This window comes from Hippocampus guttulatus, chromosome 23, assembly GCF_054856545.1.
Source record: "Hippocampus guttulatus isolate MCC_2025c chromosome 23, RoL_Hgut_1.0, whole genome shotgun sequence".
NCBI classification, from domain to species: Eukaryota; Metazoa; Chordata; class Actinopteri; order Syngnathiformes; family Syngnathidae; genus Hippocampus; species Hippocampus guttulatus.
Window position 1 is genome coordinate 4,142,767 of NC_141283.1, and position 140,029 is coordinate 4,282,795.

General features: G+C 43.5%; 12 protein-coding genes and 1 long non-coding RNA gene across 18 annotated transcripts in view; 8 read left to right on the forward strand and 5 right to left on the reverse strand.

The window, feature by feature from the left end:
- Positions 1 to 1,428: 1,428 nt before the first annotated feature.
- Positions 1,429 to 8,419, reverse strand: LOC147185795 (solute carrier family 22 member 16-like). The gene is made up of 8 exons (XM_086104182.1): positions 8,338 to 8,419; positions 7,373 to 7,849; positions 6,759 to 6,876; positions 5,602 to 6,178; positions 4,461 to 4,588; positions 3,377 to 3,486; positions 3,092 to 3,191; positions 1,429 to 2,844 (listed from the first exon to the last, which is right to left on the reverse strand). Exons 1-8 carry the CDS (start codon positions 8,379 to 8,381, stop codon positions 2,680 to 2,682), a joined length of 1,719 nt encoding a protein of 572 aa, XP_085960308.1. The 5' UTR covers positions 8,382 to 8,419; the 3' UTR covers positions 1,429 to 2,679.
- Positions 8,420 to 10,823: 2,404 nt separating this feature from the next.
- Positions 10,824 to 22,469, forward strand: LOC147185796 (putative methyltransferase-like protein 24). The gene is made up of 5 exons (XM_086104375.1): positions 10,824 to 11,295; positions 17,410 to 17,508; positions 17,711 to 17,826; positions 20,343 to 20,562; positions 21,587 to 22,469. The coding sequence occupies exons 1-5, from the start codon at positions 11,080 to 11,082 to the stop codon at positions 21,902 to 21,904; spliced, it is 969 nt and encodes a 322-aa protein (XP_085960501.1). The 5' UTR covers positions 10,824 to 11,079; the 3' UTR covers positions 21,905 to 22,469.
- Positions 22,470 to 22,564: 95 nt separating this feature from the next.
- On the reverse strand, positions 22,565 to 32,131 carry LOC147185797 (pre-mRNA-processing factor 17-like). Its single transcript, XM_086104374.1, has 15 exons — positions 31,940 to 32,131; positions 31,044 to 31,130; positions 30,736 to 30,865; positions 30,567 to 30,653; positions 30,327 to 30,466; positions 30,019 to 30,115; positions 29,693 to 29,832; positions 29,457 to 29,531; positions 29,328 to 29,373; positions 28,448 to 28,549; positions 27,533 to 27,648; positions 26,675 to 26,808; positions 25,030 to 25,106; positions 23,347 to 23,491; positions 22,565 to 23,052 (listed from the first exon to the last, which is right to left on the reverse strand). Exons 1-15 carry the CDS (start codon positions 32,129 to 32,131, stop codon positions 22,875 to 22,877), a joined length of 1,746 nt encoding a protein of 581 aa, XP_085960500.1. The 3' UTR covers positions 22,565 to 22,874.
- Positions 32,132 to 32,926: 795 nt separating this feature from the next.
- On the forward strand, positions 32,927 to 65,877 carry LOC147185798 (actin-binding protein WASF1-like). 3 transcript variants are annotated; one of them, XM_086104382.1, is made up of 11 exons: positions 32,927 to 33,094; positions 44,631 to 44,777; positions 44,863 to 44,997; positions 50,721 to 50,874; positions 52,790 to 52,907; positions 55,786 to 55,899; positions 58,304 to 58,360; positions 59,354 to 59,517; positions 60,116 to 60,298; positions 61,225 to 61,799; positions 63,509 to 65,877. In XM_086104382.1, exons 2-11 carry the CDS (start codon positions 44,645 to 44,647, stop codon positions 63,664 to 63,666), a joined length of 1,791 nt encoding a protein of 596 aa, XP_085960508.1. In that variant the 5' UTR covers positions 32,927 to 33,094; positions 44,631 to 44,644; the 3' UTR covers positions 63,667 to 65,877. The 3 variants fall into 3 exon arrangements, with proteins under 3 accessions (XP_085960508.1, XP_085960505.1, XP_085960506.1); XM_086104379.1 differs by lacking the exon at positions 55,786 to 55,899; XM_086104380.1 differs by lacking the exons at positions 55,786 to 55,899; positions 58,304 to 58,360.
- A 1,429-nt stretch (positions 65,878 to 67,306) lies between these two features.
- LOC147185799 (kinesin-like protein KIF25) lies at positions 67,307 to 72,765 on the reverse strand. The gene is made up of 15 exons (XM_086104235.1): positions 72,405 to 72,765; positions 72,252 to 72,317; positions 71,744 to 71,851; positions 71,532 to 71,676; positions 71,155 to 71,258; positions 70,706 to 70,791; positions 70,589 to 70,628; positions 70,454 to 70,521; positions 70,307 to 70,381; positions 70,106 to 70,240; positions 69,870 to 70,031; positions 68,898 to 69,052; positions 68,601 to 68,834; positions 68,060 to 68,215; positions 67,307 to 67,876 (listed from the first exon to the last, which is right to left on the reverse strand). Exons 1-15 carry the CDS (start codon positions 72,471 to 72,473, stop codon positions 67,725 to 67,727), a joined length of 1,755 nt encoding a protein of 584 aa, XP_085960361.1. The 5' UTR covers positions 72,474 to 72,765; the 3' UTR covers positions 67,307 to 67,724.
- On the forward strand, positions 69,933 to 70,860 carry LOC147185800 (uncharacterized). Its single transcript, XR_015099450.1, has 3 exons — positions 69,933 to 70,043; positions 70,112 to 70,188; positions 70,694 to 70,860. It is a non-coding gene; the product is annotated as an uncharacterized LOC147185800 (long non-coding RNA).
- A 612-nt stretch (positions 72,766 to 73,377) lies between the features above and the next one.
- On the forward strand, positions 73,378 to 75,371 carry LOC147185801 (coiled-coil domain-containing protein 167-like). Its single transcript, XM_086104272.1, has 4 exons — positions 73,378 to 73,480; positions 73,615 to 73,709; positions 73,942 to 73,994; positions 74,290 to 75,371. The coding sequence occupies exons 1-4, from the start codon at positions 73,430 to 73,432 to the stop codon at positions 74,409 to 74,411; spliced, it is 321 nt and encodes a 106-aa protein (XP_085960398.1). The 5' UTR covers positions 73,378 to 73,429; the 3' UTR covers positions 74,412 to 75,371.
- A 5,132-nt stretch (positions 75,372 to 80,503) lies between these two features.
- Positions 80,504 to 82,425, reverse strand: gpr6 (G protein-coupled receptor 6). Its single transcript, XM_086104273.1, has one exon. The coding sequence runs from the start codon at positions 82,414 to 82,416 to the stop codon at positions 81,433 to 81,435; it is 984 nt and encodes a 327-aa protein (XP_085960399.1). The 5' UTR covers positions 82,417 to 82,425; the 3' UTR covers positions 80,504 to 81,432.
- A 7,949-nt stretch (positions 82,426 to 90,374) lies between these two features.
- Positions 90,375 to 117,643, reverse strand: LOC147185803 (polyphosphoinositide phosphatase-like). 2 transcript variants are annotated; one of them, XM_086104358.1, is made up of 25 exons: positions 117,451 to 117,643; positions 117,259 to 117,350; positions 115,754 to 115,852; positions 115,186 to 115,309; positions 112,874 to 113,030; positions 112,736 to 112,786; positions 112,394 to 112,557; positions 112,184 to 112,312; positions 111,711 to 111,811; positions 110,771 to 110,933; positions 108,075 to 108,172; positions 103,811 to 103,944; positions 102,784 to 102,900; positions 101,965 to 102,010; positions 101,786 to 101,863; positions 101,450 to 101,598; positions 100,468 to 100,634; positions 98,926 to 99,064; positions 97,648 to 97,706; positions 97,270 to 97,417; positions 97,114 to 97,197; positions 96,132 to 96,330; positions 94,496 to 94,581; positions 92,114 to 92,191; positions 90,375 to 90,761 (listed from the first exon to the last, which is right to left on the reverse strand). In XM_086104358.1, exons 2-25 carry the CDS (start codon positions 117,319 to 117,321, stop codon positions 90,584 to 90,586), a joined length of 2,811 nt encoding a protein of 936 aa, XP_085960484.1. In that variant the 5' UTR covers positions 117,322 to 117,350; positions 117,451 to 117,643; the 3' UTR covers positions 90,375 to 90,583. The 2 variants fall into 2 exon arrangements, with proteins under 2 accessions (XP_085960484.1, XP_085960485.1); XM_086104359.1 differs by lacking the exon at positions 101,786 to 101,863 and having other exon boundaries at positions 90,378 to 90,761.
- An 824-nt stretch (positions 117,644 to 118,467) lies between these two features.
- LOC147185804 (adenylate kinase 9-like) lies at positions 118,468 to 130,862 on the forward strand. Its single transcript, XM_086104362.1, has 34 exons — positions 118,468 to 118,557; positions 119,275 to 119,338; positions 119,410 to 119,462; positions 119,587 to 119,683; positions 119,751 to 119,863; positions 119,951 to 120,112; positions 120,240 to 120,377; positions 120,453 to 120,527; positions 120,595 to 120,690; positions 121,557 to 121,696; positions 121,781 to 122,097; positions 122,190 to 122,210; positions 122,308 to 122,423; positions 122,847 to 122,994; positions 123,098 to 123,133; positions 123,212 to 123,358; positions 123,731 to 123,897; positions 124,381 to 124,596; positions 124,665 to 124,907; positions 125,379 to 125,500; positions 125,572 to 125,791; positions 125,913 to 125,984; positions 126,066 to 126,272; positions 126,373 to 126,591; positions 126,964 to 127,180; positions 127,603 to 127,804; positions 128,180 to 128,326; positions 128,417 to 128,634; positions 128,700 to 128,896; positions 129,058 to 129,227; positions 129,713 to 129,811; positions 129,893 to 129,995; positions 130,070 to 130,184; positions 130,273 to 130,862. Exons 1-34 carry the CDS (start codon positions 118,468 to 118,470, stop codon positions 130,521 to 130,523), a joined length of 4,998 nt encoding a protein of 1,665 aa, XP_085960488.1. The 3' UTR covers positions 130,524 to 130,862.
- A 500-nt stretch (positions 130,863 to 131,362) lies between these two features.
- LOC147185805 (uncharacterized) lies at positions 131,363 to 132,413 on the forward strand. Its single transcript, XM_086104414.1, has 2 exons — positions 131,363 to 131,682; positions 131,979 to 132,413. The coding sequence occupies exons 1-2, from the start codon at positions 131,482 to 131,484 to the stop codon at positions 132,114 to 132,116; spliced, it is 339 nt and encodes a 112-aa protein (XP_085960540.1). The 5' UTR covers positions 131,363 to 131,481; the 3' UTR covers positions 132,117 to 132,413.
- Positions 132,414 to 132,733: 320 nt separating this feature from the next.
- On the forward strand, positions 132,734 to 133,980 carry LOC147185806 (transmembrane protein 18-like). The gene is made up of 5 exons (XM_086104360.1): positions 132,734 to 132,899; positions 133,014 to 133,131; positions 133,268 to 133,322; positions 133,389 to 133,482; positions 133,682 to 133,980. The coding sequence occupies exons 1-5, from the start codon at positions 132,807 to 132,809 to the stop codon at positions 133,772 to 133,774; spliced, it is 453 nt and encodes a 150-aa protein (XP_085960486.1). The 5' UTR covers positions 132,734 to 132,806; the 3' UTR covers positions 133,775 to 133,980.
- A 4,284-nt stretch (positions 133,981 to 138,264) lies between these two features.
- Positions 138,265 to 140,029, forward strand: part of LOC147185807 (low molecular weight phosphotyrosine protein phosphatase-like) — a 12,997-nt gene continuing 11,232 nt past the window's right edge. For all 3 annotated transcript variants that reach the window (XM_086104425.1, XM_086104424.1, XM_086104426.1), the window contains exons 1-2: positions 138,265 to 138,402; positions 139,643 to 139,716. In XM_086104425.1, coding sequence (XP_085960551.1) covers positions 138,315 to 138,402; positions 139,643 to 139,716 — 162 coding nt within the window. In that variant the 5' untranslated portion in view covers positions 138,265 to 138,314. The remainder of the gene's footprint in view (positions 138,403 to 139,642; positions 139,717 to 140,029) is intronic.

Below are 140,029 nucleotides of genomic sequence, written 5' to 3' on the forward strand. Positions count from 1 at the left end.
TCGTGGAGTTCCTTGGAGGAATTTCCAGTGGCTTGGCTTAAGTTGATCCGAGTCGAGTCTTTTCGGGCTCCATCCAAGCTCTCCATCATTCAAATGGAGCCTGGCCTATAAAAACAAACAAACATCTAAGCAGTCTGTGTACACAAATCAATTCAACACATAATGCATAAAATGACACTTTCTAACAGTGAATAAACAACACCATTAAAAAAATAATAATAATCAGTTTCCCCGAATCCATTTTTTGATATGGCGTATAGCGGAATTGCCTTGTTTTCCAATTTGATCATTTTCATGCAGTAGTTCAATGTTTATTGCATGCACGCTCCTCTTTCACCACCCAAAAAGTGTTGAAAGCTGTTGCTGCAATGCTTCCCTCAGCAGGCCTCAGAAAGTACAGCCTGGCCGGCAAAAGCAAATCATGAATGTCAACAAACAAAAAACATGATACATTTTCTTAGCCTTTAAAAATCATTTTTTGTTACCGGGTCCCCTTTCAAAATATAAGGAATAATCGCTCAACACCTCATGAGCTACTGATTTTGAATTTAGTTATCCATCAATTTGTTGAGTTTTTGAAATAATGAGGTGAACTTACGTTTATAGGCTTTGACAGTTACACGACCCTGTGAGGGAAACCATAATTACAATATGGCCCACAATAAAAATTTGATGGATTCTTAACATTTTTATTTTCTTTGCATGTCCCTAAATTGAGATTGATGTCATGAAAGCGAATGCAACCGGACCGATATAAAACCATAGGAGCGGCGAATGCACTGACGTCTTGCGACACACCAACTTTCCTTTTCTAATAAACACGAAGGTCAGTCGACTATACAGAGAGAACAGGTAGGTTTTCAAATAACGAGATTGTAGCAGACAGATTTAGGACGAAAAAGAGTGTGAAAACCCCCACCTCGAGCAGCAAACATTCGTACCCTGTTGGGCCCGCTATCCTGCATGTTTTCCATCTCTCCTTGTTGCAACACACCTGATACAAATGAACCGAATCAATACCAGGTTTCCGCAGCGATCGCTAATGATTTGAATCCGGTGCTTTGCAACAGGGAGAGATGGAAAACACGTAGGATGGCAGCCCTCCAGGATCAGGGCTTGCAAGTGTAAATTAAGTTCGTTATTTTTTTTAATGGATGGCTCTACTTTACGAGACGGCAAAAGGAGGGATGGATTCCGTTTGAACGCAGCTTTATTGAAAGGACGTCTGCATCTCAGCACGATCGAAAAAAAAAAACACTTCTGGGCAACTAAATCACTTCCTGCTTTTGCTAACTTCAACAGCCAATCAGAAGCCTTCAACATAAAAACACGTCTAAGCAATTATTAAACAACAGAATGTAATTTAAGTCATCTTAACATGAAATAATGTTTCCACCCCAAGGCGAAAAAAAATCACTGCCATTTAAATCACGTTGATAATTTATTCGCCCAAAACAAGTACAAACAAGCATGTCAAGTGAAAGATTGTTCGCCAGCTTGATTCCACCCAGTAATGAAATATGAAGAAAAAGTCGTTAGTAGTGAACAGCATGGAGTCGCCCATCTCTGGTTGATTGCTGTGTTTTGGTCCAAAGTTTTCACACTCGTCCAGTAGCGAAAACACGACGGCGTCAAAATAAATGTCCATTGCCCCAAACTGAATCCTAAAAACACTTGTACCGGAAATCATAATTCGGCACTGAACTGAATGCAAATGCCAGTCATCCCTTCCTGCCTCACTAAAACAAGCAAAAACAACAACAATAACAATAAAAATAATAAAGCTGCAACGTGTTTTTAATACGAAAAAAATCACTCCTTCATATAAAAACGAAGACATCTGTCAACTGTGCTTGCTATAGTGCTGTTTTTTTTCCTGATGTGCGCACCGTGGCCACGCGGGGGCAGTATAATACAAACAAACTAAACAACGAAACAAGAAAAAAAAATTGCCAACTTGGATTTCGAAACATACGTTTGTCGGATATCTCAAGGCACCACTATATTGATTGCAAATGCTATACTGTACATACACATAAAAATAGGACACGTTTCATAGAATGAGAACACAGAATTTAGCAGACCATAAAAATTAAACAATGCAGTATGACTGAGAATTACAGTAGAATTTTAAAGAGTTTGCTACTTTAAAAAAAAACGAGGTGGGGAGGCCATAGGCAGCCGTTATTCATTTGTAATCATTCATTCATGCATTTCCTAATAATTATGTATATACAATTATTGGCACTGCTGCGAAGCGCTTAAGAATATACTTGTACTTGTCTATAGCTGCCACAAGGTAGCAGCAAAGCACTACATTCTTTTATTAGGCAAGGCTTTGGGTTGTCTAAAATTCCTCCCTGTTTTGCAGAAGAATTTTTTTCCTGAGCACATCAGGTTTTTATAATAACAATGACTTTCAAAAAATAATGTAATATGTTTTTTTTAGTAATATATTGAGTCAAATTTATGAAAGACGGGTTAGGTTGAAGCGTCAATGCTATCAATTACAATGCACGGTAAAATCCGCATTGCATGAGCTTTGACAGGTCAAAATTAAAAACAAACAAAAAATGAAAATATCAATCAAAAGACTTTTTTTTAAGCTGTGTCAAAAATACTTACAGTATATAGGACAATACATCTCTGATTCAAATTTTCCGTTTTTCTTGTTTTTGCTCACGCGTGCTGGTTCATCTCCAGCCCGCATGCCGCATCCTTCTTCTTGTCGCTTCGTCCCAGAGCCTCGGCCTCCTTCAAGGTGGACGTTAGGGGCTTGCCCAGCGTCTCAGGCAGCATCAAGGTCAGGATGCCGATGATGAAAGCCAGGATACCCACGATGAGCTGACAACACATTTGGAAAAGACCACAAGGGCGTTTTAAAAAGAAAAACCCAAAATATGACAATCAAGCGTTACATTTATGAGGTCCTCATGACAAGAATAGAGTTAAAATCTGAAATGAACCAAAAAAAAAAAAACAGGTTGGTGATCAAGTCATAATATTCCAACACAAATGGTACGAGAATCAAATCAGAAATATTGCTGGAGTATAAAAATCACGATAAATGCCCAATATTGTGAGCAGAAACCTGAGGCAGGTAGATCCAGACGTCGGCCAGGTGCACGCAAAACGGCGCCACCACACTACCTACGCGACACATCATGCTGCCGCTACCCACTGCCAGAGACCTACAAACCAAGAAGAAAAAAAACAGTTAGTAACGGTGGGGAAATACTTAGGTATACGTGCAGATACTTGTCTTAAATTTAAAAAGAAAAAAAGACTACAGTAAAAGTCGGGATTCAACTCCTGCACTACAGTAAAATTAAAGGTCAAAGATAGAACGCAGTCTTGGCGTGACCGTAGCGTTTACCTGATGATAGTGGGGTAAAGCTCACAAGTGTACAGATAGATGAGACCGAACGCGATGGCGATGGCGAACTTTCCGATCATGCTGAGAGCGATGGCCAGGGCCTCGATGTCCTGCAAAAGGAGCACACAAACAAATGACGCCTTGAAACATGCACCCAAGCTTTCCTTTCATTTTTATCGCTGTAGTCCCCTGAAGTCATTGCTCAAAGAAAATAGGGATTGATTTTTTGTGGAAAATCTTTTAGTACTTTTTTTATTTTGAAATACCGATAGAAAAATGGTTGTTGTTTACGTTCATATTTTTTTTAGTGTAGAATGTATGCCCTAAATTCAATGAACTTTGCACTACTCCTTCTAGTGTGCACATCTTGGCCACCTGGGGGCAGTATCATAAAAACACACCAATCTTTCACGAGCATGAACTCTCCTCTGTAAGCCGTAGTAATGCTAGTCGTTCTTTGCAGAGGATAAAGAATGCACGCCTGTGAGTATTGTTATATTGTCTTTCTACATGTGTTTCTTTGAGCGACAGCACACCATTAAGTGCTAGCATCGAGCTAGCAGACTTTAAAGCAAAGCTATGTGGTTGTTTTAAATGCACATGTAATTCTCTTGATTTCATATTAAACCAAAAAAAAAAAATCATTCAAAAGACTGCTTATAATCTGGAAAAACACAAGTCGGCTGACCAGTATCTCAAGGCACCGCTGTACCGTCATTTAATGCCTTTGAATGGAAGCCGGAGAGGCTGCAAGTAGGTCAAGGGGCACCTCAGAAACGGACAGTGACACCTGGGCCCCGGGGACGTCCGTTAAAAATACACTCAGGGAGGGTTGATCCTCATGCCGAGATGATTTATTTTTAAACCCGCATCTTTTATTTCTTTCTGTCGAATGCCACACAGCCAGGAAGGCGCATTGTATTGCGTTACCAGCGACACGACTGGTAAGTCGGGCTGTTGCCATGGAAACTCAGCCGTTAGTGGGTTGGCTTTTGACGTGTGTGGCTCTGTTTTCCAAGGTTAACTTCTGTTTGCCACGACCTGACTCTATCAAATAACACGCACACACACACTTGGTACATACAGCAGGGACCAGTATGATAAGCATGCACGCAACCCCCGCCAGCAGCAAGGCCGGGGCACATGTCTTCTTGCGTCCAATGCGGTCCATGGCAAAGCAGCCCACCAGATAGGAGGGAAGCTCCACGGCACCTGGAGGCAGCCAATCACAGCAACAGCACTGAGTCAGCACTTCCTGAGTCAGCACAGAGAGACACACTGCGGCACACACTACCCGGAAAGCCACGAATAACTGGATGCCATTTAAAACACTTGATTGTGTGCGTGTGTGTGTGTGTGTGCGTGTGTGTTTTCAGATGGTCAGTGACTCAAAGGCGAATGGGAAGCTCAATTCATGTGACCCATTGCAATTGAATCAGTTATCTTTGGTAACATAGCAGGCATAGTACGGAATTGTAATCGGAGATAAAAATATAATTTAGGCTACTTTTTATTATTTATGTCAAAATAATTACTTTATCTTAATTGGTTTTACGCTTACGATTCCTCATGTTCGGTATCAGATTTACATAATATTAACCGAATTTTTAAAGTTGTATTTTCAGATGTTAAGATACTCCACAGTGTTTTTAATTAACAGCAATATCAATCATTAGTTTGAAAGGAAAAAGAGAGTCTTAAAAATATGTATTTATGTTGTTACATACACCCATCCATCGTCATACATTTAATGTATACGTTAATACATAAGAATGTCAAAAAAATACTTTTAAAATATTATTTTGACATAAATGTTAAATGATACAAATTATTTAATTCAGATATGTTGGTTTATTCTAAAACATTATGTTGTCATTTTTTGTTAATTTACTTAATTTTTTTTTTTTTGTCAGAAAAATGTGAATCCATTTTCGTTATGTTCCGATGGACCCCCCCAAAAAAGCGCATACACCAAGTGTACATTTTCATATATATATTTTTTTTTGCCTCTTAACAAATCGGCAAAAATTCAAAAAAATACAATTCTCCAAGCAAAAAGGCTCTAACCCGCCAATATGTGGACAAAGTGAAGCGCTCCGATTTGCCGTCCGATTCTCCTTGTTGTTTGGTGGTCTCCCGTGAGGTTTTTCTCACACACATCTCAGGAAACACTCCAAAGAACGACATCGTGCCTATTCTGAAAAAAAATTTGCAGGCCTCCTTACCGACGAGGAAGAGGTTGAGATACTGGTTTCCCCCCAGGTTGACGGATCCCAGCGAGAAGACGTAGTAGCCCAGGCTGCCGATAAACCAGATGGCCCACACGGTGCCCGTGCGGCCCGCCATCCTCCAGCTGCCGAACAAATCCAGGATGGATAGCTTCTTCTCGAGAGAGCGTCCCGTCTCCTCCTCCTCCTCCTCCATCTCCTCCACCTTCTCTAGCAGCGCTCTGCCGTTCTGCTCCTCCGGCTCCAGGAGCTCCTCCACCCTCAGCCGGCTTTCCAAACCGTTGACGCGGGCCACGGTGTCCAGCAGGCTCTGTGCCTCCTTGTACCTCCCCTTGGCGATGAGATAGAACGGCGTCTCGGGGAGCTTCCAGCAGAAGAGCAAGAAGGGCGAGGTACACAGCGACAGGATGAGCTGGTAGATCCACCACACGCGCACCAGGTAGCCCGTCAGAGCCACCACCATGATGCCCACGGCGAAGGCGGCGTGCACGTGCATGGAGGTCCACGTGCGGACCTTGATGCCGGTGAACTCGGTCACGTACACGAACACCACCACCAGATAGCCGCTGGATGCCTGGTAGGAGAAGAAGACGAGTACAATACGGCTCAGGCCGGGTAAGGCAATCCCGTTCTTATTCACGGTTCCCCATTCCCAAATTTCAATTACACGAAAGCTGCACCCCATCTTGGCCCTATCTATTGCATTGAAGACGAGCTTTCAAAATTGACTTATCAGACTATTTATCCTGCTATGTGGGTCTGGAATGTATGCCCCCCCCCCCACCCAATCAAATGGTACTAAATCGTTTGCCCGCATGAGGTTCATGAGGGCAACGGTTGTTCTTCAACTTCAAGGGTCAGAATGAGCAAATGTCGTGTTTACAAACTTGTCAATGTGGAATAAAAATCGGTCGTATAAAATGTCAATGGCATTTTCGGCCATCCGGCTTAAAAGAAAAAAAAACACGCCTTCAAGAGAGGGGGCGGGGAGTAGTACGGCATTACGCGCATGTGTTCCTACACTGCCAACATTATCAGAGTCGGATTCCATGGGAAAAACAACAGCTGAGTGGCGGAGGGGGGGCCGCGAGACACTTTTCGCAAAGGGCGACCGACCTGTCCGGTTCCACTCAACTGGACACGAATGAACTCACCATGGCCAGGAGGAAGCGGAAAACCACAAAGTAGTAGTAGTTAGCGGAGAAGGCCACACACACCCCGAGTCCAAATTGACAGAGGCTGGTGAACATCAGGATCTTCACTCGACCGACTCTGAGGAGGAAGGGGGGGGGGGGGGGGGGGAATAAAACATTCACTCGGGTAAAAGTTTGGAGATTAAGGCTCGGGTCGAGGTTCACATTTTGGGATGAGACTTTGGAAAGATTGGGTTTCAGGATTGGGCTCATGGTTAGGAAATGATGGCTAGGGTAAATGTTGCGCTTGAGGTTAGCGCCGTTGGGCATAAGTGGTTGGAGTTAGAATTCGGGATGGGGTCTTATGGTTCTAGTTCAGAATTAGGAATATGTGTACAGTGAAACTCCTCTACAACAAAACCTACATGGGCTATATGAAGTGTTAAATATAAATAAGTGTATGCTCATATTTATGCACTATGTATCGGAATAAAAATAAAGAGTACACACATTCGTTTTGTGTGTGTTTCTGAGATAAAATTTGCTACAGTGAAAAGCCCCCTGTTGTGAAAAATTTCTTGCTGTAAACGTGATTTCATTGTAGAGGAGTTTCACTGTACCTCCTTTCTGCTTACCTGTCAGCGATATCCCCAAACACAAGCGCCCCGATCAGCACCCCCAACATGAAGGTGGGCTGGCACATCTTGGCCAGCCAAGCTTGGTTGCACACCAGGTCCCAGTCCGTCACAATGCTCTGATACACTTCACTGTGATCATAAACAAAACCCCCGTCGCACGATTCCACCGATTTATTGCCGCCAAAGGCATACGTAAAATCTTTGGGATGGAGCCGCAAGGCCCGCTGGCATCGGCTAAGTTCCCACTGATCCCCGCCGGGGGTCCTGACCACCAAAGGTCCCGTATCTGCTTTGAAGACGGGCAGGAAGTCGTTCAGACTGGACCCGCTCAGGTTGCCAAATAAAACGTCCGTGACGTTGGTGGGAACGCCGCAGACAAAATTCGGCGTCTCCACCAGGAAGACGGAAGCCAGGTAGTGGATCCCGCAGGCCATTGCCTGAAAGGCGGCCGCAAAGTATATGCATGCCTGAAACCTGAAAGGCAAAGAACAAAAGCTCCTTTCACACTTGGGTTGGACGTAAGATATCGAATCACAAAAATGATGGCATTTGAATAGGGGTGTGCACATTTTAATTTTTTTTCATAGAGCCACCGAACAGGTGGTTGAGATGTACCCACAGAAATGCGGCTATTGGAAGTTAACAAACTTCAGCAACAAGGCCGCGGAGCAAAATGTCTTGTACTCTTTGCAAAAGAAGCCAAACAAGCTGATGCACCATAAATATCCATTTTCCATTTGCTCAATTCATTTGACACCCCCCCCCCCCCCCCCGGCACACGGAGGTGTTCCTAATATTTTGACCCATGCAAAAGATTCATTTGACATTGCACTGGATCACACTAAACTGTGCAGTTGTAAAAAAAATAAAAATTAAAATAAGTGGTCAGTCAATCCAATGAGAAGACACCAATGGCCACCGTTTCAAATGAAAATGACCAAGAAAACAAAAAGCTTGCATACCTTTTAAAATGTCCAAGCTCATCAAATATCCTCTCCACCGTCATTTTGGAGAGTTTGCTCTCTGCGTGTGTATGTGTGCGTGTCCACTTTGACTTGGGACGAGGGTGAGTGGGTGGGAGGAGGGTGCATCTCACTCACTCACACACACACACACACGCACACACACACACACACACACACACACACACACCAAGATGCCTTATAAGGCCCCCATGCAACTCTAAGAGCAAATTATGTTTCAGACAAAAGGGCAGTTATAAAACATCTCCCCCCGAAATTCCAATCTCACTCAACCGCCCTCTTAAAAAAAAAAAAAAAGCCTCACCTCAAATAAATGAATGGGGTTTTTTTTGTCTCCACAATACGGCTGCATGCACACTGCAGGTACTAGAAAAACATCCGAGATGCAATATGGGTATTGAGTACAGCGATATTCATATTATTACATTATTTAACACGGACCTTAAAAAAAAAACATTATGATCGAGCGAAAGATTTTTTATTTTTTTTTGGATGGTGTAAAATAAGCAAGCTCTCTTTATTCTTAGCTGATTAATTGTAATGCCCCTCAATACTGTTCCCCTATTGGCTGGCGATGCGCATTTGAGGTTGCATTGGACTGGTCCATATAAAATTGTGGCTGTGCTTCAAACGTCTTGTGCACTGGTGTCCATTTTAACAATTAAATGCCTCACCTACCATAAACGGATGATTTTAACTCAGCTCTCGTGTTATGTAAGCTTTCTCCGGTTACACCGAAAAAGTGTGACCAAAAGCTGGATCTTCAGTCAACATTTCCTCAAATAATGGCCTTCCGTAGACGCCATAGCCGTGACTTTCATTTCAACAAAGGAATATAAGACGCCCACTGAAATAAATGAGCACCCGACCTCCAATCAACAATTCCAAATCTGAGCAGCGGCTGTCGGTACCTAATGAAATGACCACTGTTCTTGCACGAGGCGACCACTCGGAGCACCCGATTAATGATTGATGGTGTGGCGCACAGTTTCGGCTGGCTTGACTCACCAGTGTGACGGTTGCGACTGGATCCAGCCGGAACGCCACATTCGCCGTGTTTGCATTTGACATCAGAGCCGCCTCCCGCGTCAGCTCCTACGCACCGTCCCGGCAATCGCCATCTAATGGGGTGGGGCTGTAGGTTACTAGAAACAGGTGCAATTTTTTAAAATCCAGTGAACCAAAAAAAAAAAAAAAGTTTTTTTGTTTTGTTTCAATTTCGCTGCTGAGTTTCCCGTTTTTCTCGTCGCTTCACGACCGTAGTACGCACGTGATGAACTTTTCATTTGATCTGAAGTTCTCGTGAGTTCAGTCAACTGTTGACATGCGCACGATATTTGCTGTTTCTGGTCTCGCGGTGGCCCTCTTTGAAACACCGACTGAGGGAGGGGGGTCAACGGTCATCGGTGAGCCTCATCTGAACTTTGTGACGGTGGATGAAAACAAGCGGAGGGAATGGACAGGAGCAGTTATATAACCCTTTCCGCCTCTGCCTCATTTTGGGAAAGGAGAGGAGTTCGCGTATTGTAATGTCGGCCAGGTCCGTCTACCAGGAAAAATACATAAAAATAGCTGTGAGAATATTTTTGTTGCCATCCAAACATCGACACGTGGTGGTTTATTTTTTTTTAAATAGATAACGTTAGATATATTTTTTTCATGTGTGAAGTAATTCAATCAGCCAAAAGTACAGTGTACCGGAAGTTGTAATCAATCCACAGGAAGTTAATTGTGGTAGTGTTCAACTCTTGCCACTAGATGGTAGTATAGGTTGCTCCAATTTTTGGGGGGGGGGGGCTGCATAGCTGAATCTTGACATCCAGGCTGCGTTGAATCCTAAAATATTATGACGAAAGGTGATGTAAAGTAACAAAATAAACAAACACAAACACCTCGAACAAATAACTGTACAAACGACAATAAAATAACACAAAAACAAAGTGAAACAATACAATTTAGCAACACATAAAAACAATACATTCAAAAATAAGCAATATATTAATAATTAAATTAAATAAACTACATACAAAAATATATACAGAAAAAGAACGCAATCCAATAAATACAACTAAATGCATGAAAATAAGACTCAACAATAATCGAAAACAAAATAAAACAGAATGCAAATAACGTCTAAAAAAAATGAAACAAGACACCAAGTAAAGAGAAAAAAAAATCTAAAATAAATAAATGATTGATTTAAATTCAACATTTCAGTCTATTCTCATCCAAGCAATCTCTCGTGCCACATTGTCAGATGTAATGATTTTTTTTTTAATGGATTAATACAATTTATAACCCCTCAAGGGGAAAAATTCAACAGGTGTTAACTTGTGTACAAATGTTGGGAAATGGGACATTGTGACCGCATGAACAGCCCTTAGCTAAAGTTACACAGTAACCTGAGATTCAGCGGGAAGGAGTGTGCGTGTGTGCGTGCGTGTGTGTGTGTGCGCTTGCATGCATGGGTACATGCTGTCAGACATTAAGCAAGAGGAGGAGTCTTAAAAAAGAAAAAAAAATGGCAAATAAAAGGGGTGTGTGTGTGTCTTAGGGGAGTTGGGAGTATTTGGAGGGAGTTCCCCGAGTATTCCAAAGCAGTGTGCACTCCTCCTCACACGCTTGAGGGAGTGTGTCGGACGTTTCGGAGTCTATTCGCCAGAAGAAAGAAGGACAATGGCCTAGCAGCCGTCGGCTGCTGGTCTTGACCAACGAGTGGACATGGGCCTGCTGCTGCGTTTGGCCTTGGCGCTCACGTGCGTGTGCGTGAGCGTCCATGTTTACCTGGAGGTGGCACGGCCCTTTGCACCTGCGCCCCCGCCGGTGGGGTGGCCCATCCGGACCGGGTGGGACCCAGAAACCGAGAACAGACTTGAGAAGAGAGAAGGCCGAATGAAGGGGAGGGATGAAGACTCGTTGAGGAATCGACAGAGAAAGGTTGGTGGCTCCGCGATGTTGTAAGTTGTCTTTTCTTATTTCCCCGCAGAGACTGAAGTAAGCATTTGCTTGCTGCGCCTGTCATGATACGTTGCTGGCATGGACAGATGACCAAGTTTACATGATGTGGAGTAAATAAACATGCTGATTCACAAAATATGCGAGTCATGGTTTTAAAAATATAATTACATTTAAAAAAAACTGAAAAAAAATTAAATGTAAAATTTTAAGAATTAAAAAAAAAATGAATATATGCAATTTGAGAAATAAAACAAACTAAAAGTAATGACTAAAACATTTTAAAAAAGAATCCTATGATGACAAGATAGGCCAGTCTAGGTGAAGATCCAGGGACCAAATTTATATGATGTGGAGTAAATAAACATGCTGATTCACAAAAGTTGCGAGTCATGGGTTGAAAATATAATTACATTAAAAAAAAAAACTGAAAAATAATGTAAAATTTTAAGAATGAAAAAAATAAATACATGCAATTTGAAAATTAAAGTAAAACTAATAACTAGAACATATTTAAGAAAAGAATCCCATGATGACAAGATCGGCTAGCCTAGGTGAAGATCCAGGGTCACTTTCAAGTGATGACTATGAAACATTGTCATGCATAAACGCGTCCATCCCCCACAGATGCGATGCCCCTGCCATCGTGGCAAAACCAAAAGGTAAGCAGAGCTGCACGTTGTCGGAAGGCACTTGTGGGGGGGGGGGCACTGTTTCAAATTGCGGCAAAATAAGATGCTGCTTTTTTTTTCATAACAGAAGAGGAAGAAGGGAATCGAGTCTTCAAATGTAAATCATTGCAGGGCCTGGATGAGGCTGCGAGTTGGGCATTAATATTGCATTAGGGCCTACGTTGTCGCTACTAAAACGTGTCACCAACGATGCCCCCGGAGGAGACCCGCTGACATTTTCTGTCACATTCGGCTTCGGTTGAACACTCTTCTTCCAACACCACTTCTTCTTTTCCTCCCTGAAGGCTCTGGCATCACTTTTTTCTCCTCTGTCATGTTGTCTTTTCTTCTTTTGCAACCACGGCCTTGTCTCACTTGTATAAAGCTGCGTGTAGCTGACAGAATAAAAGCACGCGGATGTTTTTTTTTTTTTGGACAAGTTGATGAAAGACGGAATAATTAGGGAGGCTTTTCCAAGCTCCTTAAAAGTCTGTGGCTTCATCCGTTGCTTTGTTTTTAATCATTTGTCTTGCTACAGAGCGAGGATGCTACAGTTCATTCAACGATCATCGGCTCAGAGGTTCCGAGTGTTGGTTTTGCTGTTAATCCAAAAACAGAGGTGGCAAAAGTACTCCTGTAAGCGTCAGTGTAGACATCGTGTAAATATTGATTTAACTTTGTTCGCGACAGTAATTCTTTGGCACAGCAGTGATGTGCGGTTAGCTTATTAGCTCTGTCACACTAAAAACTGCATTTTCGCTTTGGATATTACACTGGCTTGGCGGCTTTAGAGTGCCTCGTTGTCGGCTACGAGTGCATACACGTCACAGACCGAACGATGGAGGAGCCGGGGAAAAAAAATCTATTCATATCAAATACTACATCAAAGATGGACTTGACAGTCAGTGTGTGAACAGGAGCGTCAGGCCAGCATGCTTCCTTTAGAGCGCCTCATTATTGCAACGTGGAAGAGCCAGCAAGAGACTTTGAGCAAATGTGGTTTCCTTTAACCAATCAGAATTTTTTTTTTCCTGCTATTTTGTGAACAACACCTAGTGAGCGGTCAGCAGCAAAATCCACCAGTCAGTTTTAGGACCCCCTGCGGAATTTTAGAAAAAAAGGGAAAAGGCGCTGACCTGGGTCACGTTCCGGAGACGACAAAGGGAACTCGTCTGTCTAATCCGAAAGGTGTGACTGCTCTCAATTCTCAGCCACCTTTCACCTCCAGCGGCAGGAGTGGAGAGGGTGGAGGGGTGGAGGGCGGGGGCACATTCGAGGTAGCAGCCTGGAAGGAGAAATGCCATCCGGGTCACACATTCAATGTGGAGTAGCGTGAACATTTTAGATGCTTATGTTGACAAATCAAAAACAAAGTTCAACTTAATCCATCACAACACATCCCTGTGATCTGTGAAAGTGCTACACTTGTGTGTGGGGCGGGGGGCGGGGGGGGGGGGGGGGGGGGCTAAGAAAAAAAATCTGCTTGGTGCTGCTCGAAAAGCCGCTTACACAACTTCCAAAAAACGGACACCACGTGTTAAACACGAGGTGCTCAAGAACCGAAAGTCCCTCCTATGCGTGCCTGCGGAACACTGAGGTAAACACGCCGAAGAGTCCAACAACGTACCAAAGTAAACAAACGCGTCGAGATTCCGTGACTATATTTGGAAAGAAATGCTAATCGCCAATCAAGCAATCATTTTGCGACTTAAGTTGATGCCACAGGCCCCCATCACCAAACGGGAACCAGAAGCAGCTCACTTTGCCTCCCGGCTGAACAAAAGGTGCTCTGTTGCGCCCCCCCCCCCCCCCAAAGACAAAAATAATCTGTGTGGAGTGGAACGTTCCCGAGAGAGTGCCGGGGCACAGTTCTCCCCCCCTCATACATCTTGTCTGGAAACATTCCACCAAATTCCCTAAAACCCACCAGCACCCCCCCCCCCCCCTCACTTGAATGGGTGCATTGACCTTTGAAATGAAAGCCATGGCTTCCATTTTCTGCGCTCACATCATAGACACATTCGTACCTACAAAAACGGTATTGTACCAGTTCTACTCTCTTTACTATCAATGTTTGAGGACCTCACTCATCAACAAATGCGGGCTTAGGACACAGCCATGAGGGACGCACGGTTTCAACATCGTGAGGACATTTTAGCGCATTCTCTGTGACTGAAAGTTCCCTGATGACGGGTTTATTCCTATACAAATTGTCAGGATGTACAGAAAGTTCCCAGACAGAATCGGACTCTGTAAATGTAGACTCTGATAGATGTCTAAAAACATTTATATTATATTATACATTATATTAGAAGAAAAAAAAAACCCCGCGAGGCTGACAAAATACAAATAATGACGCTGGAACAATAACCAGGATAATAACGGAAACAAAAAGCGGAGAAGATAAACCGAAATAGCTTGTCACAAAAGGACAAGATGACCAATCCCCGACAAATATAAATCGAGATTATGTTTACAAAAATACCAAAATACTATTTACAAGCAAAAATACAAAACACAACGGAATCATGACATGAATAAAGCAGCCGTTTTCTGCTGTAGCTATCTTGGCCATGTTGACGCTCAGCATGCTTCTTGTTGCTTCTCAATGAGACATCTTGTGGCGCGGAATCCAAGATGGCGTCCAAAGAAGGCGGCGTGAACGCACGCTTGCATAGACGGGCACCGAAACGTGTTTAAACAACAACCTCCTGCCCACCCATGTCAACATGAGCGAATCAAACAAAGTACAATAGAGTCCTGTTTTGTTTTTTTCTTTCGTCCTCCGGTTTCAGGGTCGGGGGGGGGGGTAGTTTGCACTGATTCATGCGCAGTCGATGAGCAGGCAATGGTGCAATTTACAAGACCACCCACACTGCTCTTGGATCAGCTTTTACTGGCAGCACGTGGGCAGACTGTGCAAGTAATCAGAGGCCTGTCAATGCAGAAATTTAGTTCCTACTCCAAGCGGGAATTATTCAGCAAGCCATCGCCGCTAAAAAATGATTAGCCTCTATTAAAAAGGATCAACGTAATCCTTCTCTTCAATCACAGTTCGAGCTGGTAAATCTTTAAATAAGGCTGTAAGCTGGGAATGGATGACACAGTGTTACAAAAACACACCTTGAAATGGTGTTAAAAGATGATTCTTAATGGCAATTTTTGTCACTTAAAAAAACAAAACTTATGCATCTCATCATCGTATAAAATGAGTTTAAAAACGGAGTTTAACTATGATAAAAGCTTTAGAATAGCATATAAATGCAACAAGATGGCGCCCAAGCACTACTTCTCCATTAGACAAGGTTTTGGCCTGAAAGGAGCTCCTCTTCTCACTTCAACATAGGGTTCCTTTGCATCAGGAAGCCACGAGATGGTGCCGGCGGATGTTTTGTGGCACGGTGAAAAGTAAAAACAATCAAACAGCTTTGACAAGTGATGACGCGTTATCGTTGTTGTTTTTCTGATGATGCGCATTATTAGTTATGCCTGAGGTGATTATCGTTCCAATTAGAGCAATAAAAAGCAGAGTTGAATAACTGAAATCAGTTCTCACCGAGGAACACCTTTTTCTCGATTTGGTCGAATTCCGCATACGTATTTGTGTACACACACACACACGCACGCACACAATCTGTGTCTTTTTCTCTCACCTGGTCCCATTGTTTTGACAGGCTCTCTCATCTCTTATTTAATCCGCTCATCTCGTGTTCAGCCATCCGTCCGTGCGTCCATGTCTTGTCCCGGAGGGATCCTTCACGCATGACGTGGCTGCCCAGGCTCCTGTCACACACTCGGGCTTTGAAGTTAGTCGCACTGTAAATCACACGAGCGCGGCGCTCGGTCCTAATCGACGCCGATCGAGATGAAAGCAGAAGTAAAGGGATAATCCTGCTTGAGAAGGTACTAACAGAATGTGTCCTGGCAGCGATTTAAAAGTTTTAAGTACAATTAACAAGTACAATTTACATAAATGGTCATACACGCATGAAGAAAAGTTACCGTATTTTCCGCACTAAAAGGCACTTCGGATTAGAAGGCGCACCTTCAATGAATGGCCTATTTTAAACGTGTTTTCATATATAGGGCGCACCGCATTATAAGGCGCATAGAATAGAAGCTGCAGTAGTGGCTGCGGTTGCATTATGTATCCACTAGAAGGAGCTACACTAAAGGGAATACAATACAATACAATACAGTTTTATTTATATAGCGCTTTCACAACCGCTGCGGCCGTAACAAAGCGCCTGACAGAACATTTAAAATACGACGTCCAAGATATCAGAATATTGATCCATATATGAGGCGCATCGGATTTTAAAGCGCACTTTTTGCTTTCGAGGAGATTAAACCATTTTAGGTGTGCCTTATGGTGAGGCAAAATACGGTAATCACACGGCACGACACAAGTAATATCGAGTCAAAATCGCCAGGCTGTCTTCTTTTGTTTGATGCAGTCAAAGCTGCAGGATTCATTGAATCCGGCCTGTCCGAGAGGGTTACATTCATGCGCAGCTTCCCAATCCCACCCTGGCCGACAGACACACATCCACTGACATGCCTGGTTCCATCAGATGTGAAGGGAGAAAAAAAAAATCCCAAATCACACAGAAGTCATCCCGTTTAAAATGGAGTGGTTTCAAAGCGGTTCTTAAGTTCGGCGAGCCGAGACCCTGGTGAGGGACGGTTTCCTTGCGTTTGTGATTAACATGGCTTACCCGTCTGTCAGAGGTGTTGATGACTTGTTGCTGCCTGACTGAACACCTCCACTCCACTCTAATTCTGTCACAGAGTTTATGTGTTGCAATGGACAGACACAAACAAAACAACAAGAAAAAAAGATTTGTCTGGATTGGAAACAATGGAAACTGAATTGGTTACACTGTTTGTTTTTGTTTTTTTAAGGGAGCGCCTCAAAATCAAGGTAGTGAATACGTGTTTGCGTTGTCCCAAATAAATCCCGCCACACAGCTCGTGTGTGCATCAGCTCCCAGCGAGTCTATTGTCCCAGATATCTGGCCTGTGATCAGTTGTCATGTTCCAACCTGCATGGACTACACTGGCAGCCAAGCGTCTCCATTCAGGGCCAACTCTGGAAGTCGTACTTGGAATTCACATACTGAATAGTCCTTGAAGTAAGATGACTGTTGTCTACCGACCCGTTGGGCTCCTTTGTAAATGTCAATTACATAGCATGAGAAATGTACCCGTGGTGGCAACGGGAGATAAACTATAGTCACTGTATAAGCAGGTGAAATAATAAAATAAGCAACCGTGCTTCCCTGAAGACATTTTGTCCTACTTTATCACAGTGGCCATGCACAAGTAGGTTAAAACTTAGATGCTCACTTTGCTGTCCTTGTGCTGGACTTTTTTTTTTTCTTAATAATCTGCTGTTTGTATCTACTCTCTTGTATGTGCGCAGGTGCATCGGTGGCACATAAAGCTGCAGCCTTGGGCCAAACAAAGCCACTCCCTGGAGGATGAAGCAAAACGCTTTCTTCAATACATCACAAGACCACAAGTGAGTTAGTGGACCGACCGACTCATCTACCGAACGACTGACCGTGCCGCGAAAACGTATTTTCCAAGTTCCTGATTTCTGTGTTCTTTGCATATTTATCACATACAAAGATTTCAGTTCAATTTTAATATCACAGAGACAACCCCAAGGAAATATAATCCTAATAATATTATATATTATATAATAATGTTAATGTGTCCAGGTGTCCTGCACAAGTCCCCGTGTAAGCCCAGATGGAGCATGGGCCGTGTGTCTGGACCCGAAGTACAGCCTGACTCATAGGATGCAACGCAAGCAATGTAGGGTCTACTCTTTTGGGTGAGTGCACTTGCAACGTGTATCGGGCTAATTGGGTTCTCCAAGTCGAGAGAGATACAACAACGTCACCATTATTATTTTATATTTTTTTTCTAATGACAACTGAAGCACAATTCAGCAACAGGAAGGACATCCAGGCAACCAAAATACCGATATTTCATTCTGGATTACAATATCGATATTTGCTACCATATTATCAGACTGAAATGATAGCAATGGTAAATAAAAGATGATCCGAGAGTGGCAAAAGCAATATTAATGCTTTTTTTTTCCCAAATAGGACAATACCAACATTTTGACAATAGCACTCTTGATGTGATACAGGAACATTGATACACAACCGAAAGAGATAACAAAACCATGCGATCTCGCGATTTTGTACCGACCCCCACGGCGTCTGAAAAACAACCTCTGCAACTGTTACCTCACCTACACCAATGAAAACATCCACTCCGTGAATGATCAGCGAGTCATACGCGCATACGGTGCCGACGAACGACAGCGCATGCAGTGCAAGTTATGCCTCAAGCTGTTAGGTACAGCATGTCACGCTGTTACAGTCCATCACGCCTTACAAATACAGCTGTTCTCATGTCAGTCCATTCGGATTTTTCCTCCCATACTTGCTTTTCATGCAAGGCTCCGTCTTGCCTACCACCCCCGCCCCCTTTTTGTTTTCATGTCAGTGACTAATTGACTACGCTCACACTGCATCCAACTCTTCATTTGTTGAGTGGCAGCGTAATTAGAGTCAAGATAATCCTCCAATCTGCCTCCGTCTCCCTCAAGCAACTCGGATCAGATCCCGCCGGGACTCTGTGGCAGTTGATCTTCTTAAGATCGTTAAGTCAATGACTGTGTGGGTTTGGGCTTGACGCTACCCTGGTGTGATCGAGGGGGTTTGGGGGGGGGGGGGGGCGGGGGGGGTCCTGGAGAATAGGGAGCGCATAAATGTGAGCAGTGGGAGATTGCTGAGCAGGTGTGCTGGAATCAAACTTGGCAATGACATTCTCCCTACATTTACTCAATGACGTTGAACCGAGCTGAAATTTTTAGACAAACATGTCAGGCATAAGAGCTCAAAGTAAGCGTTCGTCCAGTAAAACGTTTCTGTTCTCTTAACAAACACGGTATCCTTTCCAACGCCGTCCCCTATCTGACCTTTTTTCATACTTGTAAATCCATCCCAGGCGCCATGTGGGTCCAACTCTCGAGAAAGTTGCGCTCTGTTTTCGCGACAGCTGAAGTCTACAACCGAAAGCAAATCTGGCTTCAAAAGAGATGTCAGATATCAACCTTGGAGTTGAGCACATTGTTGAAAGCGAAAAAGTGTTCACCAGTCGGGAGATCGCTCACTATGCTGACGTTTGCCTTGTAAATGTTCGAAGGATTGTTAAAAGCCGAAAAAAGTGAATGTCCTTGGATCAGTTTCTTTACAAAACACCAGGCAAGAACCACTTCTGAGAGAGAACATAAACTAAAGAGGGCAAAAAAACGATGAGGACGCAGTTAAGTTAAATTTTTTATTCTTTACTCTATTCTTTGTTTTTTACATTATGCACAACTCCTATTTATTGTGCAGCAATCTAAATGTAGCATGTATTTGTTACGTATTTTGATGCATTTTTATGCTTTAGGAAACATTTATGTCTGAATTTTGGAGCGGCATGAAACGGATTAGGGCATTTACATGGAAAACGCGTCTCAACTTACAAAATTTTATCGTTCAGAATTTTTTTCCAGAACCAATTAATTACTTAAGTACAGGTACCACTGTAATCTATACTCAAATTTCAATGAAGGGAAATTGCACTGAATGATTTTAATGAGCTAATAAGTTTCGTGCAACATTTTAGAGGACTGCGTGTGCGGATGGCAGGCTTTTTAAGCTCCTTGGCACAGGGATATTTAGGTTAAAGCCAAACCCGGGGACATCCATGAAATCCGCATGTCATCGTGCGCTAAAGGAAAGGCAATCATCGAGGAAACGGACAAGGAACTTAAGGGAAAATAAACAGAAAACATACCTTATATAAGCTCATCGGTGCACTTTGCGATCTCGAGCGACAAATTCTCGCAGTAGCTCTCGACAATTCATCACAATTGTCGAGAGTGAATGATTTACGTGTCCCCCGATACCCACGACATGCGCTGCTCCACGGGTTGTCTGAGGTGTCGATCACATCCGTAATGTCCCAACCGATGACTAAGAAGCTCTCAATTAAATATTTAGTGGTGTGAAAACACACGGAGCGGCGTCTCCATTTCTCTTTCCATGTATCATTCATAGTCCCGCTCGCGGGATCCAATCTGGGGCCTCATCTGTAAAAGATGAATCTGTGAAAGACGGTTTCCCCCTCGCTCAATTACAGAACACAGTCAAAGCACAAATTAGACACAGGGGAGAGTGTGGAGACTGTAACAAGGGGGAATAAGATGAAGTAGCAGTCAAGGAAATGGACAAAAGTGGGAACCCGTATCACCTTGATCACTAACCTGTCCTGTTCGGTTTCCAGGTTGGGGCCAAATGACCGTAACCTGGAACGGTATCTTGCGGGATCCGGGTGCGAGGTGCACTGTTTCGATCCCAGTTTGAAGCAGCCGCACCAGCACTACGGCGAAATGTGGCTCCACCGCCTATCCGTCGACTGGAGGGATCCCAACCCTTCTGTCATTGCCCAGCGGCAGTACACCAAGAAACTGGCCACTATCCTCAACGACTTTGGTCACAGACAGGTAAACGCCAACACGTTACACAGTCGACCGAAACCTGTTCCGCTTTCAACGCGGCGTCACGCAACATTCATCCTTGAAATGAGATTTTAATGACAGTGAGTCCAGGTGGGTCGGCACAATCAGCAGTTACCCGGCCGCTTTTGATCGTGTCTAAGAATGTGCAATTTGCAACCGGTGGACTCATTTAGTTGAAGCCTATTGAGAAATTAAGACGGCGGACATTGTTTAACTCATTCAGTACCAGCCAATTCTGGATCAAGTCTGAAAAGACGTTCAAAAACGTCTTTGGGAGTGAATGAGTTAACCAAGTGGATTGGCCTTGGGGATCACATTGCATTCAGGTCATGAAAACATATCCAGGAATCATGTCAGTTGAGACATGACGAGTGATTGCTCAGAAGGTTGAGGGACTGGCTGGAGGAGGAAAGGAAGAAAACATGAACGGATAGGATGAAGAGTGACTTAAGGATGGATCGCTGATACAACAGCTGTGGGGCGGATCCTAAGACTGAATAGATGAACCGAAGAAGCCTGAAGGATAGTGAGCTGAAGGCTGGTAGGATCTCTGACTGCAGTACAGATGAATAAGATTGATGTCGAAAGACCGATGGTTGATGGCTGATGGTTGAGCAGCTCATGGACCAGATGGATGAAGTCTAATCCTTAAACTGGATAAATGGATGCTGAGCAGGCGGACTGCTGAAAGCCTGTTTCGATGAGTGAATGGATCTGAAGTGGGCGTTCAATCCAAGGTTTCCCAATTTACCTCATTTGAGTAGCCTCGGAAGAAAAAAAAGATCCTGATCCATGAGTTCGCCACAGACCAAAATGTGTTATCAAGGCCCCGCAGTTAAGTCTGCCCAGGGACTCAAACCATCGCCCAAATGACCAAAACAAGCGCAATGGCTAAGTGAACCTTTACACTTTCAAATCTTTCTGCGATCAATACAGCCTTTGCAGTAAAATGATTTTCCCCCGGTGATGCTCTGACTTCTGGATTAATTGCTTGTGTTCCTATTTTCAGGTGGACGTATTGAAAGCAGACATGGAGAGTGCCGAGTGGAAGATTCTGGAGAACCTAATCCTGGAAGGAGTTCTGGACTCGGTCGGTCAACTGCTTTTGGAGGTTCACCTCCACTGGGCGGGTTTCGAGGTGGCGGGGGACGACCCATCCGTGGTACGCTATTGGTTCAGCTTGCTCAAGGAGCTGGAACAGGCCAACTTTCGCCTCTTCCACGTGCACAGCGACCCGACCCAACCGCGCGTTTTTCTGCACAAGAACGTCTTCAATGCCAGCAGCACCTACACTTTTGCGTGGGTGAACACACAGTGGATGCCCTGACGTGATTCAAAATGAAAGAAGTTTATCAGATAAACTGTCCACTGTAGTAACCGCTGTCCCTGAAAGGGTTACGGACCAAAATACCGGCAGAAGAGCATCTCTCGGCTCAGGTTGACCCCTCCCCGACCTGCGTAGCACACAGCTCCATTTCTCCTTGATGACCTTGAAGCCTCCAGGGGCTGTGTATTCGACTACCTCATCTCGGCTGTGCTGTTCGCCGAGGGTCAACTTTCTAGTCGGTCGACCCCATGTTCGCGGTTCATGATTATTTCAATCCCACGGGCAACTCATGTTCACAAGACTTGCCCTTCCACCCTCGGTTTATGGAGACATGAAGAGACCCACATTGCAAGGGATGCAAATAGATACTAACGCCATTTTTTCCTCTTCGGGGAGAATTATACAGCCGCATGGATTGTGACAGAAGAAGGAGAGACTTTTTGCCAATATGGCTCTATCATGAACAATCATGTCAAGAATGTGCAGGTCCAAGAAGGTTCACGTGGGATGAAGGAAGAGACCCTTTTCAGTTTTACCTCCAAATTCATGTGACCACACCAAAGACTTAGTCAGAACGTACAAAATAAAAGCAAGAGAGGGCGGAAACCGAGGGTTCTCTTGAGTATTTTCCCAAAATGAAACAATGATAAAAACAGATGATGCGCACAACTGACGGAGAGTTTATTATTTCCACATAGCTGGCCATAAAATCAAAAATGAGAATATAAAGCGCACGGGACAATGCAAAATGAAAACATCCAAATGGGTCAATGCATTCCCGTTAGCAGGTTAAAAATTTGTTGTTGTTTTTTTTTTATCTTTGTACAAGAACATCATAAACTCCTGTGGATACAAAAATGCACTGCTACAATAAGACTGGATGCCAGTCTCGTGGCATTCGTTCGCAATCCCTCACCTTTTGCTCGGATGCGCGCCCCGCTCCCTCTATAAAGCACGTACAAGGAAACGTCTAATCCCAGAGTTTGATTTGTCCGTCCCAACCGCAGGTGATAACCTTGGAGGTTTCGTGGGGATGCCACAGGGCGCTGATGCACACCTTGTCGTGCGCTTTGATCCTGTGGTACAGCTTGGTCGTCTTCCAGTCCCAAATATTCAGCTTTCCGTCGGCGTCGCCTGACACCACGTAGCTGGTGAAATGATAGCAAAGATTCGGGGATCTAATCGTGCTCCTGCGGTAAGGCAGTCGTTCCGAGAATACCGAATGACGATAAGGCTACGCGCAGATGTGTGGGGGGGGGTTAGTGCGAACCCGGATTTTTGTTTTTTAGGGGTATGAAGCCTTTGCCCTTGTTAGCGCTTTTGTTGGATTATTAATACCCTTCATCAACTCAGAGGGTTTAAGATGATTATGCTTCTTGATTTACACATTTGGCTTTTTCTCAATTCAAATTCTTCGTTTCAAAGTCAAAGGGCTTACTTACCTCATGTCGGGGGAAAAGTCCACCTGGCAAGCGTAGCCGGCAACCATGTGGCCTTTAAAGATCTTCTTCTTGTTCAGTCGGAAGCGGTTTTGGGCACCAAAGATCAGAATCTGATTGTCCATAGACTGGCACGCAAGCCATTTACCTTGGGTTCGGAAAACAAAAAACAAAAAATGTAACGATTATTAACATAAAAACTACACTGCAACTAAGAGTCGCACTCTAATTTGACACCTTCACTGACAACTCCAGTCTGCATTCGCTTAAATTTTGTTGCGAAATTTCCAGGCTTGTCTTGGATTATCTTGTTTGCTTGACCAGGCTATAAGTGAGATACAAATAAGACTTTTACACTATTGAATTATTCATAAGAAATGTAGTGGTCGCCGGGATCCTTTTACGGTGGGTGGCCAGCGCAAAGGCGCACAGAGGATGTATGAAGGCCATTTTGGTCAAAGTGGAAACCCAAGTGGACACCTACTGAGATCACATGCATAATTCAAAAGGATGGCGCGGAACGAAAAACATGCTGGGACAAATATAAATGAAGCACGAAGGGGGTCAGAAAGAGACGGATTTCTGGTATCATGCTATTGAGCCCGACTTTCATCATATTCAGGAAATATTATTAGCTTTTCATAGCGAAAATTCACAAGTAACTGCTCCTTCCCCCAAAAGCTTTATGAGTGCCTTAACTCATTTCAACATAGTTCCTTGGCGCCAAAATGGCACGCAAAAACGGCGATAGGTGAGTTTTGTTCAGCCACTAACAGAGGATAGGTTCCAAAAAAAAAAAAAAAAAAAACAACAAGAGTTTTTCGCAGCAGAAAGAAGACATACTACTTCGGGATTCATTTTGATACACACAGCTGATTCCCTTCCATCCAGTTGGCTTAAACCCACATGTGTCAAAGTCAAGGCCCGGGGGCCAGATCCGGCCCGCCACATCACTTTATGTGGCCCGCGAAAGCAAATCATGATCACTGCTAAAACCTGTACCGAAATGTTAAATTGTCATGTGTAATCCTCTCCTCTTTCATCTAGAACTGCTTCAGACAACAAAGTGTATGCAGAAAATTGGTGGAGATTGCACGACTGTCTGTGTCCTATGTGTTGTGTTGTGTTATTTTTGTTTTTTTTAATTTCAAAATGGCGCCGCGAGAGTGGCTGCCTTTCCAGCAGCTCCTATATTTTGTTGTTCTACTTCTTCCTTTCATAACTTTGCTGCTGTGAATTGGGAATTTCTCCATTGCGAGACTAATAAAGGTTTTCTTATCTTAATAAATAACGTTGACGTTTTGTTAGCCTCGTTCCACTTTTCTCAACAATAATTGAGCGACAACAAACAAATGGTTGACTTGAGTGATTTCAAAAATAATAGTCCATCCATTTGTTGTATACATGTAATAATACTCTGAGAAATATTTATTCGGTTTCACTTTCGGAACGGCCCTTTGAGGGAAGTGGCCCGCGACAAAAAATGAGTTTGACACCCCTGCTTTAACCCAATCCTGGTAGGTAACGTTGTGGCCCTGCTCACAAATCCAACCCACTAATAATACAAGATCCACTTCTGCGTCTGCGTCCCCTGGAATTGTTCTCCACTATGAATCCGCTCAATCACGACCCCCCCCCCCCTCCGGGAGGGGTCTAGGAGCTGCCGGCGCGGCTCGTTTGACTCACCGTTGGGAGAGAGCGTCACGGCCGGCATCGAATGCATGCTGGGCTCTGCGATGTACTTGAAGTCCACGGGGATGTCCCTGGAAATAAAACCCAAATGTTCAGTACACTTGGCTGGAATCCAAGATCTGGAAAAAAAAAAAGAATCTGGGCAGGCTGAAAAAAAAAAAGTGCCGTGACAGAGAGATAAGCATCTTGAAAGTAAAATAAACAAAGAGCTTCGGACTGTGTGGGCAGTGCTTTTGAAGCTTGAGACTTGAGGTCTCTATTCTTGACGCTGTCACCAAATTCCCTGTTTTGCATCTTACTGATCGGTTGCGAAGCGGATGCTGATGTGAGCAGCATTTTATGCTAAGTGTGCACATTGAGGTTGTGTGCGTGTGCTCTTGAGATGAGAAACATCTGGAATAGCCTCCCGCTGGCACGGACAAAGCGTGCAGATGCAAAAAGTGCGAATATTAACACAGTCCATGCCGTTTCCCATTGGAAATGTAAGTGGACTAAACCAACTATCACGATCAAAAGTGATTTCTGTGTCATATTTCCATTTGCTGTTCTTTGGGTCTCATGATGCTTTTATTTCGTCACTTAGTGACTTGGCCATCTTTAGAGTCGCAATTTTAATTCTCCGAGTTTTTTTTTTCTTTGCTATGAGGTGCCAGACTGAACTTCAAGTGACTAGTATGAGTCTCACTGAGGGGTGGAGTCACTTTTGTTGCCGGTGGTTAATGGCTGTCGTTCAATTATTTTAAAGCCAGAGTAAACATACATGATTACACAAGCTGTGTCATATCAGTGTATAGCCAGCCTTTCGAACAAGTAACATGAGACACTTCTGGCGAGCCGCGCTTGATGCTGTCATGGAGCCCATTTCACAAGGCGGGTAAGAGAGCAGAAGGAGGAAAATAATAGCCGAGAGCCAGGTGGCATCTGTGGGAAAAGAGGACAGTAAAGCCAGGCGAGCCGGAGCACTAGTCTGCTTTGCTCCCAGGATGCCCTAATAAAGCCACAGCACAGTCTGTGCTGTGATTCTATGTGGGAAAATATATCCCGCATTTCCTGCGCTACAGGTCGCACCTAAAAGCATTCCATTTTTTCAAAAGCCGACAGTGTGCCTCATATATTTATCAACATTTTGATTTCTTGGACATAGTATTATAAATGTTCCATAAAGCGCTTTAATAACAGCTGCAGCGGTTGTGAAAGCTCTATTGAAATCAAGCTGTATTGCATTGTATTCCTTTAGCGTAGCTCCATCTAGTGGATGCATAACGCAATCGCAGCCACTATTGTGGCTTCTATTCTATGCGCCTTATAATGCGGCGCGGCCTAGATATGAAAACAGTTTTAAAATAGATCATTCGGCGAAGGTATGCCTTATACCCCATAGCACCTTATAGTACGGAAAATACGATATATATCTATTTTGGTACCAGTTAATCCCATTTGCTCTGGCATGCATGTAAATCTTTGAAATGACAAGTGCTCGGAAGGTTAAAAAGAAACAAAACATTTGAAACACATAAAGCTCATTCCAGTAAAACAACTGAAGAAGACGGGTGGGGAAATTTAACAACACAGGAAAGTGCAGTGCAAGGCCGCCAGTTCAAGCAAAAGGTTCTGTTTTCGTTGCATTATATTTACTCACCACTCCCAAACTCGAAGACTCTTGTCATCCGACGTGCTGACAAAGCGCCGATTCTCGTCCACGAACGTGATGGTGTTGACGGCGCCGAGGTGACGGTCGTACTCCTGAACTACCTCGCCGGTCCTGATGTCCCACTGTCGAGGAATCCACAATGACGGACGGTCACATGAAATGAATGAGCTCGATTGACGGTTTCATTCATAATACATAGTCATCATTTTCTGCTTTTTTTTTTAAAAACGAACGAGGCTATAGGATGAGCATTCAAGTACACAGTTCAGATGGACAATGACATCAAGTAGACTGAAAACAACCAAAGAAGTGGAAGGTTATGCAATGGACGAGTCAATCACCTGACCTGAATCCAATCGAGCATCTCTTGCCTGAGGCAAAACCTAAGTGCGGCTAACGTGGCAGGATTGGATTTCTTGTCTCAAATCTGCTCATTCAGTAAAATGAGAGCACATCCGTGTTCAATAGGATGAAATTAGTCATTCCAAAAATTAAAAAAATACAGCTCAACAACTCAAAATGAAGCGCCATTCTCTCATAACATGCTGCAACTGTAAATCTTCTTCCGAACAGTTATGTCCTATGTACTTTTGGATTTACGCCTTTTTCTCCCAGTCGGTTGTGTGCGACACTACACTGAAAGCGATGTCACTTGCGCTCACTCGCTGTCATGCGAGGCACACATGATTAAACACAGAGCTGCACCGCAGGACGAGGACAGGAGTGTGTTTCACGCTGCTCTGGGCACAAGGTCACAAGGAGAAGCCTCGCCATGCGCTCGGGAGACGTGAGTCGATGAGAAGGGGGCGGGGGAGGAGGGGGGGGGGGGGGGTAGGCAGCAATTACCTGGACGATCTTCTTATCTGACATGCCGGCCACTAAAAGATTCTGTTTTTCTTCGTCGGGATTGAACTTGACGCAATACGGCACCTTCCGGTTGGTGAATCGGGAGATGCACTTGCCTGTGGAGGAGAAAGGTTCTATTAGACTTAACAGCCTGCAATTGGGATGAAGTGCTGTGATGGTGTGGTCCTGCTTGTGCCAACGAGGGCGGTTAACTGTTCTGCCCTCTGCTGGAGAGGAAATTCTGATTTAAAAAAACCAATAACAAAAAAACCCAGCATAAACTCAAATGTCATGTAAAAGGTAAACAATGAAACAGTTTGCTTAATTCATTACAACACCTTCTGGTGTGCACAACTTGGCCACCAGGGGCAGTATATACAGTACAGCGATGAAGACAAAAAAAAACAGTTAAAACCAAAATAAGTGAAAATTCATTCATCCAAAATTTCGGATATTTTGAAATTTTGGGGAAAAAAACTCATTTAGTGAGAAAATAATAGGAATCTATGTAATTGTTGAAGTTTTCATTTAACATTTTAAGACATGCTGAAGATGCTGGGAGGTCCCTTGACTTTTAGTTAGAATTTTAAGATGTCTACTAAGATAAAAAAAAAAAATCTGGGAAATCTGAACAGTTGTTATTGTTATTTACATTTTTTTACACTATTGATTCCAATATTTTCCCTTTTGGTTAAGGTGACTATCGGCTCCAAATATCAGTTGTCAGCCTGTCCTTGACTTCTGATAACCCGGATCAGAATCAGGCTTCAAAAAAAAAAAAAGTATATCTCCCCATTGGAAAAAAAAATTAAAAAGTGAATAGATCTGCCATTAAGTGCAAAAATGTTGCAACTTTTCGGGCCCTTCGACCACAAAGGTTCGCTGTACGTAAGTCGAAGAGTTCTCCTCGCATACCGGTCTCAGAGTCCCAGAGTTTGATGTAACGGTCGTAGGCGGCGCTGAGGAACTGCTTGCCGGTGTTGTTGAAGCAAATGTCTCGAACTGCTTTGCTGTGGCCTAGAAAAAGAAAAATCCAAATGAATACAAAAACCAAACGGTGGGGGAGGGGGGGGGGTCACTTTGAGGACACCAGCCCTCCCCTCTCATCTCATTACTGCTTCTCCCCAATCGCCTGCCTTTGATATCACATTTCTAGGAGGCATGTAAAATCTGGGCTAATGAGGGAGGTTTGAGACTAAAACTGAAGCGGGAACTGCGGGATGTAAAAAGCGGGATTTCATCTTTAAATGAGCCTTTTCCTCGCTCAAAGACAACACCGCTGCTACAGAACGCCACATGATGACATAAAAACTACAGAGAGCGGGCCTGAAAAATAATGAAACATACACGTTGTTTCTTCTGATGGCAACATATTTTTACTCATTTCGAACGCTGAACTGCACCAAGAGCAACGGTGACTTGAGCCTCGCCATTTTTTTTTTTTTAAACATGGCATTCACCAATTCACTCCATAAACGGCGTGATCTACACAAGCAAATAGTGGGAATATGCAGTACATTCAGCTACCCTTCAATATGCGAAGAATGTTAGTTGCATCTCATAGTGCGATAACATAAGACAAAAACAAAAACATACATATAATAAAAATCATTCCTCTCTGTGTCCTCTAGAGGCCACAAGTCTCGCCATCCAGCGGCTACTGAATAATGTATGTTCTGTGCGGAGAGCTGACAAGCAGAAGAAGTGTGCAGAAAAACAGACATCGCCCTGACATCTCTCAAGTAGGCCGTTCGAAGTGACCCGTACCCATTGGCAGTAACGGTTGTCTACTTACCAATAAAAGTGCGTATACACCTCCTCTCATTGTACACCTCCCACAACTGTGGAGAGACAGGGGGGGGGAAATGAACAAACAGTGATTTGTCTTAGTACTCCTGTCCTTACATTGAGTGCTGCTTATTACCTTAATCTTACAATCCATGGAGCTGGAAAGCAGCAGATGACCTGAAAGTGGAAACAATCGAATGGCGCTGACCCCCTGCAAAACATGACGAAAAAATCTTACACGCGTCGATGGAGCAACCGGAGAAGTCCCAAATGAGTCAAGCGGTATTTGATGCGTTCTACAATGTTCGCAGGCCACCGATTAGGCTAACGAAGCTTCGTTTGCATGTCGTACCGATTGGTTCCTCGACTAACCTTTGTGTGCCCAGACCAAACGTGAATTTGCTTTTTGGGCAGGTAACACTTGTCTGGTGCCTCGGTCGAACGCAGGTTGACTCCCACATCCTGTGGGATGTGCAGGTAGGACCTGCCCTGGTAGTCGAACATGTCTTTGACTGATGGAAAGAAGAACAAAATAAATAAAATGGTTATGCGAGATCAGCAAATTTTATTTTATATATATATATATATATATATATATATATATATATAATTTTTTTATTTTTTATTTTTAAACCAAATACAATTGCAATTCAACCATAAAGTGTTTGTCACAATATCCCCCAAAAAATAAAACGCACCATGAAGAATGGTCTTCTCTTCTGCCGGAGCTTCGTCTTCCTTCCTCCCACGTTTTTGCCTTTTGGCGGTGATCTCATCCAGCTCTTTCTTCTCCTCCTGTAACGTGACAATGATCAGATCTGATTTATAATCACAATGTCGTTCTTCATTCAAAAAAAATAAAATAAAAAAAAAGAACAAGTGCCTTTCCAGCGGCTCCTATATTTTGTTGTTCTACTTCTTCCTTTCATAATTTTGCTGCTGTGAATTGCGAATTTCTCCATTGCGAGACTAATAAAGGTTTTCTTATCTTATCTTATTTTATTACCTCAGTGGGTTTGGCCACAGATTTCTCATCGACGTATTTTGCCCACGGTCCCAAGTAGTTGTCGATATCGCCCGCATCACCGCCTTTGACCTTTTTCCTTTTGTCTGGCTTCTTGTAAGCGCTCTCGAACACGGTCAACCCTAGGGGATGAAAAAGAAAGGTGGAAAAATACACAAACAGCTCGTAACTTGAAAACCGCAGAAGCTGGGTAACTTGCAAGTCAAGGTACCACCGGTCTACCTTGATTTTTCTCAGCCTCGTCCACCGCGCCGATGTAACTAGTGCCGGTTACTTGGTTTGTGTCCACAGATGGATCTAATGCATAGCCTTTTGAGAAGTGGGATGAATGTTAAAAAACAACAAACGGTGCCAAAATATTCGCAAAACAAGCCCGTGACAGAAAGCCTACCAAGCGACGAAAAGGTCCTCCTTTGCTGTTCGAACATGAAGTCGTTGACATGAGCGGGTTCGGCGTAGCCGGATAACATGTTCCTCGGGGCGGCCATCTGTTGGGTTTTGAACGGATTTTCCGGTCCAAACTAGGAGGGGAGAACACATGAATGGTGAATTTGGGGAAAGTTCGATCCTTCTGGGTCATTTATCAGACGGGACATAAGGTTTTATGGCGTACTGATAAATGATGACATGGTGCACATATCCAGTAGAGTGCACCATAGAACATCAATATGACCATCAGCTGTCTGTATAACTACTTACCTCTGGCGCAAACATGGTTTCATAACTCGGGTTATAGGTGACTTCTTTCACGGAAGGATCAAGATGTACGCCAGTCTCTACAGACTCCTATAACAAGGAGGCACGGAATCAGTTAAAAAAAAAAAAGTTGTCAACGTGTTCTGCAATTTTAAAATATTTTTTTCAAGCAGCTTTTGATGTTGGCTGCAAACAGAGAGGAAGGAATTTCCAAAAGTAAAGTCAGTATTGCCTACTTGGGGAATGGGTTGCTTTATTTGGTGACTTTCTTGAACAGTCTAGCAACTCTTTTTCAAAACCGTGACGAGTGATTTTAAGGAACACAACATGAGAGGAAACATTTTCATTTTGTTTTGCGTAAGACAAGAAAGGTGTCCACTGGAAGGTGATCACAAAGTCAATGGCGCGGAACATTGCCAAAGACGGTCGCCATTCAAATGTTGCAAAAGCAGTGACTTTGCCATGTGTTGAAAACTTTGGCAAAGAAAACTTTGCTGAAATAACAGCAAATATTTCACAAGGGACTCATTTGAAACGATAATTTAAATACTACGTTTAGATGTTGTTGTTTTTTTAAGAAAATGCTTATTTTTCCAAAAGGAAAATATGTTTGGTTGATTTTTTTCTTCAGTGGTTTTGTTTATTCTTTGCAAAAATTAGTACATAGTTTATGTGCACAAATTAGTCGTTCGTGCGTACAAATTAGTAGTTAGTGCGCACTAATTAGTTAGCTTTTTTCTTTTTTCGGATGTCATGTCTGCGGCTCCCTGATGTAAAAAAGTCTTCAATGGAAATAAAAGGTAGAGTGTGTTGACACAAATGACTGAAATCACTGCAGCAAATAGTCCGCTATTTTCTTGAGTACAATTAGCTAACGCTAAGTAGCTTCGATAGCTTACCTTGACAGCAACTTCGGGAGCGGCATTAAGAACCGCTAAGGCCATTATCGGACCAGTCTGTAGAGGTTTAAGGTGTGCTGTTGCGTCCGGGTCGGTCGTGTCCAACCTTTTGAGACTGGTACCGGATTTTGACTCATTGTCCGAATCGGAATCGCTGCCGTACGAAACGAGGGATGATACGGCGGCAGACATCTTGGATGTTGTGCTTTCATCGGAAGCGCGGGAATCGTCACTTCCGTTTCTTGTTCCGCCTTAGTCATATTCTATTTCTTTTTTTTTTTGTCGTTATTACTATGTAAGACTTTGTATAAAACATTTGGATTTGTAATTAATTTATTTACGAAAAATAAAATTATAAAATTTTAACTAATACATACAAAACGATATTGGGCAATCAATAATCTTTTTGTACTATGACAAAAGACAACAAAATAAAAATTTACGGTGACAATCTTCGTTTTTTGGATAAAATATTTATTGTTTTAAAGTGGCTTCTGTATGTTACATTGTATCATATTTTTGTTGATTAATACAAAATAATATATGATACATATGCATATATGAATACATTTCGTCTATTGTTTGCAGCGATTAATTAAAACTCATTTATATTAAAATAACCCCCACCATTTTGTAACATTTAATTCTCGACTTTTAAAAGAAGAATGACGAGTATATATATTTGCGGAGGTTGATACAACTCCCATACTGGAGCGGTTGCATAGGACGCTTTGGCGCCCTAACAATAGCGTGGTCCGTACCATTGTCATCACTTTTTACGGGGACATTCCCTGGGAAATAAATGCCCTTTGTACCCTGTTATCGAGCGTCGAATAACGTCAAGCGCATTTACAACATTGGAATGTAACATGTAGATATTAGACATGTTGATGATAGGTTAACAGACTCTCCTTGGTGCCTATTTTACTCATCTTTACGCTACAGGATTTCACTTTGGAAGAAAAGTGGCCGGCTCCTCCTCCTCCGCCTCTTCTTGCTCTGAGGAGCACATTTGATACGAGGGACAGTCATGGACACAAACCGGGGATTTAAATGCTTGCACACGGCGGCATGCTCGACCTACAAATGAGGATGGATCGGGATTCATAAAAAAAAGGGAAAAAGGAAGAAGAGGGATTTAATCGAACTAAACAGGTATTTGTTCAAAGTGCGTGCATGTCTGGTGTTTCTTTACACTCGCGTGTCACATTTAAAGATGTTTCTTCGGCTTCCAGCCTGAAGGAGACGTCATAACTTTAGTCCTGACTTTACTACATAGGTGCATTCAACCGGTTTCAAAGTGATGGGGGGGGGGGGGGGGGAACAAACAAACACACAATAACGATTGCAAGTTAAATTTCGTGCTGATGTCAACTCATTTCACTGCAGCCTGCCCCACATCTGGGCAGCAGCCTCTTGACATGTTGGCCCTGCGCAACATCACATTAGTGGCAGAGCAAATATTTACCGCGAAGAGCACGAAGCTGACATAATATAACATGTGCCTGTCAGGATTTAGGGGCTCCCTGCTTAAGCAAACGCCCGCGCTTCAAAGCGACGTGATTTAATTTGCCCACTGGAGAGGATGGATGGGGTCTATCAGCCAGCCAGCCTGCAGTTGCCGTATAATGGGGGATGGGGAGGCTCCTTGTCGCACTGTGGAAAAAGAAAAGAAGAAGAAGAAAAAAAAAGATCATGCTTGGTGAAATCTGAAACCTTCTTTGTACTACGGGGCGCTAGCTGGGCACTGTAAACAGAGTCATTTAATGTGGAAATGTGCTTAAAAGATGAGGATGGGATTACAGCCAATGGGGGGAAAAAGTACACAAAGTAGGGGCATGCCTTCAGGGTGCAGGTACAGTTCAATCGACCATGAAAAAGTAAAAAAATAAAATAAAATTAAATAAAAGGCAGCTCAAAGTAACAGTTTATGAACATTTCACGCAGAGCAACGTACAAGTCATGGTTACCACTTCTGCCTCATTGTTCTGCGGATCTGAGTTTGAATCTCAGCTCTGGCCTTCCTGAGGGAACTGGGAATGATGTCCGCATGGTTTTGTGGGTTCTTTGCGCACTGGATCAAAATGAACCCAAAATGGATGGACCAACTAACCCAATGCTGGGTTATTTAAACCCCACCTATTAGGTTGAGGATTTGACCCAGCATATTGGATCAAGATTTAAAAACTACCGAATTATCAGTCTCGCTGTTATCATGTTCATTTTATGACCGACATTTTCTAGCAAGAAAATATTCTTACATGAAATTCACGAATTGACCTGGATTGAGCCCAACGTTCTCGTACTAGTTTCAGAAAAGAGAAGGTAAAAAACTTTCACGCGGAGCTCCTGTAAAATTGCAATAACGGAAAGAGATGAGAAGAAGAAATGATAGAGGCGGCCTGCTACAATGATTTTCTCTGTGATTTATACGTTGCACCTTTTTTTGGGAGGGGGGGGGTGTCATTTGACATTCGTTGGGCTGTTGCGTTTTCAGCCATGACATTCATTGGCGCAGAGTATCGGCGCTAGTCGCGTGCAGCCTGTTTACAACAGCGTCGTTACTGTCTCCCTTTGACACTTTCCACGCTTTTTGAATTACGCTGGACCGTTTGCAACATTTGGCCGTGGTATTTTATTGAGTCAACAATATCGCCGCGTACTGGAGCCGGGCCGATGTCCATCCGCCATCCCAGAGGAGATCGAATGAGCAGATTGCCACGTACCGAACAAATGAAAACACTTGCAAGGAGCTGCCGTCTTATACTCACTTGGCCATGCGCCTTAAAGATATACGTTAAAGTTCATTTAAGTCTTATTGTCCATCCCCCCCCCCCCACCCCATCCTTTTAAAGTGCAGCCCTGCGCAGAATAAATTAACATGGCAACACAGTGAGGCCGAAATACAATTTGACAACAAAAAAAAAAAATCTTAACATCCGCTTGTATTAACTGGAAACTGCAGCCAAGTCTGAAGTGGCAAAATGAAGGGAACAGACTACTGGGGGAAAGGAAAAAAAAAAAAACAATTTCACGGAACCATTATTAGAATTTAGGTTGTAAATGTCTTTCAGTGCCTCCGACCGCTCACCGCTGGTTCTTGCTAAATTTGACGGCTGATGTGGTGTGACGGCACCACGGCGGTTCCGACTGTGACATTTTCACAGCGCGAAAGGGGCAAGCGGAGACTTTAGAACGATAGTGTGCAGTAAGTCGTACTTTGAGTGTGACGACAGCGTTCTATGTGCTCTGGGAAAGTGGCATGATGAAAGCAGCTACCGCGCAAAATAGACTGCGGGCCTTCCTTTGCAGCTGTTCACGTTCACGCCATGGGACGGTGGCATCCAAGGCGGTCACATGACTCGGCTCTCGGATTGGTTTTCACAACAAACGATAGCAGCAGTCCCCCAACCGTGGGGCCATTTGCTACTGGGCTGCGCCGAGACGCTGAACAACAGTTAAGGTTTCATGAAATCAAACGCACGCCTTGCTCAACGGCGTCATAATACGAGCAGGATCGAGTCGACTTCAAAAACGGACTGAATTTACTCGTTTTTGGAATGTGGGGGGGGGGAACCGGAGTACCCGGAGAAAACCCACACAGGCATGGGGAGAACATACAAACTCCACACAGGAAGGCCGGCGCCGGAATCGAACCCACGACCTCTGCACCGTGAGGTCGACGTGCTAAACACTGGGCCGCTCTCTCAAAATATTGCTTTAAAAAAAAAGTTGGGGACAACAGCAGGCTGAGTTTGCAATTCTCATGCTGCTTTTTTTTTTCCTCGCCTCTGTGTTTTTTTTCCCCTCAAGGCCATGTGATGGAGGAGCGTTGGCCCGCCTCCTGCTGAGTCCGTCCGACCTCTCATCTTTGTTGACATACCTCTGATCCTAAAAAGAAAGGTTCTTTTCTCATTTCTTGCTGCAGGTGGAGAGAGAAGTGGATGGATACAAAATAATGTCGTGGCAAACAAAGTGGGTTGGCGGGGGGGGGGGGGGGGGGGCAAAGTTGTAATGCGGAGCGGCCCTTCACGTGCCATTTAGACAGTCCCACCTCCTATCTCTCAGCTTTTGGGATGCGCCGGGGAGCTGCCACACACTCACACAGGAACTATTGTTCGTCCTCTTGGCAAGGGCCCACGGCTCCACAATAATGCGGCTTCTGTGCCCGTTCTCCGCTGGCCCCGACAGTCGGACACCGGGCTCGATTTGAACGGCTCGGCCTTGCGTCCCTTGTGGTTCTCTGCAACTCACTCCCCTGTGCTTCCCTGTTGTCCGGACTTGCTCATGGATGAGAATTTAGTGGCCCGTGACACTTAAAGCAAAGTCCAAATGTGCTGCTTTGCCCATTTCTTCGCATGACAACAGCATTTTTTTAGGGGGGGGGGGCTGGGCGGGATTTGCTGACTGGCACGGAAAGAGGAGTTCAGAGCAGTCAGATAGATTCTCCCATCGTGTGACAAATTCAATCCATTGATTCTTGTCAACTTGGTTGCGTTCTTGTAAAACGTACAAACAATTCTCTCGGCATTGTGAATAAAAATCTCAATTGCCTCACCTGGTTAACCAAAGAAGAAGCGAAAACAATTTTTGTCCTCACTAGAGTAGTGCGTGAGCCTATCGCGGCTGACTTTAGAGCGAGAGGCGGTGTACACCCTGGACTGGTCCTCAGCTAACTGCAGTTTTTCCAGCCATCCCTCAATCCATTTTCTAGATTGCTTGTCCTCTTTAGGATTGCAGGTAAACTGAACAGCCATCCATATTTGGGCGAACAACGGGGCACACCTTGGACTACTCACCAGACAATCTGCTGTTCGTACCACTTCCTCGTAAATAACTGCACCTAACGAGTTTGACATTTAACCATTACGATAAAATGAGACCAGTGCAAGGCACCTATGACTCACCCGTCGGCCCACTTTTTGTTTTTCTTTGTCTACTTTCCTCCGAATGTCAGTGTCGTTGCGGCCCAAATAGGTGATCTAACACTTCTTAGGGTACTTTCCTAAAAGTCTTTCCTTGCCACATGGCTGTAAAGAACGATACATTTGTTACAATCATTTAAGCGTTGTCACTGATACGCACTGACGAGAATGCGAACAAGTCCGACGTCAAACATTCTGGCAACACAGAATGAAGCAACATAGTATCTGGTGAGTGACCTGGATTATTCTCTCGGGATGAGAGCTAGAATGAAGTGCGAAATGAAAAAGCATCCAGGCCACTCCTATGGTGCTTAGTGTTTGGATTGTATGTCGCGTCCGAGGGCTGCCTCGCTCCGCTGTAGCTTTGGTTTGGAACTAGATACGGAAATTTCCGGAACGGCAATTGTTACGAGCACTAACAGGTGAGCTTTGGGGATAGGCCTTGGTTTGTATTAGCATAGCAATTTGATGACAGGAGATATCCACTTTTCGGTCAACAACTCTTAAAAACCTGACTTTGAATGATGCCAGATGCACTCAGAGTTTATTTGACTAGATTTGAATAAGCAAAACGTGAGACGACGATCCAGTGTCATGCGGTAAGGTTCATGTCTGGTGAAAATGGAACATAATTGAAGGCAATCATAACTTATTTAGTCTTTATCTTGCTTTATTTTTTTGTACTCTTCATATGCTAGGGGAAGGGACAACAAGGGGAGGCACTGCCTCACTTGCCTACCTTGAACGCACATCCCTGCCCCTAAACTTGGCAAAACAGTACAAACTGGACTTGTTGTCATGTTGTAACGCATCTAAATTATCTGATGCTACATTGTTGTGTTCAACTCCTGCTCTACTCGGTTTTGTACAAAAGGCAAATAAAGATGGCCCTGAAGCAGCATTTCTGCATCAAATAAGCGCAAGCTTCCCCATTACATTTTTTTCCCATCGGTTTGCTGCTGGGGTGCTGAACAACTGTTGCTTTCAATTAAGACGCGCCTCCGATAATAACAGCAAGGGTCCAACTTTGGATTGATGTGGCGAGTCCCCTCGAGCAGAAAACCTTCTGGGCTGACGAGTGACGAGACTCGATTTATTTGTATTTTTTTTTTTTATGACTTCCAACGGGAACATTGTTTTTTGTCTGTGGTGATGAGTGAAATCATCAGTTGGACGTGGCCTTTGTTCTACCGTCACTTTGGGGAATCAATTCGGTGTGTGAGCTCAGAGCTAAATGCTGTCATTGCACCAGGACAGACGACTACCGCGGTACACAGGGCAAAAAAAGGGAGTCATGGTTTCAATCGGGCTGGGAACAAATCTTGTTTCAGTGAGTGACGTGACATTTTGTCGGTATTTTGCTCATGAGTACACCCACAAACGATTCTGAAGAGGCCATGGCCGAAGAACATCAGCAAGTGGGTCATTTTGCTTTGAAATGCCAGTTTCAGGGTCACTTGAACTCTTTTTCTTCATGGAAAAGTTCGCCCCTCAGCCAGTTTAATTTAGGGGCCTGACATTTGTTTGGAAGGTCTTTCCAAAACTCTTAAGCAGTCATGGTTAAAAACACACAGCAAGTCAACCATTTTGTTGAATAAAAAAAAAAAAGACATTTTAGGGTCATTTTTTTTCTGTCAAAAATTCAGCACCCAAAGCCAATTTAATTTAGCTGCATGAAATTTGGTAGAAATAGCTCACAGAATGAGACCCACCAAAAAGTCTTTCATGTGGGCAGCGTCTGGCATCACAAGATGGATCACTTGCCTGTGAACACGAAACAAACAATATATGGCAAAAATAAAATAACCCACTACGCACACTTGAATGGCGAAGAAATGGGGGAGAGGACACTAGCGGCTCTTACGTAACCGCTTTCATTTATAGACGCATGCCTACAGCTTGGTGTGTGTCTGTGTGCATGAAGCCTCTGTTATATAAGACTGGCAAAAACATATGTGTGCACTCGCATTAATGCATCTTGCACTTTGACTTTTCTGAAGGTCTTGTGTCTTTGGTACACACGTGTGTGCGTGCGTGCGTGTGTTGTCCTTCTTGGCCCATCGCAGTGAACTGGAAGATGGCCAAGATGTGTGAATGTGATTCACTGCCTTAAAGGTCGGAGAGGGAAGCCATTCCGTGAGCCAAGCTGGCCGTTCCCGCGAAAAATGTCATTCTTTTTGACATGGCCACTTGCCACTAACACGCGTGTCGTTTTGAGGACGTGGATTGTGGGTGAAACGTGGGGTTGGCAATCGGTGCTTTTACATTGTGACGTTTATCTTGTTACTGGATCAATAACGTGTCCAGCTTAAATTGACGTTGACTCGACCGCAGATGGGAAGAAGCGTTTATAAGTAAGCAGGCCTTTATTTAACTCATTCAGTACCAGCTAATTCTAGACCAAGTCTGAAAAGACGTTTAAAAACGTCTTTGGGAGTGAATGAGTTAAATGCAGTCAGAGTTCCATGTACTGGACAAATGGCGCAAAGATGCCATTCTGCATGACTCCGACATTTAACAGCATTTATTATTCATGAGAAAGTAAGAACATCTCGGTGTTTGATCAGTAATACTTTAGCCGATTATGTATCATTTTTGAAAAGGCCTGAACTCAACGAGTTACATTAGAAGTGAATGTCTTTTTTTCGTTCGTGTTCACAAACCAAGATAATAGTTCCTATTGAAACAAATGGAAATGAAATTAATCCGTCCTCCCATGGTCATAGCAAAACTGTTCGGAAACAGAAAATAGTGTGTAAGCAGGGGTAATGTTTCTTTTTGAATAACTCTTCACAAACAAAGTGTTTGTAAACGGAGGTTCCAATGTACAACTTTATATTATTTTCCATCTTAAAAAATATATTCTTTAAAAAATGTTGAGGTTTTCGAGGATTACTGGCATTTCAATCGAGAAAGATGCTTTGAAACACTAGATTTGACATTTGGGTGAATGATGAACCACCATACCTTGGAAGCTGTAATTTGTATTTGCTTAATGCCATGACAGGTAAGCGGAGAGCTTCATGTTGCAGGCCGCATAAATAACGCATCCCCAGTGACACAGATGCAAACAGGGAGAAGAAGCCAACTCAAATTCAATGCAGACAAGCTGCATCTAACAAGATGTGCTCCCACAGCTACCTGTGACTACTGACAAAAAAGAACCTCCATACTCCGCGAGCAGTTCAACTAGAATCCCACGTCAATTCTTGCAATAACTTCTTAATCAGCTCTTATGAGCTAAATCCTCCAGAACTGTCTGGGTGGAGGCGGTGGGGGGTGGCGGGGTAACATCCAGTCTCCGGCAGTCCTCCACTCTGCAGGCAAGAGTGGAGGTGCTCATTTCACTGCAGTGTAATAAATGAAAACGAGCGTCGTGCTTTAAGCCTCAGGGGTAAAGAGGGACTGGTGGAGTCCTAACAATGACTTCCTGTGTTAAAACCGCTGTCGTCAAACGGCTAACCAGTGGATAATGCGAGCAGAGTAACCTAGTGGGTAAGAGACCCTTCCTGTGTGGCGTTTGCATGGACGCTCATGCATATGCCAGAATTAGTTTATCTTACTACTTACTCCTCTGCAGGAGGCTTGATGGTGCTTTTGAACATAAACGCAGAGCAATGGCGCTAAACTAAGCTATTGGAAAGATCCCAACATCCCAGCTTGGCTACTAACAATACGGAGAGGCTGAAGGGCTCTGCTGCGTGGGAAACACGAGGAGGAAGCTGCGTGTGGATTATGAGCATACCGATTTTTTTTTTTAATTCCCCCCCCCCCCCCCCCCCCGAACCGTGCATCGTTGGATTGTGACCGACAATCATAAAGTGACTGAGATATCCACAAATACTCAGGGGAGGTGACAATGACTGGAAGGGAAACAGCAACTAAAGGCCTGACTGACCGGGTGAGATGATCCAGAATTGTGTGGGAGCACGCAAAATTTGGGACATTTTTGCTGCAGTTGTCGTTAGTTTTTGTTTGTAAATGTTTAAAAAAAAAATGTAATATGCCCATTCTGGTCTGATTTCGATTTTTCAAGTCAACTTTATTGTCAAATGTGCTTTACGTGCAACATACAGCACAGATGAAATTTATTTCCTCTCAACCACAGAAGAGAGAGGAGCCGCTGCGGGTGCCCGCGCCGCCATCAACAGAACAGTTGACATAAAACGACAAAATAATACAACACAAAATAACACACGCAACGTCAATTCGCATCGACCGTGTTTTGACTCTAATAACAGAGTTGATGCCCATCTTACAAATCCCAGTCGCCTCTCATTATTTCGCATCTGTCCTTTTATTGTCTGCGACGGTAATTGCAGCCGCGGCAGCTGACGGCTCCCATTCGCATCTGCGCGCGCGGCGAGGGAGTCGCGATAATGAAATTTCCCTCACAGGCCAAACAAGCACAGTGCGAGCATACGTACATCTATTATTGAAAGCGAAGCGTTCATTATTCATAGCGACGGCTTTTTTTTTTTTCTGTGCGCTCAGCAGATCAACTTCTTTGATTCTGTTTGTTCATCAGACACTCCGCTCATTGAGGTTAGACAGCCACGAATATTTTGTTGTGAGTGTGTGCGAGTGTGTGTCTGTCTTTGTATCGCCCGGATGAATTGAGCTTAATAAATGCCTACTCAACTCCAATCAATTTGTAAGAAAATACCCAGGAGGACTTTGTGTGTCGACTCTGTCGCAGCACAAAGTTCATCATTGATGCGACTTTGAATGGACGCAATCACAGACAGTTGATCTTTGTGATTCGATCCCCACCCCCCTCCCATATTCAGCCTCAAAAGCCAATTTGACTAAACATCAGGAATTTTGTTATGCATATCAGCCACCAGTTGACACACAAAAAAAAGTCTCATGCGAAAAAATACCCGGAAAAATCACCCATTTTGGATTGACGTCAACATTTAAATAAACATTCCACCCCATAACCCAGGGGTGTCAAACTCAATTTTGTCGCGGGCCACTTTGGAATTACTTTTTTCCCTCGGCGGGCCGTTACGACAGTGAAACCAAACAAGTGTTGAATCATCTCTTCAGATAACTTGTTCACAACCAATTGATGGATTACTAGTTCTGGAATCACTCAAGTCAACTATTTGTTAGATTACGTTTTTCATTTTTCCAAACAATGGTCTTTTTTTTGGTGATGTTTCTCTTCAACTCTTACCTGGCTGACAGTTTCGGCTGTCACTTTAGCCTTCATCGGAGCTGTCACTGCTTCCTTATGACGTGTCTTAAAAACAGCTATTTTTTGATTGTTCCTTTATTGTTGAAGTGAGTGTAAACAGGGGAACGAAATTATTGCAAAATCGCAACGTCATTTGTTACACATGATAATTTGACATTTAGGTACAGATTTAAGCAAGGATCATGCAAGTTGACAAGCATAATTTTCTTTCGCGGGCCACATAAAATCATGTGGCAGGCCGGATCTGGCCCCCGGGCCTTGACTTTGACACCTGTGGCATAACAACTGAAGGAAATGTTACACTTGTTATTCTCTATTTGTCAGTTTGCACTGCTTTGCTTGGCCCGACCTGACAATATCTGCACCGTTTCAGTAACGTTGACGATTTCATGCTAATGCTAACGCGCTTCACCCGCGACGTTCGATACGTGGTGCCATTGCGCTGCCGAAAGGGAGCAAGGCTGACGCCGCATTTTAATTGGCCCCGAAAGACACTTGACATGTTCTGCGGACATGGCCGAGTGGGGATGGAGAGTGCCCCTTCCGCCTTCTTTACGACCGTCTAAATAAAAAGCACAGGAAAAAGCGCGTGATCTCCTTATGCGCTCGCCTACGGAGGCTGTTGTCCAAATAGAACCCACTTGACCTGCTCCAGCGTGAGAGGTCCCACGGGTGTCTATTGTGAAGAAATGCTCCATTAGGATTCATTAAAGTCACTCGATTGACATATTGCCCCCGATGCCATGAGCTGCATCAGAGGACCCCCCCCCCCCCCCCCCCACCGACCCAACCCCACACAACTTCCCAACCCCTCCTGCCATCCCTTCATCCTTCAAGGAATGTCAGATATTCCTCCAGGTCCCTTTCCCCCCACCCCTCTCTCGGGATAAGGTAGCTATGTCCGCTGGATCTGTTACCATGGCGAGGAGTCACAGAGCACTGCTATGGAGTTAGCAGGGAAGTAACGAAGTCCAGTATATTTTGTTTGAGTACCAAAGTCGATTTTTCTGGTCGCTCAAAGTGTTTGCAGTTTAAATTTTAACGCCAGCATTTGAAAACATATCTGTACTTTCTACTCCTAATTTTATCAAAATATAGATGTGTTGTTTCCAACCTCTGGGTTACGCGCGCTTGCGATGGTGGCAGCGAACTTCACAACAAGCGTCAGTTTGGCACTTGAAGTTCATGTCAAACTAAATTCACCAAATTTCAATAAGTGTCTCAGGAAACCCTGTTAGCTTCATGCTAACGCGCAAAAATAAAATGCCAAAGAAGTTAGCGTCAGCGCTGCGGCATTTGTAAACCTTTTGACAGCTTCCAAGTGTGTTTGAACAAAAGCACTAGCGACGCAAACACACAGCATATAACGATACTCATAGGCATATATTCTTTATCTGCTGCAAAAAATGACGAGTATTGCAGCTCTGAAATGTGATCTTCTGTGTTTCATTGTCAATTTTTAAGGCTTTTTTTCTTTTTTAAGTGTCAATACTTCTACTTGAGTAAAGAGCGTGAGTGCTTTTGCCACCTCAGACAAAGGCGACTCCGCTGTGCAAACGCCAAGGAATTGAATCAGCATAGCGTGAGTCAGAAGTACAACCGGCATGAAGAGAAACCATAGTCATCCGCACTCGCACGGTGCAATCTAGACGTCGTTACTGCTGGTGTCATTTTCCCGAACCCGTCGTCATGGAGAAGCCATTGTGGCCGACACCAGAAATCTTTTGTTGGGGGGGGGGGGGGGGGTGCTTACTCGGATTATCAGCAACACCTTTGTGTGCTTTTCAGCCTGACGAATGGTGAATAAGACTGTGATTGCTTCTACTGATTGGCATGAAAGTGCCAATTACCAAAGACGACGCAATCGGGGAGTGGGGGAGTATATTTTGCATTGTTATTCCTTCAACGCTGGGTTGCGGGGAGGTCTGGTGAAGCGCACTGGCGTCTCACGGGACATGCTGACGTCACACGGTGTGACAGTTGCATGGGCTAAATGTGAACTTTTATCTTCTGAGTGGCTTCTAATGATCTCATGAGGAAGATCAATAATTTCAGATAGCGGCGTGACCTTCCAGACATGTCCGCCTGGTCAACCATTGCTCAGCGTTTATGTTTAGTTTATTTTTTTTTTTTAATCCAACATCTCTGACAAGTCTCCCTCTACTTTAATCCAAATCTTTCAACTAGAAGTCCGAACTGGGACACACGCGTAGGGGAAGCCATGAAAAATGACAGCACTATGCTTGTGGGAAAAGCCCTGTCATGTGTCATCATGTCACTGGCATGGTGTGGAAATCCTCAGTGGAGGAACGCATAGAGGTTATGCATGCAAATCGTTTTTTTTGCTACACGCCGATTATTTGGAATAGAAAAAGCCGCTGAAAGCCAAGAAGTCTCAGATGGCATGAATGGAGATGTCGAAGATGGATGACGGCAAATGAAAACATCTTGAAAGAGCGGTCTTGTTGTTTTTTTTTTAGGGGGCGAACAGTTTTCGCAGTCAGTTTACTGATTTTTGATTTTTTAAAATTTTTTTTGCCCCGCGTCCCACTTTCCCTCCCAGGCGACGGCGGAAGGATGCCGCTGGTGAAGCGCACCATCGAGCCCAGGCACCTGTGCCACACGGCGCTGCCGAGGAACATCAAGAACGAGTTGGAATGTGTGACCAACATCTCCTTGGCCAGCGTCATCCGACAGCTCAGCAGCCTCAGTCAGTGCACCCAAGTTCTCACACGCACATGCTGAACCCCTTCGCGCACCGTGTGACCTGAGGTTTTTTTTTTTTTAATTTTTAGGCAAATATGCAGAAGACCTGTTCGGGGAGCTGTTCAACGAGGCCCATTCCTTCTCCTTTCGGGTCAACTCTCTGCAGGAGCGTGTGGATCGCCTCTCCATCAGCGTCACGCAGCTGGACCCCAAAGAGGAAGAATGTGAGCACTGTTGTCTACATTTGAAGAGCAATAATGGCTGCCGCAAACGGGTTTTAGGAGAGCTCGGGACTCGCACTTCACAATTTGCATTTTTAGTGTACTACAGGGAGGAAAAAAAACACTTTTTTCGACCATTAAATGGAAAAAAAAAAACAACGTTTTCTGCGTTCAAAAAAGTGTCATGCGTGGAAGAAAGTCGCCAAATTGAGAAAGGAAAAAGAAAAAGTGGGGAAGAAGGGAGAAATTCCAGTCTGAGTTAAGTGACGGAGGTTGTGTGCGGAACAGGCCGGACTATCTTAAACCTGCTGAGGAAGCCGTTCCAACCTGGCCCAGATAAATTCTTTCACACTCGACTGCTTTTTTTATCCTGCTGCGGTGCCCTGAGCTGTACATCAATTCTTCTTCTCCTCTTACACCACCCGCCACCCTCTTTCGGTCCATATGAAGGGAAAGAACCTCTAGTATGGGACGCAAAGGCGTGTACGGTTAACCCCTGCTATATTTTGGAGAGAATACGGTACCGTATATGCCTGTGAGTATTGCTGTCCTCTGTTTGTATGCGTTGTTGCTCCGCGCGTGTTACAGTCGTTCGACGCTTTATAATTACCATTTACACCCATGCTAATTTCCTTTAGCCCGCCGGTGTCCAACTCAAGGCCCGGGGGCCCGATCTGGCCCGCCACATCATTTTATGTGGCCCGCGAAAGCAGATCAAACATGTCAACTTCCGTGATGCTTCCTAAAATGTCGACCAAAAATTAAAAGAGATATTGTCAGTATTTTCGTGTGGCCAAACCCCTCATGATTCGTCAATTCTTTATATGGTTTCAGTCATAACCCCCCCCTCCCCGCAACCCCCCCCCCCCCCCAAGTCAAACAGTAACTAAAATGTGGCCTGTGAAAAAAATTTGTTTGACACCCCCGCTTTAGCCCGTCTATCGCGTTTCAAACGATACATTAGCGTTAAGCTACTGGACTTCGGCTAGTTTCAATTATGAAAAATACATTACTTTTCTTTATCGAACTGCGCAAGCCAGAGACAGCACAAAGGAACACTTTGAAAAAGTGTTTTAATATATATATGACAATCAATCTGCGTATCTACCTATTGCCATTCATACACCAAAAAAAGTCTTCCAACTTAAAAACAATGGCTCCATAAAGCCACCGCTTATCTACATTTTTCCCCCTCAGTGTCACTCTTCTGTACATTTGAAATATATTTACCATGTGCTGAAAATGTACGTTTCAATAGGAAAGCGGCAGACAATCGTGAACCCCCCGCTTAGCCGAGTTTTGTATCAAAGCTCTCGGCCGGATAAATGTCCTGACGCAGGCTGAGAGAGGCTTAGCGCGAGCGCGGTTCTGTCGCAACGTGACATCTGTTGATTCTCTCAGAGAAAACGTGTCCCACAAAAGACTCGTTTCCTCGGCGATTGTCGAAACACATGCGAATGTGTGCCGCGGTGGAGCGCGAGGGCTTTCGCCGCTCTTTGCGATGGTGACGGGGTCTGTGGTGTTGCGGGGAGAGTGTAGTGGAGGAGAGAGGGGGCGGGGGCGGGGGGTGCGGATCATAAATCAGGACAGCGGGGGGAAGATAGCAATGACGGGGGAGGAATAGGATGCGGCGGACTTTAAATAGCCAAACCGGCCCATCAGAACATAACAAAGTGATCAATTCTTTCTCAAATAATCGTATTGATGCCCCAAATACCGTTAACAGATGGAACCGGCTCCATTTCCAGTTAACTGCGATGCAAATACGCGGAATATCATTTGTCATTGTTGACACATTTTGGAATTGCTATGACAAATAAATAAATAAAAATCAGCAGCGTGCGCCACCTGCTTCTCAACACACCGCTGAGTTTAAAAAAAAAAAAAAAGATTGGCATAGTCATAAAAAAAATATATTATAATGCAATGGGTGACCAGACAGCTGGATGGTCTCACGTGTCAGTCATTATGGCAGCACCGGAACAATTTGGGAGAATTTGTGCGCAAGTTAATAAATGCTGTCATAAACGTTTCAAGCTGACTTAACTTCAGTATTGCCTCACAAGCGAGATGTTCGGCTGAAGGTCGGAGGGACGCGAGCAACCGGGGATGTAGTCTCCGGAGTGACAGAGCGAGCCGTGGGTGGCTTCGCGGTTAAGGTCGTACCTCCCTTTTAATCCCGCAAATGTGTGCGTTTATAATCGGATGGAAACCGGCGCCCGGTCGACCTGGCCTTTAGGGTGTCCATCGCTCACTTTGCTCTTCACCTCCTCTTTTTGTCGTCATCCCCTTTCATCTGACTGATTGATCCCTGCCTTTGCTCCATCTTGCGCGGATGCTATTTGTGTGCTGTCAGGCTCTCTTACACTGTCGCTTTAGCCCACCAATGTAATGGCCTGTAAACCACCACCCCGCCACCCCGGCACACGCTCATCCTCCACCCTTAATGGCACCATTATATCGCTACGGGCTAACATAGAAGGCCACAAAGCTAGCACAAATCTCTCAGGAGCAGTTTCGATGATTTTGTCGCTTAAACCCCCTCCAGTGTTGCTCGCCTTCCACAGTGTATCTGGTATTGCGTATCTGTCATCGCTTTTCCAAACGGGACTTTTTTTTTTAAGCTCATTTTTCTCTCCCTGTGGTTCCAAATCTCTCCGTTTCCGTCTTCATATCATCCCTCTCCGATCAGCTCCGAAAGGCTTTCCTGGCGGGCCGGCCCTATTAAAACGCCAAACAAGTACCTGGAAATTTGGTTGCGAGTGCTCAGCCTACAAGACACAAAATCCCCGTGTGGATATCATAGCCTGCCGGGTTTTGCACAAAATCAGACAGAAGATCTTGAAAACGGAGGGGATAAAAAGTTGTTTTGAAGTCCGAAGCAAAGGACGGCAGAAGGCGAAAGGAAAATAGGACAGTAATTTGCATTGGAGGGAGAGATGCACCGGCATACTGAGAGATTGTTTACTTGGTCGTCGCATCTAAATTCCAGAGAACGGCTGCTGCGGTGGAGGTGCTGGAAGGATGGAAAGAGTCCACTTGCAAATGAGTCGCAGTGTACCAGATGGAAGTTTCCTAACGAGAAGCGCATGTTTCACAGATGAGCAAAAAGTATCCCGTTTGGACATCCGCCAACACAAAAGTGGATAATAAGACAATTACATGGCAGCTACCAAGCTAGCTACCTAACTCAACTCGTAAATTAGCTCACATGGATAAACCGTTTCAGTTTACGTTCAAATTCAGATTACCGGTGTCAGAGTGGTTTCAACATGGTTCAGGAACATTTTCCTTTTTAGCATTTGGACCAGGGGGTGTCAATCTCATTTCACATTGTGGGCCACATACAGCCTCGGTAGATGTCAAGTGGGCCGGACCATTAAATTTATACCATACTGTGCTATAAATAACTCAAATAATATGTCTTTCCTTTGTTTTGGTCTAAAGAAGCACAAGAACATGAGGAAAATGTTGAAATTCAATGAACATATCTTTTACAAAACATTGAATGAAGCACTTTAGATTTCCTTAGACAAATGTGCAATTTACTTTTATCATTCACATATACGCATTGCAACCGATGCCACTGATTGTACAAAGACACAAAACTGTAACAAGTAATTGATATTGAAAAATATTAAAAATAGTCATTCCATGTCTTTTATGCATTTTTTCACTTTTAAATTATCCCGCAGGCCTGATCGAACCTCCTTGGGATCCGGTTCCGGCCCGCGGGCCGTATGTTTGACACCTCTGATTTAGATAGAAACTGCAATAGAAAAAAAGTCCATCTTTCGTGTTTGCCTTTTGAGGCTCCGGATCCATTTACTTTTTCATCAACAGAATGAATGACCTCCTTTCGTGATAGCTTTGTGGTCTGTCTCAGTGCAGTGCCCGTCCGCCCCCCCCCCCCCCCGGCAACTCTCCACTTCGCATCCGCCCCTAATCCCACGTGGATGTGCTGAGTCTGCAGAACTCATCACCTTTGCTGTTTTTAAATCACCCTACACACTCTATTTGGTGTGTAAGGTTGAACGCTTTCAACAATGCTTTTCAATTTGTTTGAGTTTTTTGGGGTCAGTACGCCACATGGCTTTTTCCGCCTTGCCGAGGGGATCAGTCCATTTGTCATTTGAATAATTCAGGCGTCTAGATTTCACTCCAAAATTTGGTATCTCCACTCAACTCCACAGATCGGGAGTTAATGCGGCCACTCCGGGCAAATCGATGGAACTGTCATGCAACCCATATGCACACTGCGGCCTCGTCTCACTTTAATGAGCTGCCAAGTACTAAGCTGAATATCCTAAAGGGGGCATGATGACAATGTGTGTAGTACTCAAATACAAATCCCAAAGAGCCGCCCATATTTTTTTTTCAATGAGTTAAGACCAAATATAGATTTGTAACTGAATCCAAACATAGGATAAAATAAATAAGAGCAATCAAATAAGTACGGTTATAAACGCTACCAATAATGCCGTTAAATTTGCAACATTGACACAGTGACCATATCACTTCCTGTAGTAGACTCTTATTCCCAAAGATAAAGCATAGGCAGCGTACTTTGTAACTTATCGAGAGACTCATAAGAATCTCCCAAACCGACTAATAACACGTTCTGGTATGAGAAAGTAATGGCGAAGGCTGACAAGGCACTTGTGGGTTACTTCTGACATTACACTGGTAACTCTACTTACGAACGTGTCTTTGTACGAAATTTTCAAGTTACAAAAGGCCTCAACAGGAAAATATTGTTACGAAAGAAATTTCAAGGTACGAAAGGTAAAAATACAATTTGGGCTGCTACGAGTATCTTCAATGCAACATATTTCAAGCTGATCTGCCATTGGCTATTACCGAAGCATCTTCCTGGCATCGGCTAAGGTCCCTCTTAGCCGATGTGTCTCTGTGTGTAGATAGATAGATATGTGTCGATGCAGCGCCCTCGTCGTTCGCCCCTGGGGCCATGAGGCATTTCGATAGTTTTACGTAAATGCGAATCACCCAGAAAAAGTCTTCCCCGGTCGGCCGATCGCTCATTATACTGATGTTTGCCTTGGACATTTCCGAAGGATTGTCAAAAGCAAACGCAAATGTCCTTGGATCAGGTCTGGACAAAACGCCAGGCAAAAAAACACTTCTGAGAGAGAACATGAACTAAAGAAGGCAAAAAATAAAATAAAAATGACAAACAAACGATGAGGACGCAGTTAAAAACTTAAATGACCATCATTTTTATTCTTTATTCATTATTTTTTTACATTATGCACAACCCTCACTTATTGTGCAATAATCTATTTGTAACATGTTTTGTTGCATATTTTGATGCCTTGTTATGCTTGTTCTACTTTTTCTTTTCATAACTTTGCTGCTGTGAATCGGGAATTTCTCCATTGCGAGACTAATAAAGGTTTTCTTATCTTTAAAAAAAGATGTATGTCTGAATTTTGGAGGGGGGGGGGGGGGGCTTGGAACGAATTAGGGCATTTACATGGAAAACGCGTCTCGATTTACAAAATGTTCTCGTTAAGAAATTTCTTCCAGAACCAATTACTTTCCTAAGTAGAGGTACCACTGTATTATTGACACACACAGCCTAAGTAATTCCATCACACGCCCCCCACCGACGCCACTGCCCATGCACACACCCCACAAGTGCTCTTGTCTTGGTGTTTCTAGGTGAGCAGATTACCAAACAATAGCTTGCAATGTCTCTCCTTCAGTGTCACTCCAGGACATCACCATGAGGAAGGCGTTCAGGAGCTCCACCATCCAGGACCAACAACTGTTTGACCGCGACTCGCTGCCCGTACCGATGCAGGAGACCTACCAGATCTGCGAGCAGCCGCCACCTCTCAACATCCTCACACCCTACAGGTTCGAATTTGTGCTCTTCCTGCTTTTTATTTGATGATGCCGATACGACGATATATATCACGCAACCCCCCCCCCCCCCCCTGTCTGTTGTCCAAGGTCCACAGAACAAGTGAATTTTCGGTTTTGAGACCAAGTGAAGGCAATGTGTGGGTGTCCAACTGGCTGACATCCTCGTCTTTTTGTTAAACGTCTCGCCTTGTGCCAGCTGAGGTCTTAACTCGCCATCAGTCGTGATTTGCAATCGACGGCGCACCGCCGATGGGCCAAAGGCGTTCTTTTCCGGGGTTTAAATGTCAGCCGTCTGGCTTGCTGGAAGTTGGCTCCACTTAATTTGGGTCGCCGCAAGGAAGGCGGATGTACTCTCGCCGCTGCATTAGCTGATTAGAACTTGCTGGCTGAGATTATACTTGACGTTCCTTTGTCATTTCTTCCCCGCTTGGCGCATCTTGCCGCCCTTTCTCTTGCTGTTCCCCCCCCCCCCCCCCCAGCCCTTCTCCTTTACACCTCGCACCAAAAGGCTTACTGGGAATTCTCCCCAGGCTTCTTAGACAGACTGCATCCGTATTATCACCACCCCCCCTCCCGTCCACCGACAAGCACTTAAGATATGCAGAGCTACGCTCTCTTTGCCCTTGTATGATCCAATTGTGGAATTCTGTTTTGTTGCCTCTGCCGTTGAGGGTTTTCTTTTTCAAGGTCTTCAATTTCAGAGCTTAATTCTTCATCGGTCGACTAATATATTCAGTAGACTGTTGTGAAAAAAAAAATTAATGGCCGAGACAACGGTTTGCAGTTGACTTGCAAGATGAGCCGGTTTGCAGCATTACACAAAAAAAAAAAAAAAAAGCAAGAGAAAAGTCGGGATGTTTGAATGAAGAACAATATCAAAGCCTGAGAAGAACCCACAGCCCCCCCGGAAAGAAGAATATATCAGAAAGGTGGAGTCCTCGCCTTTCTGTTCCGCCGACTGATGTGAAAGAACATTTCTTGGCAGTGCATGTCGCTCTGATCCTTTTGATCTTCAAGCGACAACACTGATGTGACAAGTGCCACGGTGGAGGTTCCAGTTCGTTTTACATCTCCCTGCCCAATGGTGCTCGGAACTCCGCCAGGTGACGGCAGGGGGACCAAAAAACTTTCAGGGCAGTGAGTAAAGAGGAGCAACTGATCAGTTGAAAAGGAATAAATGAGCTACTTGAAACAAATTTGCTCATGATTGTTGCCAAAATCGCGACAAAAATGCCATCTCAAGGCTGGACATTTCGAATAGGGATCAGCGCCAGAGGTTTGGAGGATGAACGAAAGAAAATATGAAATATGTTCCCAACGTTGCTGTTTCTCCATGATCCCCATCCCGCCCCCGCCCTAAAAAAAAAAAAAAGATCCAGATCATGTTCCAACGAACCACCACTTGTGATACAGACTTGCTAACCACCTGGCCACCAAGCAGCACCAAACAATTAAGTTGCCAAACAGCCTCCAAAACTGAACAATCCTAACCCGGATCAGCACCACATCATCCAGATGAGAATAAACTCCTTCATTGTTCTGTTAGCCGCTTGGGAGCATTTTAGAGCGATCTTTCAAGAGCCACACAACGTTGCGTTTGGTGCAACGGAAGCACCAAACAAACCAAAAAAGAGAGCGGACTCGTCTTTCACCCGCCCCCCAAAAAGTATTTCGCGGCTTCTGGGCGATCCGGTTTATTACCTAATTGCGCTTGTTTCAAGAGTTGATCTAAAACAGGCCAGTTTGTTGGCCCCGGAACGGCGAGCTGAGTCAATTCAGATTGTCACCATGGCGATCAGTCTTTTGGACACGCTATTACGGGTCACGAACTCACGTTCGAAACCTTTAACCCCTAATCCTGAACTATTGGCGCGCCGTTAAAACTGTCATGCCGTTTGGTGTGCAGGGACGACGGCAAGGAGGGTCTCAAGTTCTACACCAATCCCTCCTACTTTTTCGACCTGTGGCGAGAGAAGATGCTGCAGGACACGGAAGACAAGCGGAAGGAGAGGCGTAAACAGAAGGTACGTCTCGTTCCACGTTCCCACCGAGCGGTACGGTTTGGCAGCTTTTGGTTTTTGAGGCGTTTCCGATGCGTTGGGTACACTCGCAGAGGTGGAGCTACACTACCGGCTTTTTAGGACAGTATTGCAGTCCTCCCCCCGTTTACTGTGTCTGATACGGTCTTGATCGGGGTCGGCAAACCACAATGTTGAAAGAGCCATAATGGACCAAAACCCCCCCCCCCAAAAAAACAATTATGGCTGGAGCAGCAAAAAATTGAAAGCCTTATATAAGCCTTATAGTGAAGGCAACACATGCTTTATGTATCGATATTTGCCTGCTATCAAAATAACTAAGTTGGCTACAAATACACAATGAGCCTTCATGATTAAAAGTTGCTTTTTTTTTAAGAGCAGGGTTGCCCAACCTTTTTTGACGGAAGATCTACTTTTCGATCAGCCACCCTCCCACGATCGACCCGTAACTGCACACGCGCGCAATTTTTTTTTTTTTTTTTTACAACAGCCCCCTGCCTGGCATCCCGTGCTGCTCATAAAAATGTGCGTCGCAGGCTATGACGCAAATCTTAGTTGACGGAAATGTTGAAATGTAATATTTAATCTACACATTTTTAACGGCATTGGAAAACATGAAGAATGTTTGAGTCATGTTTGTCCTCCTACAGAAACCATATTTTAAAAAAAAAAATCCCTCCCCCATCTTTTTCCTTATTCAAGAATTTTTGAAAAAGCTATAGAGGAGCCAGTAGGGCGGCGCTAAAGAGCCACATGCGGCTCCAGAGCCGCAGGTTGCCGACCCCCGTCCTACACAAACCAAATAAAAACAAAATGGCTAGGGAAAAATGGATTGAGGACAGGAGGTGGAGTCAAATCCTCAGTGGTGTTAGCACTTGGGAGGACCGAAAGAGTCACCTCATGGACAGAACAACATGACGCCACGGGTGTTTATCGAGGTTTTGTCATTCTTCACCGTACCGTTTGGTGGAAAGAACAAGAACGAGATCGCTGATTTGAAATGGCGCGGTCTGCATTCACAGACCGGACTCGTTCATGAAGTAGCTGTCACTTACGGAACCTGTCAATCAGTCGATACTATTAGCTATCAGAAGCGCTGGCTGTCTTTTGCCATTTTCGGCTTCAAAACGCATGTAGCCCGAACGTTCAAGGCACTCACGCAAAGTGGGAAGGACAAGGTCTTCCTCCCTGACAATCAGTCAACCTCGCAGACAATCAGAGCTCATGAGAATTGGCGTCAATGAGGATTAAGCGCGGCGGTGCTGCGAGCGAGGAGGCTCCTCCGGAATGCAAGACGGCGTTTGCAAGGGAGGCGAGCTTGGCTGCGATGAGAGCGACAACGTATAATTATGCGTCACGGTACATAAGACTTTATTTGCGTCGGAGGAGTGAGGTTGTTGTGCTTGTTTACCGCCGAGGCCTCCTGCGGAGATTTCCTTCTTATTAATTACCCCACACCTCTGCAGACGGACCCCGCAGAGAGACTCTTGGGGGTGCGGGGGATTTGAGGAATTACACGCCGCATATTCCAGTCAAGCCTAGAGATGATAAAAGCGATTCTTTTGCACGCCGCCCATAAAAAAAATCCATTCTGCATGCGCACATGGTGAAAAAGTGGTTTTAGGCAGATGAGTTGGAATACATGATGATGTCATCTCGCCCGTCGATTAACAGCGAGCGCCTCTGTTTCGCTTTGATTTGTTGCCATGGTTCGAATCGTGGTGAACGCACATGCAGACTCACTTGGTTATTTCTACACAAGTAACCCAAATTGGGTGAAATAGCAACCTAACTATTGCGTTATTGCCGCTTGGTAAAAATGTAGCCTGAACAGTGATGGGGGAGCGAGCTGTTACCACAAACGGGCGAAATGAGTAATTGATGCTCTTCCTAAAAAGTTTTAGAATTTGCCAAAAGATGCCATACGATGGCGACAAAAGTACTACTATTGTCCAAATGAAGCCCTTAAACTCACTTCGACATAGCTCAGCAAAGCCAATAGGGCAGTTTAGTGAAGTTTTCAGCAAAGAGAGGAGAGATTCATGATTTGAAAAATAAAAACACAAATACACGGGTGTCAAACACAAGGCCCACAGGCCAGATCTGGACCACCACATCATTTTATGAGGCCCCCAAAAAGAAAATCCTGTGTGTCAACTTGCATGGTCCTTACTAAAAATAAATTACCGAAAATGTCAAATTATCATGTGTAATAAATTACGTTGAGATTTTTGCAATTATTTTGTTACCCTTACAAGTAATAATGCGATAATGCGATTAAACACTTTTGTGGTTTCACTGTCATAACGGCCCTCCGAGGGGAGACGTAACTCAAAACTGGCCGGCGACAAAAATGAGTTTGACGCCACTGGTCGAACGTCAATTATGCAATCTTATATATTTACAATTCTAAACTAACTAGAAGTCTACCAGCATTCACAAACAGATTGCCATTATTTGACGCACATAAAATGAGAGTCGATTTATATTTTGAGTGGGGGCAAAATCCTCAGGGCGATAAAGTGGTCACTGTTGGTCCGTTCCCACACCGCAGTGCGCGCATCCATTGATAAATGTGGACCAGAAGCGGCGCATGTCAAACAGAAACCCGAGAAAGCTGCGGCGTCCTAATCTCATTAGCTTCTGTTAGCCTCCGTGGATGAGCTTGGAGGATACTTGCCGAGTCGTTCAAAGGAACCGCTGGAAATAAGAGTTGTCAAAATGTCCCAATTACGATAGGGATATTGTTACTTGGCTGCCGTCATTCCTGCTTTATGTCCAAAAAAGTGTCTTCCTTCTTTCATCTTTGCTTGTCCACTTTTGTCCTCTGTCCTCCCATCCAACGCCGTCTAAATGTGCGCAGCTGGATATGCCTTATCTTGTGTATCCCGAGGGCCTTATAAGCGTCCTCACCGAAACCCCTCCTCCTCCTCCTCCTCCTCCTCTTCCTCCCCCTCCCTTCCTCAACCCCCGCGAGGTAAGCTCTCGGCCCCCGACCACCCCCCTAACCCCTCTCGTCAGGGCATCTGCTATTCCAAGTGGTGAAGCCTGCAACCCACTAAACTCGCACCCTCACTCCTTTGGGAGCGCCGTCGCCCGTTACTAGCCCTAATTAAACTTTATGTCCCATTGTTACATATGGACAGTATATTCACATCATACTGTATGTAGTTGCATGTGTAAATATCTATGAAGTAGACGTGCTCTGTTTTTTTTGGAGGAGGAGCCGTCTTGCTCTTTGGGTGACACTAACATTGTGTTATTGAATACCAGTCTGAATCCGAATAATAACCATTCATTCATTCATTTTCCGATCCGCTTATCCTCACAAGGGTCGCGGGGGGGGGGGGGGGGGGGGCGGAGCCTATCCCAGCCGTCTTCGGGCAGTAGGCAGGGGACACCCTGAACCGGTTGTCAGCCAATCGCAGGACACACAGAGACGAACAACCATCCACGCTCACACTCACACCTTGGGACAATTTCGAGTGTTCAATCCGCCTGTCAGGCATGTTTTTGGAATGTGGGAGGAAACCGGAGTACCCGGAGAAAACCCACGCAGGCACGGGGAGAACATGCAAACTCCACACAGGGAGGCCGGAGCTGGAATTGCACTGTGAGGTCAACGCGCTAACCACTCGACCACCCCCATCCCCCACCCCCGCCCCCCCTCAATACACGCCTCATACTCTCTGCAGTTGAGTAATTAAAAAAAAAAAAAAAAGCCCTCGGCCACTCTGTGCGCCAAAAGCAAAGCATTAATTTCTGTTAACGTCAACAGTGCGGTGGCCCATGAGCCGTGTGGGGGAGCGGTAGTTATTTAGCCATTAGCTTCGCCACAGTTCTGCTGAGTCGGTCGCACTCAACAGACAGAAACCTACGCATAAAAATACATCTGTACGTCACGTGAATATGAGACGAGATATAAACAAAATGCGTCCGTAGTGTAAGCACCAGCCGATTGGCATACAAACACAGTCGTCCGCCCCCCCGCCCCCCAACCCCGCCAATTTATTTCCCCGTTTTTAGTTAGCCTTAGCTTCTCTGCATTAAAAGTGACTCTTAATTGAACAGATGCAAGTTCTACGCCACTGTGCGTTTGACACAGTCCACCAACTGTGTTCCCTGATGATACACAACAGCTGCTGATCATCTGAATGCGCACAGATGATAAAGGGAACTCATTGGCTCTTCGGTAGAACGTAGCTTGAGAGGTTTGCGGCGCACAATTGTACTATTCCAAGCCTAATTTATGCCTTATTAAAGTCGATTACAAGTATTTCATTCGACTATTCACAAATGAGTCTTGACAGTAAAGGTAATGGAAAGCAAATTCACGACATGAAGGAAATACCAGCAGCTTCAACTACAATGCGCTCTTAAAAGTACACCAATGTACACAAGCTTGTATCTACGATTAACATGAAAGGCTCTCCACTGTAGTAACCGCTGTCCCTGAAAAGGTTAAATGCCACATATTGGCAAAGTGACGAATCCAATTCAGCCATAGGGTGGCATTTTAGCATAAAATAAATGGAGTATCATAGTATATTGTCTTTTTTTTTTTTTTTTATCGGCGCATTGCACTGGATCTTGAAGTAAATAAATTGATTGAATAGAAGAGCATCTAACGCTGGGAGTTTCAATCCCACATTGAAGCAGGGCAACACATGCAAATCTCGAGAATAGATTATGCCACAGCCGCGCTTTAGGAAATTTGACTTTTGAAACAAATGAGGAGATTGAATAGCATAGCGGCTAACCCGAATTTGACTGCCGACTGGTATTTTTCACATCCGGTCAAGTCAACGGGAAGTTTCAATCCAACAGTTTTGCAAAATAACAACCACAAATTAGTCCATTGGCTCCCATTTTGTCCAGCAGTTTCGCACAGATTTCAAAGCAACATTTTCGTGTTGTGGCAATTTTTATATTTTTATTTGGACTCCTCTCTTGATTTTATTTCATGAAATATCACTTTTTCCATCCTCGCCGCACTTTGCATTTGTCTCTTCAGCCGATAGCAGTACAATTCATTCTAGGAAGATCTGGTTTTACGTTTTCACCATGGCGAAGCTCTTGCGTGCATGCGTGTGTGTGTGTGTGTGTGTGTGTGTGTGTGTGTGTGTGTCCCTCTACTGCGTGTGCATTATTGCGGCCTCCCTCTTGCTGTGAGCGTTTCTGTCTAACGGCACTTTTTCCCTCTTTTGACTTTTGTGGTCCTGCTCGCCCTCGCAGCCCACACCGTTGTATTCCTCCCGTCGTCGTTGTTGTTGTTAATGAGAAGTGCAATGTTGTGTTGATTTTTTTTGCTCTGACCTCTCCCATCCCCGATGCTTCTCCTCTTGTGTTTTTGTTTTTTTTCTTTGCTTTGTTTCTTATAGTCGCAGGACCCCCGCATGTATGATCAGGTCTATAGGTACTTAGACCTTCCCGGGCAGGTATGTGACATCATCGAAGCGATTATTTGTGTTTTTGCTGTTTGTGTTTTTTTGTGCTATGACGGCTTGCGTGTGCTTAAATGCGAGGCACGCTGGCATATGGGAGGCCATTCTTCATTTGCGCGGCTTGTGAAAATGCCGTTCATTTACTCAAATTCGGCAAGGGGGAGGCCTTCATCTGCACACATTTTCTAAATCACACAGTGGTGCCTTGAGGTACCAGTGAACCGATTTCAAAGTTTTTCAAAATACGAGCTGTCGTCCAGCTGATTTTTTTTCTTTGACTTGCAAGCATAAACTTGAGATACAACTCACTTCACAACAAGCAGCATTTTGGCAGATGGTGGATGGACCGAACCATTAAACCCCCGTGGATTTAGAATGAAACAGTCTTACTGTTTGGATGCTATAACCAGGAAGTAGATTGCTAACTGCCGATGCTAACAAGTAAACACAATACAAGTATCTTGCAAAACCTATGAAACTAAGCACGAACGAGATGACAAGTGACGGATGTAAAAAGGTCTATTTTATGAGGGACAATCTGTACTGTGAGGATTTTAAAAATATATATATTTCAAATAAATTGATCATTTTCGGGGAAAAAGTAGCAATTTTTTGAACCTATATACAATTCGCAACGTATGTCTCATGAGGTCACTTTTTCTTCGTGAAACAGCTTATATTTTCTTTTACTTTTACATTTTCAGCTTACCTTTCGTGGATTTACAAAAAGTGGACCGCCTGTTAACAGTAAATAGTGTGATCGTTTTTGACGGGAACCTAATTAAAGTTGTGGATACTAGCTAAGTTGCGATGCTAACTAACAAACACACAAAAAAAAGCATTTTTCGCTAAGCCGCGTTTACTTCAGTGTGCTTAAAAAGCGTAATCCTCACATGAGCATGCTGCAACAGTCAAGTTGAACTAAAAAGAAAACAAACGCTAACCTGCTCATCTCTCTCTCTCCTTGCGCCGCTCCATAAACTGAAGCTGAAGGGGATCGATCGCCCAGCGGAGACCGACAAGGTGCCGCGGGCGCCCCATGACCGCAAGAAGGAGTGGCAAAAGCTGGCACTGGGCGCCGAGTTGGCGCAGGACATCGTCGACGACAAGCACGGCGAGGCCAACGGATCCGCCGGTTACCCTGACAACAGGTGTGTGGATATGTCAAGAATTCAACAGTTTTGTGCATCATGAGGAATTCTTTGCTGCTTAGTTTGCGTTTTGGCCACCGGGCAGCAGTATAATACAATTGTGCAGACACAACTACAATGGGTGACTCATTTAAAAAAAGAATGATTTTTGTCTACATGTTTTACTGCACAGTTAGTGTTCAAGTATCCGTTGCTTCAGGCTTTATAACCCCGCCACGAAGATGCTATTCGTTTGCCTGTTTATGTCGATGCCATTTATTCTACTCATAAAACACCATTTGAAAAATACAATCAAAACACATTCAAAAATTTCGCCCTTAGTGAAACCATACCTTGTAAAAACATTTTGTCAAGGTCAATTATTTTAATACAGATCTCAGAGTGCGTATGCGTACCTAATGAAGTATCCAGGATCCAGATGCTTCTTCAGTTTTAAATTTCTTAATGGCACGTCAAGGCTCCAAATTCTGCCAGGAAAGAGAATTAATGAAGAATATTACATGAAAAATTGGTCATTCGGTGGGTATAGACGATGGCACACATCGTATAAAAAGCCGACAGCGCGGGCGAGCCTGACAACCTGCGTTGGTCTCGCCAGGGCGCAGTTGTACATGGAACACTTGGACGGGCCCTTCTCACTGGCGGCGCTGCCTTACAGCCAGATGAACGAGTTGCTGAGCCGCAGCGGCGACAGAATATACTTGCGGCCCAACGACCCGCCACCGCCTCCACCGCCCGCCTTGCACCCGCTAGGGGAGATCAAGCCGCCCTCCGTCATCAGGTGAGCGCAGACATTTCACGTTTTGCAGTATTTTTTTTTGACAGTTTTAGGGCCACGCTGGGAATGATGTGATTTATGAAGAAAAAAAAGATTTTCCGAGAAAAGAATCTGGATAGAAATCTATTCTCAATGTTGCCCTTCTACTCGGTCGGGATATCATGAGCGATCGGATGGATGCCGGAACGACCCACTGTGCATTTCTAGCTGTTTTTGGTCTAATCTATCTGACAGCAGAATTTTAAGTGTCCATTTGAAGGACTACTTAGTGGGCAATCCGGAGGGGCAGCATTGATTGTGTGTTGGGTGGACAGTTGGTGAAGTTTTGAACATCAAAGATGGAGGGAAACTGATCAATAAAATGTTGTTAGAGGCCTTTTTTTTTCTGCTGCAGACCTTTGCAACATATGCCACATGCTTCAAGTAGGGTGACGTCAGAGGGAATGATTAAATTTGCAGCTGCCGCACCACGGGGGTCCCTTTTTTTGATTTTATTCTCCCCAGCACCCCGCAGCAATATTTTGTCTTTATTTCGGAAATATTGTTTGCACTTCAGTGCTCTTCACATACTTTTCTTCGATCTCCTGATATGATTCAAAAGTAAAGGAACATCTTTTCAGCAATTCTCTCAAATCCTTTGGTATGATTTGCTAAGGTATAATGACGATTGTGAGATATGATATCCAGTCATGTTATGGTTCGGCATGCGCAATATGTTGCGTTATCGTACGTTATGGTCTGGTTTGACACACACCTCATGATGGCTATGCTGGTAGTGCTTTCTTCAATGGAACGACGGCCCATCACGATGATCAGATCTGTTGCAAATCCTCTCAGTCCGTTGGTGTGTCACCTGACACAAAAATGACATGCGATGACCGTGTGGTTATGTGACACTGATGGACCTGCTGTTGTCTACCTGCTTGCAGTTCCGGTTCTGGCTTCTCAGACAGCAGACCTCAGTCTCCAGCACGGACAGCGGGCCTAAACTGCAACGCTCATCCACCCCCGCCTCCCCCTCTTCCTCCTCCACCTCCGCCTCTCCCTTTCTCCGGCTTATGTGGCACACCTCCGCCGCCTGTTCCCCCACTACCGATGCATCAGCAACCTCCGGCGATCCCCCCTCCCCCGGCCCCTCTCCAGATTGCCCCAGGGGTGCTCCACCCGGCTCCTCCGCCGGTGGCGCCCCCACTCCACTCGTCCTCCCCGGCCCGCCTCCAGCATGTCATGGACAAGGGCTCGCATGGGAGCTTCTTGGCCCGGCCAGACGGCGCCGCCCTGCCTCCTCCGCCGGTGCCCCCTCCACTGCCCCTGCCCGGGATGCGGAGCTCCCCGCCCTGTCCGTCTGGACCGCCGCCTGTGCCGGCTTTCCCTTCGGCGGGGGCCATGGCCAACCCGCCTCCGCACTCCAACATGCACGATTTGGGAGGCAAGAGGCACCATCCCGCCAATCTGCCGCCCATCAGCGACGCCCGCAGTGTCCTGTTGGAGGCCATTCGAAAGGGTATGTGTAAAATCTGCTACCCAGCAACCATACAGTTCTTATTAAGTATATACATACCGTATTGGCCCAAATATAAGACGGCCCTGATTATAAGACGACCCCCTCTCTTTCAAGACTCGAGTTTGAAAAAAAAGACTTTTTCAACCCCAAATTAATTTTTATACAGAAAATAATTACAGTACATCTGAAACAAATGATTATAACAATATGTTTGAGAGAAAAAGCATATTATTTTGCCTCATTCAAATCTAAAGTGCAATCACATTCCGTAAATGAATGGCTTCTGGGTTTTGAAATGTAAATTACATCATAACTTCTCCCCAGCTGCCGGTTTACCTGGCCGATCTTCGACCCACTTTTCTCCAGATTGTCGCTACGTTTCTCCATTTTCTGTTATCTCTTCTATTATTTTCTTCTCTTTTCTTTCTTACCGCTATTTTTTATTTTTCTTCTTCGTGCTACCGCTATTTTTATTTTTATTCTTCGTGGCAGAATCAGAATCAGAATCATCTTTATTGGCCAAGTATGTAGCACACACAAGGAATTTGTCTCCGGTATAACACGCTGCATTAGTATCATCGTAAACAACAAATCATTGAACCATTTTAGAGTAACCAGTAGCAGTATTTGTAGTACAAGAAGAGTGACTACGTCAGTGACTGTTTAAGGAGTTAATGGCTAGAGGGAAGAAGCTGTTTAAGTGTCTACTGGATTTGGTGCGCATGGATCTGTAGCGTCTGCCTGAGGGGAGTAGCTGGAAAAGGTGGTGGGCAGGGTGCGGGGGATCCAGGAGGATTTTCCGTGCCCTTGTCTTGATTCTTGCAGTGTGCAAGTCCTCAAGAGTGGGTAGGGCGGTGCCAACGATTTTTTCCGCCGTCCTAACTGTCCGTTGAAGTCGGATTTTGTCCTTTTTTTGTGGCGGCCCCAAACCAAACCGTGATGGAAGAACACAGGATTGATTCGATGACTGCCGTGTAGAACTGTCGTAGCACCTCCTGTGGCAGGCCATGCTTCCTCAGCAGCCTCAGGAAGTACATCCTCTGCCGGGCCCTTTTCAGGATGGAGATGGTGTTGACTTCCCACTTCATGTCCTGGGAGACTGTGATTCCCAGGAACTTGAAGGTCTCGACGGTTGACACGGGGCAGTTGGATAGTGTGAGGGGCAACTGTGGAGAAGAGTGTTTCCTGAAGTCCACGATCATCGCTACAGTCTTGAGCGTGTTCAGCCCGAGGTTGTGTCGGCTGCACCAGAGCTCCAGCTGCAGGCAGGGGTTCAGTTTGGCCTGGGGAGTCAAGTTCAGCATTCGCTTCAATGGTATCTGGCACCATCTAGCGTCGTGAATGGGTATAATGTCTAGACCCCGAATATAAGACGACCCCCACTTTGTCAGTCTTATTTCAATGTAGAAAACACAGTCTTATATTCGGCCCAATACGGTATTTCCAAACTTTATACATGGAACCAATACAAAATATGAGGCGCAGGTATTATTTTTGTCCACTTGAGGTCACCAGCCTCAGTGTCTACGCCATAGTATCTGTGACTTTAAATGTGCATGGCTTTTAAAAGGCGGTGCCTGGCCGAATCAGAGTTGGCTCGACGACTGTGTATGATAACTTCCCATTTGCAACAATAGAAATAATTTGAAATCCTACCACTCATCCAAGCAGGACCTTACTTGTTCCATTTTTTCCCCAAACCCCTTCAGGCATCCAGCTGCGAAAAGTAGAGGAGCAGCGAGAGCAAGAGGCCAAACACGAGCGCGTCGGCAACGACGTGGCCACCATTCTGTCGCGCCGCATCGCTGTCGAGTACTCGGACTCGGAGGACGAGTCCGAGTTTGACGAAGGCGACTGGATGGAGTGATGGACGCAAGAGGAAGCAGCCAGCACACACTTGCTTGTCGTCCCGCTCACTTTTACTTTTGTCTTGTTGTCTCGTCTCGGTTTCAGACGGAAAGCCTCTGACCTTCGTGTCCTTCGTTGTCGTCTTCCTAGTGGTCCAAAATATCTTTGTTCTGTTACTGCACTACCACACACAATTGTGTGTCGTCGTTTGTTTTTGTTTTTTGTTTTTTTAAAGAACCATGTGGTTTTTGTCTCCTACCTGCAACGTTTAAAACAGGCGTGGGCAACCTATGGCCGGTGGTCCATTAATGGCCCGTATGAAGCGTTGATATGCAATTCTAAGAAAACAGGAAAGAAATGGCTGGCTACTTGTGTGTGTCGGAGTCTGTGTCAGTCATGTTTTACACTTGTGTGGGTGCTAACATTTTTTTCCATCCATTTTCTGATCCGCTTTATCCTCACAAGGGTCACGGGGCGTGCTGGAGCCTATCCCAGCCGTCTTCGGGCTGTAGGCGGGGGACACCCTGAACCGGTTGCCAGCCAATCGCAGGGCACACAGAGACGAAGAACCGTCCGCGCTCACACTCACACCTAGGGACAATTTCATGTGTTCAATGAGCCTGCCATGCATGTTTTGGGAACGTGGGAGGAAACCAGAGTACCCGGAGAAAACACACACATGCCCGGGGAGAACATGCAAACTCCACACAGGAAGGCCGGATCCTGGATCGAACCCAAGACCTCTGCACTGTGCGGTCGCCGCTCTAAAAAATTTTTTAACTCACTGAAAGAGGTCTACTGAACGGTTTGGGCGCGTTTTGGCAAAGACCGGGAGTATTTGCGAATGTTAAAGCCCCTCCAAGAAGGTGTTCAGCTGCAGGAATAATAACCACCCCTTACATCCACTTTTTCCCTTTGAATTCTCCAAAGATCATCAAACTTTGACACCATCCTCTGCCTACACTGAAAGACATCGACGAAAAACTTGCTAGCAAGAGTTTGAACCCTTCAAGATCCCGTCAAATGAATTCAGATATTTGTTTGCAAGTAAATGTTTTAAGATAATTGCTAAAAACCTGCAAAGACTATGCAGTACTCATTAAATCTTTTTTTTTTTTTTTTTTTTTACAAAATCAAGTTTTTCCACAATACTCTTCTCTGTGATGTCAAGTTCAGCATATTCATTTTCACTTTACAGGGACTTTGAATTCGCTGCAAGCCAAAACAGCAAACTTCTTGTTCAATTTTGGGCTTGGGACCTTGAGACTTATTTGTGCATTCTATTGTGATAGACCTGTCCACATATTTTCATGTCAATTGGTGAAATTCAGGGGCTGTTTTTTTTTTTAAGATTGAAAAGTTCATTCTATTTCCGCTCGATCCAAAGGGTGCAAGAAACTAAATACACCACGACCCCCCCCCCGCCCCCGCCCAACAACTTGGAGGAACGGTTATAAAAACGTCCAAAAACATTTCAAAATGTTCCCCACCCCTGGTTTAATAGACAAACTAGAGAAGGAACCCATGAAGGCATGTTGCAAATCGCACATTTTTTTTTTTTTTTTGCTTGAGAACAATTTGTGTGTTGTCGTCACGTGCAGCCACCCACTGACCTTTAACTCCAGGGAACTCAGAGATGAAGCGTTTCTGCCTGCTCGCCTGCCCTGTCTGTCTGTCTGTCCAGGTTCTGTGTAGGTAGACGCCTGTTTCCATATCAGGAAAGAAGAACTCTTGAGCCATTGTTTTTTAATACACCCTCAACAAGTATGGAGGCTTGTCATGACATGGATGTCCCTGTTCATAAGACGTCTGCAGTTTCAGAGTTGCAGGTGCACCAGGTACAATACCAATGAAGGCAGCTTTTCCACCACATACACAGATCCCCCTTTACTGCGTAACGAGAGGCCTTACCTCGTTTGGTTCTACAACAGCAACCTGCGGAAGACATTTTCTGTCACTCAAAAAGAAAGAAAAAAAAAAAACGCCAGCCATCATTGCTGTCTGTCCGTTTATTTCTTTCTACTTGCCTTATTGTCCAAATGTGTCGTTGAGTTGATGAATGTATTGTGCCGTTACTACTTACTTGCCTGCGCTTGTATAGATTTGCTGTTTCTGTTTGGGGGAGAGAGGTGAGAAAGCCTGATTTGGAAGAGAAAGCAAAAAAAAGATCAATATCATGTAACTTATGTAACTGTTACAGTTTGCTTGAATTAATAAAAATCTAATGTTGCGTCTGAAAATGGGTTTCTTCGCGGGGGATGTGATCGGTTTCAGGTTCAAACTAGCTTTTTACTTGTATTCACCTGACAGATGTGTTTTAGTACCATGAATGACCTGTGAGAGGCAGTGTGGTGCTAACAAGGATTGCGGACTGCCAAAGAAGAAATAGTAAAAAAAGAAGCTAGGCCCGCTGTTAGCTTCTCAGCCAACTGCAGTACTTGGTCTTATTCGGTGTTGACACCGAAGACAGCAATTATTTTATATGTTATAAATATTGAAATGGTTTCACATTTACAATCATCAGCACAATCGATTTACGAGCCAATTAAGGAGAAAAAAAAATCACAACACATCCCAAGGAAATGGACAGGGAGGACGAGCGAAGGTGAGCTGACAAATTGTCATACAAGTGTGGAAAGGTAGTCAACTACCTAAATGTCAAGAACAAAATGCATACCCACCAATGGCTTGGATGACACGTGACAGAGTACATTTGGAAGCATGTGGCCTATTGAAGACTTATCCACGTCATCCCGAGCAGCCAGAGCGAAGACGAGCGAGGCTCTTTCCTATGTCACACTTCTTCCGATATAACGTGACGTCATGCGTGCCCTCATTTTCCAGGTGAATTTGGCGGAGAAGCTATTGTGAGCTGAGAGGCTTATTAAAAAATGTGGTTTTGCTTGTTTGTTTGTGAGAGCAGATTAAAAACGATTGAATTACCAAAGGCACCGAGTTCTTCTCCTCATGCTGGGAAGCCGTCCAACTGGGGGAGGAAAAAAAAAATGCTTTTGCTGCCTCCATCGACAAATCACGCCGTGGCGTTTTCACACGCTGATGAGCTTTACAGCATCTTCTGGAATATTCCATTTAACTGCTCTTAAGAGTAATTCAAAAAGAAGCGACAAGTTAAAAAGAAAGAAAGAACGCTGCTCTGCTGCTAATAGTCCAAGTCTTCTTCTTGGCTATTATCTACACAGCAGCAGACTGTTCACTGGAAAGTTGGAAGACAACCACAAGGCACACAATGCCACAATCCTTGGAACCTTTGATTACAAGTGACCCAATTTGCAACAGTCACATCTTTGCTTTAAAAAAAAAAAAAAAAAAAAAAAACGAGACTCAAATAAGATAAGATTATATAACTAATTTAATTATATTATTATAATAAAATTATAATTAAAAGTGTCGGTTGAATGGGCAGAAATGTGCCTAAAGCAATAAATAATAAGGCAGTGCACAAACACTAACAATACAACAATACTGGCTATTCAGTTTTTTTTAACTTTTTTTATTTTGTTTTCATAAAATATTTTGTTAATTTCGCAAACCAGAAGGTACAGTGTAGTGCCTTGAAGTAAACTGAGGAAAACAAAGAAAGTTCCACATTGGAGCAGTCAACTTTTTGTTAAACAATTCTTCAAAAAAAAGAGACTAAGTTGACTAATGCCACTACCAGTTGGCGTTTATTGTCAAAATAAACATAAAACAAAGAGGATTACAAGTTGTGTATTGAAAACAACCGCCCGACTGCTAATCATAATGCAAAACTCCATACACATACTAACTAACAGCATCGATCGTGGCAGTGTTACGACCCTACTTGAACGCAAATGGTGCGAAAATACCTCCTGCGGAGGCAATCATCAAATGTGTGACTACATTTTGTTTCACTTATTTAACAATAAACTTGTATCTTCTCATTACCACAAAACAAGTCATTCTACACGAAATACAATTCATTTTCTGACTTTGAATTTGTGACTAATCAATGCGTTTGGCCCTAAGAGCCCAAAATCCCTGCCTCTATGAGATGCACCGACAGTGGAAATATTTCGTATTCTTCTCCGTCATGGTTCACTTAACTTTGAGTGTGTTGCTCTTCTTCCTCACGGGATCTCGATGCACTTGGCGGGCCCTCGCGCCGAATGAAAGCGTCTGCATGGACTCGGTGATGAAGCGCTGGGTGGGGGACACGCACAACATCACCAGCAGCTTGGCGTCGCCCCCTGGTGGACAAACGTCGCATTTCATAAGTCTATTGTATGTCAGATAGATGGTTTCTATAATCGTGACGTACGTGCACACACACACACACACACACACACACACACACACACACACACACACACACACACACACACACACACAGGCAGAAAAGTCATTGTTGAACCAGCGATCAAGCTTCTCACCTATGGCATCCTGGAGCAGGTGAGTGAGCTTGCTGTTCCTGTACGGGACGTGCGGCCTCTGCTCGGCCAGCGCGCCCAGGACATCCGACAGAGCCGAGAGACTCCGGTTGATGCACGACACCTCCCACAGTGCTCCACCGGGCACTCCAGTCATATCTTAAGACACACATAACTTCAGTATTCTATTTACTGTAACATCAGGGTTTGGGGGGGACAAAATGTGTACAGTATCCTGTAGATTGCATTTTTTTTTTATAAAAATAGAATGATTTCTGGACTTCTATTAGGTGACCACATCAAGCATTTGTGACTGGATGATCGAAGGATGTGGAGGCGGAACGTCTGCCTACATATAGATACAACTGGTTTTCGGTTTACAGCAATGCATTTTTACGCGTTGCCCAAGATGATTAATGCAGCCAGAGAAAAAAATACAACAAAGATCCAACTCAAATAAACCAAAGTTTCCATTGTGTTATGAAAAGCAATTTTAAAGAGTTTTATGGCGGATGGAACTGTAACTTTTCGATGCTCTGCTCACCCACACACTCGCTCCCTGCCAGGTCCACCAGTTGCAACTTGGTCTGAAACGGCATCTGCGAGGTGCCCAATCTCGGGGAGGCGCATGGAGACAGCGAGGGAGAGGAAGCGGGACTTTGGAAGCCATCTTCCGGCGAGTTCCGCACGGTGGGGTTGGCTCGGCGAGACTTTGGACTCCACGACTCCTTTTGGGCGCTGTGTTGCATGCTCTTCTTGGCACTCTGCAGCCGGCGGGCTTAAGGGAAGAGGAATGGTTGAGCGTGTCTCGATGGCTAGCGAGGCAGCGAGCGACTCTCACCCAGGGCCTGCGCGTTGGGGTTCTTGGAGGAGATATTGAGTGTGACGATCAGGTGGGAGCGCGACGAGTCGGTGTGCACAAGAGTGGGGCAGTGAGCTCGGAGCCGCAGCACTCGACTCATGATCTGCATCACCTCGCAGGCGTCACGCACAGGCCTAATAGGAACATTGCGGTTAGGAAGGGAGATGGGAAATAAAAGGCAAGTTGTAGAGTCTGTTGGTCGGTATCTTGTTGCTGGATAAATAGATTTAAAGACCCTGTAAAGTTAACTCTTAGATTTGTTTCTAAATACATGATACATGTTTGAAGATCATTGCTGAAAAATGCAACGACTGAGAACCTAGCAAGTACTCACTTGCGGAGATATGGCATTAAACCGGTTTTCACCACTTCAGTTAGCCTTGTTTTACCGCGTGTGGCTAAACGGGGCCGAGTAATCCCTGGAATGGCCGCTTTAGAGAGCCACGTTGTCAGCTGTGAGTGTGCGCACGTCACACAAAGAAAGACGAGTGAAAAGGGGGGGGGGAATGCTAACTTAAACAGGCAGCCTGTGGACCATGGCTTTGGGCTGGCGTGGCCCCTTTAGAGCACCTTGTTGTCAGCTGCGAGTGTGCGCACATCACATAAAGAAAGGCAAAAGAGTGAGGAAGTCAAAACAGAAGTTTTAAAAAGTCAGATGTGGCTGCAAATGTGGGGACAGGGGCCCTGTGCTGGTGTGGCCGCTTTAGAGTGCCTCATTGTTGCAGCATAGAAGAGTTGGTTTCATTGCATTCAGCAGACATGTTCAATAGCAGATAGAATAGCTTTAGTATAGGATACAGAAGCATTAATTTCTAAACTTTGAGCTTTTTTTGAATAATTCAATTTTCACATTTTTTGTCTTTTCTGTAATGTGAAAGATTTAGTGTCATTTTCACTTTGCAGGGACTTCACGGTCGCCTGTAAATAAGACGTGTTGAGGTTTGCTCTTACTCTTGCGTCAAGGAGGCGACCTGACAGGAACCGGCGGGCATTGTCACTTTTTCCCGGCGCTGCCCCGCGTCTTTGACCAGCAGGTCCAACACGTCGTTGTTGTACACTTCCATCACAGACATCTCCAGCGCGTGGCTTGCCGAGGGCTTCTCGGAGATCAGCCTGCCTCACAAGGTTATTGCTCAATTTCAGATCACAAGGGCCTTAGTTGCGCTGGATTTATACATTTGTTTTACCGAAAGATCTCCTCGGAGGCCTTTACGATGATGCCCTGCTGTAGCCCTGAGGGTTCATCTAACTCGCGGGATCCCGTCATGGTGTAAGTCTTCCCGCTTCCCGTCTGCCCGTACGCCATTATGCACACATTGTAGCTGAAGACGAAGGAGGTTTGTGTTTATCTCGGCGTATCGATGTCGTCACTTTTGCCTGATCCTTACCCATCCAGCAAAGAGGTAAGGAGGGGCTTGACTTCCTCAAACACAGCTTCCTGGGAGTCCTCTGGCCCATGAACCCTTGAGGAAATTATTTCTTGTAGTGACAGAAAAATATGTAGCCTTTATCATGAAAAAAATTTGTTGGTGTACCTCTCAAATTCAAACATCTTGTTGAGTGCTGGCACTCCTGGCTTCATGCAGTTCACAACCACAGTGTCCTTCAACAAATGAAATATATAGAAGTAGACACCAAATCACACATGGCGCAGTATTTATAAAGCTTACATCACTGATGGCATGGATCACTTGCTCCGATGATGCAGGCCTGAAATGGACATGACCGTGTTTAATGCATACATCTAATGTGATATTTTGGACTGTTTCTTTTAGTGCAAGACGCACCCCCATCCAGAGGGGGACGACTGGACGTGGTCGAAAGGTAAAAGAGGACGCACCCTGCAATGAACCCGGATGTTCCCCCTTAACTCCTGCAGAGAATGAAACAAAATACAATTGACTTATGCGGGGTACAATTTACACATTTCTTTTTAGATACAAGTCATCACTCTATTTTATTTATTTATTTTTTTGCTTTGACTTTCAATCAGAAATTGAAGACAAGAGGACTGTTGGGTATCAGCAAACTTCACAACAAGCAGTAGTTTGGCAGATAGTAAACAATTCTTCAATTCAACCAAGTGCGTTTATGTAGGAGGGGTAAAATGATACATACACACACAAAAAATGTCACCTAACACAGGCGTGTCATGGACCAAACAGAAACGATGAATAGCAGTTAGCTGTCGTTGCTTATATTGTCATTCCACAGCTAACGAATGGAATGAACTCACCACTAATGTGTTGTGAAGTTCTTTCCTCCTCTGCCTCTCTGCTCCGCACCTATCTCGCTCCTCCGCCAGAGAGTGCTCCAGAGCGGTCAAACGGGCTTGTAAATCTGAGTGCAGGAACTAACTTGGTGAAACAGGAACTGAAGTTTGGATATGTCCACTAACCACGATTTGAGGATGTAAACAATGCAACATTTTGAGAAATAAGCTAAAACAAATTTTGAAGTCGTAAACCCAATTTGGATGCACAAACCAACTTACATTTGAAGATGAAAAACAGCCAAACTGAATATTTACAATAAATAAATCCGCATTTGGAGAATGAAACCAACCCAAACTGAAAATGCAATTGTTGGGTCTTCATGTATTCCTAGACTTACTTTCAACAGTGTCTTGGCCACATTCCTTCAGAGAATAGCATCTTTGTTTTTCTACGTTCTCCTGTAGCTGCTTGCTCTTTTCCTCCAGTTCAGTGGCAAAACTCACATAGACGGCAAAAAGTTCGCTTAGACACTGTTTCAGGGTCTGAAAACAAACATAACGAATCAAACAGGAAGGAAATCTAGTCTGAAATCAGGTCTGTATTCTTTACCTGGACCTCAGAAATTAGCTTCGCGATGGATGAGTGGGTGATCTTATTTTCAACCTGTGGAGGGTTGGAGGCCTTAATGTCCTTCTCTTCTTGCAACTTTGCCAAGGACTAAAACAAAGAAAAAGACACTCGCTCAACATATGGTTTTAATTCCAAGTTTGACATCGCACCCACCCTCAATTCAGATAAATAATATTTTTAAATGAATACATTCAACTAAATAAAAATAATAAAAACATTCTTATTGTTTGACAAATTAATGGTGCTTCCATGAAAGTGGATTGTATAATAAATTAAATCAAATGATTCCATAATCCACGGTCTTCAATAAAATACATTTTGGGGTCAAGTCTATAGATGCAGAGAAATTAGCATAAACAAATAAGTTAAGTGTGTAATTTCCAATGTGAAATAAACGAGTCATGATGATTGTAATTTTTTAAATAAAAAGTATTTTAAAGTTCCCTGAATCTCCCAAAGAAATTCACTGAAGAAATAAACCTCTTACCTCAGCGAGCCTGACATTAAGAATAGCATTCTCTGTCTCCAATTCCAGTATTCGCTCCTCTTTACCCTAAAAACACAATGATAGGAATTATTTTATTAAAATGGAAACCCACGAGCCTCGAAACAACATTTCTCCACCATTACGAGTACTTACTCTTAATTTGTGTTCCAGCAGGTGCACCTGGTGCGCAAATACTTGGTCACGGTTCACAAAAAGAGGCATTCTTTTCTTTTTCTTTTTGTGGTTTATGAAAGGGAAAAGAAGTTTTTAAAGAGAGGACAGCTATTTCCGCTCTCTCTGTTGATCCCAGACGCCTAATGTTTTTTAATCCGATTAGAAACTGCCCAGAAGAATTTGTAAATGCTCACCTGTCTCAAAAGCTCTGCTATTAATAGTATCGTTTGTTTTTGTTGTTGTTTTTAAACAAAACTGTTTTATCCAGGCAAAGAATGACATTGAAACGCGGAAATATGAAAATAGACCACATTTTGGCTTTGTCGGCAAAAGCGACTGGAGACAAAACATAATCCAGTTTCAGTAGGTGTCGCTAGTGCGTGTAATTGGTGGTTTGTCAACCGTCAACATACAACCAAAGAAGGAGGTCGACGTAGAAGAAGAAAATGTTTGACTAATCCAACAGCCAAATGCAAAGAAATACATTACGAAAACAAATTACAAAGAGCACATACATCTAGTTTTGTGTGCTACACTTGAAAGTATTTAGTTTCTCGTTGATGTATCGACATTTATGAAAATTCCATGGAGCCAACAATATTATAAGATTAATATAAAATATTTTTTGTTCGCAGATGAATAGTCGTTGAAGTCAAACAATATATTTTCAAAACAGAAAATACGGTTCCATAATCCATAAAGCAAACGGAACACATTTTCAGGGTATCCTACAAAAGAAGAGCAATCAATGACCATTAAAAAAAACTTTGCATGGGTAACACCTATGAATTGAACTCAATTCATAGGTGTTACCCATGCAGTTTTTTTTTTTTGCATGGGCACATTCAATATGGCGGACACAGCGACGTATCCCCGCAAGAGCAAGTAAGGCGGGGTATATTTGATAGTGGAAGTAACGAAGAAGAAAATCCCTTCCGCCATCGTCATGCTCTCCGAAACACTTCTTGAATGTACACTACATACGGCTTTTTGTTAAAAAAAAAATGCCAAAAGCGAAGGACAAACGACGGGAGAACACCAGCGTGGCCAGTGAGGTAACATTACAGTCCTAGCTGAACTTTGCTGGCTTTGTTGAAAGCTTTTATTCGCTAAAATGTATGTTTAATTGCAAATTAAATAATAATAATAATAAATGTTTCTTCCACGTGACATGAACAAATGAATGCAGATTGACCGCTTGGAGGAGCGGCGGGCGCGTTGCCATGACAACCTGGAAAAGTCCGATTTTAGGAGCAGAAAAGAGACGCTGTCCGAGGAAGAGAGGTGACAATAATATCCATCTATAATATTATCCCTAATCATAATCATGACAAGAACATACCTACTCCTTCTACGCCTATAATGTTGCAAAAATGTGTTCTTTTGAAAGGCAGTGGGTCCTTGTGGAAAATTGTCTGCAATTCTTCTAATTTAAAACGGTATATTCATATTAATTTTGTGTTTACTTATTTATTGTCTTGTTGATTTTCGTCCTCTTTCCCTTCTCTTTTCGCAGGCAACAAGTGGAAAAACATATGGCAGTCATGACCGAAAGGATGCAAAATTTAGGTATGCTCAAAAAGTCGCCCGATTTGGCGCTGTACACATGGTTGAATGTTATTTTGGTTGTATTTTTCATGATCTTATGCAATACAAATTAAGTACTATTATTTTAATTTTCCACAATTGTACTGATGTTTTATTGACACCAAATGTCAAGCCAATGAGATGATTTTTAAGCACAGAACAAAATATCTTGGCAACTTTAGCGAAACCCTTTCGAAACCGTTTTTGGGGGCACATCAGGACACGCACTGTACCTGCATGTGTGTTAATAAGCACTTAAAATGCTTTCTTTCCCTAGACAAAGAGTTGCAGCATTTACGAGAGCAGAACAGGAGGAACACGTTGCTGTCGGTGGCTCTGCTGGCCATCTGCGCTCTCTTCTACTACATCTTCATCTACGACCACAACGAACACTCATGATGACATAATACTCACGGCTATCCAACTGTTTTTTTTTTTTAATGATTCCACGGAAATCCTGCTGGTAGGTTACTGACCAAACTGGGTGCTACTCATCATATATGTGCCTATTGCCTTATTCTTTTTCCATCTTAACATCCATGTACTCTTTGTCATCACTAGTAAGACAATTCAGTGCACTTGAGATCAAGGATATGCACTAAATATTCAAATATATATATATACAGTGTATGTGATATCTGACTTTAAGTTCCAGCCATTTATTACCCCGAGCTACATTCATGGCCTTTTTTTTTTTTTTTGTATCACGTCAGTGTGCTTCTCGTCAAAATAAAAGCATCTTTTCCAATTACACATACACACATAACGTGCAATAATTAACTTCTATGCATGTCACGGTATGATGGACAATTAAGTGACTGCTATAACACACACGTTCCCTTCTGTGCCAATATATATTGATTTCTTATGAGAATTACGATTGCAACCACAGCTGCCATTTAAAAAGAAAGAGGCAAAAAAAAAAAGAATGGTGTATAAAGATTACGCCGGCTTGACTCATAAGTGGTCTGCTATTCTCGTCTGGCATTTATGATTTCCACTCCTTAAGTTAGTGCATTATTTGGGGAAAAGAAAATGACTGTATTTTGTTTGCTATTAAAAGTATTTTTCTGTAAAGCAGGGTTCATTACATGACTCACTGCTTCCACACAAAAAAAAAAAGGGCAGCATTTACAAGATAAAGATTACAGGAAAGATAAGATAAGATAAGATATCCTTTATTCGTCCCGCAATGGGGAAATTAGATGAAAGATGAACAGAGGACTCTTTTTTTTATTTATTTTGGGACTTGTTTGAAAGACAGTCTCCTTTTTGTATTTTAAAAAATGATTCTGGTATTCTCGAAAGGAATTCTATATATTGTAACCCAATAAAGTATTTCAGAAGGAAAGTCAACAATGTTTTTATGGTCGTGTTTTTGTTAAAAGATTGTGTACTTATTGGGAAAAAAAAGTTTTTTTTAATGGTAATTTAGTAGGAAATTGTAGGAAGGAAGGTCTATGGTGATTTTGTATTCTAGTCTTGATGCAAATTGTACAAAAAATTGTGTTTAAATAGGATTTTTAATATATACAGTATATGTATATATATATATTTGGAAATTGTACAAAAATATATACATTTAGTTAGTTGGGGGTGGTCCACAAATCACAAATGTAGTACAGTACTTTAGTTGGAAATTGTAAAAAAAAATTGGGAATTATAAACAAATGTAGTCATCAATGAACAAATAATGCAGTAGCTGGATAGGACATTGTAAAAAAAAAAAAAAAAGAACATTAGTAGGAAAGTGGACAAAAGATGCAGTGGTCGCGTTTGTTCATATTATTATTACGCCATTGCAGTGGTCGAGCATGTTGTCCACAATGATTATTGGTACACTGTTCATTATTCTTGGTCTGCTGAGTGAATCACTGTTTGCCTGGCCCCGCTCACTCACTCACTCCATTTTCTCCTCCCCAACAACCACCCAATCACTTGTGGCCAAAGTAAACAGCAGCCCCATGTTCACATTTGAAATTATGTGTTTCATAAATTAAAGCAAAATTAATCAAATGAGGACCCTTAGACAGCAGCCAATGTGAGGGACACACAAATGCGCATCTTACCCATTAGGATTTTACATGTTGTCTCTTCAAAGCCTACGTTTGACATGCGCAGTTGCTCCTCTCCAGTACAATAGATAGGACCATGGTGGGGCGCAACAGTCCAGCACCCCAGCAACTGTCCAGCTGGGCAACATCACATCATGGCTCGGCTCCCCTCCTGCAGAAAACGTCTTCAGCTACCAATGTGGTTGACTGGGTAGCACTGCTGAAAAGTTAGCATTTCGTATTTTGGCATTTAGTATGCTAGCATCAAGCATGCTCATAACTCCACAAAACGTTTTTGCAACAATATTATCTACAGTTTTACCCTATTCATTTTTTTACATATAAAGGTGGTATGCTAACATATTTAATTTAAGGTTTTGTAGCTTATGAAAAAACACTAATATGCTAATATTTTGTATGCTAACATCCAGCAAGATAGCACTGAGCGCAAAAAGAGGGTGTGCTGCAAAAATACACTTCCAATGCGCGACTGTCTCCTGTTTCAAAAGCAAGTGGGAGCAAAACGCTAATAACGCTAACTATGGATATGGTAATGTCGAAAAGGGGCAGCATTTAAAATCGAGCAGGTCAAAGTGACTTGTGCTAGCGTCAAACATGCTCGCAACTTCAGAAAACACTGGCAGGCCCATCATAGTGTCAGCTTTTGTTCAATTGTTAATTATTATCATTTTATGTTTGAACATTACAGTATTGTCTTTGATGTTAAAGTTACTTAAATTATATTCTCTTTGATAATTTTTAAACATGTTTATGTTGACAGCGTCTGATTGGCTGAAGGAAACAGGAAGTGTTTTAATAGCGGAAGAAGGAGTTATGCTCTCGAACGTGCTGCGGTGAAGCCTTCTTTTTTCTTCTCAATAAAACTGCATTCAAATGATTCCATCTCCCCTTTTGCCGTTCGTAAAGTAGAGCTATCCACTAAAAACAACGAACCCCTCACCTTACAATAGTTTATATTTTAAAAATAAATAAATAACATGAATATGGTGATATTGTAGATAAAATTAATGCAAACAGTTTGTATGCTAACATTCTTAGCTTAAGTTTTTATAACTTATGAAAAAATACAAATACAGTATGCTAATATTTTGTATGCTAACATCCAGCAACATAGTACTCATCGCAAAAAGAAGCGTACGGCAGAAATACACTTCCAATACATGACTGTCTCCTGTTCCATAAGCAAGTGGGAGCAAAACGCTAATAACGCTAACTGTGGATATGCTAATGCCGAAAAGTCATTTAAAATCGAGCAGGTCAAAGTGACTTGTGTGACTCACTCTGCCGTTAATGGCATTTAATCGTACCTTGGCTGTTCGACGAGTGATCAACTGAGGTGAAACCTCGCCATGCTCTCGCCGTCCTTTTGGGTCAGGCTGACCTGGTAGTGGAGATATTGGTTCCTGGAAAGAAATGTGGTGAACATAACTAGCGTTGCCCACACCCCACCTCGCAACCCTGAACTCAAGACATGTGAGCCATCTTGTGTACCAACATGCTTTTGGCTGTGCCGTGCATCTCCATGCAACCACATTATCACAATTGTTTACTTTTACTTCCCCTCTCAAAAAGATTTTAATAAAAAAATATTTCTGAGAAAATTTCTGGAATGTCTGGTGTAATTATTTTTCCATTTCTCACACTCACACTGCCCGACGATTCCTCAGAAGTGTCCCCGCCCGATCATCAGGCACCCACACACAATCTGCTCGAAAAACGCTTGACCACCAAGCCAAGGCAGGCATGTCTCGCCCGCATCACATTGCGTTTCCGTGGTAACCAACCCAAATGTGACAAGGACAAGTGTGGAGCCACATCTCGAATTACGCAATTGCAAATCTCAAGGTCGGTTTTCAATCGAAGCGAAAGTCGTTTAATTACATCAAGATTGCATTTTCCGATTAAAAAGTGGAATGAATTTGAGTTATGATTGGGTAGTGTAATTGTCGTCTCCTTACATCATTTAAACTGTTCAATGGTCTGCTGTTGCGTCCAGTGGGTGACAATATTTCAACTATAACAAGACAAAAATGGACGTCAAAGGGTTTGTTTTCATTTTTTCCCCCTGGTTCTTTGTTTTGTGCGGAGCATTCCGGACATCTGACAAAACCGAAGGCTAAAAACATTTTTGGGAAAACAATTCAATGTAGTCTTTTATCATGATCGTAAATTAGCATTTTATCGGAATTCTGTCAATTCTTTTTGCTGTGAATAGACAAATATACTCTCAATTATTGTCTGTTTTACTTTGAAGGACCCGTTCCTAATTCCGGTTTGTCCTCTATATATGCTGTGTGTTATGATACTTAGATAATAAAAGTAAGAGACGTGTCACGCATATTTTTCCTCTGTTAAATACATATAATTCATCCAGCCGCCTTGAGGGGTGACACGCGGGTAAACTGCATAAGTAAGCCGCTGACGGCACTTTTTATGTTTATAATTCAATATTAATCATCTTATCATTCGTTATTTTACTCCACTGAGGGCTACAAAATATTTCATTACAAATGATGTAAAAGTGTCTTTTAGTACAGTGTATGGATGCAATATTTTATGTTTTATCTGTAATCTTGTTACATTCCGAATTTTTTCTCATAATAATAAGTCTTTATTCCCATAACTATACAACCTCCTTCTCGTAACATGATGACTTTAACGCTTTCAGGGACAGCTGTCACTCCAGTGGACATCTTATCATGTTATCATTATTGGTGCATTAAACGGTTAAACACCAAATATCGCGTTCATCTCCTAATGCTCAGATTATAATCAGTATTAACGAGTTGATTTCTTTTTGTGTTTTCCTCCCGAGTCCGTCGACGAGGAATATTTTCTGACCAATCTCGCAGGCAACAGACGAGTTCACAAGCACACATTGACACGTGACCACGGCTCCCCGGTGGGGGTCCTCATCAACATGGAGATAATGTGTCATTTTCAACAAAACACGTTTGTTTCTTGTGAGTGCGCCACGCTGGGCGAAGCGTCATATTAGCGCAAATAAAACAAAACAAAAAAGTCAATTAATCTCATGGGGGCAGGAAGGTTTCATTGAGAAACGTCGGAGGTCGCCATCCGATCGGTGGTGTGGATGACGTATGTTTGGCGGGTTTTGTAATTCATTTACGTATTTATTTTTTTTAAATCATTTACTGTCACGCAGTCACACTTTTGTGTTAATCAATGTTTACTAAAGTTATTCTTAGATTTCTAGACCTCGTGGTGCACCTCGAGTTGTTTATTGGAGCCACGTTTTATTTTGTCGATTCTATTGGGAAAGTGTTGAACTGCCCGTCATCGCAGTGTAATGGCACCTCTTAAGTTATTTTATTGTAATATATATTTTGTGTGTTTGTGTGAATATATATTCGGGATTGTGTTATTTCTGGTGTGGTGGTTATGTATGTTATTGATGTATTTCTTTATTTCTCTTGATACTGGCACAACCTTTTTCATTTTTAAAAATATGAATTGAAGAGATTGACGTTTTCATGTAACATTGCGTTAATGGAACATTCCACCCTTAGTAACTTTTCTCATAGAACGTTGCAATTTTAACCCTTCCATGTACAGCGGGGCGGCCCGGTGATCCAGTGGTTAGCGTGTCGACCTCACAGTGCAGAGGTACCGGGTTAGATTCCAGTTTCGGCCTCCCTGTGTGGAGTTTGCATGTTCTCCCCGTGCCTGCGTGGGTTTTCTCCGGGTACTCCGGTTTCCTCCCACATTCCAAAAACATGCATGGCAGGCTGATTGAACACTCGAAATTGTCTCTCGTAGTGAGTGTGAGCGTGGATGGTTGTTCGTCTCTGCTTGTGTGCCCTGCGATTGCCTGGCAACCGGTTCAGGGTGTCCCCTGCCTATTGCCCGAAGACAGCTGGGATAGGCTCCGGCAACCCCCGCGACCCTTGTGAGGATAAGCGGAACGGAAAATGGATGGATGGATGGTACAGCGGTTACTACAGTGGACAGCTTATTATGTTATCAGGGTGCATGAAAGGGGTCATGTCATAACAAACTCTGCAAACAATACGTTCATGTCACGACAGTCCAAATCAAGGGAAGAAACTGTAACTTTGGGATTTTGAACATGGTCACCCGGGTTCCCTCGGCACGTTTTCAGACATAAGACACGTGGGCACAAACACGCACAGTGAGAGAGCAAACACGCTTGAAATGTGTCTGCGTGGAAATTGAAGCTATTTTTCGCAGACAAGCACTTTGCGCCGTCAATGTGCCATTAGCTTCGTCAAACACAGGCAGCCACGCAGGAAATCAAAGTGAGGTGGAAAGGAACACAAGAAGGAGTCGCTCCACACGCATGCCTTTTTGCCTTTGTAGCACTTTATTCTTTGTTGTTTTGTTTAATTCCCCCCCACCCCCGCCCCCAGTAGAAAACACAGTGAAAGACACAAAACATACAAAATAGAAAAATATCACACCACATCACACAAGAAGGGTTGTTATGATACTGCTTTGGCATTTCAAAATGAAACAAAAACAAACAAGACTTTGAATAAAGTGCAAATGTTTTTTTCCATGAAAGTACATTCACAGGTGAAGTCTGAATATTTTTTTTCTCACAGTCTTTTGTCTTTGCTTGCTCAAAATGGTTCTCAACGCCCCCTCCGGAACTCGTGTTGAGTTTAAAGTGCAGATATCCAATGGCTGCCATTTTACACACAAGGTACCTTAAAAATAAATAAATAAATAAAAATTTCAAATTAAATATGTTATGAACTCTGAAATGAATAAATATGATAAAATGTTTGGGTAAAAAAAATTTAAAAAAAACAAAGCACCTTCTATAAAGACTGATTTGGGGTGTAAAATAATAGGAGCGTTGCAACAAGCATATGTCGCGACGAATCTTTGACGTTACAAAGTTAATCCCAGAATGATTTGGGTTGACAGTTTACATTTTTTTTTCTCCATTGGAGCGTTATATTTTTGTCATCATACGACTTTTTTTTTGTTTGTTTCCCTTGGACATTTTGATTTCTTAGTCATCCGTTTTGATTATTTATGTCTTTGTTAGTCACCGTATTTGAGATTTACAGACAGGCGGGATGACAGAAAAATAACATGAGGGACTGACGATAAATTTGGTTCGACCTGAAAAAAATAAAATGGCGGACTGAGGATGACGGACAGGTACCCAGGCCACTGATGGATGACAAAAGACGGACTGGCAGAATTTTGTAAAATGTCCATCTCTGCTCGTAACGTTCCCGCTGAAATATCCAAATATTGTGACTTTGATGTAACAACTGTCTATACTCGTGACTTGTCTATAAGTCTATGACTGCGGTAGTTTTTTTGTTCTCCGCTCCGTCGTAGGAGGCTCACACTTCGCTGGGCGACCTGGAGCGGTAGGCGGTGTTTGGACGAAAGCAGCCGCACAGTAGCAAGTAGATGGAGCGCTGGATCTCGGCGTTCCTGTAAGCGTAGATGATGGGGTTGATCATGGAATTGTAGGTGGCGGGCAGCAGCGTGGCGTACGTGTAGACCGACGGGTACTCTCGCTCGCCCACCAGGCAGTAGACGGCGAAGGGCAGCCAGCTGGCGCCGAAAGTCCCCAGGATGATGGCCAGGGTGGATACGCCCTTCTTAGTGGCCACGTAGTGCGAGGCGGAGAAGAAATGCTGCTGCAAGGCGATCTGGTGGGCGTGTCGGCACACGATCTTACAGATCTTAAAGTAGAGTGTCAGCATGAGCGCAAAGATGACGAAAAAGGCGGTGGCCAGCAGCGTCACGTTGCCGCGCGTCAGCGGCTGCACGATGCTGCACGTCTCCGGCTCGTCCAGGCAGTTCCAACCCAGCACGGGCAGCAGGCCCAAGAGCAGCGACGCGCCCCAGGTGGCCAGCAGCATGGCGTGGGTCCAGCGCAGCGTCTTCTCCGAGAAGTAAGTGAGGGCGTTGTAGAGTGAAAAGTAGCGGTCCACCGTGATGGCAAGCAGGCTGATGATGGACGCCGCGAAGGACGCCACCAGGAATCCCACCGTCACCAGACTGATGGTCTGCGAGGAGACCACGTACTGAAAGACGAAGTTGAGGATGAGCCCCACGCCGGCCAGCAGGTCGGCCGTGGCCAGGCTGCCGACAAGCATGAACATGGGAGTCCTGAGCGTGGGCGTGTAGAAGATGATGGCCACCACGATGGCGTTCTCGCAGGCGATGGCCGTGCCCGACATGCACAGCATAATGTCCCACGGGTTGACGCTGAAGGCCAGCGGGACGCCTGATGACAGCGCCAGGGTGCCGTTGAGCTCTGACTCCATCCACGACTGCGAGTCGTTCGCCGGAGGCGGCGCGGCCGAGTCGTTCATAAGCGCCCGGTGAGTTCTCCTGCGGGAGAAAAAAACAACACAGGGGGGATCAATACAAACCCTTGCGGAATTCCCTCTGTGGCTTTATCTGCTTTTTACTTTTCACAATCAAGCTACCTCAGACCCGCATAAGATCTTCCTGACCTTTGGACTTCCATCCTTCATTGTCTCAGACACACTTGGGAAATTTTTGCATCCTTTGATGCATTTGTCTCTCGCATTATGCATCATATTTTGAATGTACAACGGCATTAGTTAGAATGGTGCAAAAACATTGTCATACTAATTAATATGCACCCGTCACACAGAAATCAGATGCATATTTTTAACACGTCATGAATATTGATGATTGTCTCCCAGTATTTACTCAACATATTCTGACACTTAATATCACAGATATGGATTCTTGTCTCTGAGCTTTTTATTTAGATTTTTTTTTTTGCAACCAATCACATCCAATTTCTTTGATTCAATATTGATACTTTGACTGTTTGTCTCAGCATTCACCCAGCATATTTTTGACGGTCATTATTTGAAAACTTGACTCCCGACGTGCACACAATTTTACTGCATTTGTCTCTTGGTCTTTTGGTGACATGTATCATCAATATGGATGCTCGTCTCTCAGCATTCAAACGTCAAATATTTGAATGCAATATCCGGACTTTGACTTTTAGGCTCAAAAATTGCATTTCACTTGTCTTTCAGCATTCACACAATGCATATTTTTAGCACCGGATGCTTGTCTCTCTGCATGCACATAAGTATACTGACGCTCTTCTTTTGGCAGCTCAATCAAAACAAATAAGAGCAGTGGTTCTGAACCTTGTTAGAGGTACCGAACTCAACCAATTCATATGCACGTTCACCGAACCCTCCCTTAGTGAAAAATAAAAATGATTTTTTTTTTTACAAATTCAGGACATTGAAAAAATAACAATTTATTAAAAACAGAAAAAAAGTGAATAAAATTACATGACCCAAGAACGAACTAAATTTCCCGCAGCACTGATTGGACAAGCACTGTCACGTGATCATCCGCAGCCAATGATGGCCAAGCGGGCGTGTCATATCTGACGGGTCATAACGGGTGTATGTTAACCGACATGGCCGAGGCTGCGTCGAACCCCCGAGACCGATTCACCGAACCCGTAGAGTTCGATCAAAGCCAGGTTAAGAACCACTGAAATAAAGTGTTACAGTCATTTGCTATCTCAAGCACACACGCACAAAAAAAAAATCAATGCTGAAACATGAACGCATTTTGAAAAGTCGGAAGTCTCCAGTTGAAGTTGCTGCCTGCGTGCCGGTTAAGGAGCTCTCTGCGGTCCTGAATCGGCATCACACTCGAACTTTCCGAGTGGACACACGTTCACGCGATGTGATTCTTCCTCTCGTTTTCGAGCTCATTTCAACAATCTATTTGAGCATTATCAATAGTTATGAACTCTTGGGGGGGGGGGGGGGGGAGAAGCAAAAAACAACCCCCCCCTCCCCAAAAAAAGAAATAAAGTGGAGTGTACCTTCCTCGACGAGCAGAGGTTGGCGGGGGAAGCGGCGATCCCCACTTCCACGCAGGCACCGGCGGACGTTGGCGGTGGCCGACGCGGCGGCCGTGCTCCCCACGCGTGGGACGCACACCCGAGGCAGAAGCGGTGTGAAGGACCATTGGCGTAGGACGACAGAGGAGCGACGGGCGGCCGGGGGACGCTCTCAAGGGACAGCTTTAAGATGCCGTGACGTCACGAAGGAGGAGTCTGAATGTGCAGGGCGGGGCTTTGTTCCCACGCTCCGAAGGCATTTGATGGTGTGTCACCTAGGGAGACACACGGCGGACACTTTAGTACCCTGGTGTCAAACTCAAGACACTGGACCGCCATGTCATTTTATGTGGCCCGCAAAAGCAAATCATATCGATCAACTTCCATGATCCAATAATTTTGTCACCCTGCTTACACTCATTTGAACAATAAGATAAGATTGGAAAACCTTTATTAGTCTCGCAATGGAGAAATTCCCAATTCACAGCAGCAAAGCTATGAAATGAAGTAGAACAACAAAATATAGGAGCTGCTGGAAAGGCAGCCACTCTCGCGGCGCCATCTTGAAGTCAAAACAACAAAAAGAACACAACAAATAGGACACAGGCAGTCGTGCAATCTTCACCACTTTTCTGCATACACTTTGTCTGAAGCAGTTATAGATAAAAGAGGAGAGGATCAAAGTGTCCTTTCACCAGTGGATCAGAGACGTCATGCTGAAAATGTGCACACGTCTGCTACAAGCTAAGTTTTGAAAGCAAACACGAAGCTGTAGCGTCCATTGATGAAAAAGAGATTAGTTCACTTCTCCTGTCCCACGTAATCCGCTTCAAACTCCAAGCCGCGACTCCCAGTTCCAAATCCGCATCGTCGGCTCCTCAAGACTTACATCCATCCATCCGCAGACCGTTCAACAGCACCGATCTCTCCGCTGAACAATGCGGGGCTGTGAAAAATGCTGCCCATAACAGGCGCAAGACACAAGCGCCCCGGGACTGTCCAGCAACGACAGTCAAATGGCGCCGACATTCCTCCCAGTCAAAAACAGTGCTGGTATACCCATGCTGCCGAGAAGGCGCAACCACCAAGCACAGAGTCTCCTCCTTGGCATGGCCAAAAAATTGTGAAAAAAGTCCACATCAGGTCCACACGACGTAACAACAAACACAAAGTGACATAACAAACCAAAAAACAACAAAAAAAGCAAGGCTCATGAGAGCACTTGCCGACGGCTGCCTACTCGGGCGCCATTTTGATTTCAATAATCGAGCAACCAACAAACAAATAGTTGACTGGAGTGATTTCAAAAGTAGTAATCAAAGTAACAACGCGATGAGATTGTTAAACATTTGTTAATGGCCCTCGGATTGACTTAACTCCAAAGTGGCCCACGACAAAAATGAGGTTGACACTTCTGCTTTCTGGGGTGCACCTGATGACATTCAATACGAGAGCTGAAGTAGAAGTTGTTCCATTTCCACATTTGTACCTCAAAACACTTGGATGCCAAGGATTCCTACTCCACTGAAATAAATGGAGATGCCATTAATTTGTTCCAGCCACCAAAACCCATGTGCATTTTTTTTTAGGCAAAGAAAACGATGCTCTATAAAACTAACATCATAAAACAGAGTACTAACACAATTACATAGAATGCAAAGAATCAGACAGGTTTGTACATCAGGTTGAAATCATTGCGACGCCTGGGTTTGTGCAACTTGGCCAGTACCCATATAATACAGTCATGAAAATACAAAGAAGAATTACTGTTAAGTGACTCAGTAAACTGCTGTCATATTCTTACTTTTTGTAGACATACAGTGTATCTCTCTCTCTCGATAGCTAGATAGATATTCACACACAATGGAGGAACGGCTAAAACGGGCAGCTTGAACAAAACATATAAATACTACGGGTAACCACTTTTGGTTTCTTAGCAACAGCTGTTTGGCCACGTGTTCCAGCCTGGCTCTGAGTAAGGGGAGGGCGGGGGGGGGGATGAAGAAGATGAGGAGGGATGGGGTGGTGTGGGATCTGACAGGAGTGGGGGGAGCCATGTGTGGGTTTCATCCTCACAACCGAGTGAGCGACTCACATGAAGCGGCGAGTGACTCACTAAAGAGGAGCCACAACGAAGGAAGCCAAATAGATGATTAAATCTCAAGGCTCGTGAAAATATACAAAGACTAGCATTTAGTGATGGTGAGGCGCGTGCGGTGAGAAACCCGCTGCGAGGAGTGCAAATGCAACGAGAGGATTCATTGACACACGCGCGCACACAAAACACAGACTAAAGAGAAGCATTTGCTTGGTTCAGCGCATGAGAAGCAGTGGCAAGACAAGTCACGTCTGCTCACAGTGCCTTGAGCATCTGACAGTTCCTGGCTGAGAAAACATACAGCGTCGTGTAGATTATTTTGAAAGAGTGTTTTTTTTGTGTTTGTTTTCAGTCTTAAGAATGGTTCTCATATACGGTATGTGCGACTAATTTTGTTTTTGTTCTTGTTGTAATGTTAAATTCAGTGGTGCCTTGAGATGCAAGTTTAATTTGTTCCAGAACTATGTTTGTTATTCAAAAGACTTCAAGATCAAAACATCTTTCCCCACTGACATGAATGGAGAGGCCATTAATCTGTTCTAGCTTTCACCCGCCCCACCTGTCCCCCCCCCCCAACCCTTTATTTCTTTCTTTATTTAATTCTAAAAATAGCCCTCGAGAATATCGTACTTTATAAAAACCTACATTAAAGAATTCATTTCATTTTAAGGTAGCAGACATGCGGTTCCTTCCACACATATAATCCTCTTTATTTGATGTTTAGTTTGACAGAAAACGTCAATTGGGAATGGCGATACACAGACTTGAAGTCCCGATGACCTCAATTTGCTCACGAAGGCCCGTTAAGAAGACTGATGCCTGGCCTGGCGAAGTGCATCCTCACCGTAGACGAAACAAGGGTCAAGTCATGTAATCTCATTTCGTCAACATCTTATAACACAAGACAAGTGGCAGCAAACACGTGTGGCATGAAATGGGTCACGGTGGAGCGTGTTCAGAGCAAAAGTGGCTCTGATTGAGGGAGGTTAAAAAGCCGATGATTGCTTCACGGCATGTGTGCGCTGATGAGCAGATGTAACAACAACAACAACAAAAGTGGCACAATTTGACAAACGCATCCCACATGACCTTTTGCTGCTCCTTATGTATTTGCTTGTTTGCGGCGTACGCTTTCATACAGAGAGACCCCTGGCTCATACTACCTCCCAAAAATAAAACCCAATTATTTCTAAAGGGAAGAAATAAGAATAATATGTTAAAACACGGGCGGCGCGGTGGTCAACTGGTTAGCACTTCGCCCTGTGTGGGGTTTCTCCGGGTACTCTGGTTTCCTCCCACATTCCAAAAAGATGCATAGCAGGTTGATTGGGCACTCCAAATTGTCCCTTGGAGTGATTGTGAACGCGAACGGTTGTTTGTCTCTGTGTGCCCTCAACAAAACAAACATGTCGAAACCAAACTCAAGTTGCACTGGGCGAGGTGTCGCAAAGTTCAGGAAAGACCTGCGTCAGCGCCCCTCCCTCCGAACAGCTGGTAGATTATCTCTCACTCCAAATACGTGACGCACGCGTCCGACTCCCAGGTCACCGGAGCTTTTAGATGAAGGGCCGCATCAGACCCTCGTTTCCTTCCGCAGGTGTGCTGGCCGACGCCCGAGCGGGGAGGGCAGCCGAGCTCGAGTAGAGTTACAACTCTGCAACTGCAATGAAAGCTATTATTAGCTCCAGCCAAATGGCGTCCTTTACAAACAAGCTGCAGTCCAAACAAACCATAGTGCTCTTCAAGAGTTGAATTTACTCAACGCTGTGCTCGCTGGGCTTGAGCCACCTAATTGCGACAGCTGTTCCGAATATTATGCTCGCTTAGCCAGAGTAAGAATATTAGAAACACCCTCTCCATGTTGTGATGTTTATGACGCTGCAAACAATCCTACGCAGGCAAGTGGGTGTACCTAATATTATGGCCTGGCATACGACCGAAAGCTGCGTATGAAAGACGAGTAAATAAAGTAGCACGCACCCAAAGACATATACAAAAGTACACATCGAAAGGCAAACCAACACACGGCTGCTAACAAAAACAGACACACAAGAACACAACCCCAAAACAAAAACAAATATGCATATTCACAAAAAATAAAATAAATAAAATGCTGATGAGGATTTCACAGTAAGCTGCATTAATAGTCAGTGCAGAGGATAAAGAATACATGCCTGTGATTATTGTGATATTGTCTGGCTACACGTGTGTACAAATATCCCTTCCTGAAAGGATTTGAACACTGCGACACAGATGCCATTCGCTAGCATGTCCTGCATCATGTGGTTGCATTAAGATGGCAGAGGGTAAATTTGTTTGGTAGTTTTAATTAATGGGTCTTAGTAGGAGTCGTCTTAGTCAGATCACTGCTATCTGAAGGCACAGCTGTATTGTAGCGTCATTCCAACTCGTGTTTTTCCTTACTTGTCCTTCGTTTCGGAATGAGGAACAGCAGCCCATCCTCGGCGGTCACATGCTGCCGCCGGCCCCTCCCCTCCGCCTCCGTCGCCCGGGCTCACGAGGCTCAGAGGCAGAGAGCCGCTCGGCCAGCATGTGCCTTCCTTTCGGCCATTCTCTTGACATCTGAAAGGAACAATTGCAAGCGTGTCAGTTCGGACAAGAGGGGAAAAGGGAGAAAGTTTTGAAAATTTGGAATTAGATAAGAATCTGCATCTGCCTCAAAAACCCCCAAAAAGATCCATATTTCTCGGGTCCTAGCGATAAATTATGTTCATGACATGTCCACGGATTGCTGTTGTGTGTCAAAGCAAGAATACGGTGCGGCTTTGAGATATGAACGACCCAACATATGAGTTTTTCTAGATACGACCTGTCATTGGGCCATTTTTTTTTTTTTGCTTTAATTTGTGAGCAAAATTTTCCATCAATTCATCTTAACTCGGAGAAAATTACACATTATATATTTAAAACAACCACTTAACTTTGCTTTGGGTTAGCTAGCTTTATGCTAAGATGTAATAGGAAACGCCATTGATGGGCTAACAAAAAGTATCGGTGTGGTGGTGTTATAACACTTACGCAATGAACTTTTCAACACAAATCAGACAACAAAATATGTTGACATGCAATCGAACAATACTCACAGGCATAGATGCTTTATCCTCTGCTAAGAACGAGGAACATTCCTGCAGATTACTGAGGAGTCGCCATGGAAATTTGTACGTCTGTCTCATACTGGGCAGCCCAGTGTACAATTGGTTAGTGTGTCCGCCTCACAGTGCAGAGGTACAGGGTTCGATCCTAACTCCGGCCTTCCTGTGTGCAGTTTGCATGTTCTCCCCGTGGCCGCGTGGGTTTTCTATGGGTACTCCGATTTCCTCCCACATTCCAAAAACATGCATGACAGGCTGATTGAACACTCTAAATCAGGGGTGTCAAACTCATTTCACATTGTGGGCCACATACGGACTCGGTAGATGTCAAGTGGGCCGAACCATTAACATGATACCATACTGAGCTATGAATCACCAAAATCTCATCTCTTTCCTTTGTTTTGGTCTCAAGAAGCATTGATTGGCGCTTTCATATCATTTGCTGCGTTGGGTCTATCTCGGTGACAGACTGAGACTGCTGTTTTCTTCCCCGATCAAAACAATGTTTTCTTCTACTGTGATCAAAACAGTGTGCCCCCTAGCGGATAATCCAGGAATTGCATTTTATTTAAAACATTCATTCTGTCTTTAATGCATTTTTTTCACTTTTAAATTATCCCGCGGGCCGGACCGAACCTCCTTGGGGGCCGATTCCGGCCCGCGGGCCGTATGTTTGACACCTCTGCTCTAAATTGTCCATTGGTGTGAATGTGAGCACCAATGATTGCTCATCTTTGTGTGCCCTGCGATTGGCTGGTCACCAGTTCAGGGTGTACCCCGCCTACTGCCCGAAGACAGTTGGGATAGGCTCTTGGGAGGATAAAGCAGATCAGAAAATGGATGGATGGATTTTTTTTCTTCTTTCTACCCACAATCTTGCTGCTATAGACTGTAAATTTCCCCAGTGTGGGACAAATAAAGGATATCTTAATGTATTATGCTGCCCCCAGGTGGCCAGGCCGCACACACCCAAAGGAGCAGCACAATATCAATTGAACAGAAGCAAAAAAAAAAAAAAAAGTTTACATTCGATTAAATTGTTCTTACGTGTTTTTGTACAGCATTGTAGAGTACTAATTGTATTGTCAAAATTTTTTTGCAGTGTAATGGATTAATGGCATTCCCATTCATTAGAATGGGGAAAAAATCCAATTGCAAATTTTACGGCTTCAGAGCTGGGACAGGAGCGTTCATCCAGAGAGCTATCATTTGTATTTTTTATTACATTTATTTAAAATGAAAGCACCTTAAAAGACAGCTCTGTCTTAAAAAATATGACAGGGAGTTTTAAAATAATAATCATAATAATTAAAAAACAATACAAAAAAAAAACATCAACAGCGGAAACATCATTCATAGGAAGAATTGGATGAAAAAATAATAATAAATAAATATCTTGCTGCCCTGAGCGTGCGTCACATGTATCTGTTCCTGACGTACTCCCTATACATCAAAATGTCCTCACGGCACAGGGGCCTCACTTGACCCCGGGCCGCCATCACGTGGCTCTCGAAGATGTCTTGGCTGCCACCGTCCACTTGCGGCGGCGACACCGCGTACGCGCTGTCCTTGGGGAAGCGGGACACTGGCTCTCTTCAGGGGAGACACACATGGCAGAGAAGGCATCACAAAATGGGAGCAGAAATAACACTGGCAAAAAAATTAAGGGTTCGACTTGCAGTCAGGTTCATACATATTCATCAATTAAAAATGAAGATATGTAATATTTAGCTTTCATTTCCTTAAAATAGTTGAGGTTTGACTTTGTTTTAATTTTTGTGGTTATTGTTATGATTGTAATTTTCCCGAGTAAACAAACAAAAAAAAGAGCAACGGTACTTTTCATTCATTTTGCTGCATTAAAATGAAATCTGGTTGAATTGTTTTTTTGTGTTTTTTTAAAGCAACATTTTAAATTCAACTTGAGTCTATTTTGAACCATTGGAGAAACAAAAATACCCGGGACGCTATCGGAGACAACGCTTGTGAGCTCAACTGTGCAATCTATGACGAAATTACGCCCCCGACCCCCCGCCCTCAGACGCTTCTTTGTCCTCTATGGACGGATGGGAGCTCCACGAGTGACAACACGTTTTGGGTGCTATAAGAGAGTCTGTTGCATAACACCCCCCCCCCCCCCCCCCCCACACACACACAGAGAGACACAGGGGAGAGACAGATTGATTGGGAGAGGGACGGAAACACATCTTGACTAAAAAAAGAAAGATGGGAGGTTCATTTGTAGGTGAGGTGTAAAAAAGAAAAAAAAAGGAGGGGAGGAAAGTGAAATGTGTGTGTTGGAAGATTCTCATTTCAATCATATTCATTTCGCCATACTGAACCGCCCTGCAAATGAAATAAAATCAAAAAGGCATTTCATGAAATGTATAAAATGGATTGCAAATATTTCATTTGTGATTCATTTCCAATAAATCCATGTACTTACAACGTGTTGACATTTCTCCTCTCACATCATCAACATAACCAGCCTCTTCGACTCCAAAGCTGTGGCCTTTGCGGCATTACCAAAGCGAACACGTAAACGTGTGCCATGTGATGTGATGTAAAATGGTCATTTTGTCACTGTGACAAAATGACAAAGGCTGCAAAATGCTCGCACGTTACAGGCCACGTTTTTTTTTGTTTTGTTTTTTGAGGGGTGGTGGACACGAGCAGCTTTGCGCCACTGGGTGAATCGCGAGGCCAAACAGCAGGGACAATAAAAGTGGTTGACTGAAGACTTGCAGATAAAATGTCTCGCAGACGTCCCTTGGACAGCACTTAGCGATGAGCGACCTTGCTCGGCTTGAATTGTGTTTTCTTTCTTTTTTTTTTTTTTAAATAATAGCTCAGTACCATAGGGAGATGGACCAGACACGGCGCACGTGAGCCAGGATTAATACCCGGCCGTTTTTGTGTTTTCCCACCGCTCACGTTTTACTCACAAGCAGATGATGTTTGCCAGGTGGAGGTGCTCACCCTTCGCCACTCGCCGCTGATGACTCTCGCCCAGCTGCGCAAACCTGTAAAAACATAGTCACAAATCGATTAAAAAAAAATAATAATAATCAAACAAACGAAAATTTCTTATGTCCAAACGTGTCATGCCAGATCTTCCAGATGACTTCCTAACGCATGCACACAAAAATTGCGAGATCCCCTCTGGCTCCTGCTTGGGATTTTTAATATTAATGTATTGATTAGCCGAGCTAACGTGCTTGGAAGCCGTCCAAACGCGACACTTCATAATGAATGCGCTTTAATTCTCATTACGCGCCAGTGCAGTGCGGGATAGGTGTCGCATTTGTCACGAGAAAAACTTTGGGGAAATACAAGTCCCATTGCCTGCAGGAGATGCTGTCCAGACGCATCATCAATTGGATAGAGCCTATATAATATAATATAATATAATAATATTATACATAGATATCTTTTTTTTTCTTGGCAAAAATAGTTTTACCTTTGTCATATGCTTATTAAAATATGAAAAAAAATCATTGGAGGCGGAAAATTTATATGAAAATGCAGTGTGGATAAGATGTGCCTTAAAGGGGCGGGGCCTGTTGGAGGTGGTGCTCCTTTCCCACATGCGAAGGCATTACAAGACATACGGTAGAATGATCATTTCTCGGCTAGATGACCGGAATGCAATTTATTTGGGGGGGGTCAGCCAGCCCTCAATTAACCCAAAATGCTCCTGCTCACTTTTTAAGTAGAACGCTCAAGAGGAGCATATAACTCTATTCGGCCTCAAGATTCTGCTGCTTGTCTAATTCGCTTGAGAAACAAAACTGAGTTGAGTTGAAAAGCTCAAATGAAATTGGCCAGAATGTCAATAAATGCAATAAAACAATAAAAATATTTTCACTCAGGGAGGCAGCACTTTATCCATTAAAAAAAAAAAAAAAAAAACTTCATGTGGCGGATGGACACATCACCAAACACTTCAACTTTTCTCTCCTCTTTTTGCAAACTGAATTCCCAAATATCAGCGAGATCATGTCCGCGGAACACACCGTGTCGTTCGTGAAGCAAACACACACACACACACACACACCGCAAGTGGACAAAAGCGAAGTGTAGAGATGAGGCAGGGTAGAGATGACAATGTCCCGGGAGCTGCTTGTTATTAACACCGCTGTCGGCAACCCGCAGGCATGTTTGTCAATGACAATAATCATTACAAAAAAAGAAAGAGAATTAAAGGAAATATTTTTCGGAAACGGGGCAGAACAAAACATCCTGGGTTTCAACTTGACACATAAAAAGCATGCCAGGCAGATACAGTCAAAGAAACACAAGTGAGCCGAGGGCCAAAACATGCGTGTTCTTTTCTCACGTACAACCGCCGGCGAAAATAATTGTTAGTTTTCTCTATGAAGTGGCTCAAATGGCGCACCTGGCAATGGAGCCTGTGGCGTCCTTTTCCTATTACCGAGAACTCACAGTACCTTATGTTCTTGCTAACTAACAGCAGAAATTCTCAAGTCAAACACAATTTATTTTGTTCATGACAAATAATAGAAGGGGCGAGGGGGGAAAGGCCATTCCAAAGAAAAAAATGTAGCCAAGAAGAAACCTTGAAAAAAAATGTTTTGGAGGCGATATAAGGAAAATCTATCCATCCTTCCATTTTCCAATTCGCTTTATCCTCACAAGGGTCGTGCGGGGTGCTGGAGCCTATCCCAGCTGTCTTCAGGCAGTAGGCTGGGGCCACCCTGAACCGGTTGCCAGCCAATCACAGGGCACACAAAGACGAACAACCATCCACGCTCACACTCACACTGAGGGACAATTTTGAGTGTTCAATCGGCCTGCCATGCATGTTTTGGGAATGTGGGAGGAAACCGGCGTACCCGGAGAAAACCCACAGAGGCCCAGGGAGAACATGCAAACTCCACACAAGGAGGTTGGAGCTGGGATCGAACCCACGACCTCTGCACTGTGAGGTCGACACACTAACCACTGTTCCACCTGGCCGCCTGATATGGAAAATGTACTTTGCAATTGGATGTAAATGTCAGCCTACTCATTAGGTGTGACATCAAACAACCAATTACATTTCCACTTATTTGGCTCATTTTGTGAGCGAGCCATTCTATACTTGGCCAGCCACTTTGGCATCACTTCTTGCCTCGGCTGCTGCATTCTCTAAGGGGCAATTTGGTATACTTCACCCTTTGAGGGACGGTGGTCACTACAGTGGACGGCTTATCATGTTATCAGGTTACTGGGGTGCATGAAAGGGTAAATAATAGGCTATACGAGGTGATACTTTTTTTGGCTTGTAAGATGTTAACGGAAATGAGGGGCCGCGTCCGACCTACCGGTTATAGATGAGCAGGTCTTGCTCAGCAGGGAACTCGGCCAGATTGAGTCCGTAGGGCTCCCTGAAGGCCTGCTGCTGGCTCTCCTGAAAAAGGGGGGACAGACTTGACAAAGGGAACGTGCTGGATGGACTTGCAGACGTCATACTGGACGGGTTCTCCCACAATCCTATCATGCATCTGGCAACACTGCTTTCAACACAACAGGGCGGGAGAAGGGAGGGTCGCAGTTTCGCAGATTGCAGCCGATTAATCGGTATAACTGATTAATCGGTAAAACCGATTAATCGACTGCCTTTTAAAAAAATATATATATACAGTATATACAGTATATTTTACAAATTCACTCACTGACCTTGTTTACTCAAAGCAATCATCTTATTTCAAACTTGTATGATAGTTCCGAATGTAAAAATGCAACTCAGAATGTTTTATGATGGCAGCAGCATTAGCTTTAATTTTTTTTCTTTTTTTCTTCCAAAAATCCGCTCAAATGGTCAAAGTGTGTTCCGTCTGAAAACTCTGCAGCCTTTTGACTCCCCGATTATGAACAACGCCTCCATAAATGTCTCAGGACCAAGAAGTCTGGTTATGTAATAGCGCCAAAGCGAGAGCACTGATCAAGCCGTCACCCCGCGCTATTATTCTTCCAGACTATTTTCCTGCCACGGCAGCGAAAAATGCTTAATGTAATGCCTTCAATTTTTACTATATTTGTATTGATCGATGCTGCGAGCGGAGGAGAGTGTTCTCAGAAGGAGTCCGGCGAACTACAGCTGTGAACACATGCGCGTACGCACACGCAATCCTCAAAACACACGACAGCGGACATACGAGCTCATGTATGGCTGGTGCCGAAGTGGAATATGAAATGTGTAATTACAAGGCAAACACAGTATTGATCTGACGGTTAAATATTTCAACAGCAAGTTTCATTTTTCCTATGGGAAAGCCCATAAAAGGAAATCTGAAGGAAAACATTCCTTTTCTATGAGCAGGACCACACAATAATAAAGCCTTCACTTCAGCTCACGGTGGACGACACTTGACACCTTCTCGTCTACGCACGAGGCGACAGTGAAGCCACAGGTTGACAATTTCAGTCTTTGGCTGCCATTTCGAAAAACGTGAGCGGCACACTGCGGGAAGGACCATCTTGGAGGACTTCCCAGTGGGTTCCACTTTACCTACTACCGACAATGTGGGTCAACTGCGGATGTCAAAGCACGAGTAGTAGTGGTCCACTGGGCCATGAAATGCACACTGCTCCGGTCATAAAAGCTTCTTCTGAGAATCAAAAAGGAAGTAAAAGGAATTCATGACCCACAACATGTGCACAGATGCTTAACTGCACTTTTGTGTCAGGCTGTAGTTGTTTTTGATCATGGAATTAGCTATTTATAACATTTTTGGGCCAAGGAGGACACCTGGCAAGTTGTGTTCGCAGTAGCATCCGTGCTAAAGGTTAGAAGCCAATCTCTACTCATTCAGTACCAGCCAATTCTAGACGAAGTCTGAAAAGACGTTTAAAAACATCTTTGGGAGTGAATAAGTTAACTTTTAGTGAGTCATGAAACTGTTTTTTTTTTTTTGTGTGTGTGTGTGTGTGTGTTTGTGAGTGAGGGGCACCTCCCACCTCTTGTGCATGACTGCACTCTCCGGAATCAGTCCAAAGTTTGACCGGGGTGGAGCGCTGCGAGACAGAGGCGTCGTCATCGCGGTCTTCCTCGGAGTCGTCCTGCGAAGAGCTGGAAATGGCCTCCTCGCTGGGCGGAGGGGGCGCGCTGGCCGCCGTCTTCCTCTGCACCAGTGTCTCGTCCTTGCTGCTCTTGTTGCTACAGGAAACCAGATATACGCATTTTATCACGTTTTGGGGGTATTTTAAAGTTCCCTTAAGGTGCAGAAAAAAACAAAAACCCAGGTTCATCTGTAAAACGTCGACAGAGTTGCACAGCAGCGGTTAGTCAAATTAATCAGCCGGTCACGAGACTGAAAACCGCTGACGTTTCATAGTTGATCAACACTTGGGAGTCATTTTTCAAAGCAGGTTGTCTCACCGTTATTCAAAAGAGATTAGGAAGAGAGATCCATCCATCACGCCTAACGGGAAACCGAGATTTTTTTGGGGTGAGTTTTGGATGCAAACCCACTCGGCACCTATAAAAGTTCACCCATGAGAGTTGAGTTTTTTCCCCCCTATCCTTCATTATTCTTTATGGGCTGGTTACGTGTTTCAAGGTATATTGCACAGGTATTATGGTAAAAGTGAGTTGAGGAGCTTCATTTTGAGCAAAGTTATGCTTTGCCATCATCTTGTGGCAGCTTGGTGACAAGGAACTATGTTGACATTCAGCTGCGGTGCTTCATTTCGACAAAACTTGCGCTTTGCCACCATCTTGTCAGGTATCGGATCAATCTTCAATTGAATTGCCCATATGATCAATAACATTTTCTGTTTCTGAATATTGTGGAATCTTGGTACCAAGCAACTATGTTGAAGTGAGTTCAAAAGTTGTGTTTTGCTGCCACCTGTGGCATATACAGGCAACTCTCAACCTTTTTGAGGGTGGTGTCAAAAATGTACTTTCACTATTCTAAGTATGGATGCAGAGACTCACCCCAGCACGGATTTGGCTGTCTCCTCCGGTTTGCGGACGGTGAACGGGCTGGGATCCACTCCCACCGTTTTGGGCATGAACTCCCTGTAACGAGGGACAGGTTAGCATAGCAGCGGTTAGCGTCGGCGCCACAGACAGCAACAGATGACGTCGCACCGGGCCGAGTTGGTCATAGCTTTGCAGAAGGTGTCGTCGAAGGAGGTGAGCTCGTAGGGTCTGAAGAACTCCGTGTAGATGTCGATGCTCTCCTCGAAGCGGTTCACTCGCTTCACTGACAACTTCTTCATGGTTTCGTCACATGGCACTGCCAACCAAATGGATTTCTTGCACAATTATGACCTTTCACGCAGCATTCCAAATTATTCCCTCAAAAATCAGAACTTCATTTTCACTATTTTGTGAGTTGAATTCTTGTGAAAACGTTTTCATTCATTTCAATTCAACTTTTTCATTCATCGAAATTTTCCAATTTGACTCCCCCAGAATTTTCTTGACTTGCGCAAAATTATCCTGCAAAGCACACATCGCTGTTACCTTCATCAAAGGCGATAGGCAGGTAGGACAAGACTCCCTCTGACCACCACAACGTGTAGCTGCGAAAGAAAGAATAAACACACAAATGCTGAAATGTCAAGCGGCTCGTACTCTGGGGCGACACTGACGGTAACCTACATAACAAAACTGGTCCTTGCTGGAACACGGAGGGAACGCGCGCAACTCCCTTGTGCATCGTTCATTTTATTTTGTGTGACCAATTGGAGTGAATTCACTGAGTACGATGATGACCTTTGTGTGTGTGTGTGTGTGTATGAATTCAGATGCGACCAAGTTAATTTCTGGGAATAAAGGCTGAGCCACCTCGGCCCATTGTGGACAAATGAATTAGCCAGTAGCGGGAAACTAGGTCTACTTTTGTGTCAGCACAAAGATAACTGCATGCAAACAAAACATTTTGGATCAAGCTTGACTAAGCGCACAAAGTAAAAGAGAGAAGTCATCATGGAACTGGGACTTGTCCTAGTTTTTATATTTACAAAGAAAAAAAATTGATTTTGCACACACACACTTTACCATTTACTTTACTACTATATATATATATATATATATATATATATATATACTGTATACTGCGCAGAACCCTCAAGCTTCCTGGCCTCTGGTAGAGGACTCGAGCTGAGTGAGGGACAGACACCACCCGAGGGGTGAGACGAGGATTTTTTTTTTTTTAATAGTAGTAAATGGTCAATAACATTTTTTTAATCCAACTTTAAAATGTATTTTTTACTTGGACTATTCATTCATCTTTTCAAAAAAGTTTTTTCTTGTGGAACCTCTGCTCTATTCCAGAAGGATAAAATCACACAAAAACCGAAGCAACTTTCGCATTAAAAAAAAAAAAAAGCTTGGCAACAAGTGCTGCCGAGCAGCCGAGTTCTTAATAAAAGCTTGCTTTGTAAAATAATCCTTGGCCTCTCTTGAACCCTTTATACAGAACTATTTGAGATGAACGCACAATGATTCCAGGATGTATGATGAATGTTTTTTTTTTTCTTTTTTGATGTACAAAAGCTGGGACAGAACTTTGGCACTCAAAAATTTGGGCAAAAACAGAATCATACCAAAACTGGATTGTAACAAAACCAAGTTTTTACTGTATTATTTTTCTTGTGATATTACGCTTTTTCCTACATAAAAATGATATATAATTCAAATATTAAATATGTGCAAGTATAAAAGAAACATAGATGGCTTTGCAAACACATGACCGGTGCTAATTGATTTTATTTATTTATTTTTTTATGTTTTGGGTACCTGCGTCTGTCCATGGGGAGGGCCATTGTGATTTTCTGATGCAGGTAGAAGTCCGTAGGCAGGTCCCACAGGTGTGGCCTGCTCTCTGCCGGCTGGTACACTTGGAGAAACAAGTTGATGGCGTCCTGTCTATCCGCATCTGGAAAGCACATTTGGGACACGGTCCAGCAAAAAAACAAAAAAAAACAAAACCCCATCAAGTATATAAAATGAGATTCCAAAAAAGAATGAAGAGCAATATGAGGTAAGTCTGGTAATTAAAAAATATTACTGGAGTTAAAACCTTCAGAATAAAGTTGTATCAAGAGAATAACAAAATATATCACGAGAAAGAAGTTTGAATTTTACGCAACCAAAAATGAATATTCTAAGAATTGAAATTGCACAAAAATTTGTAACGGAGGCAATTTATGTGAATAGCGAAAACATAACTTCATAATACTATTCAGAATCAGAGACACTGTTGTGACTTAACTTGAGAATAAAGAATATTTCGGAGAAAATTTTGATTTTACAAGAATAAGAACGAACTCAAGAATGATATTGCAAGATGAGCTGTAAAATTACTAAATACATAATTTTATATAAAAGTATGGGCATTTACAGGTGTATATTTACGCAGAAATACATTTTTTTTCTCCCCATAAAAAAAAAAACCTGTCTCACCTCACGAGCTACTCTCATAATATTTCTATTCGCAATATTACCAAATCATTCTCCCAACTGTTTGATTTGATTACTACCAACCTTTTCTTCCCTAGATTCATTTTTTTTCAGAGAGCAAAAAAATCTGTAGCATAAAAATATAATCCAAAATTAGATTAAAAAAAAATAAATAAAAAATTCTGAAAATGTTAGCTTGCACTCCCTTGACACTCACTAAAAAGTGTCCCGGAGTCTGTCGAATTTTCCACGGCTGGGACTAACAAATGTGGCCAAAGCTCAGCCTGATACTATAAGCCATCAAAATGCAATCACAAGTAAACGTCTGAAAAATGACAGCGCCCCGCTAAAAAAAGGGCACAACGCAAACCTTTAGCCCTTGACATTTGCGCTTTAAAATAGAGCTGACGACGAGAGAGAGAAAGGGGGGATCTCGGCGTGTCAAGTAGCGCATCATCATCATCTTGGCTTCTACGATTTTCAGGAACCGCTACTGAATCACTTGTAGGCATTTACGTAGACACAATCTATCTGAGAAATGACAGTGCCATTCATGATGGAAAAGGAAGCCTTTCAAATGAGTTTCAGGATTTGCACTTCGCGCCGCCAGGTCAAATCAATGTCACGTGCGGATGAGTTACTTAACTTCACAATATGCATGACATTCAGTCGACATAATGTAATGTAATGGTCTCTAAGGGGCGGGGGTGTTGAGGAGCAAGGATATCTTTTAAAAGGCATCTAAAAAGCCTTTTCTTTATGACATGGCTCGGCAAGGCTGGAAATAACGTTTTTTTCGTGGAAATTTGCTCATAGATGACTTCATTTGCATTACAATGTGAGTGCCAGCGGCCTTGTGTCTCTCCTCGGAACACACACCTGAGAAAGCGTTGCTGTAGTAGCGCGATAGCGTCTGCATGATGTCCTTGGAGTGCTGAGTCCATGGCGCAATCTTTCGGTAGGTCTTGACCCGGTGCACCAGCTGCGAGCCGCCGTACTGCAGCGAAAGCGTGTCGCCGTGGTCCTCGTACAGCTCCTCAAACAACCTGAAAAGCACAAAAGGAGGCACTGTCTTTGGTTTGAAAAGCTCATTTCTGTCTACTATTTGTGCGGACGGACAAAAAAAAAAAAGAAGGGAAAAAAGATTGAGTTAGTTGTTTGGAAGAAACGTAAAGTGCTATGTGAGGAGAAAAAAATGCAAAGCACATGATCAAAATCAAAACCTTATCCCATTTATGAAGTACGGTGGGAGGGCGTCATTATTTGGGACGCCTATTCATACGCAGAGGTTGGACGCATCGCCAACAGCAAAAATACGATGGGAGGGTGTCATTATTTGGGAGGCCTATGCTTACTCAGAGGTTGGACACATCGCCAACAGCAAAAAATAAAAAATACGATTGGAGGGTGTCATTTTTTGAGACGCCTATGCTTTTTTCAGAAGCTAGCTAGCTAGCTAGCTAGCTAGATAGATAAAAACAAGGTGCTCTAAAGGGGCCACACCAGAACACTATCCAAAGGGAAGAAACATTTTCAGAGTGCCCGCATAGCTAGCTAGAATTTACAATTTTAAAGGCCGGTTCTTCAATATGTCCTAAACCCAGTTTATTCAGGGTTCACGTCTGAGGACAACTGGTGAAAAGAAGCAAAACAAACTTGTGCTACGTTAGGGGAAATTTGAGCGGATCGGGTTATCGATTATGTGATTAAGGCCGCTGTGCATAATTTTTCTGCTTCTAATTTGCGAAGGTTTATTCACAGAAAAAGCCTGAATTAGCATGGTCTTTCCAAACACATATTGACAAACCTGTTCTGGCCATTTATTTGTTATAAGATACTGATTGGACGGAAGGAGCATTACCTCACACAGTCAGTGTCAAACTGGAGCTTGGGCTTGTCAATCATTCCCAGTGCGTAGAGTTGATAGGCAAGTGCACACTTGCCCACCATGAACTGGGCGGTGTTGGTTCGGTCCAGACAGTCCACACAGTTGGTCCTGAGCACACCGGTCTGGGATGGATGGCACATGAAAAATGGGATTTTGGAATATTGGCTTTCAAATTGATCAGATAAATCCACATAAAGGAAAAGAGGTGAGAAAAAGGCTAAGGCATTTCATGAAAATACACAAAACATCATCTACAGTGGCCCTGATGGGTCAAAAAGTCTCAATAGTTGGAAAAAAAGGGTGCTAAACCTTGTGGGAGTGGGAGGGCCCTTTCTTTAGGTTGTATTTTTGATGTTTCAATTGCACAGCACTTTGACTTGCATTTGTCTGTATGAAAAGTGCGATATAAATCAAGTCTGATTGATTGATTTATTGAAATGTTGTGAGAACGTTATGATATCGGAAAAAACACATTGCACCAGACTGACCTGTACTCGCCCACTGACAGAAATGCTTCCACCCAAGTCTCCCCATCTGTGGAAAAAACAATGACAATTTTTCGCATCAAAGTCACTGTTGTTGTATTAAACATATCTTTTCACAGCTTTTTTTTTTAATACAAAATAGGTGATTTGGGTGAAATCAACCCATGCTTTACTGCTAAATATAGGGAACACGTTTGAAAAAAGCTGATTCAAACAGATTTATTCATTTCTGAATGTTTGAAATCAATCTAATTCATGACCAATTCGCTAAAAGAAAAATGTGTAAAAACCATTTCAAAAGAATCTGCTTGACATCAAACGTGGCCTTTGAGCGCAAATACTTTGCCCCCATCGGTATAAATCGGGAAGCGCGTGTTTAAAGGAGGTAAATAAAGTCAAACGGGGACGCACCAGACAAAGGACATGGCTAATAAATGCTTGCGCTTTTACGTAACACCCAACGCAAGTGATTAACGTGCAGACAAAGGCGGAGACTCGCGTACGCTACACAGGCGGCAATGCACTCAGCTCGTTACGGGGAACATTGACGGCGACGCAACCACCGCGGGACATAATTTACATTAAGTATTCAGAGTGGTGAGAGGGGTGGAAAAAAAAGTGCTGATTTATGTACGATTTGAAGTATGTTAGGATATAGAGGCGAGAGGGAGAAAGCTGGATGCAGTTTTGCTCTCGCTTCTGAAAATAAAGTAACAAAAAAAAAACATTTTGCGCAGTCTATGGACTAAGTTTGTAGGGGTTTTTTTTCCACACAATAAAACAGAATAATATAACCATATAATAAAGTAACAAGAGTCTTACCTTTCATCAGGGTGGAGAGTGTGACAGTAGAAATCTGATCTATTCACGAAAAACCCGGTACGCTTCACCACATTCTCGGCAATCATACTCAGACGGTCCAGAACGTTGCACAGCTTACTGGGGAATAAAGGGAAATATTCTGTAAATGAAATGTAAGATACATATTTATCATGAAGCAAACATGTAAAGTATTGTAATATATAGTGTAACCATTTTTTTTTTTGGTCATAGAAAAATAATTTCCTGGGTAAATTTTAAATGTCATTTATACCTAATGCAGAGAAATGTTTAAACTTTGAAAGAACTATGGGGGGGGGGGGGGGGGGGGAACGCAGTTTTGGTCAATCCAAAAGCAGAGTATGCCGAGTTATAAGTGAGTTCAACCAAACCTGCCTAGTAACAAGCGATCGAGCTGCGACATGATTTTGGTCGTAAATGTTAAAAAGGGTTTTATGGGTCTTGTTGCATACGGCACTTATTCTGGACTCAATTGAAAATTAAAAAAATAAAAATTTTGAATACGAAATATAACATAATTTAATACAAAATTTAAAAAAATAATAAACGAAATGACCAAAACTTTACATTTAAAAATAACCAAACAATTCAGAAACAGGACAAAAATGAAAAACAACAATAAAAAGCAATCCGACTTTAAATAAAAACTGTACTTTAAAAAATAACATTTAAATTAACACCAAAGTTCATCACAAAATGAAAATAACTAAAAAGAATAGAAAAATGAATGAAAACATTGAAAATTAAAAAATACTACATGAATAAAAATAAAGGCATAGAAAAAGTAATAAGTATGAACATTTAAATAACTAGAAAAAATAAAACTTCAAATTTAAAAAATCGACATAACAAAATAACAACAAAACAAACAACATTAAACAGTAATAATGATCAATATAATAAAATGTTAAAAAAAATTTATAAAAATAAATTAAAGTGAAAGTTAAGTAAACCAAACAATCGAAGAAATTTGCAAAATTCAAACGAGTGTGATGGTGCTGCTTGCAACCTCTTGGTGTAGCGCGCCATGTCCCACGCGATGTACTCAATGCCGTGCTGCTGCGGCAAGAACTGGTTGAGGTTGATGACAGCGGGGTAGAGCTCCTCGCTCAAAATCTTCTCGTGTTTCCTTTTTTCTCGTTTCTGCCACACAAGAAAAGACACACACGTCACCATGTGCTCCATGTATGACTCGAAGCCTTCGTGGACTCCAGAACGTTAAGCTCCTATAGAAGTCGTGTAGCGTTAAAACGGTCCCTTGAGGATACGAGTAGATGAAGCTGGAAAAGAGAAAGGAGGATGCATGCTCACTGTGACGTGTTTGGACATCACATCGGCTCTACGTGGAGACGCGACCAGAGGATTACACATGTGGAGTGCAGGAATAAGATGGGTATTTGATGTAAAATGAATTGTGTAGGATGAATATTAATATTTTACAGTCGGAAGAGGGCTGTGTCCTTTTTTTTTGCCCATTTTTATATTTTGACAGACGCTGGAATTTAAAAACCAAAGCTAGCAAACAACAAAATCTCCACATTACGTATATATATATATTTTTTTTCAGTGCAAAAGGCTCTCTTGCATAGAAATCAACATTTAAGGAAGGCACAAAACTGCGGAACAAGAACCCAACATTAAGTGCAAGAATTTTTATTTTATTTATTCCCCCAAATCAACTCACTCAAAATGTGAATATTATTGTTCTTGATGTTTTTTGTCACCAAAACTTGCTTTCTCCGCTTTTTGCTCAGGAACCAACGAGGGTTCTCGTGCTGCTTACCAAAGAACAGAAAGAGGATAAAAACAAACCTTTTCTGGTGAAAGAAGAGCGTCTCTACTTTTTTTTTTGCCAGGTTTGTGGCTTATATTGTCCCAGAAATCAGTCAAAATGCTCTAAACCAGGCCGTCAATATGGGGAACTCACGAGAAAAAAAAACAGCTGGCGGTCCGTGAGTTTATGTCGGCAATGACAAAACATTTGATAAAGATTCAAATCCTTTTGTTTTGTTTTTTTTCATGGAAATGCGAATAGTGAAAAAAAAAAAAGTTTCTGAAACTTTGCGATACACCATGGTCAGTTGTTTGTGTATGACTAATTATAGTACATCATAGCATGTACTCATCAAGGGCCATAACACATGCAACGGCCGCCATGGTAAGACCTCACCTGCACATCTTATTCCCGCACAGAGTGTATGCCAATCATGTGTCATTTATGACACGCTCCATTAGACTGTCTTTACATGTTCTGTTCTCCTCGTCCGCCTCGTTGAGTGCACTTGTCCCAGCGATCATACGGCGTGATCACAGGCTTGACTGAATCATTGAACAGATCTAATTCCCCCCACCCCCCCCCCTCGCGACATCATCGCAGCAACTGTTAAATAACACCCGTGCACGGGTTATGCAGTCTGGCACGCGCGCGCGTGTGCACGCAGACAAAGATGGAGAAAAGGAATTACAAAAAAATAAAAAATCAAGAAGCAAATGAGAGGCAATTAAAGGTGCACATGTACTTGTTAAAGCACACGTGCACATTTGCCGCGGTCCAAATTGGCACGCAATGGCGACGAGTCGTACAGAGCAAAAGTATTGGGACTGAAAATTTAGGACTGAAGAATCATTTCACATCTGCAACAATTTTTTTTTCTGTGGATGTTGGCACATTGTAATGTAATGTGAGGAACAAAAAAAAAAAAAGGGAAAACTTGTTTGGTATCAGGAGAAATAAATGGAATGATGTCACAATGTCATTTCCTACAAGCAAGAGGATTTTTTTTTTTTTTGGTAAAATTTCATTTGAAAGCCATATCACGGAGCAAGCCACTTGTCGTTTTGTGCTGATGTCAAACACGTTGGAGAGAAGGGACGAAATAAAATCCATCATTAACTGCTCATTAAATCAGCTGGTAAAGTAAAAGGGATTCCTCGGAAGCCACCACAGGACCATCTTGGAAATGAGGCAGCCACATAGGATGAGCCGTCATCCATTTACCGATGATTGCCTATTATTTCATCTGTCTAATCTGTCCATCTGTCTGTTGGGTGTAAGGCGCCGCGGCGTTGTTTACAAGTACAGGGTCCACTACTATTAATGTGCAGAGTTGCCAAAAAAAAAAAAAAAAAAAAAAAAGGATCACATGGCCGCAGCGTGTGTGGATCTCAAAGGCCAGTGATTGGTTCCCCCTGCGCGCGCTCACGGTTCCCCTCGCCAGAAACAACGTGAGCCTGAAACCCAAGCCGGAGAGAGTGTGCGGCAGAGATGCGTGCACTCCCCATTGTGCGAGGCAATGCAGTGCAATACAAATGAGAGATTGCCGCGTGAGGCCAATGTGACAAAGAAAGCCCGTGGTGCATTTTCTGAGCCAATTTCAGATGGGATTTTTTTGCATTAGGTGCAGAGAAATGGTATGTTTCATTTCAATCTATTCTAAATGGAGAACTTAACAACTGGAGCGAAATTTGCAGCTCTCCCGATGAGCTCTTCGCCGAGTCACCTGGCGCTTTCCGTTGTTCCGAGTATTGGTAGATTTTTAACGAGAGGTTCATCGTGCTCGACCAAGTTTAAAGACATTCGAGAAAAAGGTGGGGAAAAGTAATCCGTTTCTTAAGCTCTAACATTGTAAGGAGTCACGCCATTGCATTAATTTCGTAATTTGTCTCTTGAATTTAGACCAGGGGTGGGCAAACTTTTTGGCTCGGGGGCCGCATTGACTTTTAAAATTTGACAGAAGGGCCAGGTCAGCACGAGCTATGGTACATTAAAAAAAATGCATTTGTTGACAGTCCATATCAAACATCAACAGAACAAAAGCATGAAAGTACGGTATTAATATACTTTTTTTAAATGACAAAAGTGTTGTTGATGACCTATTTTAGCCTGTGCATCACTGCAGATGGGTTGTGATCAGACCAGTAGAAGTAGAATACAGAATACATACAAAATACAGAGGTACTAGGTGGTCGAAAAGATTGCCCCGCCCCCCCGTGTTCTGCAACTTCAAGTCAATGCGCCACCTGGCGGTGAAATGCCTGTCATTACAAGTCCAATTGAAATGAATGCAATCATTCACATCGAACCTTAATTGTGGACCAACCTTCGGCGGGCCGGATTAAAAAGACCAACGGGCCGGATTCGGCCCGCGGGCCGTAGTTTGCGCACATCTGAATTAGACGGTGCCCACAAAATCCACACAAGCCTGTGGGGGCAAATTCCACACGGAAAGGCCAAAAGCTGGATTCAAACCCCCAGACTCACACCTGACAGTCAAAAGTTCAAACAACCTGTCCACCAATATTGTGCCAATATTAAATAATATCATTTATTGTAAACAATGTCTAATGCACTGATTACAAACAGGATTTAGTTTTCATCATTCAACAACTCAAACAAAAATAATGGCAAGTTATAATCACAAAAATAAAATATTGAAATATTTCTTTGAATCTATGACATATTCCTCTGGTTTCACTTTTTGAAAAAAAACAACATTTTTTTTACAGTTTGAATGGAATTGGTTAAATGCGAGCACGGTCACAGCCACCGTTATAAGCGGGTGTGCACACTTGCGCAAAAACATCATCTCAGGTTATTTTTACATCCCCTCTCGAAAACGTTCAACCAACTGGGTGTACGAGTTACGGCTCACGTTAATGGTGTTTATGTTGCCCTGGGGGGCGGCCTGGTGGGCCAGCGGTTAGCGTGTCGACCTCACGGTGCAGAGGTCGTGGGTTCGATCCCGGCTTCGGCCTTTCTGTGTGGAGTTTGCATGTTCTCCCCGGGCCTGCATGGGTTTTCTCCGGGTCCTCCGGCAGGCTGATTGAACAGTCAGAATTGTCCCTAGATGTGAGTGTGAGCGCGACCCTTGTGAGGATAAAGCAGATCGGAAATGGATGGATGGATGTTGCCCTCATTTTTTTAAGATAATAAAGATACGGCATTTGAACAGGGGTGTGTAGGCATTTTACATCCATTGTATCCTTGAGCCTGGGTGCATCATTGTATGCCTGTGGGGGGCAAAACTTGCACTCAATTCTTGTATTTGAAAGCTTTTGAAAACGTAAAACTTGAAAGTGATTCCCAACAAGTCTAAAACGTGTAAATGCGTTGTTTTGTTCACACCAGGATGATATTCACTGCTGTAAACTTTTATCCTCACGGAATTCAGACAAATCAAAATGTCAGCTTTGGAAACGGGGATTCAAACAGCAGAGCTGGCAGCGCTGTCCCATCTGGGGTTTTTTTTTGCAATATGTGCTTATTAGCCTACCTTGACCAGGTTAAGGATGATGATTGGCGATCCAAATCGCTGCAGCATCTGGTCGAAATGAAGGCCGGCGACATGCGCATATGGGTCTGCCTGGTCCACTGCCAGAGAGAATCAAGAGAGAAAAATAAAGACTAGCTCTTCTTTTAAACCTGTGACGCTAAATTCATCTTTAGATACTCAGTCGGGCTTGAAAAATTGAGCCCCTGACACCAAAAATGATGGGCAAAAATGGTGCTCATGTTCAGCAACGTTCTTATTTCCTGCACAGTGGAGGGAAGAGGGGCCAAGAGGATTTGGCCTGATAACACTGTTCACAAACCGACAATTTCATAAACCATATGTGTTGGGTATTATTATGATCATTATTTTATTTGATATTTCAACATCTGAGTCCAAACAAAGCCTGCAAACGTGATCAAACGTTGACGAAATGCCAATTTTGCAATGACTCCCCACCAATTTGGTTCCAAAACAGCGACGTTTGGGGTGTCGTCATTTCACATCTCAGCTTCTCAGTTATTCTCTTGATGTGTCATTAAGTGAAACCTAACCATCATTTTTTTAAATTACACGCCCGAGGTGTATTTTCAATTAACTTTGCCACCCCCACGGCTGGGAGCAAGTCATCACAAGTTATAAATAACCTTCCTTATGCAACACAGTGTCCCGGAAGTTGTTGGCGAGAGGAACGGCGTGGCTCACACCGTATCAGATGGCCACGTCCGTTACAAACATCATTGACCCAGATGATGCAAATGGCCGCCATTTCATATCATTTGACCCAAATCATATTCCCCATTTATTGAAGACGATTGGATCGTCTGTCTGCCCTTTGTCATGGCTGCTCAACGGAGCGCCGCGCCAACCGGTGCGCAACTGGGAAATGATAACGGGAGATTAAAAAGGCAACAAAAGCAGTTGAGAGCCAAATTAACATTGACGCAATTCTTTCTCCGGATGGATATTTTGTTGTGACGCTCGCGGATGTTTGCGAGCCTGTGGACCCAAGTGACGTTTCATCTTCAAAACTTAGCTTGTAGCCGACGTGTGCACATTTTCAGCATGACGTCTCTGACCCACTGGTGAAAGGACACTTTGATCCTCTCCTCTTTCATCTATAACTGCTTCAAACAACAAAGTGTATGCAGAAAATTGGTGAAGATTGCACGACTGTCTGTGTCCTATGTGTTGTGTTGTGTTATTTTGACTTCAAAATGGCGCCGCGAGAGTGGCTGCCTTTCCAGCAGCTCCTATATTTTGTTGTTCTACTTCTTCCTTTCATAACTTTGCTGCTGTGAATTGGGAATTTCTCCATTGCGAGACTAATAAAGGTTTTCTTATCTTGAGATATAAAGAGCAGTATTGTGAGATTATATAAACCTCCAACTTTATTCACAAAAGGACTTGAGAGGCGCACTTTTCACCCCGCCGCCCCACCAAAAAAGTTCACATTCAATATCCAAATTGTAAGAGATTTTCTTTTGGGGGGGGGGCGTGTTAATTTGGCGCTTTGTCCCAAGAAAGTCTTTTTTCAGGAGAGGCGAAAAGTCCCCTAAGGATGACTGCGACCCTGCTTTTGTGTCACAATGGATACAAGATGAGGATGTCCTGCCAAGAGGCTTGCCGTTGAGGAAAAAGGTCCTTGGCAAAGGCTATTCTCTTGCTTTAATATATTTTCCATCTGCGTTTGTTTGCTGACCAGATGCCACTGCATTACTTCCCTGGTGTGTTGATAAAAATGTTTTTCACATTCGTTGGTCAAAAGACACAAAAGGACATGAAAAAAGAATTTGTTGCACATCCACACCAATCTGGCAAATGTTGACTATGGCTTATATATGAACCCTTGACCGAATGTAATATAAAAATCATTTGGTACTTGATTGCTCCCCCGGGGCAGCCCGTTGGTCGACTGCTTAGGACTTTGGCCTCACAGTGCAGCGGTGCAGAGTTCGATTCCGACTCTGGCCTCCCTGCGTGGTGTTTGCATGTCCTCCCCGTGCCTGCGTGGGTTTTCTCCGGGTATTCCGGTTTCCTCCCACATTCCAAAATCATGCATGGCAGGTCAATGGAAAACTCTACGTTGTCCTTACGTGTGAGTGTGAACGTGGATGGTTGTTCGTCTATGTGTGCCCTGCGGTTGGCTGGCAACCGGTTGTGGGTGTCCCCCCTTACTGCCCAAAGACAGCTGGCATAGGCTCCGGGCCTACACCCATGGGGCCCAACCGGGTTCACCCCTAAGAGGCAACATGGGTCCCCCTTCCCATGGGCTCACCACCTGTGGCAGGGGCCAAAGTGGTCGGGTGTGAAGTGAGCTGGGCAGCGGACAAAGGTGGGGACCTGGGCGGTCCGATCAACAGCTATAGAAGCTAGCTTGAGGGACATGCAATGTCACCTCTCTTGCAGAAAAGGAGCCCTAGCTGGTGGGTGAGGTGGAGAAGTTCCGACTCGATATCGCTGCTGACCCAGTGACCCGACTTGAGTGCTCAGTGTTTTGGTGTCCGTACCAACATGTAACATCCCGAGCAGACCACGGCATTCAATAATCCTGATTGTTGAACCCCATAGCAAACTAAAATCACACTGCCAAACATTCTGTATGTCTCATGAGATCCAATAGCGTACCTAATGCTTTGTCGAGTTTCGATTGTCAATATTCAGCCTTGAAACAAAAAGCAAAGAGATAAAAGGCTTACATCGTATCGGGGGCTTGGGCATCATGGTGGAAATGTCCTGGGACCAATAGAGCGGGACTGAACCTCGCGTTTGCACGTATGAGGAATAACTTCCCACTGAGAACGACATCACGGAGGCGTCGTGGGCAATCTGCTCCGTCTCCACCTCATTTGCCACGTCCCCCTGCGTAAGCACGACACACAAAGAGCACACAGTCGGCCGCCAAATCTTCATTGTTAGACTGTGACATCTTTTTCATTCATTCGTTTTCATTCACACTTGTCCTCGGCTGGCTTTGGGCGATCGGCTGCTTACACCGTGGACTGAAATGTTGCATCTTCAATGACCCGAACTGGCATACTGCTTGGACCGTAGCTTAAGTTTCCATGTTCAAATGAAAGAGAAAGTGGACTCAAACATGTCACATGACACGAACGGGATCATGATCAACATCACTGATAAGCCCTGTAAAAGGTGCAGGGTGAAAATAGAAGATTCCAAGTGAACAAGCCCCACTACCTCAAAAAGGCCACACATTGTGAGGGAAAAGCCTCAGGAAGAAGCACTAAACAGGATTAATAATTCCACTGCCGCTGCCCAGGTCAACATCACGTGAGAGTATTTTTTATTTTTTACCCAGGTTAACCCTTTCAAAGTGAAAAATTTGGCAAAAATAAATAAATAAACGACAGTTGGATCATTGCTAAGATTTCAAGGACGTTGATGAACTACAATTAAATTACTAATAAGCAACATAATGTGTTTGCAATTGAAAAGAAGCAACATAAAAGCAGTTGCTCCCTCCTCCCACGTGCTGACACACTCATGCATAGTCGAGGAAGAGCCCACAGATCAAATAAATCCCCCCACCATCAACAACATGAGTCATTCCAATCAAGCTGTTGGACCTGCGCCTTGTGTGCCTAATTTTCCTTGGTTGCCCCCGCAACTGGTTTCTACCTCGCAGTTGGCTCCTCTTTTCAGGAAGCGGGTGCCGGCAAATTTGCTGGAGCGCCTGGCGATGAGGGTGATGTGCACCGGGCGGCCGTAAATTAAAAGCTCTGCGATTGGACGGGTGAAGGAGTCAAAATTGGAACCCGGCTGACAGGTGTCAGCCACTTATGGAAATTAGATATAGAAAGGAGACATATAGCATTCAATAGTAAGATTGAGTTAGCTAGCTATCTAGCTAGCAGGCTAGCTCACTACCTATGTAGGAGCTGAGCTCACATCTGGGTATGAGCCTAGCTAGAATGCTAGATAGATAGCTTGTACCCCAAACAAACAGATATTGACAAGTTACAACCTCCTCTGTGATACTGTACCACCCCAGTCCTGTAGGTGGCAGTAATGTGCCCAACTAAGTGGGTTCCTCACATAGCAAACGATATTTTCTACTGGATTTGGCGGACACCACAAAGCTGAAAGGATACTGGACTGGCCACAAAAGCCATGGATTATATACAAGAGCCAGTCGGGATGCACAATGTCTTTGACACACTCCAGCAAGTTCCCGTTCCACACGTACTTGTAGTACGGTTCAGCGCGCACGCCGTAAACCACTGTGGCGGAGGAGAGGAACACAGATGGATGGAAACAAAACACAAACAGAGAGGCGTAGGGGGATTCCAGATCCTATTTACCTTGAGTGGGCAACCCTTCGTCTTCAAATATGTCAAAGCTCTCCTGTTTGTTGCGCTTGTTTGCTTCGTCCTCGACGTTGGAGGATGCTGAGGTCCACAGCTCGTAAGGCCTCTGCAGCAGCGTCAGATTGTGCTGCAGCGAGTGGCTCAGGTCATAGCTGTAGCTGTGGGGTAGTTAAAATAAATATGAACATTTTAAAAATGAAATCCCATCAAAGTGGACAAGACATTAAGCTATAAATGCTATTTAATTATCCTGTTTGTTTCTGTGGTCCACCAGAAATGTTTGTGGGTCAATGTGACACGCTGAAAAAGAAAAACCCTAAACAAATACTTACTAACCTGAAGTAAAAGTTACTGGATAAGTCCATGTTTTGAAAGATTCGGACATATCTGGGGAAGAGTTGAAAGAGCTCCATCAGGTACAAACTACACACATGAAGTCAAATTGGTCCTTAAGACCAAGCCACATGGTCGTACCTGGCTTCGTCGGGGTGCGCCACCCGGACCGAGTCATTAGGAATGTAGATCATGGTGCTGTCCTCAATTTTATAAATGGAGTGGCCTCCGATGTCTGCCATTTTTCTGCGTTTGGTGATCAACACGATGTAGTAGCCCTCCAGGAAGCGTACAAAGCCTGTCAAAGAACACCAAACAGAACGGTTGCACAAAATTGACACTTTGGCAATTGGACTGATAAAAAAATGGGTATAAATAACAAGTGTGGCAGCCCAAACCAGGGGGGGGGGGGGGGGGAAGAGATCAGGATACACTGTGCGACCCACTGACTTGTTGTCAAAGAGCAGCTTGAGACACAGAAAGCCACCGGGGCACAGACAGTCGGGGGCGCGAACATCATCATGTATTTGAGCAAATGTCAAAGAGTCTGTCTGTGTGTCGGCGGGACGGGTCACAAAGGACACAAGTGCATGAACAATATACGGCATGACAAGAAGCTGAACTCATTTCGTCTCTGCCGTCGACAGCAGCAACTGTGCTGAAATCAGCCTATTTCATGAAAATGATTTATTGACTCCAAATCATGGATCTATGTTCATCTATCAATGCCAGCAATATGTAGCGGCATGCAGAACAAATTTATGCACTTCCACTCGATGCAGGTATAATTAACTTGCTGTTTTCACCTGTTGCCATTCATACCAGAGAATGAGAGTTTCATATTTCAATTTAATAAGCCAACAATTCACAGTGAGTACATTCATGAAGAAATTGAGATTCGGTATATACCTTTTGTGACTTTTTTTTGTTTGGTGTTGTGTTGTGAGATGTTCTTGTTTCAAAGCTATAATTGAGTTTGGGAAATTTCTCAGGGCACCGAATCGATTGCAACGGAACTGCTCTGGTTGTCCTTAAAGACATTTGGCCTCCCATGCGGGAAGGGTTTCATCATAGTTCCGGAAATATTAAAACGGTTAATAGAAGTAAAAATAAATGCAAGATAAATACGAGAGAAACAGAGTGTTTCTGTTGCCATGAACTTGTGGAAAACACGTCACGCTGAATGGGTTCAGTTGACATTCAAAGAATATTGATGAAAAAATATTTGACTTTTTTTTTTTTAGATTGGGTATGACTAAATTCAGTTGAGATTCTGAAACATTGTCTGAAATTGAGCAGATGTTCGCCCTAATAAAAAAAATGCACTCTTCTTCCCATTAAATTTCAAGGAAATAGCATTTCATAGAAACATGAACGCAAGAATTGTCCCGGATGGGCACAATTATCACAAAAACAAATTCGGCTTGTATGGAAACTATCAGCTTGTGGCGGACACAAACGCGTACGTTCACGAAATGTAGGTCACGATGAAAAAGTGCTCACACAACATGGCTACGACATTCACGCAGCTAGTCACACCGCCAGTATCGAAAGTGACATTTCTAGAGCGATTGGAATGGTTGATGAGATGTCACTCAAGTCACTCCCGATTGGGGCCTGACATATAAAATGTGCTAGTGATCTGATTTCCAAACCTTGGGGGGAAAAAAAATCTCTAGAGCAGTGTTTCATATCTTTCGAACCAAGGGATAAATTTAACGTAAATATCTCACAAGACACCACCCACACAAAAAAAAAGTTTTAAAAAAAATACATATTTTTGTATCAGGCCAATACCAGATTTTTACTTATAACAGGTACTCCTGGAGGCTGCTGATACTTAAGGCAAAAAATAAATATAAAAATCGAGTAACTCCTCCTCAGGAGTAGTTGGTGCCATACTGCGATAGTTTGACAGATTGGCAACTCACCTTCTGTGTCAGAAAGAAATTTTATGGGGGGGGAAAAACTTGATGTTGAATGAAACTGTAAGCATCAAAAGTACTAGAGGGTATCGGTTCTCAGTATCGGTGAGTACTCAAAAAAGTGAATGCTCTTACTGGTATCGGTCTGGGGAAAAAAAAGTGGTACAATGAGTGAACAGCTTTAGCCCAATTTGAAACTGCGCAACACAGACAAAAATAATAATATATTGTGTTCTTTCCTTCAAAATCGTGGGCAATAAACACAAAAAAAAAAGCAGATGGTGATTATGTGAAACCTGAAAAATAGAGAGTGCTTGATTGAAATGAATCACATTCAACTGCCAGGTGGGTCTTTTATTGTGCTTTCCCACTTCCTGCGAGTCATTTGCAAAAGCAGGCCAGCACCTGCAGCTGGAAAACTAGACCTTTGTGGTATAAAGCACATGTTACCATCTGTGTCGCCCACAATGGTTGTTGATGCCGTTGTTGCGCAAGAGCGTGACCAGAGAGTGTATGGAGCGCACGTACCCACGATGCCATCGGCTGACACGGCTCTCGACAGGCCTGACGGACCTTTTTGGGCAATCTTTGTGCGGTTTCCCAAGTCCAGACGACTGAGCAACTCGCGCACCTCTTGCTGGTTGTATACGTGCTGCAAGGCAAAAACACCACGTTGGAATAAATGTATGTGGCAACGGGGGGAAAAAAAAAAAGTTTGATTTGACAGGTAGAGTGCAGACTGGCGCATCTGGGTGGTGTGGTCACTTGACAGTGCCTGATGTTCTAAAGCATCAACGAACTGTTTGTCAATTACATTATGCTACTATACAGACAATAATAATGGTAGCATGTGACGATGGATACTTACTGGAAGATGCTTCATAATAACAATCATCATCAACATAATCATCATAATAACGACCCTGCATTGTTATGAACAAATTCATTCCCAGCAGCTCATAAATGGCTGTGGTGGGCTCACAATTCGCCAGCCTCAACTGTCACAAATGCATTAAAGAGGAGGGGACAATTTGACAATAAACAACCCAGGCAACTCCACTATTATATCATTAGCACTGCACTAATGCTCGCTCACCTTATCATCAATGATGACCAAATCCTTGGGTTCTGTGCGGTCAATCTTCAGCACTCTGTTTTTGGTCTGAGCCTGATTGCTCCCCACCAAAAAATACCTCTGCAAAGGGGTGGGGGGTGGTGGGGGAGATATTGCGTTTAGTCATGTCACATGGCACGAAAAACTTTTAAAGCAGGTGTTTGCGTAAAATCAGTGAGAGTCTATCTGGAGGACTGCATTGGAACCTTGAAATTGACAAAAGCTCCATTCAGCAGATGCTCCAGAGAGTGATAAAGCTAGACCCATTCCGACCTTGGATTGTTCAAAGGCTTCAAACCAGACTGTGATGTTAAGCAACCTATTTGTGAAGGATTGCTGGATGCAAAATTATCATGAAACTGCACAGGTATAAATGAAGGCCACAGTCATCATGAATCGACAGCTGGCAGTTGGGTAAAACTGTCTTCCTGCCTTTAGGAAAAGCAACACACACGGCTTGATCAGCAGACCGTGGCATCTGTAAAGCGGACATTCACAATGAAAACTAAAAAGACTAGTTTACTTCCACTGAGGATAAAAACTGAAGTTAGTTGAATTAGACATTCAACATTTTGTTGTTCTACTTCTTCCTTTGATAACTTTGCTGCTGTGAATTAGGAATTTCTCCATTGTGAGACTAATAAAGGTTTTCTTAATCTTAATTTTTAAAAATAATACTGGACTCAACAAACACACGACTCGACAATTTTTCCAGGGAAGTACAAGAACTGAAAATAAGTCTTAATTTTACCCAAAATGTGTTGTGTTGTGTTATTTTTGTTATTTTGACTTCAAAATGGCGCCGTGTGAGTGGCTGCCTTTTCACCAGCTCCTATATTTTGTTGTTCGACTTCTTCCTTTCATAACTTTGCTGCTGTGAATCGGGAATTTCTCCATTGCGAGACTAATAAAGGTTTTCTTATCTTATGAGCAAAATCTCCCACACAAGCCTTTGCTGCCATCTAACGTCCACGACCAATCCTGCAGTTGCCCTCCAACTATCCCCGGTTTCAGTACGTATTTACGTTCTCAAAGAGGTTATCTTTTGTTCTTCTCAAAGTTTGCACAGCTTCATTTATTTCATGTCAATGACTCAAAACTGGAGAAAATAAGGTAATATTTGCAAATTTTCCCATTGTGGGGCCGATTCATTCGTTAGTTAATCATGTCTTAGTTAAGATAAACAAGTCATTTTTTACATTTGCGAGTTTTGTGATATTAGTGCATAGGTGTCAAACTCAGGTCCTGGAGGGCCGCTGTCCTGCATGTTTTCCAAGTCTCCCTGTTGCAACACACCTGATTCAAATGAACAGGTTCAATGTCAGGCTTCCGCAGAGCTTGCTGATGATCTGATCATTTGAATCAGGTGTGTTGCAACAGGGAGACTTGGAAAACATGCAGGGCAGTGGCCCTTCCAGGACCTGAGTTTGACACCTATGTATTAGCGGATTTGAAGTGATAAATTATGACATTTATGATCGACTTACGGCTCTCGTCTCGTATAGAACCATCCTCTGTAGCCCACTGATGACAGCTGCAGACTGAGGCATGTTTGCTCAGATTGTTTGATCCAGAAGAACTGCAAAAGAACAATGGACAAAAACAAATGTAATTCAAAGGGCTGCCTGTCCTGAAGTTCGAAATTTAAATGCTTTTGTTTGTGTAGCTAATTGACTCACCTTTAAAATTAGTCGAGCGACAGCCACTTATGTTTAACAGACGGCGCCACTTTCCATTTCCCCAAAGGCAGCAGACGTAAACGCTTAAAATATTCAAATAAAACGTATTAAGAAGCAATTCTACCATTAGGTATATTAGTGTATTTGGCTAAGTAACAACTGCAAGCACGCGATGCGAATTTTTTTAGTCAGGTGACAGTCATTACCCAGATGACGTCACTACAGCGCCCGTCGAAGACCAAAAAGAACAGTTTTTTTGTTGCGTAAAAATGATCTAGTATACCATATTCTATACTTATTAATGACACAATGAGATAGGAATAATCTATCCAAACCATAAAATCTTTTTTATGTCATTTTATTTAGCCTCCTCCTCCAATTAGAATAATTTACCCGATAACATTTGTTGATAGTTGCCATGGTACCAAACGCCACTGTCAACGGGTAGTGCTGATATAAAGTTGCAACGGTGACGATAGTGTCTGCTCGAAACAAGCAGCGATGCGAGTTTCAAGTATTTTGCAGTAAGTGGAGGACTTTTTTTCTTCTCAAAATTCTCAAGTAAAGGTAAACCACTTTTGGGTCAAATTGGTTAAAACGTAATTGCTCATCAGTAATCAAGAACTCGAGTTGACTGGTTCACCTGCAATCTCGAGTAGCTACCCCAAACTGCATTTTATTGAAATGTGAAAATGGGTTTAAATAGCATTCTATCACATTTTTTGTAAATACAGCCAGTTTGTTTCAATATACCAATTTTATAATGTGGATTTGATATGGAGGAAGTTATCTTTTTAATATTAATCCCGTTTGTGTACTATGCAAACCGGCTAGACCTCGCCACCGAGTGCGTATCCCTTTGCAGCATCAGACCGGTTAAGATCCGCACATCTCGTCATTGATGTTCAAGATAAAGTAGCAATGTTATGATTGACGATTTCTAACGGGGGTCCTTCTTATATTTCTATTTGGTGCAATTAACCATATTTCTGCTTAATTTTAGGCACTAAAACAGGCATGGCTCTAGTGGACAATCTCATCGAAGAGGACGCCGAGAGACAGCGTCTACTTTCCAAACCGACCTGCTTCCTTGTAGTTGGAAGACCGGTAAATGATGTCACACATACACAGCAGACGTTGAGGGACACTTGCACAGTTGAAGCCATTTGAAAAAAGAATTTGACACTCTTGATCTCAGGTGTCAAAGTCAAGGCACGGAGGCCAGATATGGCCCGCCAGGTCATTTTATGTAACCCGCGGGAGCAAATCATGTGTGTCAACTTTCATGATCCTTGCTGAAATATGTACCGTAATATCAAATTGTCATGGGAAATCAAGAACGTTGAGATTTTGCATCGGCCCTCCAAGGGAAGCCGTAACTCCGAAGTGGCCCGTGACAAAAAATTAGTTTGACACCCCTGCTCTTGATCGTAGTATACTACTGAAAAAAAATCTGGTATATGGTATAAGAGAGTTTGGCTAAAAATGGGTGCAAAGTCACTCGGATAACTGATATGGGTAAGGTGATAAAATTTGTGTGGGTGCTTCAAAAATTGTTTTAATTGAAATCTGTTTGTCTTGTAAAGCAGGCGAATATGCTTGATGAGCAGCGGCTTCACCCTATGCCTTTTCGATTGCCTTTGTTTGACTGTAAAATTCTGGATTTACTTTTTTTATGACTGAATCTGATTGAATCAATCTGTCAATCAATCATTCAAGATGACTTCAAAAATAGCTCTTGTATTTCAGTCCGGAAAGGATCAATAATAACAAACCTGGCATGTTTAACTCGATAACAATAACTTCTGACGTCCGTTGTTGCAGGGTGTTGGCAAATCCACCCTGGCTAAAAACATTGCAGAGACCTGGGGGTGCGTTTTAATTGATGGTAAGCATAATCTCTCTCTACCTTTTACAAACGACACCTATCAATTCATTCCAACTGTTTCCCAATTGGAGACACGGAGGTGCTCGACTCCCACATCAGAAATAAAACAGAGGATGGCATCAAGGTAATGCTATTTACAATCTTTTTAACCGACAGTTCCTCTAAAATTGTATTTGTTTTTAGTAGTGCCTGACGGGCCGTGCGTCATATCTTTTCCCACATCTGCACTAAAGCCGATCATTTTACAGCTGCTGGATATCCTAAATGCGGGCGCAAGTATACCAGAAGATGTGGTCCTCCGGCTCATACTCGACATGCTGAACTCAACCAAAGTTGAGCATTACGGTAAGGCTTTGGTAGCATGATTTCACAGCACATCTTACCACTCCGATGTTGAAATCACACATCGCAGGCTACGTGTTGAGCTGCCTGCCGTTCATGTCGGAAGAAGGCGTTAGCGTCGATGAGCAAATGGAAATGATCAGGAAGCTCAAACTCAAGCCGGACTTTATCATCAACATCAAGGTTTGGTCGCACCACTGTGCTTCTCTCTTGAGTTTTCAAAAATAATAAAAAAAACTAAAAATGTAATCATGTTTGCTGTCTTGTCAGTGTGCTGACAAGGACTTGGTCAAGAGGCTGTCAAGTCAGAAGCAGCACCCGATGACAGGTCTTCTGTACAATCAAGATCAATGGAAATTGGACAATGAGTTCCACGTGACGGGATTTATAGAAGAGGAAATAGTGGAGGAGGAGGATAAGGAAGACTCGCAGGTATCTGTTAAACCTCACAAGTGAATCGAAAAATAAATAAATGGGGCAGTGACCCACCAGATTCAGCAGATGGAAAATCCATGTCAGCATCTCCAGTGAATAATCGAAGACTTTTTCATGCTCGCAGGACGAGGATGAAGAGGAAGAGGAACAACCTCCTCAAAGGTGCACTATTGATCAGCTGGTGTGGATCCCTGAACGTCAGTCCCGAAATACTTCTCTCAGAATCAACACGTACAAGGATAACATCCTCAGACCGCTGGAGGTACAAATTCTCACTGTCAGAAGTAGAAGAAAGAGGAGCTCCATTGCATTATAACGCATCCATCTTGTCGTTCAGGACTACATGATGGACCACAACCCTATTTACCTTTTAGAGGTGGACGGAAGCGACACACCCGAGGAGTTGCTCTTCGTAAGTCGCTTCATACAAACAGTATGTTGCTCGGTGTTACTGATGTGTGTTCCCTGTTTGCTTCTAGTTTGTGTTGTCCCGCCTGGGATCGATGGCCATACAGCGTGTGTCCGTTCCGGTGGTCCTCCATCAGAACGAAGAGTTGCCCGAAGACATCGAAACGGTCAGTTCTGCACAGCGTCGAAGGCAATTTTGTTTTGTTTGTATTTAGCATTAAATTTAAAAAAAATGTCAGTAGTAAATAAACTATTTGGTGTCTGCTAAACTGATCTCTTTATCGGGTATAGTACATCTGGAAAGTATTTCCATATTTTGTTCTGCCTTATTTCCTAAGTTAGGTGTGCCAAGCTTGCTCCATCATCTACAAAAACACGAAAACAGGCTTTATTTACTGCCAAAGGTGTACCAACAAAGTATTGATCAAAGGCTACGAATACTTAATGAACATCCATCCACCCATTTTCTGGTCTGCTTAAACTCACAAGGGTCACTTGGCGTGCTGCAGCCTATCCCAGCTCTCTTCGGGTAGTCGACGGGGCCACCCTGCACTGGTTGTCAGCCAATCGCAGGGCACACATAGACGGGCAACCATCCGCGCTCACACTCACACCTCGGGACAATTTCGAGTGTTCAATCAGCCTGCAATGCATGTTTTTGGCATGTGGGAGGAAACCGGAGTACCCGGAGAAAACCCACGCAGGCAAACATGCAAACTCCACACAGGGAGGCTGGAGCTGGAATTGAACCTGGTACCTCTGCACTGTGAGGTCAATGTGCTAACCACTGGACCACCAGGCCGCCACTTAATGTACATGTCATGTCTTATTTTTTGCTTTCAATACATTGGCAAAAATAGTTTCATGTTGTTCTTATGGGGTGTCGTGTATAGAATTTTGAGCGGAAAAAAAAACACTGTAAACACTTTCCAGATTGTACTGTACTTGCGACTTAATGGACATGGGAGATATTCCGCTATATGTGAATGCAAAAAAACTCCAAACCCAATGCTGCCTCCCGTCTGGTTTATAGGAGGATCTTTTGAGGTTTATGTCCTCTTCCAGGATGTTGGTCCCAGGCTTCCGCTGGAGGAGGAGCCGCTGGGGTCGAAGTTGTCCAGTCGCACTGAAAGAAGGATTGTTGGTTCCCGGAAAACCGGAATTCTCTGTAGGGTGAGGCTTCTTTCAATCAGTGGTGCCTTGAGAAGTGAGTTGAATTTGTTTTGTGACCACCTCTCCTCTGAAACCCTTCGACAGTTTCCGGGACAAAATGTACATCCTTTCATCCCAAGAAGCCTACGATAAGTTTGTGACCAACCCCAGACGCTACTTACTCCCTCCGATGCCAAGCCCCCCTTGTAGGGTTTGCATCATTGGAACAAAAGCTTCGGGGAGGCCTGACCTTTCCAAACTGATGGCCACCAGGCACAACGTGTCCGTGCTGGAGCTGGAGAAACTGGCGGAGCCTCTCGTGGCTGAGCTGGAGAAAGAGTGGCTCGTAAAAGTCAAAGAGGACAGCACGCAGGCTGCCATGGAGAAAATCAGGACCAAGCAGCAAAACGAGCAGAGTTCTGGCAAGTTATTGTCCCGCTTCTCTCGGTTTAGTACAGTCTCGTACAATAATGTTACCATTTCTCACATTACTTTTGATATTTTGCCTCCCCAGATGGAACCCCTGCTGTGGAAGGTAAGAACACACTTAAATTTACTGAATTCACTTCCGATAGTAACAGAGAAACAAATGTCCTGAGCACAACGTTCAAATGCTCTTACGATGTCTTCAGTGACGGAAGATCATCCCGAAGTGGTGGCTCTTGTGCAAACCGCTCTGGAGGAGGCCAAAAAACAAGATGCAGCCAAGGAAGTCTATGCGCAAGCTCTGATGAAAGTCGTCAGAGAAGTATGTTTATTTTATCTCTATAGGTGTGTGTGTGTGTTTTGTCTTATACTGCCCCCAGGTGGCCAAGCTGGGCACATCAGAAGGAGCAGCATGATGGCCATTGAACTGATGCAAAGTGTAGCAAAAACATATTCTTACACGTCTTCTTTTCAATTCCTTTCCATGATGTCATTACTGTTGTTCAAAAAAAAAATACAATACTATCGGGTGAGTTTTTATTCTCATTGAAAAAAAAATCTTGAATAATTTTTTTGAGGGGAGGCAGGAACTATCAATGGTATTTCCATTCATTTCAGTGGGGAAACATGACTTGCGATACTCGTGCGTTGCGTTACAAGCATGATCATAGAACACTTTAAACTAGAATCTCAATCAATCATGACTTTTTTTTTTTTTTTTTGCGCTATGTGTTTATTGTCACAGAATGAAACTTCCAACGTGGGTGCCGATGTGGGCAACGGCTGGGTGCTTGACAACTTTCCCAGGAACGCCTCCCAGTTGGAGGCTTTACATCGAGCTGGGATCCATCCAGATTTCCTTTTCTGTCTCATGCACACTGAGGTGAATCAGAGTAAGTAGTGTTCAGTTTGGTGTCTTCTGTCAGGTATTTCTCATCCTTCCTCACCAATCAGAGCAGCCAGGTTTTTATTAACATTGCTCCTTTTGCAATGCAGATCAGTCCGGCACTCCGCAGACAGAAAACACCGAAGGTAAGACAATGATTCCTTCCTATGTTACAAAATATTTGCGGACCTTGTCTTCGTTCCCTCACCGTGTCGACTCTTCAGATCAGCCGGAGCTCAAAGCCGAGAAGGATCAGTTCACGAGAGAATGGGAAGGGCTGCAGCTGTCGCTCAGCATAAGCCACTCGGTGCTGCAGACCGCCAGCAGGAGCCCCAAGGAACTTCTGGATGAGATTGTCCAGCTCATGGAGAGTGAGTGGAAACCCTTTTGATTCTCTTTACATTTAAGTGACACAACCTTCATCCATTTTCTATCACACTCAGCTTCTATGGTGAGTATTGAGGATCGTATTTACATTTTTTCGATCAATATTGATCCTGAACTGCTCCAGATGATGTTTGCACCACCCTTGTGATCTGTAATGTTGCGTTTTTGTACAGTATTGACGGTTTAAAATCGCGTATGTTCCCACTGAAGGGCCCAAAGGCACGACTCGCCATCAGCGTTACACAATACAATATTTTGTCTTTACAAAGATAATACTGGTCCATTTTGAATGACGTGTAATTCTTCCCGGGGGAAAAAAACAACAACCATAATTGCCACACTTAATTGCTCTGCAGAGCCCTTCAAGTATTTGCCCAGAGAGTTCTCCGCCGTCGACTTGGATGAGGAAGCAGAAGATATCGAAGCCATTGCAAATCTGGAAATTGGCAACGACGAAGACGATTCTTCCAAGGACACGGCCGAGGAGGAGGAGGAAGAGGAGGAGCAGGAGGAGGGGGAAGACGTCAGTGAACAGGCCATTCTGCATTGAAATGTCTGCTTACTACTCCTTTAGTGTGTTGAGCACATGAGATGACCAACGAAGTCACTGTCCGTCTCCTCGCTCCCCTAATCGGATATGTCACGTAGCTCCAAGACTGACTTGTGAGAAGCAGCATAGTGCCACAGCACATCAAGACTGCTGGAAAATACAAGAAGAAAAAGTTGTATTGTCCCTCACTATATTGCGGTTAACATTACCATCGATCTTTTTTTTAAATTGTACATATGTATCATAAAAGACAGAGAATGCCTTAAAGTTTGGGAACATTTCACACATAATAATCAAGTGCAATGAATAGCCGAACTGGCTTACACAACAGCACGTCGATGGTAAAGTAAACATGGCTAGCTAATTTAAAATAGCATTGTTAGAAAATCTAATGGGGTCTACCACTGCTAATTAGAACAAATTTCAACATTTTGAATCCTTTTCTTCCTGTAAAAGTCAGAATCCCGAGGGGATGCAACTTCCAAGAGGTCTTTTGGCGATACCTTTATTTTTTGCCCGGTGGTGCTCAACAAGCAGAATGCACTGGTGCCCTGCACAGATGAGATATCATCCAAGTATCGAGAAAAGGTCTACTATTTCTCCAGTGTCGACGCCAGGGAGGTCTTCATGCTCTCTCCCGAGCAATTTGTCGGACATACCGAGCTTCTGAAGGTACAAACTGAATAATGGAAAAGGTATGAAACACGTGAACACATCGTTATCTCACACGTGTCTTTCAGCCCCCTGCCCTGCGGATATTTGTGCTAGGATGCAGAGGCTCCGGCAAGACCACTCAAGGCGAGTGGCTCGCCAAGCAACTTGGCCTTTTCCACATTCAGTTCCGGGAGCATCTTCAAACTCTCCTCATGCCAAAGATGAAGCATCGAGTTATCCCCGCCGACGAGTCGACGGAGGAGCATCTGAAGGGCTTGAAGTCCGCTATCGAGGAGGTCCGAGGTGAAGAACCTCCGGAGGTAACTGAGGTAAGCTTTCCAGCTAATTGCACAAAATGAGATGCTGTTTTAATGTTGGGCTGCCCGGTGATCCAGTGGTTAGCACGTCAACCTTACAGTGCAGAGGTACCGTGCAGAGGTTCAATTCCAGCTCCGGCCTCCTTGTGTGGAGTTTGCATGTTCTCCGTGGGGCCTCCATGGGTTTTCTCCGGGTACACCGGTTTCCTCCCACATTCCGAAAACATGCATGGCAGGCTTATTGAACACTCCAAATTGTCCCTAGGTGTGAGTGTGAGCGTAGACGGACAGTTGTTCGTCTCTGTGATCCCTGCGATTGGCTGGCAACCGGTTCAGGGTGTCCCCCGCCTACTGCCCGACAACAACTGGGATAGGCTCCAGCACCCACCGCGACCCTTGTAAGGATAAAAGCGGTTTGGAAAATGAATGAATGAGTTTTAATGTTTTTGTGCATCTTTGTTTTGTTTTGTTTTTGTCCGTAAGGAGGATGCGGGACTGACAGATGAGGAAATTGGTATTCAAGCCTACTTGGCTGATGACCTTCCACTAAGTTCACATGTCCTGGATACGGTCATCAATCCTTACTGGAAAACGGAGCCTTACATGTAACACAGCAAACACACACATGCACCACAACTGTGATAGCACACAGATGCTCTCTGAGTGTTGATTTCAGGTCGACAGGATTCATCCTCGAGGATTTCCCTCACAACACAGAGGAAGTGCAGCACATGATGCAGCATCAGCTTTATCCTGATGCTGTGGTCACCTTGATGGCCGGGGTGGAAGACATTCAGGCACGCCTGTTGCCCAAATTCTGGCAGAGGTGGCGGGATCACTGCGACCGGCGTGAAAGTTTACTCGATGTCCTCCGCGAAATACACAGCAAGGCGCGGGTAAATAGATATGCGGAAAAATAAATAAATAGATAGATAGATAGATAGATAGATAGATAGATAGGCAGGTAGGATGTACATTTATGTGCAACACAATGGTGACAATCTGTCTTAAATACAGGAAGAGAATATTACAAAGAGGAGGGCAGAACTAATGGAGGAGAAAGCGGCCTCTTCAACAGCCACAGCAAAAGTAAGCCATCCCGTCCACCACTGTCACACTTTGACTATTTTATTTGGTTTTCACATTAACCTCAACCTCAAAACAAACCAGTTTAGTTGCCGGGCTGAAGATGAGGACGAAGAAGACTCTGCCAACATAGAGGACGAGATCGAGGCCATCCTGGAGGAGGAGTACCCCATTGAAAGGTACGATGAGTTCAGGGATGAAGATGAAGTGGAGGAAGCAACTACGGAGAGGCTGAACATGGAAATTGAAGAACGTTACGTGGCAGACTCAAACAACATGGCTATCGTGCTGGTAAACGTGATACACAATACCATCAGACACTGTGGCAGTTTCACTAACCGCCACACATTTTTTTTAAAACATCCCCCAAAAAATTTTTTTCCACACATAGGAGGTTCTAAGCGAACTCAAAATTCCAAGGATATCAATCAACGCTTCCCGCAAGACGCCCGTCGTACGGCGTCAACTCCTCCTGAAAGTGGAGCCGCTGCAGGCCAACCGTGAGTCACTCTTCCAAAAATGCCAGCCCATCTCGTACAACCTGGCACAGCTGCTCCTGCTCTACTCATACAAGTTCCACAGCGCCTTTGGCTGTATGGACCCCGTCAAGGTAAACTTGCAGTGTGAAAGCCTTGGAATTGCTGTAATGACTCTTACTATTGTTTTTTTGTTGTTGTTTTTGTTCAGTCGGAATATTAGGGGACCTCAGTATGTCAAAACACTCATTTTTCCAGACCTGTTTGAATTTTCCTGTTGTAGTTGGTTCCGAACACAATCTTTCAAAACGCATTCAGTATCGCCTCCCCCCCACCCCCGAAAAGTTGTGAGAAATTAGTCACAGGCATTAGTATCACCAATTGACATGAAATTGGAAGTCTATCATAACAAAATTCATGAAAAAGTCCCAAGAGCAAGCGGAGTCATTTTGTGTCTAGTAAAAGTTGTACAAAAACAGATGATCTTTCCTTTTCAATTCACACAGCGTTACAGTGAAGGGGACCTCATCCAACCTGTGCTGTGGCCTCTTGATACTGCCTTTCCAGTGCTCTTCAACCAATATATCTACTTTTTCGGTTCCAAGAAGAACCAGCAAACATTCATACTCAACCCCTTGAAGTACCTCCGGCAGTCAAAACCTTCCCCTATGCTTCCTCTTAAAATGGCCATCGTCGGACCACCCAAATCAGGGAAAACAAGTGGTGAGTCCCGAAATTCCTTTATATGGTATTCCACAGGATTCAATTTTGGGGCCCCTGATATTTTCATTGCATTTGCTGCCCTTGGGTTCAATCTTCATAGAACATTTTTCCGTTGCCGCTCCCTCCCTTTGGAATGACCTTCCATTGAATGTTAGGCAAACCCCCATCATCTCTGTTGAACTTTAAAACGTGTCTTAAAACACATTTTCATTCTTTGGCTTTTGACTCAGCATGACACTCGCCATTGATTTAGTGTTTTATTGTCTTTACTGTTTTATATTATTAAGTTATTGTCTTTGTTTTTGGATGTCTGATTTTACTATATGTACAACTAACTTTGTATGCAGCTGTGGTTATTTAACTGCTCTAAAAATAATGTAGAGTCAACAGTTGAATTTTCACATTCTCTGCCGTTTACGCAGTGGCAACCATGTTCGCGCAGCGGTACGGTTTGGACCTGTTGTCCATCGGCGGCGTAATGAGGCGCATACTTGAGGAGCAGGAGCACAGCGACTTGTCGGTTCAGATGAAGAAACATCTCAACCAGGGCCTGGTGGTGCCCGATGAACTGGCCATCCAGTGTCTGGAGAAGGTGCTCATGAGCTTGGTGTGCAGTACGCAAGGGTGTGTAAATGAAAACTTAACAACACAATGTACCACAATGGATCATTTCACATTTTTTTCATTCACCTGACCGTGCTTGTTACTGTATATGCTCTGTGATTGACTGTTGAACAGACTAGAATCAAGACTACAATAGTTGGAGAAGTTTCGTTGTAGTTAATTTTTAATCCAGTTTTGAGTTTTGTTTTTTAAATGCAGCTAATTTAATTCTGATGTGCCCGCCTTGGCCACTTGAGAGCAGTATAAGACAGACAGACTGATATGCTCTATAATGACCTGTCTGAACTCCTCTCAACTCATCTGTACGGCACTAATATTAATCGTTGTTCGCAGAGAATAAAGAATACATGAATCGCTGTTCTTGTGCTATTGCAGTTATGTGTTGGATGGCTTTCCCATGACCATGAAGCAAGCGGAACTGATGCAGGACAACAGCATCATCCCCATGATGGTGGTGGAGATGGAGCTGGATACGCTAGAGGTGCTGAAGCGAGGCCTTGCGATCAAGATGGAGGAGAACAAGTCAGAAAACCCCATCCTCCACTTAACCACCAAACAACAAATGTCACTGACGCATATATCCCGGCGACCTCCCTTTTTTTTTCATTGTAGGCCCCACCTGATGCATGACAGCGCCGAGATCCTTCATGTCCGCAACACCTGCTACAAGCAGGAAGCGGAGCTCATGAGGCAGCACTTTCAACAGCAGTATGAAAATTGGATCCAAATGGATGGCCTCAAGAGCAAGTGGTACATCTGGGAATGCCTGATCAAGGAGATCAGCATCAGCATGGAGTACATCCACACTTACCTGAGCAAGACCAGAAGCGGTAAGTTCTGAACGAGCAAAAGGAAGGACGAGCTCGGAGTTGAACTGTGTGTTTTCATGATGCAGGTCAGGCCGGCTGCATCAACAGGCTTTGCGTCACACCCAGAGAGTTTCAGCGTCAGATTGGGGAGTTTGGCCACTACTGCCCCGTGTGCCTCGCTCTGCAGAACCACCTTGTGGACTGCTCAGAAACTGCATCCCTGATGTATGCTGCGGAATACAATCGGCGATATTTCAAGATGTGTAGCACACAACATTTGGAGGTCAGCCTTAAAAAAAACAACTTGAATTTAAAACATATAAGTCTGAAGCAGCAATATAAGAGTTTTGGATTTTTCATGACAGTTACTTACTTTGTATGTTGTGGTTTAGTTTTCGTTAACTACAATAATCTTGTTGTGACGAGAGTTTTATTTGATGGCAGAGCTTTCTTGCCAGTCCGGATCAATTTGTCAGCCCCCTCTGCCCGCGCCCTCTTCCGGAGGCAGACCTGCTGCCCAAAAAACTAACCGAGGCAGAGGTGAAGAGCAGATTCCCTCAGCAAATTGAGATGAAAGGTTTCTGCCCCGTCACTTATCTGGATGGCAAAGAGAGGTACATACATACTCAACAGGTTATCACACTTATATTTCACACCACAATGGATCTAACATAAAATACCTCAGCAGGGTAATTCATTTGTGACAGCAGCAAAATACAGTGCCAAAATATTTGAAAGGAATACAATCTAATGAAAGGCGTTATTTGTGTTTCCAAGCCAAAAAAAAGAGAATTTCTTGAATTTCCATGTTATGTCAGCTGCTTGTTGCTAGGTAGACTAAATTGTGGGCTTTTTGTGAAAATTTTGGTGGTGCTTGGGTGCACAAATGATTGTGTTTGTTCAGTTGCTAGGCAGAATTCTCAAAATAATCATTTGTTTCCCCTCCAAGGCCACAAAAAATGTAATTCATTTGTACTGTGAAGATTAAGATTAATGTGTTATTTTTACACATTAGTTCTAAAATCAAGTTCTGTATTAAATATAACTTGTCATATTGCACTTGGTTTAGTCATGCTTTTATGCGGTTTCCTCTCCCAAGGTACGAAGCCCTGGTACACGGCAGCATGGAATTTGCAGTAGAATACAGAGAGCGGCTCTACACTTGCGAGACAAAGCAGAAGCAGTACAAGTTTTTGAGGTGAGACCAAATCTGCGCTTAATTTTTTTGGTGCTACTTGGCAACAGTCTGTTGAGTGGCTGGAATACTTAATTTCTGAAGCGCTCCTGAAGTCTACTGGGACCTTAAGTTGCCCAGTAAGGTTCCTCCTCTTTGCGAGCCGATCCCGCTCACCTCTCTCCCTACGCTGGGCTACCTGGAACAGGTGAGAAACACTCTGAGCTGTCACATTGTCAAGGTTTGATGCATGTTTTGTGAGCCGTTTGTGTTGCTCTGAAGGGTGTGGCAGTGGCGGTCATCAAGGCCATGACGGCTGTTGGGTGCCTGAAACCGAAGTTTCCTTTCTTCAGTATGGAACGATCGGCTCTCCACTACGTGGCGTTCTACCTGAAAGGTACTCACTCACAGATGACAAAGCACAAATGAACTGCAGTATTTCTGCACATGGCTGGCAATCCAAGTTTTTTTTTTCCTCCCTACAGCATTCAACCACAGCAGCACAGAACACATTCGACAGATGTACAAAAAAAAGCTGGCCTCCTTTGAGGAGAACTGCGCACTCATTCCCTACCTGAGCTCGTTGATGAGAGCCGACTACAAGCTCCCCAGCGAACTCCCCGTCGACTTTGACTTCAAAATGAAAAAGTTTCTCGCCTTGCGAGACTCGCCCAAAGTGAAATCTGCAAATCTAGCCTCGGTACCGATGCGCTCTGTGATGGACAATGAACTGTAACCAATGTACTTCAGACGCAAACACTCAGATCATTCAACTTGAGTCCAGTTTTGTTTTCACGGCATTGTGCAAGTCAGAATTGATAGCGCTCTGTCGTACCGACCCCAATGGCCAATCAAAGAAAATGTCTTATATGAACAACACACACTTGTTGCTTGGCAAACCTCATAAGGATTTATCTTCCTGTTTTACCTTATAGGCAGACTAGCTCATGGTTAGCCACTTAACAGCAAGCCGCTATCCTGAGCCAACAACCGCCAACTCTACATTCACTCCCACATCACTCACCGGGCCAGGCCCTGCCATTTAAACTCACACAATTAAAAGTCACAGATACTATGGTGTGGAATGTGTGAACGATGATCCCAAGTGGACCAAAAAAAAACAAACACCAGCACCTCTCATGTATATTTTGTGTTGGTGTTATGCATTTAGCATTAAAATAGAAATAATAAGAAATATACTGTATATTGGTGCTCGTCAAAAAAATAGAATATCCTGAAAATGTTGATTTATTTCAGTAATACTATTCAAAAAGTGAAACTTGTGTAATGTATACATTCATTCGATCTACTATTTAGTAGTCAAATCGACTTTTGTGTGTCAGTCATAAGGCCAATAGAAAAATTACAATATCATTCACACTCACTTGTTGGTAGGAAGAATTCACTAAAGCACACATACAAAAAGAAAAAATCCGGAATTTATTCATTCGTCCATTCTGACTTAAATTTAAAATGTTCTGAGGATGTATGAGGAGGACAAGGAAGGGAGGAGCACCTTTCAGGGCTTGGCGCCACCTCCTGTGTACACAGGAGTCCACTGGAATGCACTCATGCATATGACAGCTGTGGACAGCACACTGTACATGCCCCCCTGCTGAGGAAATTGTTTTCTACCCCCCCGCTGACCACCACCACCACTACCAAGATTCTCAACAGCCTCCCTCATAACCACCATGAAGCTCAAAGGAGCTCCACAGAGGCCACGGCACCGGGACGGCGAGGCGGCAACGTCCTCGTACCAGCGGCATGTAGACTGCGAGGAGACCAAACAGCGCCGACAGCACACGGACGTCCACTTGGCTTTCCGGGCCAAGCGCTACCAGCTGCTCATTGAGCAGGAAGTGAAGGAAGAGAAGCGTAAAAGAGTCAGGAAGGTTTGTCTATGTTTACTATGTTAATTCTCTTAGCTGACAGCTGACAGCTTTTCATGCATGTGGTGTATTGAGGAAATTTGAATGTGTTTTTGCAATTCATGTGACTCCCACCCCACCAAAAATAACAGTACACACACAGGCACATTTCAGAGCAACATTTCCTGCATGAAGAAGGTCAGCTGCAGACAATGTTTTTTCCATGACCACGCTCCATGCTGACTGGAAACTTAGTAAACAATTTCTGCTGTGCCATTGTCATTCAAAAGAAGCAATCGTATGACCCATTTGTCTTACAGAATGTTGGCAAAGCGCTGCGCTCCACATGGAAGTGTCTCATGCTCGGTCTGTACAATTTCGCTCTGTGCTACTCCACGCCTGCCACTGTGGCCGCCACCTTTGTGCCCGACTTCAGCCCTGCAAGAAACAGAACCTGAACGTCTCTTCTCGTTATTCAGTTATACAATTAAACCTCATCTTAGAGTTAATATCTATGCAAATCTCTGTTAGCCTGCCTATGATGTTTCACCTTTAATGTTAGCATTGAGCTTGCTGACTTCGATTAGATGGAACATAGCGGTTTGGTTAAACATAATTTTTAAATTCAGGCCCAACTGATACAGATTTTTTTGGAGGGTGGGGGCGATTCCGATGTTGAGCAAAGTTACAGTTATTGGAATATTACTGTACAACTTTGATGTCATGTTATTTTGATTTGATTTAAAAAAAAATAAAATTACATTTTTCTGCATTATTCTGCCTTTGTTTTTATAATATAAAATAATCTTTACAGATTTAGATTTATCCATTTGTACTGTTTGTATTCTTGTTTTGTTTTTGTTTCTTGCAAGAAAGTACTAATTAAATGTATTACAATTTATTTTCAAACATATGAGTTACTATTTTTAATCTTAAATCATTTTTGTTCATTCAATATGATGAAATAACATGGTGATATAAATTCTAATCTATATTACAATCATCAGTACAAACGGCCAATGTATTTCTAACTATTGATTTCATTTAATTCAAATGGTCATCTGATTCTGACGTCATTTTAGTGCGACGGAGTCGTCTTGTTTTGTTTACATGTTATAGCTGCAGCGGGGTCTGTGTTTTTTGTGAGAATGGCATCCCCCAAACCCGTCAACGTCAGTTCCGTGCCCATCGACGCCTTTAGCAATTTAAGAATAACATCCATTTGGACGTTTCTTATGTCTGTAGGTTCAACTTTCTTCCCAACGTAACGATGCTAGCGCCGTCGTTGGAGTACCACTACAAAACGTTGTGCCTTACCTTTAGTATTCTCAGAATCTGCCTTCTTTTTTTTTTAGGTCAAGTGGTCGGAACCTTGGCTTATCGGCGGTGTTGTGTTTCACATAGTGTGTCTTTGCCTGACTATAGTGACGTGCAAGTATTACAGAGCGCAGATCTGCCACTTCCTGCTCATAAGTAAGTGGACATAAGTATTGGGCCACTCACGATATTGGTTTGTATTTTTTTGGGATCATTATGAATTCGGATACACAACTGTTTAGGTGTAGTGAGTCTTTTATGTTATGTATGTGTCCTTCATTTTTCCTCACAGTCGTCTTGGTGTACAGTGCTGAATATTTAAACGAGCTGGCAGCAATGAACTGGAGGTACTTGAAATATTTAAAATATTATGGAATTCCAATATCCACTTGAATGACTGAAACCTCTTGCAGGTCGTTTTCCGAGTTCCAGTACTTTGACTCCACGGGCATGTTTATATCGTTGGTCTTCTCCATCCCGTTGCTTTTGAACGCTGTCATCATTGTGGTGAGTGCTGATATGTTGCCATATAAAATGTAATTCTCTTTTAATTGAACAGAAAGATTTAACTGCAAGTGACAAATAAACAACCTGAAGCAAACAAGCTTTGCAAATTACGACCACGTTACTCGACGTTTGGTGTATGGCATTCCCCATTGTGTTAGCATCAAGCTAGTAGACTGTAAACGTTTGTGTTTCTGCGCAGATGGTGTGGTTGTACAGGACCTTCTCCACCATGGCCGAGCTGAAGACGCTGCAGCTGAAGCAAAAGGCGCGTCTAGCCAAGAAACGTAATTAATCATTTTCTCTGGAATATCACAAAGGACTGGAAATTTTTTTTTTCGGTGGTTGACAACCCGCAGCCCTCGAACGCACAAACCCAAAAACAAATACAACCCCAAAAGAACCGTTCTGACCCTGATTCCTACTAAGTGTGAAGAAAGTGATGAGCAAATTGCTCTGGATTTAAACGTGTTATTAAATGTGTTTTATTGCTATGATAAAGCGTTGTAAGTGTTCATTGGTGTCCGTGACAAGTGTGGCAAAGCTAGAAGCGTTCCTTACGGTTTAAAAGTCTTCACCTCTCTCTCTTTCATTAAGCTAATACTTGCCATTATGGCATCATGTTAGTTTGGAAAATTCAATTAAACAGTTTCGTCCTTTTCCCTTTGTTCAAAAGGAAAAGCCTTACACCTCTCCTTGACCCCACGAAGTAGCCCAACAAAGGTTAAGGAAAGGTGGCCTAAAGGTTCAGAGATTTGACTTTGCAAAGAGGGCCTCTGAGTTGACGTCCCAGGGTCTTGAACGGTTCCCCCATGGTAGAATTCAGTCTTATTCACAATCTTGTCACTGGAGGACGACAGGGAATAAATTAAGGACGCTTGAATGGTGACAGTAGAACTAATAGCTCAACGTGACAACGCGATATGTAGAGGAAGTGGTATCAAATTGCAGCTGCGAATGAAATTAGGAGCGTGTGTGATTTGAGACTTGGCCAGTCATTGATGTGTGAAAAAAACAATTGTTTTCAATTTAAGGGTCATGGCCTACAATGATGGGTTATTACTGGTTGTCAGGGCAAACAGCTGTAAGCTATTTTATTTATTTTTAAAGAAGCTGAAAATTTCTTGGCAATGGACTTTTGCCATTCATTTATGCCGAAATCCATTTTCATCTTAAAAGCAGTTCTGGGGGACTTTGTTTTGTAAGACTATCAGCATTTGATTGTTGTAAAATTTAGTTTTTGGAATCATTAACAGATGTTTTTTTAAAACCATTTATTTCTTCATTTTTTCCCAGTTATTTCTGTTGTGCATGCATTTTTTTTTCATGGAATAGTCTCCCACCCTCAATTTGGTTTGTTTTCCTGCCATTGGGGTCTTCACAGCTGTGCCTCTCTGTTTAACTCATGGGTTTCATAAATTCAGCGTTACTTTTGGTAGGTCGGGGTGCTCGCTTTTTGAGTTTTATGACTTGGCCCCCCACCCCCAAAACAAATTGGAGACAAGAAAAGAGGATTACATGGATATTTATCATGCTGCACAAGAGAAACTGGAGTTGCTATGGAGCCAAGATTGAGACCCAGAACCTCTCTCAGCTCATCAACACAGCACTAATATTAGTTAGTCTGATAGTCTACGCAGAGGATAAAGAATATGACTGTGATTACTGTTACATTGTCACCCTCAAGGTGGCTTTTGTGGTGAGGCTGCTCTAACGTAGAATTTTGTACGGTATGTATCTTGCCTTAATTGAGGTTCAAACACTTATTTAGATTGTTGACATCTCCTGTCTGTCAAACGTGGCCATCGTGACTTATTTGACGAAGGAAGAGCGAGTCGGAGGAAAAACACAAACACGTCGAGCTAATTAATTACTTTTCCCCTGAGCTCCGGCTCCTGCGCCGAATTCTGAGCCCGTTGACGAACTTATTCCTCCATTTGACGTCGTCTAAACGATTTTCTTTTCACCAAGTCATTCGCCGCAATTAAGGCCCATCCTCCAGGCGTGAATGGAAGCGGCCGGCTCAATTAAAGAAGAGGCCTCGCAAATGAAAACATCTAATTTCCGCCGGCATCTTTTGCATGCTGTAGTTTAATGAGTGCTCATTATGCATGCGGGCGCTAACTGCCATCAATAAGGTCTCATCGCACTCAATTAGTCGCCGTCTATTTGTTTTACAGTATCGTGGAAAACAACTTCGCTTGCGTGATGACTACCACTGTGTTTTGTCACGTTGGTCCTACATGTAAGAATGAAAAGTTTTTAATGTTGTGTTTGGTAGATTCTTTACTGAAAGGCAGATGGGTAATATTGCAATTTGGAATGACAAACAGTTTTAATGAAGTTGAACAACAACAACAAAAAATTACAGGAATAAATATTTGTCCACAGTTTCATGATCCAAAATGGAAGTAATTTATCCATTGCAGTTATCCAAATGATTTGCCAACTCACTCAAAAAAAAACCCTGGGATGCAAAACAAATAAATAAACAAAACAAAAGAAACACTATACATGGTCAAAAACGGCAAGCTGAAAATAAGCCAATTCAATGATGGCTTTACGGTTTTAAGCGTTTTGTTTGTTTATTTTTACTCCAATTAAATGGGGCGTTGGCCATTTTCAAACCGCTAGCAAAATATGAATCTAGCTTCACATGTCCATTCATAATGACAAGCAATTAATTGTGGAAAATAGCTACAGAAAATGTTGTCCAGCTTCAACAAAATGACATCTATCATCCATCCATCCATTTATTTTCCAATCCGCTTATGCTCACGAGGGTCGTGGGTGTGCTGGAGCCGATCCTAGCTGTCTTCTGGAAGTCGGCGGAGGACACCCTGAACTGGTTGCCAGCCAATCGCAGGGCACACATAGACGAACAACCATTGGCGTTCACAATCACAATCAATCCTTGGTACAATTTAGAGTGTTCCATTAACTTGTTATGCATGTTTTTGGAATGTGGGAGGAAACCAGAATACCCAGAGAAAACCGACACAGGCACGGAGATAACATGCAAACTCCGCACAGAAAGGCCGGAGCTGGAATCAAACCTTGCACCTCTACACTGTGAGGTAGGTGTGCTAACCCGTCGACCACCATGCTACCTAACATCTGTCATTAGCACTGTAAACAAGCCGACGTTAGTCAGCCACCGCAGCTGCATGACGTATTTGTAACAGAGGCAAATAATGGACACCGCATGCTAGTTTTAAAAAAAAACACTTTATGCTTTTTACAATGGAAGATCAAAAGTTCCAAAAATTTTTTAACAATGACTGTACTGTTTCTAGACACAGTTCCATGATTTAAACATTTTGGAATTTACAAGAAATAATTTCTTTACCACTATACAGCATATTTCAAAATGCTCTTAATAAATCATTCATGTTCAACAAGTAGATGACTCATCTGACTACATGAATCAAAAATAAAACGAAATCATCTTCTGACGCATGGCCTTCCAGTCGTGTCAAGACCATTCGTCATATTTTCCTAATTGATCCTGCTAGCGAATAGTCTACGACACTTATGTGGATGAATAAAGAGGCCGAATATACACAAGGGAAAGTTCCGAGCAAAAAGCAAATATACATAACAACTGTTGGTTCACGCAGCACTAACGTTGGTTTAACAATTTGTAGTTCTTCCAAATGGATCTTCTTTCCTCTTTGTTTTTTGTTCCTCTGACATTACAAATGAAAGTTTCCCCTGTTTGTGCCCATTTCATCTGGTGGGCAAAATGGCAGAACTTTTAAACCAGAGTCATTGCCGTAGTTGACCCTCACTATTCATGTTTTCAAAACAGCATCCAATTTGATGGTATCGTTTGGCCCTTGAGACATCATCTGTCGCTGCTTTTTTCAGCACCAGATGTGCATTCGAGCCCACTAAAGGCTCCACGGCCACCGGCCAAATAACAGACCGATTGAAAATGGAGATTTTAGCGACTTGAAATGACAGGCTTGCTTTGTTCTAAGATGGCACTGTCAGCACAATTGTAAGATAACATTACGGCAACACAGTTGTCACAGTACATTTCAGGGTTTGGAATTGACATAATAAAAAGACACAAGTATCGGTAGTTCTGTTGTTGTGCACAGCTGCTGGTGGGGTATTCCCCGGGCTAGTCACCAGTTCAAATATATACATAAATAAATACCCATTCACACTGAACAATTTAGAACAGGATTGTCCGAAGTATGGCCCACTCAACATGTTTTAGCGGTCTGCGGCAAATACATTGGTGCTGTCTAGATATATATATTTTTTTCCAGAAACCACCACGACCCAGGAAGAACAACCTATAATGAAAGGAAGGCGTGACTGAATTGGTGTCAGTCATTTGCCATGTGCTCATAAGATAAGATATGAAAACCTTTATTAGTCTCGCAATGGAGAAATCTTGGGCATATTCATAGCAGTTTACAGCATATCCCCTGGAGCCTCGCGCTGAACTGTTAGTTTGGGCTTCACAAGCTTTGGTGAAATTCTTTTGGGATATCCACGTGTAGAATTTAATTATTAATAATGGGTGGATTGGGGGGAATACTCTTTGCATAATAATCTTTAACTGATGTAGCAGGTTTTTGGGGGGTTGTTTGCTTTAACACATTTATTAATTTACTGGTGAATAAGGTCAAAGTGGCATCCTTTATTTTTTTCTGAATTCATACCTCGGACGAAAGGTTTGTACATTCCCGATTGGTTTTATAATAATAATAATAATAATAATAATAATATATTATTATTATTATTAGTAGTAGTACTAGTAGAGAAATATTAATTTTAGTTTTTTTATCGACTTGTTTTATTCAGGCACAGGGTTGTCCATGTCCACACCGTTGACGACACAGGACCCCTACGTCATTGGCAAAATGGCGGCTTCAAGCAGCAAGTCTGTGCTGTTTGTCTGTCTGGGTAAGATACGCACTTTTCATTGATACAACCACAAAAGGTCGAAAGTACAGACGTTTATCAGTTTTTAATTTACTAATTTAGACGCTTCGTGCTTCCGAGTGTTCGGAACATTCACGCCAATGTCGTAAATAGAAAGGACCACGCCTGACTAGTAAACTTTAATGATGAGTCTGAACTAGTGTTTAATCGTCCACTAAGCGACACTGAAGGTGAAAATTCATTGAGCATTTGATATTTATTTCTTGTCCAAACGCCGAGTCAACCCTAATTTTACAAGACCAATCAGGAGCCGAAGGGAGTGTAGAAACACCGTCGTACCCGCTTTGAAAGTCCAATGTCCGTGGCGCTGTCTGCCGCAGGTGTTCACCTCTCAGGCCTAGCCCGTAAACCAGGGGTGCCCATTACGTCGATCCTGATCGACCGCTAGATCGAGGGCTGGTCCCAAGTAGATCCGAAAGGTGTGGAGGAGAAAACAAAAAACATTTGTGTCTTTGTACATGTTAGTAATATTTTTTGTATTAATGTACACTGCACCCTAATCATCCTATCAGTCTAATTTTCACAAAAAAAATATTTTAAAAAATCAAATAAAGCAGGCGCGTGACCTACATCAGCAGTCTGCAATTGCAGCTTGTGATCACAGTTGTTGCGCTATATCTTTTATCGTCATTATTCTCATTCAGTTTGCTTCGTGTACAATTCACCGATGGCACGGGCAAAGAATAGGAATGTAGAGGGCCCAGGGAAGCACTTTAAAACGGTACGTGTGAGCTACGACAGTCAACAGGCTGCAAAAGTGCATCGCTTGCTTCCGTGTCAGGCTTCTCATCATGGCGTGCGTGCGCGGTAAGGGGCGATCCCGGGAGGTTGGTTGATCGAAAAGTCGTTCTTCGGTCCAAAACGTTTGGGCACCCCCCCAGTGAGGCTCAATTTCTGGCCAATGGCTGAACCTAATTCAATTGATGGCATCACACAGAGAAGGTGGTTAAACTGTTATTGTTACACTAGTCCGCACGCTTGTTTCTACGAACTGGGTTTGTATGTGGAGACTAAATCATTATTTCACTGTATGTATATTAGTGACATTTTTTTCTTTGGTTATGTGCCATGAGATTTTGGGAATGTCAAATCTGTGCCTGGTCTTCATGTTACAGATTGTAGGTTTTAGTCGTCAGATGGTGTTCTAGAATGTATTGTGAGGATTATAACACTAATAGCTGTCCAACAATTACTTTTACAGGGAACATCTGCAGGTCCCCCATTGCGGAGGCCGTCTTCAGGAAGATGGCAACTGAAGCAGGTGTTGCTGACAAGGTATCACTGTAGAGATACAAGGGTGCTGATTTACGGCATGGCAAATACTATTTACTATACCTGGCGATATATTAAATTGAGCTCAATTCAAGATATTTATATGCCCCCTTTCACATGTCCTATGTCAACTCTTACCAAGACAAAATGAAGTTGTAGGTCGCTTGAACTGGATTTGTGAGTCATCAGAACTAAATTGTAGATACCTTAAACTTGAGTTACAAATATATACAATTATGTCGCAGATTTCTTAGCGGAAATTGGCGACTGAATAGTAGATATCAATCATTGTTAACCCCATACAGAAAATTGACAG

Coding starts and splice junctions, on each gene's coding strand:
- gpr6 (XM_086104273.1), bottom strand. CDS start 82,416: ATGAACGACTCGGCCGCGCCGCCTCCGGCGAACGACTCGCAGTCGTGG.
- LOC147185804 (XM_086104362.1), top strand. CDS start 118,468: ATGGCTCTAGTGGACAATCTCATCGAAGAGGACGCCGAGAGACAGCGT. Junction 125,985..126,065: donor CTTCAACAGCCACAGCAAAA/GTAAGCCATCCC, acceptor AAAACAAACCAG/TTTAGTTGCCGGGCTGAAGA. Junction 127,805..128,179: donor TTGGTGTGCAGTACGCAAGG/GTGTGTAAATGA, acceptor GTGCTATTGCAG/TTATGTGTTGGATGGCTTTC.
- LOC147185795 (XM_086104182.1), bottom strand. CDS start 8,381: ATGACGGTGGAGAGGATATTTGATGAGCTTGGACATTTTAAAAG. Junction 7,850..8,337: donor GAGCTTGGACATTTTAAAAG/GTATGCAAGCTT, acceptor TTTGCCTTTCAG/GTTTCAGGCATGCATATACT. Junction 3,192..3,376: donor CTTTACCCCACTATCATCAG/GTAAACGCTACG, acceptor CTTGGTTTGTAG/GTCTCTGGCAGTGGGTAGCG.
- LOC147185806 (XM_086104360.1), top strand. CDS start 132,807: ATGGCATCCCCCAAACCCGTCAACGTCAGTTCCGTGCCCATCGACGCC. Junction 133,323..133,388: donor CTGGCAGCAATGAACTGGAG/GTACTTGAAATA, acceptor AACCTCTTGCAG/GTCGTTTTCCGAGTTCCAGT. Junction 133,483..133,681: donor TGAACGCTGTCATCATTGTG/GTGAGTGCTGAT, acceptor GTTTCTGCGCAG/ATGGTGTGGTTGTACAGGAC.
- LOC147185805 (XM_086104414.1), top strand. CDS start 131,482: ATGAAGCTCAAAGGAGCTCCACAGAGGCCACGGCACCGGGACGGCGAG. Junction 131,683..131,978: donor AGCGTAAAAGAGTCAGGAAG/GTTTGTCTATGT, acceptor TTTGTCTTACAG/AATGTTGGCAAAGCGCTGCG.
- LOC147185801 (XM_086104272.1), top strand. CDS start 73,430: ATGCCAAAAGCGAAGGACAAACGACGGGAGAACACCAGCGTGGCCAGT. Junction 73,481..73,614: donor ACACCAGCGTGGCCAGTGAG/GTAACATTACAG, acceptor AAATGAATGCAG/ATTGACCGCTTGGAGGAGCG. Junction 73,995..74,289: donor CGAAAGGATGCAAAATTTAG/GTATGCTCAAAA, acceptor TTCTTTCCCTAG/ACAAAGAGTTGCAGCATTTA.
- LOC147185797 (XM_086104374.1), bottom strand. CDS start 32,131: ATGTCTGCCGCCGTATCATCCCTCGTTTCGTACGGCAGCGATTCCGAT. Junction 30,116..30,326: donor CTGTGGCCAAACCCACTGAG/GTAATAAAATAA, acceptor GTCACGTTACAG/GAGGAGAAGAAAGAGCTGGA. Junction 25,107..26,674: donor AGTCTTCGAGTTTGGGAGTG/GTGAGTAAATAT, acceptor TTTTATTTCCAG/GGACATCCCCGTGGACTTCA.
- LOC147185798 (XM_086104382.1), top strand. CDS start 44,645: ATGCCGCTGGTGAAGCGCACCATCGAGCCCAGGCACCTGTGCCACACG. Junction 50,875..52,789: donor AACATCCTCACACCCTACAG/GTTCGAATTTGT, acceptor TTTGGTGTGCAG/GGACGACGGCAAGGAGGGTC. Junction 52,908..55,785: donor AGGAGAGGCGTAAACAGAAG/GTACGTCTCGTT, acceptor AAATGTGCGCAG/CTGGATATGCCTTATCTTGT.
- LOC147185796 (XM_086104375.1), top strand. CDS start 11,080: ATGGGCCTGCTGCTGCGTTTGGCCTTGGCGCTCACGTGCGTGTGCGTG. Junction 17,509..17,710: donor AATACATCACAAGACCACAA/GTGAGTTAGTGG, acceptor TAATGTGTCCAG/GTGTCCTGCACAAGTCCCCG. Junction 20,563..21,586: donor ACGACTTTGGTCACAGACAG/GTAAACGCCAAC, acceptor TCCTATTTTCAG/GTGGACGTATTGAAAGCAGA.
- LOC147185799 (XM_086104235.1), bottom strand. CDS start 72,473: ATGCCTCTTTTTGTGAACCGTGACCAAGTATTTGCGCACCAGGTGCAC. Junction 72,318..72,404: donor TGCTGGAACACAAATTAAGA/GTAAGTACTCGT, acceptor TTGTGTTTTTAG/GGTAAAGAGGAGCGAATACT. Junction 71,677..71,743: donor AGCTAATTTCTGAGGTCCAG/GTAAAGAATACA, acceptor GTTTGTTTTCAG/ACCCTGAAACAGTGTCTAAG.
- LOC147185803 (XM_086104358.1), bottom strand. CDS start 117,321: ATGCCTCAGTCTGCAGCTGTCATCAGTGGGCTACAGAGGATGGTTCTA. Junction 108,173..110,770: donor GCCCAAGCCCCCGATACGAT/GTAAGCCTTTTA, acceptor TCTCTCTGGCAG/TGGACCAGGCAGACCCATAT. Junction 97,198..97,269: donor GCTATGACCAACTCGGCCCG/GTGCGACGTCAT, acceptor CCCTCGTTACAG/GGAGTTCATGCCCAAAACGG.